Source organism: Scomber japonicus, chromosome 2 (genome assembly GCF_027409825.1).
Source record: "Scomber japonicus isolate fScoJap1 chromosome 2, fScoJap1.pri, whole genome shotgun sequence".
NCBI lineage: Eukaryota > Metazoa > Chordata > Actinopteri > Scombriformes > Scombridae > Scomber > Scomber japonicus.
Genome location: NC_070579.1, coordinates 24,656,688 through 24,800,866, shown reverse-complemented (window position 1 = coordinate 24,800,866; position 144,179 = coordinate 24,656,688). Strand labels below are relative to the sequence as shown.

General features: G+C 39.1%; 7 protein-coding genes and 1 long non-coding RNA gene across 9 annotated transcripts in view; 6 read left to right on the top strand and 2 right to left on the bottom strand.

Annotated features, from left to right (window-relative positions):
* The window catches only part of usp43a (ubiquitin specific peptidase 43a), a 96,156-nt gene extending 66,370 nt beyond the window's left edge, over positions 1–29,786 (top strand). Inside the window, exons 7-16 of the mRNA XM_053331886.1 lie at positions 3,981–4,149; positions 5,689–5,800; positions 13,692–13,795; positions 16,609–16,686; positions 16,970–17,099; positions 20,024–20,143; positions 22,496–22,745; positions 22,935–23,093; positions 28,350–28,511; positions 28,621–29,786. Coding sequence (XP_053187861.1) covers positions 3,981–4,149; positions 5,689–5,800; positions 13,692–13,795; positions 16,609–16,686; positions 16,970–17,099; positions 20,024–20,143; positions 22,496–22,745; positions 22,935–23,093; positions 28,350–28,511; positions 28,621–29,786 — 2,450 coding nt within the window. The remainder of the gene's footprint in view (positions 1–3,980; positions 4,150–5,688; positions 5,801–13,691; positions 13,796–16,608; positions 16,687–16,969; positions 17,100–20,023; positions 20,144–22,495; positions 22,746–22,934; positions 23,094–28,349; positions 28,512–28,620) is intronic.
* A 10,990-nt stretch (positions 29,787–40,776) lies between these two features.
* mchr1a (melanin-concentrating hormone receptor 1a) lies at positions 40,777–42,442 on the bottom strand. Its single transcript, XM_053334666.1, has 2 exons — positions 42,385–42,442; positions 40,777–41,798 (listed from the first exon to the last, which is right to left on the bottom strand). The coding sequence occupies exons 1-2, from the start codon at positions 42,440–42,442 to the stop codon at positions 40,777–40,779; spliced, it is 1,080 nt and encodes a 359-aa protein (XP_053190641.1).
* A 4,612-nt stretch (positions 42,443–47,054) lies between these two features.
* Positions 47,055–70,296, top strand: grb2a (growth factor receptor-bound protein 2a). Its single transcript, XM_053326738.1, has 6 exons — positions 47,055–47,151; positions 48,850–48,938; positions 63,385–63,482; positions 66,916–67,038; positions 68,632–68,806; positions 70,088–70,296. Exons 1-6 carry the CDS (start codon positions 47,055–47,057, stop codon positions 70,094–70,096), a joined length of 591 nt encoding a protein of 196 aa, XP_053182713.1. The 3' UTR covers positions 70,097–70,296.
* A 4,555-nt stretch (positions 70,297–74,851) lies between these two features.
* Positions 74,852–85,308, top strand: gga3a (golgi associated, gamma adaptin ear containing, ARF binding protein 3a). Its single transcript, XM_053330235.1, has 17 exons — positions 74,852–74,888; positions 75,503–75,587; positions 75,751–75,826; positions 75,925–76,023; positions 76,458–76,581; positions 76,756–76,859; positions 77,979–78,059; positions 78,571–78,708; positions 79,069–79,150; positions 79,439–79,564; positions 80,622–80,834; positions 80,951–81,033; positions 81,126–81,541; positions 82,112–82,398; positions 83,148–83,317; positions 83,421–83,531; positions 83,742–85,308. Exons 1-17 carry the CDS (start codon positions 74,852–74,854, stop codon positions 83,850–83,852), a joined length of 2,343 nt encoding a protein of 780 aa, XP_053186210.1. The 3' UTR covers positions 83,853–85,308.
* An 848-nt stretch (positions 85,309–86,156) lies between these two features.
* On the top strand, positions 86,157–89,241 carry sumo2a (small ubiquitin like modifier 2a). The gene is made up of 4 exons (XM_053333327.1): positions 86,157–86,215; positions 87,170–87,301; positions 87,604–87,675; positions 88,732–89,241. Exons 1-4 carry the CDS (start codon positions 86,195–86,197, stop codon positions 88,795–88,797), a joined length of 291 nt encoding a protein of 96 aa, XP_053189302.1. The 5' UTR covers positions 86,157–86,194; the 3' UTR covers positions 88,798–89,241.
* A 1,956-nt stretch (positions 89,242–91,197) lies between these two features.
* On the top strand, positions 91,198–100,027 carry LOC128373097 (jupiter microtubule associated homolog 1-like). Its single transcript, XM_053333341.1, has 5 exons — positions 91,198–91,347; positions 92,823–92,965; positions 96,790–96,887; positions 98,024–98,054; positions 98,613–100,027. Exons 1-5 carry the CDS (start codon positions 91,292–91,294, stop codon positions 98,747–98,749), a joined length of 465 nt encoding a protein of 154 aa, XP_053189316.1. The 5' UTR covers positions 91,198–91,291; the 3' UTR covers positions 98,750–100,027.
* A 6,504-nt stretch (positions 100,028–106,531) lies between these two features.
* On the top strand, positions 106,532–112,809 carry zgc:174863 (uncharacterized protein LOC100136852 homolog). 2 transcript variants are annotated; one of them, XM_053334530.1, is made up of 8 exons: positions 106,532–106,613; positions 106,719–107,063; positions 107,797–108,105; positions 109,260–109,379; positions 109,915–109,947; positions 110,692–110,730; positions 110,839–110,881; positions 111,058–112,809. In XM_053334530.1, the coding sequence occupies exons 1-7, from the start codon at positions 106,544–106,546 to the stop codon at positions 110,865–110,867; spliced, it is 945 nt and encodes a 314-aa protein (XP_053190505.1). In that variant the 5' UTR covers positions 106,532–106,543; the 3' UTR covers positions 110,868–110,881; positions 111,058–112,809. The 2 variants fall into 2 exon arrangements, with proteins under 2 accessions (XP_053190505.1, XP_053190513.1); XM_053334538.1 differs by lacking the exon at positions 109,915–109,947.
* A 10,841-nt stretch (positions 112,810–123,650) lies between these two features.
* Positions 123,651–124,029, bottom strand: LOC128381368 (uncharacterized). The gene is made up of 3 exons (XR_008323541.1): positions 123,973–124,029; positions 123,784–123,883; positions 123,651–123,695 (listed from the first exon to the last, which is right to left on the bottom strand). It is a non-coding gene; the product is annotated as an uncharacterized LOC128381368 (long non-coding RNA).
* Positions 124,030–144,179: the final 20,150 nt, after the last annotated feature.

The window sequence follows — 144,179 nt, the reverse complement described above, 5'->3', positions numbered from 1 at the left end:
CCATTTCAATGATTGCAACTTTGTTACACTTATGTTTTGTTGTCTCTTAATATGAGAAAGCAGAAGGGGGTATTTTGGCTACTGTTTCATGACACTGTGCCTTCTTATAGAGTGAGAGAATAAAGAGATGACAGCAGTAGTGGAAGGATAAGGCTGATGCAGGGGGAAAGAGACACGAAGAAAAAAGGGAAGGGAAAAGGAAGAGAGCAGCATCAGGTGTACTTGGGTTCTCCCCTTCCACCTCTTTAATCTGTCATCCTGCTGTTGGCAGAGAGCTCAGGTGCTTTGTTGTCATAAGGGGCATTTGTGGTCAGATAGCTGTTTACTGCCAAGACCTCTGATTCGTCCAGGGCGAAGTCCATGACCCCCTGGGTATTTTTAGTCAGGTGTGTGGATTGCATTGACAGAGGCCACTCCTTGGGTCTTAAACCACTTGAGAGGAATGTCATTTCTAGTCAGGTCAGAATCCTCTATGAGGTTTTTGCTTTCTGTGTTGCACAACTCACAACTTTTCTGACACATCAGTAATGAACAAACCAGAGCTGTTTGGGAAAATAAGGCATCAATGTTAAAGGACTTTTGCCTTTGGTGAAACAGCAAAAAATGATAAGAGTACATGGATGCCTGCAGAGTTTATGGCACCACCAACAGTATAGTGCTAAGTCATAAAACACTTTCTTGTTCAATAGCTCCAAGTCATATTGAACCCCTGCTGTACCACCAGTTAGCAGATACTTCACACCTCTCAGAAGAATAAAGTTATCACTTAGTAAGGAGTTTAGGAGGTCTCCGTTTTGCACAAATCTCTAAAGATAGAAACTCCAGTCCTCACTGTGATAAAATGTAATAAGTGGCATTTGGGTACTCCCCTTCCACCTCCTTAATCACAGCATACTGTGTCATCCTAGGCACACAATTTGCCCATCACCCATAAAACCAAGCTGAAACACACTCAAACATTCTCTGTTGTAGCAATTATTATTCCAAGATACAGTTTTTACTCTCATTTCATGTGAAGCTGGGGGCTGATTTATCCCAAACAGTCAGATAGTGGAGAGTTATGGGAGGGGAAAGAGAGAGAAAGCAGATAGTGGCAATGATAAATAGAGTAGCAAAGATAGAGGGAGTAAAAGATAACACAGAGAGAAGAAATGGAGGACGTCTAGGGAATAGGAGAGCGAGTAGCAGGAGAAGGGTGCCTTCTTCAGGGCTGAGCTGTTTAATTAACATTGCCAAACTCACCACCTCCAATCGCAAAAGAGACTTCTGTTTCTCTTTCTCTCTCTCTCTCTCTCTCTCTCTCTCTCTCTCTCTACCCCCCACCCGTTTTCTTCTTCAGTTAACTTGCATTCAGTAAAGTTCCATTGTTTGTCTTTTCATTTAAAAAGCAGATTACAACCTGATTCCCACAGCAGCCATGCCATTGTCACAATAACAATAAAAATGGTTTAATATGTAAATTTGCCACTAAATCAATACAATTATGAGAGGACATACAATCCACTGTGTCAGTGTCCCTCCTGACTGCAGTCTTGTTGCCTCTGTATATTTTGTTGTTTCACTTTCAGAAGGACTTTTCAAAATAGAAAGCATTACTCTTTCCTCCTCCTCCTCCTCCTCCTCCTCCTCCTCCTCCACCTCCTCCTCTTCTTCTCACTTTCACAGTTTCTCCTCTTCTCTCCACTTTGGTCTCATTTGTCTTTCACCTCTCCTTCAATCTCTTTCTTGCTCCATCCTGTTGACACCCCCCTTTGTCAGTGGCTCTCCTCTGTCCATCTCATGTTGGGAGGGAGGAGGGAGGTGAGAATGAGAACCTGGCAGATTCTCTCAACAGACTCAGGAGATGTGGGTGAAATCACACTACTTGCCATGCACGGCATATTACTTTCTGTTTTTGAAATGACTCACTAAAATACTGTTACTGTTAAAATGCTTAGGACTCAGTTGTTTTAAAGGGGACATAACATTCTTTTTGTGATTTGCCATGTATATATATACTGTTGTCATGTTGGATGTGTATGTTAAACATGGTCAAAGTCCAAAAGCTTGAGGTGAATGCTCCCTGGAAGTCAAAAACAAGGGCCTCAGGGTCCTTTGAATGGTCAGTTTGCAAATGTATCCCTACTTTCCCATCAAACTGACATCAGATTGTTGTGCATGCCTGCAAATGGCAGGGCTCCAGAATAAAAAACAGAGAAATGGAAATGTGCATAATATTCCCTTTATATTTATAGATGCAGAATGATTATATAAACTTCTCTATAATAAATGGGTTTAAACAGGTTTACTCTTCACTTAAGCTGTAATATGACAGCTATGTACTCATTTGTGGGAATTCTTACTTAATCCTCCCACTGCTGTTGAGTTAACTAAATTCCTAAAATGTATTATTTACTGAGTAGTATTAGGCTCAATAATTCTATACCACGCTGTTCACTTTGGGTTAAAACAAAACTGATGGGTATTTTGCTAAACCTCCCCATAGAATAAAGGTGACTAAGAGGATAAAGGGAGGGGTGACAGAGGCAAAGAGACAGGAGATGAATTGGCAAGGGCAGGCAGTATGCACAAAATGTTACATCGAGTTGCTTGTGTGCTGAGAAAAACACCATTTCCAAGTGATTTTGCAGCAGGTTGGTCAAACATTATTCATGCCCAAAGTTTTATCTTTCAATCTTCAAATCTTTCTTTTTTCTTTTTTTTAGGAAAAGGTGTATTTACTGACAAAAAATCCAGTCATTCAGTCAGTCAACCACCTTTTTCTGTCATTTTCAATATGGTACAATATTTGTCAGTGATACAAAAAAGAAATGCTTTCACATAACACTTCACTGTGTCTCGAACAGAGTTCTTTATGTGTGCATTTGTGTATCTAAATAATCTGTCAGCTTGCTTGTTACATCTAAATTCAACTATTCACGCTTGTTTTCCTGCATGTGCTTTGTTTTGTGTGTGTGTGTGTGTGTGTGTGTGTGTGTGTATGTATGTGTCTGTCTGTGTGTGTGTGTTTTGTGATGCTGGAAGGTGGCAGTGATTAATTGCACAGCAGGGATCGAACAAGCATTGTTTAATTAAATCCACTGATAATGTCAAAGTTTATGTTTCCTTGGAGACAAGACGTTGGGGCCTTCTGTATCCCCTTCAGCTATTACCCACTATTAATCACAGTATGTGCATGTGTGTGTGTAACTGTATTTGTGATAACAGATGTAGTTCTTTTTACAGCTCCTTGGGGTAAATAAGAATCAAAGGGCAATTCTAGTATAATAGAAGTTTTCTGAAAATCTCTCCAGAATCACAGTGTAAAGTGGCACATTGGATGTTTCCCCTTGCATAACACTTTCTCATTCTGACACCCAGAGCTGTTTCATAACTCCACTCCATTTCAGTCCTGCCTCCTAGCTTCATAGAAAACACTTTTGATACTTTCACAGTAGAAGTGCTGGAAAAGGTGCAACATCACAGACTAAAAGAGTTGGGGTTTTTAGGCATTCTGACTGAATTTCTGTTTTTGTTTTTAGTTTTTAAATGCAGATTACAAACCTAACATTTACCCGAACCTAAGCTCTAAAAATGAAAAAAAAAAGAAATACTGACTTTGTCCTTCTTTTGTCAACTACTATATTTAAACTCAAATTACTCTCCTCATTCTTTGCACCTGCTCATTAGTGAAAACAAAGCTTATAGACTTGTTCTAAGTAACAGCAGAGTTTTCTTAATCAGAAACAGTTTTTTAATTACATCCACTTACTCCTATAGCATGTCTTGGAAACTGTTGTTCCAAGTGATTATACTGTATATCTATTGGATTGTCTTTGGTATTTAGGTATTTCCTGAAGAAAACTGTTAAGGCCATGCATTATCATAATGGCTGCCAGCAGCTACCATATTGCATGCTAACAGTGAGAGCTTAGTTTGTGCTACAGCCTTAGCTTTTATCAGCCTTTATTAAGAGTTTTCCTTTCATCTGCTCTGCTCAGGGTATCACCACAGCCTGCCCTCCTCTCCTTACACATCTCCGGCTGGGCCTGATGGTCAAAGGTTACCATCATCTGGCACACTCTCCTCTGAATACCTGAACCAAGGTGGCTCCACAAAGGTTCTTCTCCTTATCTGCAACACAGCAGGATCTGGCCCTCAGGCCACCAGGTGAGCTACAGGCTGATGGATGTTCATATTGTTATTATTTAGTATTTTTTGATGGGTTGAATTTTATTGAATATTATGTATTAAGTGTTTTCTTTATCTTAAGTAGTTTTATTTAGCACACAGCAGCAAAGAGTCAGCTAACTTAACCTGGCCCAATGTGTATTTAGCCTTGCACTGTAAGTAGCAGCATTCATACAGTAATTTTATAATTAAAAAGTAAGGTGGCTTATAGTGTCCAAAGTGTCCACCATTACTGGTGCCCCTAAATAGTCTAGATGTAATTAATTAATTCCAAATATCTCCTTATTCATCCAATTTCTATCATGCATGATCTTGTTCTTCATCTCAGCAGATAATAGTGAAACTCAGCATGTCCTTTACTGCTGTGTACACAATGCTCATGCTTCTAAATCTCTGCGTGGATGGGGTTTAGATGGGACCAGATGAAAGGCCCAATAATGTCAGGATGTGTTACTTGATGTGCCACTGTAGAAATGATCTGGATTTCTCTTGGTAGCCATCTATCCTCAAAACACTTCTTAATGTATTGCAAAGCTTGTGGTGCATCAAAGTAACTATAACAGCTGATCAGTTATTTAGTTGTGGATTTTGGAATGTCCATTCAAGAAACTAAATCATCATCATTCATCAAGAATGTGGACACCTAAACAAAGGATGTAGGCACTTGGTTCACACGCCCCTACCTACATGAACACAATTGCCTTTCCCCTTATATAAAATGCCCTCTAAGTCATCCACTGTTGTGTAATCACATGGAGCATAAGCCTTGAGTTAACCTAGAGGTAGAGAACTCATTAGGAAGCACTGATGTATCTGTGATGTACAGACTCATCTCTCATCTTTATTTAGCTCCTGACTAGACATAATGTCACTTCAAGCTGTCAGTACAGGACAATGACAGTGAAACCTTGACAACAAACAGCTTGACAGATGTGGTGATGATACAATAAGTTGCAAGGACCTTCACTGGCATAGTTTTAATAGCCTTAATCATCCTATGGATAACCAAGACTAACCTTCAGTGTGCCAAAGAGTGAAGAACATAAATACATATAAATACATGTTATTAATACTTTGACACCTTGAGTTTCAATATGAATGAAAAGTGCAGCACATATTAAATGTATTATCATTATTATTATTATTAGGATTATTATTTTTAAATTATGTATTTGTTCTTTAACATGGATCACTTGCCGAGATAATTAGTCTCAAAAGAAAATACTAAGAAAAATGATCTCAGCCAAAACTAATTTAAGGAATCTAATACTACAAGACTCTCCTATTGTGATTCTTTGATTTCAAAAAAATTGAAAAACACATTTAATTCATCATGTGTAAACAAGTTTTTTTGGATAAGAGCAGCAAAGATGTGTGCAAAATGGAGTATCTTTCAATACCTCAACCCTACTGAAATACCTCTCCTCTCCTCTCCTCTCCTCTCCTCTCCTCTCCTCTCCTCTCCTCTCCTCTCCTCTCCTCTCCTCTTCTCTTCTCTCCTCTCCTCTCCTCTTTCAGGTTTGGACCTCCATTTCTCATGCGTGAGGACAGGAGCGTCTCCTGGGACCAGCTGCAGCAGAGCATTCTCAGCAAGCTCTATTATCTGATGCTGAATGGATCTCAGGCTCAGGTAATGCACCACCAATAACCAGTAACATGTGATGCACACAATTTCATGCTCTGGATGAATCAGCTCAGGGGTCCCTCGATCTTCTTGACACCAGTGTACCAGATTAAGATAGCAGTGCAGAGCAGAGTTTGATCAGTTTTCATTAATGGTGGGTTTTTTGTTTTAATAGTTTCAATTGTCTGTTTTGACTGACTGAGACAAATTTCAAGCATCTGAAGTAGTGCTTCAGGTGCTTGAATTTTGTGATGAATTTCAGTAAGGGCTCATTGCTCTGCTGACACCAAAAAATTGATTTCCTGTAAGCTGAGTGAATAATTGTTGGATTCTGTGATGAAGCTTGAGTACCTGTAGGTGGCACTTAAGTATTTGTGTATTTGGTCAGAGTGACTAATGGCTCCTTATTATTGAATACCCTCTGTAGTTCATTTTCTTGCATTTATTCCAAATTAATTACAGTTGTTGCTCTGTAAACTGAAACAATTAACTTCAGTGCATTTGTCCTAAACAGCTTCCAAATACACAAAGGACTATTTTTTCAAATGCTTAGTCTCTGCCCTTGATTGATAATATTCAAATTATGTGTCCTGTTGTTCCTTTCTTTGGATGGTTGTGCTCTTTAGATAGCTTTTGTGTCCCTGTATATTATGCTGAAGTGTCCTTCATTCAATCAGAGGAAAGTATTTAAATGAGAAACACTGTAAACTGCCTTTTATCAACAAGAAATCACTTTAATTCACCATGCAGTTTTTGCAAAGAATGCCACAGAAGACATTATGTGAACAAACACACACACACACACACACACACACACACACACACACACACACACACACACACACACACACACACACACACACACACACACACAATCCGCTCAAGCTTTTACACAGACAAGTAATTATGGTTTTATGTGCTGAGTGTAAATTTAATTATGTCACCACCCACTAACACCGCAATAACATAAATCCTCGTCTTTAACACTGTAGAAGACAAGAAGAGGAAAGAATGAAAAGAAGCATGTTGCTTTATCATTTGTGCTGCTACTGCTACATTTGAACACTTTTCTGAATTAAGAATTACACAATATAAGCTTTGATGCTGTGAAGTCTTGCATGTCAGAATTAACCTCCACTTTCTCCTCCACTCAGTATGCACCGTGAGTTTTTACAATGATCCCTAACAAGCATGCATCCACTTCAGCTTCATCTGTTTCTCTATAGACCATTCAGTTGATATGTACACCCAGGGCTCTAAACTATAGCTCCACTCCTATACACACACACACACACACACAAACACACATGCATGCACACTGTCCCCACTGCTGGTCTTTGAGTTGCTATGGGCAACGCCATGATGGCAGACAATATTTGAGGAGCCGCTTTCAGCTTTATAACAAAAGAACCAAAGAGGAGGAGAAAGGCAGATATCAGTCTGTTTTACTGATCGCTATTTCAGTTTCTTAATTACCTCCTCAACGCCTGTCAGGCCAGATACAAACTCCTCAAACCCTATTGCCCTTGTCTCCTTTTCTTCTTAATAAGAACAATCACAAGGGTCCTTTGGTTGCAGATTGTACAGATTTTGTCTTTGCCTGAAAAGGGTACCAATATCCCAAGGGTACAGCACTTTAGTTCTGGCTGACGCTTTGTTGTCTCACTTCTAAAGAGAATATCTTTGTAGTGCAGCTCCTAAAATGGTTAATTTAACATTCCATACAGTACATGCACACATAAACACATACATAAAAATAAATAAATACATACATACATAGATGCACCTGTCCATACAAAGAATTAAAAACAATAATAAAAAGACAAAGTTAAAAAAAAATACAATAAAAAAGAAAATAATAAAAGTAAAGTAAAATAAATAAAAATAACATTATACATTTGTTCATTGTACCAAGTGATGGTGGTATAGCACCTACCCTTTGCCCTCTGGACCAAGCAAGTGCCCTTTTGAAAGTTCGGGGGGGGGTTTTGTTTGTTAGTTTTTTTTAACAGTGACATGATCATCTACAAATGCTCGACGGTTAAAAGCGTGTGATAATAATGCCCCAATATGCGCCCCACCCCCCCCCCCTCCTCCTCCTCCTCCGCACATACCTCTATTCCTTCGTCAACGTGAACGCGCAGAGCGGACCCAAACGGAGGCGCGTTGCAGCAGCAGTGCACAGCTTCAGTCATGTTAACTGTTTAGGGCCTTTAAAGCTAAAGTGTTCCTCTAATTCTATTGAAATATCTTAACAGCTGTCCACATTTTATTTTAACTACACAAAGTGGTTTGGCTGTACTAAATCAGGCATGAAGCTATATTAGCTAATTATATTATTTTGTACCAACCATAAGTTATTTCTATGATACAAAACTTGCAGTAATCTTGTATTTACTTTATTATTAAAACTTAAAAAATAGGCTATTATTGGATGCATGGAAGATGAGGGAGATAAATCTCACACTGCTATAATAAGGCAGCCGGCAGTTCCACATGCCCCACAAAGTGCCCTTATTTTCCAATGTCTGTGTACACCACTGTCCACAATTGTATGGAAATACTTTTCCAGTTGTTACTGCTGTAGTGTGTTATGATTATGTTGGGGGTGGTTGTGGTGGTAGGGGGACAGCATTTTGTGGAGTTGAGTTCAGTCTTGGCTTTGGGGTAAAAGCTGTTTTTGAGCATGGAAGTTCAGGTCTTTAAGGCCCTGTAGCACCTCCTAGATGGCAGCAGAGAGACGAGACCATGATAGTAGTGTTGCATCTTTCAGAATGCTGCTGGCTCTGCGGAGGCAGCGTGATCTGAAGGTATCTTCCAGTGAGGGCATGGGGAGTCCAATTATTTTCTGGGCTGTGTTTATGTCTGGAGAACTCTCCTGTCTGCTGGTCAACAGTTAGCATACCATACTGTTATACAATATGTCACTACATACTCTTCTAAGTGTCCTTAGAAAGTAGAGCCACTGTTGAGCTTTTTTCACCAGAGCAGTGGAGTTGATTGGCCATGCTATGATGAGTTGTACTTTTTCATGTTAAGTGATAGATTGGTTTTTGAAAACCATCCTGCCAGGTTGCCTCTGTAGGCTGTCTTGTCCCCATTTGAGATCAATCCCACCACTGTTGTGTCATTTATAAGTGTAATGATTTTGTTTTATGGTTGTGTGGATGTGCAGTTGTATGTATTACGACCTGGCCTCGGGAAAATTCTGATGTAACATGAAAAAATGAGACTCCCCTCTTCCCTGAACTGGCAACAAAGGATTTGGAGCTCTTTAAAGGTTTTGTTTAAAATCGTTAAAGCTTCAGGGTGGGCTAACACCAAAATAATAAACAAAAAGGAATTAAAGTTAAGCAACCTAAGATTACCTACTCAAACAAAAGGAATAAAAAGACAAATCAGTAACCTAACTCCAAGCCTAACCGGAGAAAATAGAGTCAAACAAAAATGCTACCCACCCCTTCCAAACTGGGCTAGTATACTATTTTAGCAAATCTAGATACATTTTACTCTGAAACATGCTGCCTGGCAGGTTGGTTGGAAGTGGAGAGAGGACAGCCCGCAGGAAGCTGGCATAAAGCTTAGATGGCTGGAACCAATCAGTCCCTGGAACAACCTACACACTCACATAGTCAGAATCATTCAATTAGTCATCACCTGCAGCCCATCACACACAGGCACCACAGTAGGATGACCAGTGAGAGGGAGAGTATCCATAATACATGCAAATACACAATAGGTGGGCAAAAAAACATTCAGACGACCTCTGGCTCATAATAGTAGTCTATGTATAAAGGAAACAGAGGAGAGGACTCAGCATGCAGCCTTGTGGTGCACTGGTGCTGAGGGTCAGACTCGGGGAGCGGTGGAGACTGAGTTTGACTGTCTGTGGGCGGTTGGATAGGAAGTGCACAGGGAGTTCCTAATGCGTAGGTCAAGCAGTTTTCGTGACCATATGTAATTCTCACAAATGTCCCCTTCTGTCCAAGGTGAGTCTGATGCTGGTCCAATCTCTGTAAAGCCAATCTTTCAAAGGACTGGCTAAGATGGGTATGAATGCCACTAGTGTTCTGTTTGGGCATTGGTATGATTATGGCTGGTTTCAGACAGGCAAGTACAATAGCCTGGGATAGGGACAGGTTGAAGATGTCAGTAAACACATCTGCAAGGGTGCAGTCTCTGAGCACTCTTCCTGGAATCTCATCAGGCCCCACAGCAATCTTAACATACACAGTGCTGAGAATTACCTCCTGTGTCAGTATGGTACTGTAAGTATGTGAATGGTGGTAGCTGCTGGGGGTGTAGCTATATTGTCTAACCCTTTTGTCTCAAAGCAGGCAGAGAAGCAGTTAAGTGGCAGCAAGGCATTGTTGCCTGTAGGTGGATGCTAGATGCCTGTTGGTTAAGTGGTCCACAATCTTGTTCTTGTATGTGGCCACATTTGATGCCTTTCTTTAGGTTGTGTCTGGCAGCGCTGTACTCAGTCACCAGATCTGAAGGCTGCGCTATGGTCCTTCAGAAAGATCCAGACCTCCTTTGTCATCCATGTTTTACATTTTGGGAAAGCACAGTTTGTTGATGTTGACATTTTCAACACAGTTCTTGATGTAGAAGAGAACTGCTGAGTTGTATTCCTCTGCATCTTGATCAGAGAGCAGGTCCCAGTTGGTACTGTATAGAGCACTAAGTTTACCCTTCACCATTTTATTTGATTGTCCAAATGTTGAGTGTGTAAATGTAAACACGACATAGTGCCCTCAAAGTAGCGTCCATGGAAGGCACACTTTCCTCTAAAAATCCCACAATGCAATGCTCCACATTTTAAAGATGTGAAAACTACCATCACAAAACACTATAGCTAATACTGATGACACAAAATGACAACAATTAGTGTCTGAAATTTTCATTTGCTGCTCACTATTGAGTAAACTATTCAGTGTGTATTTATATAGGGAGTAGTGAATGAGCAAAAAAGGAGTGATATCAGACACAGACTATGACTTGTGAGCTTGATGTCATAATTATGTAATATAGATATAAACATTATGTGTTGGAAAGGCTGTTTACTCCTTCACTCCTTTGACAGGGTGCAGGTGTGTAAGTACTGCGATGCCATTTATTCGCTGCTTTTTCATTATGAAGTCATTTGGCGCCACCTAGAGGTTTGATCAGCAAGATACAATGTGAGGTTCAAGGTATTACAAAAAAGGAAAACATGACTGTGGTACAAACTTGCATGTCAAAATCCAGGTCTATTTTCCCAGCTCTGGTGTAAATTAATTAATTAATTTAAAAAAAAAACAGGAAGGAAATGTTGGTAGAATATGTTATGTTTTTAATATGGTGGAGAGCCTCCACCTTCATGTTTTTTGTTCCCAAGACACATTTACTCATTGGCTAACCCCAAAATATGTTACTGTTGTCTGAACAGAAGTACCTCTTGTCTTTCCAATAATCATGAATCATCATTAATGAATGAATCAAAATAAATGCATTAGCTTATCAATGGATCTAAACAAATTAATTTATCAGAGTATTTTACTGTTAAGGGTCATGAAGAATATAATATGGATGTTGTGGCAAATAGCTTTTATAAATTCTGCATGCAAAAATCCCTGATAGTGAGACATCTGAAATAAATCTAGATAAGTTAATAAATAAAAATCCTTACTCCTTGTTCCTCCAAGCAGTAGATGAAAGGGAAATTACATACATTGTCATGAACTGCAAGAACAAAGTCCTTGGATTCTTGACCAGGAACTACATTTATATATTGATAACAGTAAATAGATGTATATATTGACATTACATACTGTATAATATGTATTGGTAAGAAATTGTATGATGGTATGAATTAGTAATTAAATTAGGAGCATTAATATAGGAAATAATTATTAGATAGATTATGTTTAATATATATGAGGTAGCTATTATCTAGCAAGCACTGATTTAAGAAGTAGGGTGGGATTCAAGTGTTGACTTCTTCCCACTCCCTTTCGAATGTGGTTGACATTACATTGCATCATGTTTCTGTTAGGTGTAAGTTCACTGTTCTCCGTGAGACCACTGTGCTTTCTTTTTTATATGTATGGGGGGAAAAAATCTAATCTAATCTAATAACTAGTTTAATTCTCCCAGATCTACTGCTAACACCACATCATCCAAGTAATTGTGTTAAATAACTGTTTTAGTGATTTTAAAAGTCTCCTTGTTTTGACATTTTCCCAAAAGACAGGCTGAATTGAGCATTGGTTAGTTTTTTAGTCTGCCAGACTGTGGCTAGACAAGCCAATTATATCAATAATAATCAAAAAGTTTTGGAATTCTCCCGAGTCTGTCACTAAGTACAAAATTAACCTGAGTTCAATATCATCAGTTGTCAGCCTGAAGCTCTTTTCTAAATTATTTGTTGTCCTAACTGATGAAAATCTTACCATTATAACCTCTTTTTGCTTCTTAAAATGAAATAAATATTTTAGTTTCTCTAACTTTTCTGTGTGTGGGTTGTAGTGAAGAAAAACAGAACATTCTATTTACTTGTAGTCTGATCCCTAAATTTCATCACATTTGATTTACTTTCACATATTACAAAACATGTCCATGTCTCCCTTTGAGTCCCCTTTGTCTCCTCTTTACTGTAGCTGTCATAAGCAGACATGTTTAATTGTGCTTTCTTCTCACAAAGCCAAGTCTCTGAAAACAATGGTAGTCTTTTAAGATGATTTCATCACTATTTGATTTGAATGCTATTGAGGTATTAACCTTTTTAATAATATCTAAATAGTGATGTAAATATTGCATCATGTTTGGTGCAGTGCAGTGTCATCTCGATTGTGTGGATCCTTAACTTTGTGCAATTATTCATTAGTGTGAAGAGTCTTGGCTGCTCTTCTTCATTATAGTCCAACTGTGAGATAAAGCCATCTGAATGTATGCCTGCACAGGCCATTAAAACCAAAAGGAGAGACTGTGTCCTTTCACTACCTACTTTAGACTCCTATTAACCAACTAATTTAGTTCTCTTTATGCTAGGTTGAAGCTCCTATTCTCCAACAGCATTCGCTCAGATTTAGGACATTAACAACCTGATTCTGCTCTCTGCTCTCTAATAGCTCAGCCCTCCTGTCTCTGCTGTTGAGGCAGCAGAGAAGTTATTATCCATCTGTCAATACATTTTCACTATTCAGATGTGACACAGCCAAGATGAGTTACCAGATACCAGCTCATGCATCATTTAGTAGAAGTTGTTTCTTTTGTTGCTGTTGTTATCATTGTTGTTGTTATTGTTATTTTTCCCCAAAACACATATTTAGATCAATTCTTTGCATTATCTTGTATAATCTGTTATACATGTAATGATGGAACCACATATTTTGTAATCTTGTCAATTAGCCAAGCACATGCTTAAAGCACCAGCTCTGCTACTGAGTGAATGTGTCTTAGAGAATGTCAGGGTGTTATTTATACTACTATTGTCCACAGAAAATATGCTTATGATATTAACCATCACAGTACCTTTCTTTGAACTTATACATGGGACGCTACATACTGCATGTTGTGTGTCTGTGTCATAAAAGATACGTTTGTTTTCAGTGACAATGGAAACTTTACACTGCTGCAGCATGATAATGTGAAATACAACCTGTCAACGCATAACTATGCAGAAAGAGAGAGAAAATTAAGTGGTTGCAGGTCAATTAGCAAACAACTGAAAAAGACTGAGGGAGTCTATATTATATTATATACAATTCTAATTGTAACAATAGAAAAATGTTTTAGTTTTTTTACTACAAACCAAGATGATGGTATAGATTAAGTGGGTAGCAGCTGTTTAAGCGTTTAACAGAAGACAAATCTCAGGTCGCAGCTGTATTAATGAGTATTTCTCTCCCTGTAGAATGCTGGGGTGCTGTTTAAGATCCGAGTGGTGGGAGGATCGGCATCCTACAGTTACTTGTCCCCACAGGACAGCAGGCCTTTGTACCACCCTGCGGTTGACAGGTAGGACACACAAAGGCTCACACATACTGAAGACAATAATTACATACTCAACATAAACACTCACATACCTCACAGGTATGCACATAAACCATCTCTATGCAGTCTATAAAGCATTTGTGACAGCATAGATATACTCTCAGTCCACACATACTGTACATACATAAGCATTCACATCAAATAATGCAACACATAAATGCTAAAACACCCGTATATACCATACATGTCACCTTTTATATGGTCTCTAAGTGGGAATGATGGGGGGGGGGTCACGAAAAATGCAATAATTACATAAAAGCTATTTAAAACAAAGTTTTCAAGGGCTTTACACATTGTTAAGTAAAAGAACACATATCACATATAATTGGAAACACACATTTATATAACTTATTTTCAGAACTAAGTCATTAGACAAAAAGCCACAATTCCTTTCAGACCTTAAGAGGATTACAAGGATTGTACTGATTATGTCACTATAAACACAATATACTATATATATATATAACAATATCAGTTTGACGGTGCAAAGATAAGGTCTTTATTTCCTGTGTGATGAAGAGCATTAGGGTGCCACCATAGTACTGAACATCTTCTAAATCTCTGCTGCTGTTCTTCTGAGCTGCAGTGAAGGTCAGGCCTTCTACAAAGGAGCTAGGAAATGAGATTGAATGCTAGACGTTCAATAGGCGTGTGTATGCTTTTTTTCTTTTCAGTCGTGTGTTTGTGTGTAAGCGTGTTTCTGTCAGTCTGCCACAGCCCATTGTTTGTATAATGAGGCATATATATTATTTTTAAAATGTGTCTTTTTGTTTGCCACACGTTTCTGCATGTGCTTTTTTTATATCAGAAGATGCATGTTATGTGTCTTATGTGTCTACGACTAATCACATGTGGGATGGGCCAAATGTTTAGCATGACATAAAAATGTTTGTTTTTTCTGTACTTAAAATATTAAAGATTTACACCAATTTTGGGAAGATTTGCTCATTTTATCCAGTATTTGAAGATGGGCATCAAAATCAGTTGAGCATCAACTTATCAACAAAATAGCTACCTCAAGTTTGCTGGAATTTATATTTACTGTATATCTCCTTTGCATAGAATTTATGATTGTTAGTTCAGGCTCAGTATGTCAACCATATGTTTATAGAGATGCTATGCATTTGGCTGAATGCACAGTAGAGCTATTAAAGATTTGGTCTGAATATTTTGCAAATTTCTGTTGTACTATGAAATAATTATATTAATTAATATAATCACCTTGTTACTAAGTGATAACTACAGTACTTGTCTGTATGGAGCCTGGAGTGGGCCCCCAGAATAATAAGAGAGAGTTTAATTGACCAACAGTTTTGTGTTGGCTGGAGTCAGAATAATCAAAGCCCCTACTGCTTTGAGGATTGGATTTCATTTAGTTTCCAGCTGTCACACTTTTCACATATATTTTAAATTCAAAGATTTGATCATTTCAATTAAAATGGAAATGTTAAAGCTGTAAAAATTAATTGTGGGGTGTAGTATGACTGACGAACACATTAGCAAATGTAATTCTGAGTGGTGGGACCTTAAAAATTAAATGAATCTTTTAAAAACAAAATAGGGAAATTAATTGGGAGTTTAATTATCTTTTTATTATGATTTTTTATGTTATTTTGCATTATTATGAGATTCATAAAGCCAAGTAGCCCCATGGTGACAGTAGGCAAAAGAGCATTTTAAAAATGAATTTAATTGATTTTTGTATAAATGACAACTGCGTCCTGTATTATGTATTGAGTGTGATAGGTTTCTCATTCATCCAGAGGCAATTATTACTACAGTGCTCATGTGAAACTCAAGTGGAAGGTTAGAGGGGCATTTATGGATTTAGTTAATAACAAAGTAGGTTTGAGAATCTGTTCCTTTCCACAATCAGTGTTGTTAAAAACAATGTTGCCATTTTGAGCTTAGGTTTGACAGGTTATGTACACTTGCACATAAATGCATACGCTTAGGAATATACATACATACATGCATATATGTACATTCATGCTTGTATGCATATGTGTGAGAGTATGTATGATGTACAGTTTGTGCACGTGCTTATTAGCAGTATATATGTATGTGCAAGTGAAGTATTTAATTTTGGCCTTGGCAGCTTCGCATAGTAACACTCAGCATGTACATGGTAATACATTAAACATGTTCACAATGAACAAGTAAACAACATGAGTTCCACTTTGAAGTAGGAATTAGATTACTCATAGTGAGAATCGGAATCGGTCTGAAGTCTCCAGACTGTCCTATCAAAGGGAACTGATTTTTGACATGAATCCAAAATATCTGCTACTTGTGATCCATCATGTTCACGAAACAAAACAATAGCTCCTGCCCATTGTGTCCAACCATTGCTAAATCTACCCTTACCCTCTATCAATGCTGTTTAGCTGTTGAATACGGATGCCGTTTTATCTTTCCTCCTGAGATCAAACCAGTGATCACAAGGTCTGCAATAAAAACATATCACCCCCACCACATTATGACTGATGTTTGAATATTAATACATGATGTGAAACAAGGTCTCACCTGTGCCCACTGACCCTCTGTGTGATCTTTCTGGTGCCAGAGTGTGAGTGTGTTGTCTCTCTGTGTTAACTGTCAGGTCCATTATTCACAGTGTGACACCAACACAGATTTCAGCCCGCTTTGGTTTCTGTTTGCAGCCTTCCAGAGATGAGGCAATACTTTCCACAAACACTGAGTAAATTAACATCATACACAGAGTGAGATGTGTATTTCAATTTATGATGTGATTTTACTGTTTTTCTGCATTGTAGAGCCCTGAAGTTTTGCGGCCCCGGGGGACCTCCACATGTGAAGGTTGTCATTGAGTGGGAGCACAAGATTAAAGAATGGTAAGACATTAACATACACTTTAACATTAACATTAACAATTTTATTTCTAGTGGAGTACATGTATGTGAACCCACACACAGTTTAGATTTACTCTGTGTCTGTCAAATGGCACAAACAGACTCTCTGATCCAAACACTTTAGACACAATTCTGCAACTTAAAGGGAACAATGCATCCTGTGTTAATGTGTGTGTGTGTGTGTGTGTGTGTGTGTGTGTGTGTGTGTGTGTGTGTGTGTGTGTGTGTGTGTGTGTGTGTGTGTGTGTGTGTGTGTGTGCTCCAGTCTGTTTGGCAGCATCCAGGAGGAGGTGGTGAAGGATGCGGAAAGTGTAAGGAACCAGCAGCAGCAGCACCTACAGCAGCATAGCTGTACCTTGGATGAGTGCTTCCAGCTGTATACCAAAGAGGAACAGGTGAGACAGAAAGCAACGCCACTATCAAGTAATCAAGATCTATCTCTGTATTTAAGTGAATTCTAATTACTGAAACTGGCAATGAAGTAAACTACACTTCGATTCCTACTGATTCCTCACTAATTAGTAATTGGTCATTTAATTGTTCAATAGTTTTTTTTTGCATTAATGTTGTTTTCTGTCTTCTTCTGTTTTTATTCCTAATTGTTTGCATACCTTTTTTGTTCTTTCGAAACACAGTTTAAGCTGAGTCGAACCTGATACACCTGGTGATGTGAGAAAAATGTATCTATTTAGGTTGTAAAGAGTAAAAACAAACCAAATTGCCTTTAATGCAGCAGTAAAGTTGTAAATAAATGCTGGAGGAATTTTTCCATTATTCCACCAGGTTAAGAGAATACACTATATATTATATTTTACACCCTTCCTGTACACCTGTTTTTAATATTATGTGTAATAGCCTTAGGGTGACATCCAAACTTATACCTCTTAGTCACACCCCCACTTCCTGTTGTTGTGAGGGACAGTGACCTCTCCTGTATCTAGAGCATTACAGTGGTGTACAACCCTGTACACTATGAGTTTATGGACTGTAAAACCATCACCAATTAGTGACTGAAATGAGCCAGTGGAGAGGAAGTGTAACTGTAGTTCTTTAACTATTGTACAGCAGGGAAAGCTCAACTGCCGTACATGAGCTGCTCTAAATGCTGCTGAGTTTATCAGAGTATGGACAGACTGACAATGAGCACATCACTTATGATTCAAAGACCTTCATTGTCATTTCACCAATTACATTACTTGTCTATAAAGAAATGAAATTCCGCTTCCAGGTGTGGTGAAAAGGTAGCATAAATGCATCAGATATTAAAACTTTAGAAGAATTGAAAATTAAGGTTTAAAAATATATTGTATTAATACATTAGGAATTGAGCACATAGATAATGTGTGTAAGGTAAGTGTTCATAGAACATTGTAAAGAACATGTAAAGAAGAGCATATTTGGAAGAGATCATTTGTGCTCCCTGAATGTACTTTGGTTAAAAAGCAGTTTGATTCCATGAAGTTAAACTATTAGTTTGATTTTTCAGACTGGTAAGTGAATTGATTAACCTCTTTCAGTGTAACAGGTAGATAGTAGATGAGGCCCATTTGGATGTCTGAAGGAGTAAAAAAAATCCATGCTATGAAGGTGATGGGGAGGACTGAAAAGCTCTCCCTTCAGTCCATCTATGAGCAGTCTGTACTCAGGCAGGCGCGGAGGGTATTGTCGGATCCGTCCCACATCCTTCAAACGCAATACGAGCTCTTGCCTTCTGGCAGAAGGTACAGAATCCCAAAATTGGGCAAACCAAACCGTTTTAAATACTCTTTTGTACCCACCTCAATCAAAATTTTAAATAGATCTGTACGCTGAGGCCTGGGAAGCTTGATTCTGTTTGTTTTATTTTTTATTTTGCTTTAATCTTTCATTGGATGTGTCATGAGTGTGTATGTAGCCTACGTGTACGTCTTTAGCTGTTATATGTATTTTATGTGTATTTATTGTCTGTAAGGGCAGCTACTACTATGCACTACGCACTTTGAGTCCATGACAAATTTCCCCTAGGGGACAATAAAGTATATTCTATTCTAGTCTATTCTATGTGAGGTCAAGACTTCCTACCAGTATTAATAGCTTATGTGCACTCAGTTTCTTCTCATGTACTTTTCTTTGGTCTGACATTTCATATTCATATTTTTAATTTTCAGACAGATGTCATCAGTAACTGTTGAGTATGAAGGATGCCTCTTTTCACAAGATATGTGTTCCCCTGATTTTTCCCCCTCCTTGCATTTAGTCTTTATGTCTTAAGTTGGAAGAATTACAGAACAGACATCTCTCTTTTTCTTTCTCTCTCTCATACACTAATACATGTAGTGACACAGCTCTGCTCATGACGCAGCAATCATCTGTAATTGGCAATCAATTGTCTCATCAGAAACATGACAAAACAGGTATTCATTTTGTGATACTGTAGTAGAGGTTGCAAGCTGTGATTTCAGTAGTCACTGAACTCAGCGTGCAGCATGCCAATGAGACTGATAGGATTGTGAAGCCTGTAACGTAGTTTTTTCTCCTGCGCTAATTATGTTTTATTAAATGATGCAGACAAATCTATTTAATTTCCTGATTTGTTTTTATAAAATACAATCTGAAAAATCTGTATAACACCTGAAGAAGAGAGGCACAGAGTTTTGAAAGAGGGACAATGATTCCCTGGAGCCTGGTCTGTAACCATAGTAATGGAAAATGTAGGTTTTACCATGACTGGCAACATGACAGGTGTAGACTCAGGATAACTGATATTTTACAGATATAATTGATCATTTACCAAAATGCCAGTTAGGACTGGGCTGATTTGATCTTAATAGCATAATTCTTGTGAAGACAGCCATTGCTTGTCTGAGCTGTGTGAAGAGTGAACACAAAGCCAAAAGTATTTCTCATGTGTCAAAACCATACTTAACAAGTGTAAGCTGTGCGAAGATGTCTTTTAAATGTCAGTCAAACACAGGTGACCATCACACTTTTGTCCCTAGATTCTCCCGGTCTGCAATAAAGAGCCTCTTAACCCTTAAAGCAAGTAGAAAATACTGTAAGGCAGCAAAACTCTACTTCTAATGTGTTATCTTGCAGTGAAGGAAACCTAACTCCACTCTTGAGAAGCTTATAAAAAACAAGTGTTCAATCATTTGCTGTAACGGGTGTTGTATGAACGTCAAGATGCTTTTTCGAAGCGGAAAACCAGAAAAGAAAAAATCAGACACGATTATGTTTTTTTAAATGAGTCAGGGTTTTGATTAGGGTGGATAAAAGATGGATGAAAAACTACTTCCATATTAATAATCATTGAATTAATAGATTGATTGACTGATTCCAGCTTGCCCCAGACGATGCTTGGAAGTGCCCCCACTGTAAGCAGCTTCAGCAGGGCATGGTAAAGATGAGCCTGTGGACACTCCCTGACATACTGATCCTTCATCTCAAGCGCTTCCGACAGGTAAGTGAGCTGAAAACAGTTTATGCTTATTACAAGTAGTATATTTAATCTTTCATCAAATTAAATATATAAATTATAAATAAGTTACACTAATCTATTTTGAAGCACCATTGCTCAAATTACTATATACATTTGGAAACACGTAGCTGGTAGTGGTGACATCAGTGAATTATCACCCCAGTCTGCAGTTGCTCTAAGGTCTACAGAGATTTTTTGTATGTTTGAGCTTATGGTTTCATCTTGGCTCACTCTCACCACTCTCATTAACCTTATTGTCAACAGCAGGCAGCTATTTCCAGCAAAGATCTTCTGATTCACCCACCTGTCCAATACCAAGCTGTAAACAAAGTTAGGGACTGGCTGGGAAACATAGTGGACCATTTAGCCTTCTAAAGAGCCCCCAGAAGTTGCATTAGATTATTGTAATCTTGGCCAAAAACACAACCTCAATACATTTACCATAATATCTTAAAGGTAATATTATCAATATTGTTTTTACAGCTTATACTGTTGCCTCTGGGTGTCCAAACATCAATTAATGCAGCTTAAAGAAAAGTAAAACAATATTTGAGTTACGTCTACACCTTATGTGTGGTTTGCTGATCTTTATTTCTGTGAGGAGTGGAAGAAGCAAAAATAATAAACCAATTTCCAATAGCTAACTGTGATTCAGATTAAATGCACTCATATTCATTGTTGCATCAAATATGTCATAGAAAATATGGATTCAAGCCATTACAGTTTCAGGGGATGTAAGTACTTTAACATGAAAGTCATATGAAGTATAATGTCTGCTGTCTGCCCATACTTCAATCAGCTCCTTAGTTCATGAGCACCAACCACATTCTTCCCCTCTACCCAATGCACATTCACATTAGGAACCTTCCAGACAAATTCCAACAACGTAGCATTCCCAGGGAACTCATTAGTTTCCTCACACATGCCTGGATACTAGGAATGTCAACATGTCATGGCTAAAGTGTTCAAGCTGCTGCCCTCTGTCTTGACTGCCTCTCCAGACGCCTCTCTAGAGAGCACTGTCTAACATGTCCGTCCATAATCCTCCATAGGTGTTCAATCGGGTCTGGACTGCGAAGGTCATAGCATATAATTCACATCATTTTCATGCTCATCAAACCATTCAGTGACCTCTCGTGCCCACCAGGATAGAAATGTTTCATCATAGAATAAAGTAATCACTCACAACAACTTGGTATTGGTCTAAGGGGACAATCCGACCTAAACCATGCCAGCATGCAAATGCCCCCCCCCCACCCCACCCCCCCCACACACACAACATAACAGAGCCACTGGATTCCCTCATTGTAGGAGTCAAGGATTTAGACCACTACCAGCGTTTCCTTTAATTTGTCACTGGTATGTATTTATGCTCACACCATGGAAACTGCTTTACCTTTTCTATCATAAAGTAAATTGATGTGAGGGCCCTCCCCCTGGAATGCAAAATGGACAACACAAATCAATTCAGTTCCTCAAAGCCCTTCTCTAACCTTGAATTAGAATTTTTATCAGACCAAACTGACTTATCAAGATAAAAATTCCAAGCATGCAACATAAGAACTGCTTCCCATGTCAGATGATACTAGTAATACCTATTGAAAGCTATGTGTGTTGTCGTGTGTAATAGTCAGTGAGCATCTCCACTGAGGTTACACAGGAAGTTCTTCTCAGCCTGTTGTATAAGAGTGTATAACCTGTAGGCCTAGAGGAGCTTTCCAGTTTGAACAAACAATCTTCATGGCATTTTCAGGGTTCTATTTGCTTGAGATCGAAAACTTTTAACAGAAATTACAAACTGAAGGTGTGGAGGTGGATTTCGCTCCACCTTTGCATCGGGATTTAGTCAATCACATTCTGTGCCAGGGACCAGTTTTGCATAGAAGATTTTACCAGAGCACAGTGCTTCACACAATGTAGCTCATAAGGTCAAGAGGTTATGCAGGCCTTTCCACCTTGTAAGGTTACTATCCCAGGTGGGGCACTGAGTTTTTAATAGTAAAGAATAGTTTATTATGGCATGCTATATTTATCTTGGAGAGTTTAAACTTTATTGTAAGTCTGGTCACTTTATGAAAGTCACAAGCCTGTTTTTCATCTTTTTTCCTTATTGTAGTAAGAGCAAAACATAAATGAATAAATAAAAGCTTGCTTTAGCATCACTGATGGTCCATGCTTGAAAGTTTCAACCTCGACACCATGCAGCTAGTTTTCTACTAAACTAAATCCTTTTCTATCCATCTCTGTTTTTATATTGTTTAGTGTTGCTTTTTGTGTGAAATTTGTTTTTTTTCCCATAATTGCACATAAATGTACTGTATAATGTTGAAACAGGTGGGCGAGCGGAGGAACAAGCTGTCAACCCTGGTGCATTTCCCTCTGACTGGTTTGGATATGGCCCCCCATGTGGTGAAGAGGAGTCAGAGTATGAGGAACCTGAACATGGGGGCCTGGCCACCATCGTGGAAACAGACCTCAGGCCAACACCACCAACCTGCTGACATGAACCTACCCCACGACTATCTGTATGACCTTTACGCTGTGTGTAACCATCATGGAGGAATGCACGGTGGACACTATACTGGTAAGGAAGAGGGTGGCATAATACATTATTTACTGCATGATTATACAGTCTATTATGGATTTTCTAGGTCACATTGTCAAGTGACTGCACATAATAAAAAGTGCCAATTAGTTAGATCAGTAACAATTTTGATGATTAACTACGTCATATACATATACTGTTTTACATTGTTTCATTTTTCTAATCCAGCCTACTGCAGGAACTCAGTGGACAGTCAGTGGTATAGCTACGATGACAGCAGTGTAGACCTGGTGCCAGAGGAGGAAGTATGTACCAGAGGGGCCTACATCCTTTTCTACCAGAGACGCAATGTCATTCCTCCATGGTCGGCCAGTAGCTCCCTCAGAGGTATGTTACCTATGACTAGCAATTGGCTTACATTCATTATTTGATGGATAAAAGAGCATGTGTATTTGTGTAAATTGATGTTAGTAGGACAAAAACCTATGTAATGTGTGTGCTTAAAAAATAGGTTATAAAATTACTAAAGAAGAATTCTGAAAGTTAGAGCCGACCCAGATTATTTTAACATTGACCGGTTATATGAGTCAAAACATGGAAATCATGGAAAGTTATTCATTGCATTTTTGTGTTAATAAACTTTTAATAAAAATTGTTGTGTAAATAAATATTTAAAGAAAAATTGCAGTTATTATCAAAATGACAGAACATGCACAGTGAAAGCATATTTGTATACAGTAAGATAAACATATTATATAGTAGAATAGTGTAAGAATATCAGTGCTTTTTTCTCCACAGGGCTGACTTGTGAATAATAGTAACATATATGCTGCTGCAAGAGTCATATGGAATAATTTACAGTATGGTTATTTCTGTTAGTGATTACACTATGTTGTTCAAAGCATGTATAGGCCTATGTCAGGTTATCATGTCATCATGAAATTTAACCTTAGCTAACTTTACAATACAGGGTGTGGAAGTCAGTGAGATCAGTAGTGTATGTGATTAGTGTGTGTGTGTATGTGTGTGTGTGTGTATGTGTGTGTGTATGTGTATGTGGGGGCGGGGGGGTCGCCAAAACCCGTGCTAAGGTGCCCTCCTGGTTTGCAAAACACACTAAACTGCCCTCTTGGGTGGCAAAAACATGCACTGAAGTGCCCTCTTCAGTGGCGAGAACGTGCTGTGCCCTTTTTTTTCTTTTCGCCCCTGCCCTTCAAAAAGTCTGTGCAAGCCACTGCTCTGGAGTAAATACAAAAAATACACTTTTTAACAGAAATGCTTAAATAGCTGCATGTAACAATCCAATGGCACCCAAATGGCTTATGTTAATCATGACCCAGAAATACCAAATACTTGTTTGAAGGCAGCGTGTAAGTAAGTAAGTAAAACTTATTTATATAGTGCTTTACATAGACAGATAAAGCATACAAAAAAGATGGTACTACAATCCGTACACTACACACACACACACACAAAATATGTGTATACTGTATATATACTGTATATGTATATACATAGATATGCACACACATTCATGTACAGACAATATACATATAGGTACATATACATCTACACATAAACACATGTATACATAGAATGATAATAATGTAATAAGTAAAAGTAATAAAATATATAGTACTAAAGCTTGGTGCCTACAGGTTACCTAAACGCCTGTTGAAACAGATGTGTTTCAGCTGTTTTTTAAATGCATAAAGAGAGTCAGAAGACCATAAGGGTGCAGGCAGAGCTTTCCATAGTTTAGGCACAATGGCCTAAAAAGCTTAATCACCCTTAGGTAGGTGTGTGGAATGGAAGGCAAAAGCATGTTTTTCTAGATTTTGTTGGCATAGACACCTTTATTTATCAGTAGACTGAGAGGAAACATGGGAAAAAGAGGGGAGTGTAACATGCAGCAAAGGACCTCCGATTGGGATTCGAACCGGGGTCGGCTGCATATATAGCATGCGCTCTAACCACTTTTGACATTGATAACTATTCAAAGGTGTACCAGTGAAAGTGCAGAGTGCTTGTTTACATGATGAACACCCAGATGTAATGGATTGTACAGGACACACTCTTTCACATGAAATGGGGTCTTGGGTTTGTTAGCTTCAAAGACAAGTTCAGAACAAATTTGAAAGAAAAAATATATATTTCAAAATGATCAATAATTCATTGTGCGGAAACCTCCAGTCTAGCCTCCATCCAGTAACTGTATACTAAGTGCTGGGCCATCATACACATAAATGAATTCCAAAAATATTCAACAGATGAAAAGGCAGAAAGGAAGGATGGAACTATTTGGAGAACACATTTTTTTTTCACAGTAAATCAGTACATGATAGAAAAGGTCAGCAAATATGTAACATTATTACCAGTCTAACATCTTGAACTACCAGCCTAATTGCTGCTCTTTCAACACCAATAAAACTTTCCTTTACTTGCTTATGAATTCTCCATATATGTATGTATGTATATGTACAGTATACACACTATCATTCAGCGACCCCCCAGATACATCTAAAGAAAAATAGCAGGAAAACAACACTGCTCAGCTTGCTGTAGTGCAATTCCATGTTATACAGGAGAATGTATTAACACCATGCGAACAGAACAGTATACATATATACATATACTTTGATTAGAACGGTGTATCACATGCCATCCAATCTTCCATATCCTCTGTGATTACTGTGCTCATCTATCCTATGATGTAAAGCTTACTTGCATGTATTTCTTTTGATATTACTTATTCCACACTCATCTTTGGCAGTTTGGATGTAACACACCACCCACTCGAAAGAGCTGGAGATAAAAGCGCAATCTGCTCACATCTGAGTTGGAAAGACAGGACACTTCAGTAGGTTGCATGTTCAAAGTCTAAAACTCAGACACATGTAATGTTTTTCCACCTGCATTTCATCTGTCTGTGTGTAATTTCGTCATGACTGAATGCTCACACAAGATTTAGCTTGTAGTGTAGATGCAATACACATTTATGCAGACATACACACGAATAGATTATGTTACCCATTTGGTGGACGCAGATGCAGGGGGTTGTCCATGCTCCTGCTCTAGAGCTTGAACCCACAGGTGTATTACCTCCCGCTGTAATTCAGTTTCTCACCTTCACCCCATTAATGTTCAGCACCAGCTGAAGCTCCTTAAGTGGTGTATCTTTGCACTCCACATCTTCACTGGGCTTCACTTAGGCTGGAAGTGAAGCCCCCTGGAATAACACTAAATCACACAATCATTGACTTAGCCAATCAGAGGAGCTCATCTGCAGCCCATTACACATAGGGCCTGATTTACTAAGATCCCAAATAGTGGGTACTAAATTGCGTGCACAGTGCAATAGATTGCGCATGTCGTTTGCGTGTGTTTTGCAGGTGATCTACTAAGAATAACTGTGTAAATGAAAACAGGTGCAACAGGGTGGAGACAGCAGTATTTACGGTTTTGCATGTCTGAATGTTTGGACGAGCAGAAAGCCAGAAAGCGCAAAATGAAATGTGATCAGGTTCTAGTGGAAGAGGTTAACAAATATATTGAGTTATAACAAAAACAAATATTACCAGAAAAACCCACATATGGGAGATTATTTATGACGAAGTCAATGCTGTTAGTAAAACCAAAAATATTCCACTCCAAAATTATTAACAACTCCGTCCTGTGCGCATTCTGTCATTGTGCCTCCTTCTCCTCCTCTCCACAGTAACAGAAGTCATCTGTACGCAGTGCGCAGCCGGTTAATACCTGCCCTTCAAAGGTATTATTTATAGATGCAGTTTCCGTCAGTAAAATTACCTTCAGGTTTGGTAAATCTCAATGCGTGTTCTAAATAACATATTTGCATTTTCTCCTCCCTGTATTTTGCACACTGGGGTTGAAACGCCCCACCTTGCATAGTAATTATGGCAAACGTGCTAAATGGACAGCACGTACTATCTTGCACAGTTGAAAGACGCAAACCTCAGTGCGCTGCGTTAGTAGATCAGCTTGCACATTGTGTGCGGTGATGTCAAGTTTGCACACGTTTTTACACGCAGGCCCATAGTGATGCCACAGCAGGTTCACCAGACAAAGAGAGAAAGATCAACAAGCACAAACACACAGAAGGTTGATGCGCACAATATACAAATAGAAAAAGTTCACTATATGGCCTCTGGGTTACAACACTGATTTTTTCAAGTGCTTTCTGTCAATCATGTATACTCAAGCCAAGACAATGTCTTATACTTCGGCATGTTCTGTACTGGTATTAAACCTTTTACATTTTTATTTCAAACTATAAGAGGAATGAAAAATGTACCAACTGCCAAGGAAAGTCAGATACATCATAGCAGTCATGCATGCATGGAAATTAACTTGAAACCTAGTGCTGAGGCTGCTGAGTGGAGGGCATGCCGATATGGATACTGAACATGTCAGAATGCCTCTAATCATTAAGGCATCAACCTTATTATGAACTCAACAACTATTATTATGAATCTCCTCTTGCTGTATAGTTACCTCATGAACAATAACAACCCCCTTTTGTGTGTACTATGTATGACTACACATGTCAGAATGCAATTTGTTGTGCATCTGTTGACAGTAAAGTATACCAACCGAATGAAAACTAAATTTTTCACCAAAAAATGTTGTTTGTTTATATTTTGCATACTCAAAACATCAAGCACTGTAGTGTAGCTGTTTCTATCTACATTCTAATAATACCCTACCTACTTGTAGCAACCATCCTGTTTGTTGTGCCCACCTCAGTATACTGCAGCTGTGAAAAATCAATGTATAACAAGCATCTACAGTAGGTGCATATTTAAGATGAAATGTGAAGTGCTCTGAGTCGCTGTGTGTTCACTCTGCAAAAGCCAATTAGGCCTCAAAACAAGTACCCACTTCATACTGAGTTACCACCAAAGAAAGCCAGACACCTCTAAAATAACCCCTTTCTACTTGAGACGCTGAAATAGATGAGTGAGGGTTGATTACTGGGCAACGGATGGTGTTGTCTCTGCATAGCAAAGTTTTAAATTGAATTTATGAGTTCTTTATAACTTCTTGTTTGTGTCCTCTGTAACCTTATTCACGGCACAAAATAGAGATGCATCCATGGATGGAGAAAGAATTGAGATAGAGGAGACAGATTGGCCAAATGAGACATTGGTTCCAAGTCTAATAGAATTTTAGGAAATTCTTTCTTTTTTTGTCCCTGCTTTTTTCATTGGTTTGAGATGGATAAGATGCAGGGGGTGTGGGGCAGTGTGGCGGAGTGTCAAATTCTTCTGAATGTCACTCAGAATCAGTTCGAATCAGAATATAATTACAGTCGTGAGGTTGTTTGCTTACTTTAAAACCTGCTCCCACAATGTTCTAATGAAGCAGATTAGCTGCAGTTCTGTTGTTTGAAATATGGGTTAAAAGCTCAATGACAACAGAACTGCTATATGTTAAAGTGAATACAAACTGAATTAATCATTATTGAATTAGTAGCTTGGCTGTGACCTGCATTCAGAAATGATTAATTACGCTGCCATTAATCGGTTAATGGCAGGTTTATGTACTTTCACATAAATAACCCTTGTTTAAAGTGTGTTATTATTACATTTACTTCCCTTCTTACCTCTGTGTGTCTCACAGGCTCCACAAGTTCATCAATGTCAGATCACTGGCTAATCCGGCTGACAAGCAACAGTAAGAGAGGCAGTCTTGTGTCTAGATCCTCCACCACCTGCCCGTCTTCCATACCTGATTCACCAGAGTCTCCAGTCTTCCTTGAGAATGGTTCTAAAGAGGAAAGAGGTAGGGGGGCTTATCTAATTAGTGGCTTATTTATCGATTTCTTCAAGATTAATGCATTGTTTACATTTTGCAAAAAACTAAAACACTTTCTTCTCTACATAATTGTAAGGGGGTTTTGAGAGCAGGCCATTTATCAGGGGTCTTCAAGGACGCAGTGTGAGCATGAGAGCCCCCACCAAGACCAAGGACACCCTGAGCAAAGTGCTTCCCCTGCGCTGGTCCTTTGGTTCAAAAGACCGACGAAAACCTCACCCAGCACCTCCAGGGACCCGAGATCCTGCTCCTGTGGAGCTGGTCCAGTATTTGGAATCTGGCCGGCGACCCCGGTGCACAAAGGATCCAATAGTGATGCTGATGAGTGAACCACGCAGTGCAAAGGAATCTGCTGAGAGCAAGACTGCAAACAATATTCGATCTTCCAGTGTTGGGAGCTTAAGTTTTGTGGGTAAAGCGGGAGATGAGCCTGAATCTCCAAAGGTCCCAGAGGGCCAGAAGAGGCCATCAGACAAAACAACCAGCTTGAGACGAAGTAAGGGGAGCCAGCCAAGGGATGAGGCTACCACCAATATCAGCAGTAGCTCTAGCAGCAACACCCTAACCAGGAGAAAAGATGCCAAGAAGCAGAGCTCCTCCAAAGCTCTCCAGGACACTGAGCCAAAAATGGGCTCCAGTGCTGGAGTTCAGCCCAGCTACAGTACTCCCAGCCTTCATGATGGGACTCTGAGAAGACAAATGGGAGACAGGGCTGATAGGGAGCGTCAAGGTGCATATGAAGGAAACTCCAAGCCTAAGAAGGGAGAAGTGCACAAGAGCCATGAGGGACTGCTCTCTTTCTTGAAAGGTAACTTCCTAAAGAAGGATAAAGACCCAAAGAAAACCAAAGAGAGTGAGTCAGGGAAAGGAGGAGGTGAGGAGGGAGGCAGAAGGACTCTCTCTAGGCTTTCGCTGTCCAACGGAGCAGCAGGAGGCGGTACTGGGGTGGAGGGTGGCAAGTCTTATGGCTCAGGCCAGCTGGGCAGTGAACTGTCAAACGGGAAGTTGGGACGAACTACCCCATCTGACATCAAACGCTCCCAGAGCTCCTCCAACATCCCCACAAAGTCAGAGCAGAGCATGCGCAGGACAGCATCTTTACATCGTAACGGGATGTCTACAGCGCCTGCACCAACACGCAGCCTAACAACAGACAAACCATCTTACAGTACCCTGCAGAGGACTCGTTACAGCACAACCTCACTGGGACGTAAAAGAACAGTCCCCGAGTCCAGCTTCTGACACAGAGATATATGACACATGCACAAAGCCTTTTACCAGACATCTAGTGAATGACGTCCAATCTCCAAGATCAAAGCAATAGAGCTCAATTCACAGTGGTAGGCCTTTGTTGTTCCCAGAAAATGCACTGGCTTAAGAGGTTTGTACCATGGAGTTGAGAGCCATGGAGTAAATGAGGGGTGCTATAGTGTTTGGATATATAAATAGCAGAATGGAATGATTTAACCTGTCAGAGGGAGTCTATTTCTATTCTGTTTTCTAAAGACTTTGAAAACAAGTGCCTGAGCAACCTATATGCAGTTTAGACCAATGAGTTTTGTCTCTTTAGCACTGGAAGCACGAAATCCCTTACACATGCAAACATAATCTCCACATTTGTGTCTTACTATCGTAGCGTGAGTGTTGGAATTCATCACTCCATTTTTCTTAACTGTTTGCTTACAATCAAGACACACTGATTGTGTTCATTTATAAGAATGTAATGTGTCCACTTGATTAATGGTGGTACTCTGAAGCTGCAGATTCTGATAAACATCAATGAATCATCTTTAATCCCTTGTTTATTTTTTATTTGAAGTACAGGACAGAGGGCTTTGTCCACTTATGACCCTGAGTGGAGTTGTTGTTTATTTCATGTTAAGCCTGCAATGGAAAGACCATGACCTTAACACTAATGAGTACCTTTATTAGGAGGGATATTCTGTTGAGGCACTGACCTGGGTTTCTTAATTGTTGTTTGAATGATAATAATGAATCCCCACTAGATTCAGGGGTGCTTTTCTTTAGTTGAGCTCACTAATCTCCATGTAGTGGAAGGGAATTAAAAAAGTGCATATGTCTACTGTGAAGTGTATTATAAATGCAATATCTACCCCATAGAGGTTGTTTTTCACTTTTTATACTATATAACATCAGTGAGTCATGTTAAATGTGTTCCATGAAGTCTTGCCCTTTTCTTTCTTACTACTATTTTTGTGTAACCATTGTTTATTTCAATTTCTGATTTCTTGTCTTTACCATACCTTTATCAACTGTCATGAAACAGTTGCATTTAGCTGTGAGTTATGTGGAGGTGGTGGCAGCAATTAGCATAATGTAAGAGAGAGCATGAGTATGTTACAAGCCTAACATTTACCACATTTGGCCAGTTATCAGAAAAAGGTAGGTGTATACATGCATATCCAAACTAAAAAGGGCCTGTACTTGGCTGAAAGTGAGTGAATGTAGGAATAATAGATAAATGCACACTACAGGGCTCCAGTGTCCACTTCTAATTTATTGAAGGTGACGTTCAGACTCCTGTCTTCAGTTTGATGAAGAGCAGTGGTGCTCAAAACGTCACCTTAGTGCAATATATTATAAGTGGACATTGGAGTGCCAACAGTTTTATCTATTTATTTTGACAGTGATCAAAAAAGAAATATGGCACCAAACACCAAAATGAACACAAACATGCAAGGTGGGTGAGGTTTTTTTCCTTAATTTTGCTAGTTTTAACAATCCAATCACTCAAAACTCTTTAGCCACTCTTCTGTGGATCTGGTATAATGAAGGTTTTATTGTGCACTTTGTTATTTCACAGCTTTACTGCTTGGAGTATTTAATGAATTATGACAGTGTTTATGTCCTGAGAGCTTGATTTATGTGGGGACATGCAGGCATTTTTTTATTGTCTAAATTGAATCTTATTTTATTATTATAGTTATTCATATAGTTATTTTTGCAGATTCTTACCTTTTTTTCATCATCTTGAAGTAATTATTCACATTTAGGAACAGTACATTCACAATCTTCTTTTTTTTCTCCTTTATTTTCTTTTTCTTTTTTTGCCACCGTGCAGCTTCAACCAGAGCCACTTGGAGTAAAGCACTTCCCTCAAGGTCAGTTATGTAGCACTGAAGGGAGAATGGAGCAATAATTTCATTTATTGGCCCAGATGTCCCCAACATCTCCATTAATTGGGTAACCTTCCAGTTACAAGCTTACTTTAAATTCTGGTGGTATAGTAGCAAAAACAGGATCAACTAATTTGCTGCTGCAGTGATGTTTTCAGTGTTACATGCACTCAGAAATGCCCCATGACAAAATACGTTGATATTTGCACAGTGCAGACAAGCTCTGTCTTTTGTATAGTTTTCTCTCCATCATCTTAAATGTCAAGCCCAATTCTAATTATCATCACATTTCTCTTTGCATTTACAGTTAATACACTATTCTGCATTCTGATGAACTTACACAGTATAGTATTTTGTTGCAAATTCCTTTTGTTCCCTCCATATTTCTTTGGAGCTCAGTGAAATCTCATTTTTATATCATTGAATCTAGATGGCCAATCTAGAGATTAGTTAATGGAGTTAGTGGATCGACAACTACTTCAATTGTTTTGAGCCATTTTTTAGAAACAATACCAAAACTCTCTGATTCCAGCTTCTTAAATCTGATTATTTTTTTCTAGCGTCTTTAGTTGTTTATGTCAGTAAACTGAATGTTTTTAAGTTGTGGACAGTTGGCCAGAACAAAATAGTACATTGTAGGTTTTATCTTTAGCTTTGGGAAACAGCAGCTGACATTTTTCACAATTTTTTGACATTTGATAGACCAAACAACTTATCTATTAATCAGGAAAATAAACAGATGAATTGATAATGAAAATCATTAGTTGAAGCTCTAATTGGGACATCAGATATTAGAAAAATGTCTCTTTAAAGAAAGGAGCAGAAGTTTAATCACATTAGCTAAACTCTGTCATCTGAATGCGTATAGTCAGTATTCACACAGTATTCTCGAAAATAAGTATGGCATGCTTTAGCACTCTGTTGTCAAAAGCTTTATAATATAGGCTTAATAATCTCCATCTCAGTGTAAATATGAAGTCACCACTGCATGACCGCCAACTGCACTGTAGAGAAACTCCCCAAGATAACAGTGCAATTTACGTATTTGGTGCAAATTGGTTTTGTTCAAAGGTTGTTAAAATGCCTCAGCTTCATTTCACACTACACAGAATTAGACATGCAGTTGTGGTACCAGGCAATATCATAGTTATGCTTGAAAATAAAGGGCTCCCTTATGCTGTAAACCTTTTATTGAGGAACCTGAGAGGATTGAGGCTGCAGGAAGTATGTACAGTTTCATTGTTTTATTTACACTGGAATTAATATTGTAGTATGTTTAAGCCTAGGATACAAGCTGCTGTTTCTTATCAACAGTGACTCATCTGAGAATTATACCCTCAAGTCCATGACATGAAATTCTTTATATCACAGGTCAGGGTTTGTTAAGTACGGTGTAGCCATATTTTTTCATCTTTGGAGATGTTTTGAATAAAGTTGTACTCAAATTAGACTTTACTAGCCAGTTCAGTGAAACTTAATGGCAAAATTCCCACAATGTGATGAGTGTCCAGAAAACAAAAAATCAAATTCTTTGTTTTCAGTGCTTTGCAGTGCCCAAAAATTTAAAAGCCCAAACATTTTCTTGAAAACATGAGATTTCCCCTACTATGTCCTACAGTTGTGTCCTTCAAGTCACATTGCAGAGCAGGGTGTCTGTTTTTTATTTGTTTTTTAAATTAGGTATCTATTGCTTCTACTCTTATCATACCCCAAGCTGAAAAGGTTATGTTGACAAGTATATAATTAATTTTGCTGCTGCTATAGTTCAGTTGTGATTTTAATCATTGACACACTGATACATTCTCAATCTGTGTTGTGTTATTTGGGTGTTTTATCTTTTTTTTTTTTTTTTTTTTTAATCTTTCTATTTTCATACTGGAATGGGCACAACATATTTGTGCAAGTGGCAGTTTAATTCTGTATTAAGTGATGTATTTGGATCTGTTGACTCACATGCACTCACAAGAACACACAGGCTGTTTGTTTTTACTAACACCTGCTGTCTGTGAGCTTTTTTAGCTACAGTTTTAAGTGACTCAGCAACAAAACTCATGTGGGTTCTTTGTACCGACACTAATGGATAACTAATGGACTTTAAAGTGCCGATAGATCTTTGAGCAGGTGTGTGCAGAAATAAATACACACACACAGTATACAGCAATACTAAATGCACCATTTACCCAAAAAGTTAGATTCTTAGTTTTCTCCTTGACATGTCAAGAGGCCTACCAAATCTTATACATGGATTCCCATAGACTGAAATCACTATAATCGCACAGATTAACACACTGTAGCTGGAGATTTGTGCTCTTAACAGCCAAGTTTGCTTCAAAGAAGGGTGGCAAAATGATAGCCTGTGGCTTTGTTCTAAACAAGCAAATGCAAGCATTCATGCAGCCTCTCTATGATGTTGTCCACAATTAAAATTGTGACAATGATGAATAATGAGAAACTCACTTTGAAGACTGTATGCTATCTGTATGTTATAATGCTGATGATGATTCTGAACACATAGTTGTAAGCTTATTAACAAATCAAAATAAATGGCCAATTCCATCTTGCATCTAGTCTAAAACACCACATAGAAGGTCAGTTTGTTTCCTGCCGTTTAGATAAAAGCAGGTAATCATGATGCGGAAAGAAAGAAATTCACTTGTGTTAGGTTTTTCTCTGAGAAGGAAGCAGTCGGTTTCAATTTATTTAAGAAGCCGATGCTGTGTTGTAGAAGGATGTAGAGTTTAAATAGGGACACAAAGTCTGTAACACATAATAAATCTTCCTTTGTTTCTGTTTAGTTTTTTTCTTAACATGGCTAAATCCACATATGGATGCATACACACAATGTTTACTCTGCCAAACTGAGCACTTCGATGTTAACACAATTTATTGATGAAATGTGGGATGAAGATGTTTTTATATGCAATTTTTCTACATTTTATTAAAGTAAAATCAGTGTATTTGTTTAGATACACACAGACAGACCTTTGTGTGTGTGTGTGTGTGTGTGTGTGTGTGTGTGTGTGTGTGTGTGTGTATGTGCGTGTGTGCGTGCGTGCGTGCGTGCGTGCGTGCGTGCGTGCGTGCGTGCGTGCGTGCGTGCGTGCGTGCGTGCATGCGTGTGTGCGTTAGAGAGAGAAAGAGAGAGAGAGAACAAGTAAGTTTATCATCTTTGACATTCAACCTATTGGGTGTAGTGATTTGGGAATAAGATGTGATGGTATCCAACTGACTCTCTTGCAATGTTTTCTGCCTGAGTAATCTTCTGTACGTGATGGTATATTGTTCCATTTTTCATTACGACAAATAAAGAATATTATTTATGACAATAGTGTTTCACTCATCAACTTACCTACTTGATTATAAATTGCATAATACAAAGAAGAAAAAACATACCAGTGAGTTTTAGTGTGACCATGCATAATGCATATCATTGCATAGAGAGCCAAACCAATTGATTAATTGTGGCATTCAACAGAAAATGAGCTACACCAATGTGATGATTTTACAATTTAATCTCTTCTGTTTGTTGGACACAACAAGCAATTTAAATAAGTCCCCTTGGGTTAAAAGAAATTGTAATGAGAATTTTTCACAGGAGCTAGGATGTAAAGGATGGAACCCGTCACATCTGGAAGACACAGGATGACCATCATCTGATACGCTCATATGTATAACAATTAGTCTGGCTCTGTTCAGGTGAGGATTGTTCATCAAAAGGTAAGAGCTTGGTTTCTGGGTATGGTCGGACCAAATTGATGGGACCCATTGTGACAACAATAATAACAACAACAAAAGCTGTAACCTTCTCAGTGGAGTTACAGAGTAAACTGATTTTTTTTTAAAGTTAATTTTGGATCATTCTATTTGATGTCAAGAACTGCTGCTTATTGTCTCCTGTTGCTGCAGTCCCTCTTCCAGTCAATGAGGAGAAACTGCAGAGAAGGATAGCAAGAGGATTTTCTCTATTGATACCTGCTGGCCCACCTCAATGACTTTGTTAACAACCTGCAAAAACTGTATTTTGCTAATATGTAATGAATGTATTCTCTGTATTCTATCAGCCATCCCTGAAGGTTTACAAGAGTACCTATGCTTATAATTACTTCATTCATATGTTGCTTTGAGTTGCTTCAGTTAGCCATCTCCCTCAAAAGGAATGTGCAAGCATGAAGTGGCTTTTTTAATACTATACATAATTGCAAAACGATGCATATTTTTGTTACGTTTGCAGTGTTCTCATCCTTAAATGATTGAGTGCTTGAGAATGGCCTCACAAGTCGCATCACATCCTCTGTTTCTCCTGTACCAGGGATTAAGCAAATGACAAAGGCTGTAAGAGGATTTGGCTGGCAGGGATAATAACTGTATGGATGATGGTCTTTGCGATACCAGCAGTGTGTCTTGAGCCTTGCCTCTCAGAATATCCTGCTATTTCTCCATATCCTCCTCTTATATACATTGTTGAAGGATTTAGAAAAAAGAAAAAAAGAACCCATGAGTCATTCTTTTATATCTCCAGTTGATTCCAATTAACTGATTAAGCTGAATGAAGCTAGATCTCTGTGCTTACAATATGCAGCCACCACAGAACTTTGGTTGGTGTATATTTTTAACTCCCAAATAAAAGGCGTAAAACTCTTAGTGATTAACCTACAGAGAATTATCAGTAACAGCAGCAGCTCCCTTTGGATTTATTTCATAGCAAGTTTCAGTTCATTAGCTGTCTGGCTGCAACTTTTCTGCTTTGGTACACTCTCTCCACTCTCGTTATGTCGTTTTCAGCCACAGCAGGCAGCTGTTGTCAGAGCAAAAGCTATAGCGACCCACTGTACACTACCTGCTCAGCACCAATTGGCAAACAGCCACAGTTAGCGATTAGTTAGTGAACATAGAAGATGTAGAAGCCTGTAATTTTTATCATAGGTACTATTCAACTGTGAGAGATGGAATCTAAAACAAAAATCCAGAAAATCACATTGTATGATTTTTAAGTAATTAATTTGCATTTTATTGCATGATATAAGTATTTGATACATCAGATGAAAAAAAAGCTCTATTTTTGTCTCATCAGACCACATGACCTTCTCCCATTCCTCCTCTGGATCATCCAGATGGTCATTGGCAAACTTCAGACGGGCCTGGACATGCGCTGGCTTGAGCAGGGGGACCTTGCGTGCGCTGCAGGATTTTAATCCATGACGGCGTAGTGTGTTACTAATGGTTTTCTTTGAGACTGTGTTCCCAGCTCTCTTCAGGTCATTGACCAGTCCTGCCTTGTAGTTCTGGGCTGATCCCTCACCTTTCTCATTGAAGCCCCACGAGGTGAGATCTTGCATTGAGCCCCAGACCTTACACAGCTCTCTGGTCTTGGCCATTGTGGAGAGGTTGGAGTCTGTTTGATTGAGTGTGTGGACAGGTGTCTTTTATACAGGTAACGACTTCAAACAGGTTCAGTTGTTTTTGATTCCGTCTCTCACAGTTGAAGTGTACCTATAATAAAGATTACAGACCTCTACATGCTTTGTAAGTGGGAAAACCTGCAAATTGGTAGTGTACATCATTCTGGATTGTGAAAGGTCAAACATCAAGGTTCAAGTAACAATAAGCAAAACACATTTTTGAGTGGAGGGTGACTTTGAGGAAAATGCTGTTTTTTTCACAACCATTATAAAATCCCCTAGACTGAATGGAGCCATAGCATTTCACTTCTGTGCTTAAGTTAAAATACTCCATGAATAATCCTACATGGCATGACTGCAAGTGAAGGCTGGTGATGATGTCAGGGAAATCAAGGAATGAGATAATCCGAGTTGCAGAAATGACTTGAACATAACAACCCAGAGAGCACCATTTTTGGTTCACATGAACCTGTAAGCTTTGACTTTCATAAGGTAGGCTACAAATTATATGTCTTGTATGAGGATATTTACTGACAGTGGGTGCCAAAATATTTATTTACCCTAAAACTGCACATTCTGCTGCCAGACTGGAAATACTAATTAAATGGGACTTAGTGTCAACACCTCTGTCAGACCAATTACTTTAAACCTTTATACTGTAGCTCCAGATTGTAAAATGTACAGATGTGATTCTTTTCGTATAGGGTGTTTAGTCTTGCAAAGGTGTTTTAGTAAAACATGCACACATACAGTGTCTACACACAAGTAATCTTGTCTGCGTCTGGATGTCAGAGATTGAGTGTGAAACACTCTTCAAGTAGACCCAACACTCATGGGTCACTAAATATGCCCATAACTATTACTTCAACAGCACTCCACACTATTACGCAATGTTCTGAGAGATGTATGGATGGTGAGAACTAATACCTCTATTTTCCCTTATTTCTGGCTGTGTATGTCTCTGTGTATGATTTCTTTGTTGCTGCAAACACAGATGCACCTTACTCCAGACAAGTATCATGGAAAAGTGGTAATTCACATTATCATATGTATATATATATATATATATATATATATATATATATATATATATATATATAATATCAGGAGAGTCTAAAGAAAATGCTTTGACTCTGAGAGACATCAGATTTCAAACAAATTAATTTCTTAACTAAGTTACAAACTCTATTTGACACATTTGCTTTTTTCTAAATCATTAAATATTTTGATTTTGAAAATAGAGGTGAGTGAATGAGCCTCACAGGTTAGACTTAATAGGTCTTCACTAAGAAATAAATGATTATGGTTAGACAGCTTCTTTCTAAACAATGCCTCGATTCGAAGCAGCATGCACCTCTCATCTGCAAAGCCTCTCAAGTACTGCACAACGATACTACAAACCGTATGCACACATGAATTTAATTCTAAATTGTGTGGCCAGTAGGGAATAAAGCTTCTTTGCTTTTCTGTCCATCAGACTTGTACGTGACTCCACATAGAGTCAATACAAAACTGATTGTGTATGATTTTTAATTATCTCACCATATACGTACATGCAATATCCAATGATGTCTTTACTGAGGTTACCATAACTTTGAAACATTCCATGGAACCACGTTGTTCAAAACACTGCCTACTCACAGTCCAAGAAATGGCAAATTCCCTCTTTGTTTGTATGAATAAAGAATGACAAATACATAAAGAAACATTTATTGATGAAATCAAATAACAAACCTGGAAGATTTGAATTATGCTTTTCAGAATGTATGAGGCATCTATGGAAATGAGTCCTGGGCTCCAGCAAAGATTTCAGTACATTTTTTGCTTAAAACACCATTTCTTTTTTTGTTTTGGTTAATGATATTCAAAATACTTTATGTGTAAACTTTGAATGTCTGAGGACCAAATGTGCTTTACATAAGATAAAATTCAAACAAAACAATAACAAAAAGAACAACAATCACAGTACAAGTATGTCCAGTTTGATAGTTTCATACAAATTTGAAATATTTGTTTTACATATTGTGATATTATGATACTACATAACTGCATTATCCACGCTTCGTCTCCCAGCTGGGGAACCTGCATAGCATGTCACACCCCTCTCCCTCTCCCCATCCTTCCTGCCTTTATACTATTTGTCAATTGAAGGCAAAATGCCCCAAAAATGTTAAATTATTTTACCTTTATTTTTCCCTTGCTTGAAAAAAAAACAACAGTTACAGAGTCTCTCATCCTTGGTGGGGACCCCACATGGTAGTGTTGGACAAACCAGTAGGGTAATGGGTTTTCTAAGACTGACAATAGGTTAGTCTTAAAAATCAATGTACCAATTAGAGTTTCCTCAGTTCTCTAAAAAATACAATTCAAAAGTAACCCTTTCTGAATTTGACAGTTGACGGCATCAAAGATATTTTGGGACCCTGAAAACGAGGACAAGGACCAGAAAAGGTTACATAATCAGTGACTTTAACCATTTATATTGACATTAATAACCCTTACCAAATATCATTCTAATATCATAACTGTATATAATATCAATAGGACAAGATTAACAACATCTCATAATTACAAGTCTTTGATAGATTTGATATAGGCTCATCCACAACCTAGCCCTACATTTATATTCTTGTGTTTATATTCAGACTGAATCAATATTGTCACAGTTAATGCTGCAACTTTCACTGCCTGAAAAATAACCATTTTATTTATTCAAAAGGTTATTCAGGAGGAAATACAACAACGTTGAGATGTTTGTAGAAGTAAAATCCTTACAGAAAATCAGTTTACACCAATCTTTTCAAAAAGATGTATCATGTAAGGAGTGGACGTGATTGTTTTTTTGTTCTTGTTTTTATTTAATGATGGATGTTAACAGCTGCTCTTAACTGTTTCCTCAAATGAGAGCAGCTATTGTTTCATTTACTTTAGTGTGTCACTCTGCACAATTACAACCATTTTTGTCGCTATACTGCAAGAGATGAATGACAATCTAAGCTTTCACAAATAATGAGCAGGTTGGATTCATTTTGTCTTGGCATAGGAAGCACAAATAGTCTTTTCACATGGGTTACAATTAACACTAACAGCAGCTCAGTTCTATTCAAGTGCTAGTAAGTCATGACACTGCCACTGTGAGCCAGTGTGCACTCTACCAGGATCCTGAAAACAAAGCAGCTAAATGGAATTCAGCCATCATTCATTTATAACAGTTGTGCATTTTCCTATTGTAACATGCCAAAATCCTTTTTATTAAAAAAGGCTCATTATTGTGATTGATATAGATACCTGGACTGACTGCTGTATCTATGACTGTGTGGCGTTGGTATCTCCAGAATAATCACTCAGTCAAATTTGAAATGAACAAGCATACAGACAGACAGGCAAAACAAAACCAAATAATCTACTTGATATGAGGAGGTAATTACTCCCCAAATAATTACACAATCTTAAATTAAAGCACAGTTAGTTCCAGGGAGCCAGATAAAGGGAAGAGCCAAATACAATACAAATGTTTTGTCAACAAATAAGTAAATAAGTGACATCAGTTCTTGGCTGAACATATTGTTAAATATAATGCACTGGAGTTAACATTACTGTCAGTATGTGTCCTTGTGCCTATGTTCCATTCATAGTGCTTATCAGTTACACAGATACACAGTGATGAAGTTATTTTGATTCTTATTTGTTGATTATTCACTGTGAAGCCACATTGGAGGGTATCATGTCCCCAGAGGCTGGCTCCTGCTGAGCCCCTTCAGGTACCATTCTCACACACATACTTCCGCCATCTGTGGTACTCGGGTTCACACGAAACTTTCTATTAACTGGGCGTACCGCTCTGAGGAAGAGCCTCTTGAAAGTCTCACTGAGGATAATGTAAAGGAATGGGTTGATGCAGCTGTTAGCATAACCCATGCTAATGGCTATATTGTAGGCATAGGAGAAAGCCAGGCTTGGTTTGTGCACTCCCAGGTGGACCAGCTGGAGGATGTAGTAAGGGGCCCAACAGATGAAAAAAGCCAAGCAGATGGCTACTGCCATTCGGGTCACCTTTCTGGTACGCACCCTCAAACTCCGTGGAGGCAATGGTGCCACACTGGTGGACATGTGCTGGAGGATCTTGAAGAACACCAAGCAGATGATGGATAAAGGGATAGCAAATGCTAAGAAGAACTGATAAAGTGTAAACCAGTATGTGTCAGTGACCGGGTCAGGCAGAAGTAGAGCACAGGCCACCAGGCCATCTGGGAGTGGCATCAGGCCTGCGTACATCCACACAGGGATGATAGTGAGCAGGGACAGACCCCACACCAGGCCAATTACCAACGTAGCCACACAGGGTGTGCGGATGTAGTTGAAACGGATGGGATGGACCGTAGCCAAGTAACGATCAAGGGTCATTGCAGTGAGGATGTATGTACTGACGATCTGGCTATTGGAGTCAAGCGCAGTGATGACAGTACACATTACAGCTCCAAAGTGCCAGGTACCGTTGCCCAGCAACTGGTGGATTAGGAATGGCATCCCAAGTAGAAACAGGAGATCAACAATTGACAAATTTAAGATAAAGATGTCTGGAACAGTTTGTTTGGCACGGCACTTGGTCTTCTTCATGATGGTGTAGATGACAATGCAGTTCCCCATGATACCCAGAAAGCAGATAATGCCAAAGATGACAGGGAGGATGGCACTGCAATGAAGTGTCCCATCTACAGCTGGAGACAAGATGAAGAGGGAGCAGCAGTTAAATATGTCATTATGTGTTGATTGTTGTATGTGAAACTACTGTATATGTTGGTATGTTAGTTCTTTCAACATTACACAAATCAAAGACATATGATGAGGATGGGGGCAAAAGATTTGTCAATGCTTTCTGCAATGATTCATTACCTTAAATGGTTGATGTAATTACATAATGTGTAAATTTAAACACAAAAAGATGGACAACAAAGTCACATAAATGTCTTTTTTTATTAAAAAAAATTAAAAAACTTCCCAAGATCAGTCAATAACTGTATAATTTTTAACACTAAAACAGCATGCATTAATCACGAAGGAGGAATTGTAATAGGCAATAGCCTTTAGCGGTGGCAAAGTTTAAATTAAGAAATTAAGTCGCATTTCACATTGGTCATCGAGTATATTTATGGAAAGGAATTCACTGCAGCCTGACTTTAAGCAGCAGGCTATGATCGGGAGGGCACAAGGCAACTTTGGGAGACAGAAGAAAACTACATGAATGCAGTTATTATGCTTATAAATTAGATATTAGATTCAAGGTGCGCTCGCTGCTCAACCTACCTGTTGTTGTTGAATTAGTGTCTCCGAGAGAAAAATTTGAATCGTTAAAGAAATCCATCGGTAAAATTACAAGTAGGCTATATCCAAGTGCCTGCTTCCTAGGTAAAATGCATCTGAAGCAGCCCTGTGACCGAAATTCCTTCTTACTCTTTAAGATTCCAGATCTTACTTGAAATTATCCAATCCTTTAGAGCATAAGTAGCCTATGTTGTGACACATCTAAGCAGACCAGTGGGCTTTCTGCTTTTTAGCGATAATAGCGAGAGCATCTTCAGTCGGAGTCTGTCGACCTCTCTGTGAAGTTGCGACTGCGTTGCAGGTGTCAGAAAATAATCTGATGAGATAGGCCTACTTGGTAGCCCCTGGCTGATGCTCTTCTCTCTCTCTCTCTCTCTCTCTCTCTCTCTCTCTCTCTCTCTCCTCTAAGTGTGTGTGCGTAAAAGTGCTACTGTTTGCTTGTTTGGTCTAAATTGGTTCTTTAATGGATTATTGTGTCTCTCAATGCGTGTTGGGCAAAATAGAAATGAAACAAAAGAGAAAAGAGAGAATGAAAATCACAGCACTCGAATTAAAGAATTTTGTGTAACATGAAATCACACACACATAAACTATTCACACGATGTCCCTGGGACTCTGACTAACTATGGAACATGTGTAAAGAGCACATATTAAGACGCTTATTTGTTTCCACTGTTCAGACAAATTTTTGGTTAATAATTCAACGCTTTCATATCGAAGTGTTTGTGTTTTATTGATGCGTTAACGCGCTCTTTATTGACAGGCAGTACCCAATGCTGGTTTATGGGTTTGTGAGAGGCAGACAGATGTTCCTACTTGGCTACAAATGAATCCATCAACGTCCTCGTTAATAAATGATAGGTATACCGTTTTCGAGCGCCTCCAAATATGTCCTTTCCCATAGTGGACCACTAGATGGCCTAGCTGCCCCTCATTTGAAGTCCCTACACGTCTCGTTCATGAAAATTGGATGTGACCATATCATGTTTGACAAGTCATAAATAAGCTCCTGAATAGGCATTTTCACGTTCACTATCAGTGCTGTGACACATGCTTTACCGAGGTCATGGTGAATCAAAAAATGTGACTTATCGGCTGAAGGTGGAAGGGACAAGATTATAGAGTGTGTGTGTGTGTGTGCTTGTGTATTCTACCCATCCACAGGATCATTACACCCTGAGGTGTTTGGCATCTGCTGTTAACAAGATTGGAAAACTAGAAATGATGCCTGTGTGTTCATGGTGTATTTATGTTTTCTGGAAGAAGATTTTTCGGTGAAATATTGCATCATGTGTGCAGCTTAAACATTACACAGTCTGCTAATGTAAGCATGAGATACCATAGTGCACGCCATAGGTGACAAAGAATGAATATGTGTAAATTATCCAGTTTGATTTCATCAGAAAGTTAGACTGAAAGAGATTTCTCAATAATTAAAGCAGTGTGTGTGTGTGTGCATGCATTCCTAAAGACTACTTCTGTAAGCATCTGTAATATTATTGCCAAAAAAGTCACTATGAAACTCTGTATTATATTGGATTCAGTTAATTGTCTGTTCTCTTTGTCACTGTGTTACAAGTCTCCATTTTAAAACATGCTGCATATTGAAAGAGTCTGCTGTGATCGTGTCATGTGTCACAGCTACTTCTCCACTTATTCATTGCATTCTTTTACTCAACAGCAACTCAATATAGCAATGGCATAATTGCTGTCTTTAGTCTGAAGATTCTCATTTCTGTCGCAATCATTTCCATTATGTATTACAAATGAAAAACTCCTCGAGTTCTGAAATGTCCTCATTTAACTGCTTTCTGTGTTTGCTGGATCTCTTTTAAATAAAGAAAGCATGTGTCAAATCCTCAAGCTCACCATGATAACCTGATAACATAATAACCTATGCTTATACTTGCAATCTTTGCTAAATTAACATCATCTAAAGGCTACTTGAAATACCCTTTTGAGCTCTTTCATCTGCTTCCTTGCTCTTTTACCCCCACTACACATGAGGGCCACTTAACACCAAGTTTATGAATTTTCAATGCTGTCATTAACATTTGGTCTCATTTATCGTTCTCTTTCATTTGATGTCCTCAATGTTACTGCAGACCACATATTAAATCCTTCATTTGGCTTGTTGCCCTATGCTCTCTAGGGGTGCCCACATGATTGCAGTAAGCTGAGCTGTACTGTCATTTTCCATTTAAATACCACCTTCCCTCTGATTAAGTGGATGCTTTGACCTGTTTGTATAAATGATAAAATATCTACACTCCTTTACAGTGGGCCTTGACTTCCTTAACTGACATCTACCACATTTTTAACACACTTTAAAATGAAGGTTAATGAACTCATGTCTGGGATCCTTGGCCTCAGCTGTAAATGCATTGATAAACTTCTTTTGCACCTATTTGATCATCAAAGACATCTCTATGTCCGAAATACATTTTGGTGGAATGTCTAATCTATGTTCTTGTTGTGGCATTGACTAATGTAACAACTTATATTGGTTTCCTTGAAGTTTCAATCAGGAGGGCATGTGCTTTCAGAATTTAAACTCAGATCTTATCATGTGTATAATTTCATTCACACAGTATCTCTTGTAGCCAATCGATCAGAACATTTTTACCTCATTGTGTCATCACACACATTTTCCCATCAAACCATACTTCTACAAATGCTTTGATTTGATCAAGGGGAAATTCTAGACATGAATTGATGCTGATTTAAAATATTGCAGTTGCAGTAGTCAGAAGATATTTAAAGCCTCATTTTCTGGACCACAAAACCACCTGACCAATCGCTTAGAAGAGTACATGCCTGTTCTGTTCCCATATCCATTATCAACAAATAGGAGACATAAGCCTGCTACTTTGCTGAACATATTATTAACTCAGGTTTTAAATGACATAGAGCTAATCATATCTTCCTGCCGTGTGCTGCTGTGCCCCTATCAGATAAGACATCACTTACTCTAATGACCTGCTCACATGAGAAAGATGGTATGACTTAATATCCATTTTCTCCAGCATCTATCAAAATCTGCATGACTTGACATAATAAAAATAAGAGAAATTAAATATGTAATTTCTCTCTAATGCTAAAATGCTGTTTTTCTTTTTCATTGGCAATAGCCTAAGGTAACAGGGTGCGATAATGGAAGGTGTCTAATTGCATTGTAATACATAACTGGTGTGTTATAAAGAAATTTTAGGGGAACCTGTGATACACATTCTGCTTGACAATTTTATTGGGTTGTCAAGGCAGCAAATTCTTTTTGATACATTTTGGAAGCAGGGGAAGCTTGTGACTTTTGAGAGGTAGGGAGAATTAAAATGAGTTGGTGTAACAGAAAAATAATGATAACCTCTGATTCATAAGCTATCTCTACCCTGTATAGATTTTAAAAATGAGCTGTACAAAGACAAAAAACAATACCCCTGTATCCATATGTCCTGTTAACTATATAATGACAATATTTACATTGTATTGGCCTCTGGTAATTCTTAACCATTACATAATGTAAAGGTCAAATTTGACAGATCTTTACATTTTAGAGCAATAGTAGTACCTTAAACAACCCCTTTTTTTGACTTTTCCTTAAGTAAAAATGGAAATAATTCAATTTTTTTGGTGTTGCTTCTGTTTCGTGCAGCATGCGACTTTATTTGTATGATTGTAAATGTTTTTTTCTCAGTAAGCAATTCATGTAAAACCTAAAGAATACATGCTCTCTGAAAGTTTCATTAAGGATTTATCATGTTTATTAATGACTGATGAAGTATTCATGAATAAAAAATAGATTTGTGTTTCATATAATTGGTACAGAGAGAAGGTAATCATGAGGGCATACTCTGAAGGGTTAGAATATTAACAGTATGTAAGGTTAAATGACCAATTCAAAATCACACAAAAAATATTTTTTCACCCTCCCTAAATGGCCACTTTTCTGTGCCTAGCTTTTTTTTTAGATATCTTCCAGTATCTAATCAGTCAAAGTATATGGCTGTTCACCTACAGCCCAGTTCTGATTAATGTTTCTTTCCGTTATGGGGGAATTTTCCTTGCCACTGTTGCAAAGTGCTTGCTCATGGAAGAATGTTGGGTCTCTGAAATGAGTATGAAATGAGTAAGGTCCAGACTCAATGTGAAAAGTGCCCTGAGATCATTTCTGTTGTGATTTGGTGCTATATAAATAAAATTCAATTGAATTGGATCTTAAAGAATTTATTTTTGTGCTGCTCAGAGAACAAAAAGATTACATCAGAAGAGAAATCTCAGCAGCCAAGTGCCATTCTAGAAAAGAGAAATGTCTGCATTTTTAGTGTAATTATCAAATGTTCCTATGACTACTAGTTTTCATGTAAGTATGTTTTCATGAGCAAATATCTGCAATGACTGGCTGCAGACATGTTATCAGGATGCATCTCTGAAGCCTCTCTGAGGAGGTATTCAGAGCATGTACTCAAGAGAGTAGCAGTAGATGAGCCCAAATGCAAGGGCAAGTGTCCATGGGGCAAAACAAGGGGATGAAGCATAAGGCCTCAGGCAGTCAGCATGGGGGCTTAACAGAAGGGTGAAGTTGTTCAGGAGGATGACTGGAAGACAAGACAGATGGGAAAGTCCTCTTGGGGGGCAACCGGAAGGCAGGACAGATGGCTGATGTCACTTGGGCTACTGACCAAGAGGAAGACCAGATGTACAGGGCTGCCCTAGAGTTCGGTGATGAAGGCCAGGCCACTCTGGAGGCCAGTAATGAAGGCTGAGCCACACTGAAGTTCGCTGGAGGCCAAGAAAGGCACAAACAGCAGCAGAAGATATGGCTTCAGGAGTGCAGGAGAGGCAGACCACATAAGTGCAGAGGTGGGTAGCTGGAGATCTCACTTGATGGCTGACTGACAATCTAGAAAGCCTGGCTGTGGGTCCTCAAGGATAACAAACTTGAGGTCTGGATGAGCATCAGCAGGGACAGTCAACTGGAGGTCTGGTAAGATGCCATCAGAAGTGGCTGACTGCTGAAGCTGTGTGAGGGGTCAACAGAGACAACCAACTGCTAGAGATCTGGGAGACAGTGAGTTGAGCAGGGACATGAAATTGCTGGCATAGGGGGTTCTGCAGGTCAGCAGGACAGGAGGACCGCATGGAATGGTGTAGACTATGGAGGAGAGGCCGCAGAGGGCATGGCAGATCAGGTGTAGCACATACTGGAAGGCTAACAGCCAGAGCCGAAACAGGATCGGCAGCGTATGTGTTCACAATCTCTTTCAGATTAGGTAGAAGTTAGCAGCTGCTTGGCTTGGGAAGATACAGTACATGGCTAAGGATGATAATGCAGGTGTGGAGGGAAAAGCAGATCAGAGATGCAGGAGGAAAACCCAGAGCAGCAGAAAACCATGAAACCAAAAACACATCATCACTTTTGATTACTGTATAAACCAGTCCAAGAACCCACACAAATGCAACATGTAATGATGCAGCTCCTCAAACATGGTACAGAGACTGCAAACACATATCAATCAAATCAACACAAACACATCCCAAACAAACTTTTTTTCCCATAATGTGTTGAGGATGAGTAAAAGAGTTCAGCCATTGAACAAAACCCTGTCAGTCTGGGAGTGGATAAGAATGTCTCCTCAGTCATATTGCCCAAATAGTGTGAAAGTAAACGTCAATTTCCACTTCAAGGGCCTACACTATGAAGGACAAACAAATGACATAACAATAGCCTAAATAAATAAATAAATTATACACACATAAATATATAAATGCATAAATAAATAAATAAATAAATAAATGAATACATATTTTTTAGTTGTGAAAAGGCTAATTTTACATTTCTACATCTATTTATGTATTTATTTGTGTATAGGCTATATTTATGTATTTATTTAGCACAATTTATCTAGCACAAGACTCCCATTTCACTTTGTGTAGGCTATTAGTGTGGTTACCACAGAGACCAATCACTGAGCTATAACCTGTATGTGAAAGGCTAGTCAGAAACACACACCATGCTTGCATCCCGTTTGTTACCGGGTAGGTCCCTCCCCTCTTAATACTATTGGCTAATTAATGAGAGCGCGTTCTATGATTGGCCAAAGGAAACGCCAATCACATGGTTTCCTTCCTCCACCGGTCACACTCAATCACCATTTATGTCTGGGCGCGGCAGCACCGTAAATACAGTAGCTGGCTCATTGGGGTAATTTAACTTCAGTTTGAAACACACCGAACTGTACTATAAATAATTTATTATTTGGTAAGCTCAGGAGAAAGTCGCTGTAAAGTGAAGTCTGTCGTCTGCAGGAGTAAGGACAGGTCAGTGTGGGAGAAACGTGTAGCCCAGTACAATAGTGTATTCATAGTGCTGTAAGGATAACTGATAGAAACTTGAAAGACACCGTCCACGCTTAGTTTGTTTTCTCTATCTCTAAACGGTGTTTGTAGGTTCTCACTCCATGGAGGCCTCAGCCTTATGCGACTTTAATGGGACAAGGGAAGATGAACTGAGTTTTAAGGTTGGACAGCAACTGAAGGTAAGTCTCTTGTCATTTCTGAAAAGCAAACAAACATTTAATCTATATTTTCTAGCGATAGCCTGGTGTTACTTAGCTGTATTTTAATTAATTTGTAGCATTCGTAGTCTATTTAGCATGAAACTTTGGCATATAAAATAGATGTACTTGTGTTTAATTCCTGCTCTGTTTTGCTTAAACCTGTTATGGTGGGATGCATCTTCTATTTTAAATGTATTTATTTATTTATTCAGCTGTTGCAGTAACTGTTGCATGATGTACATGGTGTAAGCAATTTATTAGATGTGCTGTGATACTGATACAATAGACCACAGGTGTACAGTAATATTCCTCTAGTGGTGCATAGCTTTACAGCAGTCAGTTTGAAAAATGAGAGCAGGTAGGTTTTCATGTAATCTCCTGTCTAAACTTTGTAATGCAGCTGAGCTATCAGTTTCCCAACAGAACATTTTCATGATGGGCGGACAGGAAGTCTTTAGTGTCCTCCTCCTGTTTTTATCTGATTTTCCTACTGTGGGTGAAATACCAAGTTGTGTGCGTGTGTGTGCTTGCATCTGGCAGTAACCTCTCCCATTCCTACTCAAATTTGTCAAAACTTTTCTTTCAACTCACAGTAGTGATTAATCTGTTGGTAAAACTTTTCCATCTCCCAAAAAAACCTTTATTTATCCTGATGTGGATTTGTAATATATTTGTATGTGCTGATTGAAGCTTAATTGCCATGCTATGAAAAGTTTTTGTTTGCTGTTAACATTTGGGTCATTCAACAATCGAAAACACTTTCCAGTTTGGGCTACTGGACAACTCTCCTCTGACTTTTGAAGGGTCAGTTACAAATTGAGCAAGATAACTGGAGCAGAGATTCAATAGAAGCATGCAATGATGGGGAAATGGAGCATGAGAAATATTTTGGAAGCCACAAATGTGGTCATATACAGTAGCCATTTGCATTGCCCGTTAACCTTACGAAAAGGTATACTGTTGTTACTATGCATTTTGGTGGAAATGCAGGGAATGCAAGTAATGGCTCTGTTTTTTCAATTTCAAAAGGCTTGCAAGTGGTTGAGACATTTCCCCAGACATATTATATCACAGTGCACAATCTTTGGTCTAAAAATGAAGTAGCTATTTTGTATGGTGTTGTTTGGTACAGAAATGTCAGAAAATGACAAAAAATGATGATCACCATTTCAGAAAGCCCAAGATGCAACCTGAGATGTCTTCTGTTTACTATCAGAAAGTGATGTAAAATCATACAATTGATTTGACAATTTTCCCAGCCATTACTACACCTATAACAAAAATGCATACAACACTGCATCTGGACTCTTGTCACATTTCATTTCCCAATCAGAATATATAGCAGAAAATTGTATTTTGCATCTTGGCTGGAGCCACCAGATCCAACTAGAAACCTTATTGCTGTAGTATGAGCCAAAACTGTCAGTCCTCTACTTTTCTCTCAAATGAGTTGTCTGTAGGAGGAGATTGGCTGCAGGGTGGTTAATGATGATAAGGATGTTGATCTTAGAGCTCTAGTCAGCTCCAGTCCAGTCCTGAGTTCTGTCTGTCAACTTCTTGAGACAACTTTGTTACAAGCAGGAGGAGGTTAGATAGGGAGGTGAAGCACAAGTTCAGTGGTGGATGGACAAGTGGATAAAAAGAGCATAGAGAAATTATCAGAGCAGGTTTAGGAATGTTGCCTCTCTTGTTCCAAAATTAATAATAGACCACATAGGATGGGGCTGTTATGATTGTCCTTCCTGGATTCACTGGAAGCTTCTGTGTCTTTCCTCTTAAACACACAATTCATAGCTGCCTGGTTTTGGCAATACGCCTTTCACTGTGAATGTCTTCATTTTAAATGAAATATAATATATCCTGTAATTCAGTTACTCTTCACAAATTGCAGAAAAGGTGGTTTGCATGTGATGCACTAAAATGTGTTTAATTTCATTAATTAAGAAGCATTGATGTACAGTTAAAGATAATGTATTCCTCCTGAGTGTATTATGTATTATTCATCACTGTGTGTTCTTTCATAAATCAATCAAAGTAAAAGAAGAGATGTTCAATTGAGTATCCTTGAGCAAATAGGTGATAAATAGTTATCTAGCTTCTTGAGATTGCATGGACAAGGAGCAACATTTTTCCACAAGATACAAATGCTTTTTCAATGCACAAAGAAGAAATATATGCTTTTTTGCAAGAAAAGAAAACAACATTTTTCCATCCATAAAAGACAAAGAGGCAGAGCAATTGCTTATTGGGTTTTTTAGTTTAAATATGTTCAGTGCTTCATAAGTAAAGCTTTAGTAATTGTTCAGGAGAAAAACATAGCATCCCTTTGTAGTGGACTATGATACTGCACTGGAAACACTTTCTCTGAAAATAGAGTTCTTGCAGTCATGTAATCCCTGCTGGGCTGTGAAATCGATCTGAAATTGCATTTAAGAGATGTACCCATTCAGCTTCATAAGTTTGGGAATGTGTGAGTCTCACATGTCCTTCCTTGTGCTGACACCAAAAGCTCAATCACAGCAGGGTAGTACTACAGAGGAGCAATCTTGAGTATTGCACTTCCTCTCTTGTTCTAGCCAGCCTTTGAGATGAGCTGAAATCTGGTTATTGACTAAGTGTTGTATGTAGCTTCAGAGGGGTGGCACAGTATTGTAGTGTTTCTTTGTCATCCTTTGATTGCCATCAATTATCTACATTGGGAGAACATGTTTCACAACTGGGACAGTATGTCAGAGAAATTGAGGACAACTTGAATGATCCCGTCACTTGAGTCAAACAACTGGAAAAAGACAACTCTTACCTAATGGATAAAGTAATGGACCTGCTCCAGCCACTCTGCTGGCTATCAAGAGGGCTCATCGCACTCCTGCTGTCTGACAGAATGACAGATTCAGTCTGAGTGCTGTCCTGATAAAGCTGTTACTCTTTCAGGATAAAGTAAAGATCCTTGGACTTGTTCATGAAAAGAAAGCTGATCTACAATGAGAACCACATTTTCATATACCTGGATTACAGTGCTGACCTGACGAAGAGACATCGGTCCTTTGCTCAGTTAAACGGAGACTTGGGGAGCTTCAAGTAAAGTACTCACCTTCACACTGAGTGTCTGGGTTAATGGCAATGAGAGACCATTCAGGAACCACAAAGCTGCTGAAGCTGTCTTCATGTCTTCTATAAACTCCTCTGTCAACTTTCCAGCACAAGTAACTACTGGCTAACTTCAGCCAGCTATCTGTCACAAAGTGTATGAAGACTTTCCAGTATGAACCATGACAACACTCTTTTGAGATATAGTTGCTGACTTAGAAAATTAATCTACTCTTTTCTATTTTTATTTTTGCTGCTAATTTTTGGATGTTGACACTACATACCAAGTTTCTGGTGTGGTTCGCTCTAAAAATATTAGTTTTTTGTTTGCATACAGTTGTCATAAAGCGGAAGTCTGGTGTTGTAAGAAGTCATACTGACTCTACTATATGAATTCTATTACCTGCAGAAATTAAACTTTAGTAAGAATTGTGAGCCCTCTTGTGATTTTTTAAAAGCAGGGTTTGATCATTCGATTGTGTACTGTATTCATAAAATTAAACTTACCCAAATTAAATACAATCTGGCAATATAAAAAAGTAAATATAGATCAATTTATTGATGACGTATCAAATGATTTCAAATGTTGATATATTAATATAATTAATATTACAAATATTTGTATGTCTATCTACCACCCTGACCCTTAGAAAAAAAGATGCATTGAATTGTTTTAATGAAGAGGTGCAGCAGATTGGTAAACCCCAAACTTCCAACATTTAATGAATAGTAAGGCATTTTCTATTATGAATGTGCCAAAGTGCTGTTTGTTTTTGTTTCTGAAAAGATCTCTCACTTTAACACACAGAAATTAGATACGGATAACAGTCCTTTTATACTCTCCATTTCAGAGCTGATTGGGTTTTTTTAAAATGAATGCTTTAGAAGAGCCATCACACTGGTTGAAAGCTGGTTTCACAGGTCCCTCTCCAAAACCATTAATTCATTTGACCTTGTTAACTAGTGCACCAACCTGTAATTCACATATTGCTACCAAAGCCTACCAAAGCCAAAGACAGACCAAGTTCCCTGTGTAGAGCTGTGAAATAAAGAACACTCATCAGCCTTCCACATCAGGAAGTGCTCTATTGTTTTAGAAACAGTGTTTGGGTTGAAAGACAATTGGAACAAATGTTTCCTGTCTGCTCAACTCTCTGTGGCCCTCTGTCTTTAAGGTAATTGCTATTTCAATCTCAATAACATTTGCTTTCTCTTGTTGTTGTCACAAACAATTGCTCAAATTAGTTTATTTTACTTTTCGGTTTTTAAATTATGAAAAAAAAAAGAAACAATCTTTCACAGTGCGTCTGTCCTATCTGAAACACTGTACCATACAGGATGAAATTATAGCCCTTAGCTCGTTGGCAGTTTCAGTTACCTGGGTAGTTCATATGGATAAGTCTGAGGAGAACAGCACTGACTTGGTTGTTATTACACCACAGAAGGACATTGTTGACGCTCAGTGTTAAATGTATTTTTGCAGTTGAGTTACTGTTTATCCCCCAGGCTGGTTTGTCTGAATGTTAAGCAGCACAGAAATACTTTCAGAGAGAAGATGCTCTGCTTTATATTCACTAACTGTATTTTCCTCTGTGATTTTCAAAGGGAACAACATCACTAACCTCCTAGATTAAATAATTATTTAGAGATTTTGTTATTTGTAATTTATTTTCTTATTGTTTTCTTTATTTATATTATTCTATTAACAAAGTTAATGTTTAGCCTAAGCCTACACATAACTCAATTAAAATGACTACCCAATTGCACTACCCAAACCTGTCAAAGAAACAAAATAGGGCTGGAACGAACATTTGTTTTCATTGTCAATTTAATTTTCTGTCAATCAACTAATGTCTAAAACAAAACAATAATACCTTGTTTAGAGCAGCTTGTTTAGAGGTTATTGACTTTGAGTGTTCGATAATTCCAATGATGTGCATTCAGTCAGTTTAGATTCCAACAAGATCAGATTATATAAATAGTTAACCTTTTTTCTACGTTCAGCTCCAGACAGCGTTAAACAGAGCTGGTCATGCAACACCTTTATAACCCAGTCACAAAAAATGTAGACAGAGAACACAGAGCACACACATTAATAGACTTAACACATTCCTTTTACACATCTTATAATAGTACTGATTAGGGCTGCTACTAACGACTATTTTGATAGTCAACTAGTCATCGATTATTGAAACAATTAATCGACTAATCGGATCAGTGGTTCTAGCTTGTAAGGCGCCCTCCATATATATCAATAGATAGAAATAACAACCATAAATACCAAAATGATATACAATCATGAATACAAAAAATGCAGTACAAGGAATAGAAAGAATTCTATAAGTAAGTTATTTTAATTATTACAAATTATAACATATTGCTAATAAAAGTAAACAGCACAAATCCTATATCACACAAATAGAACAACACATTTATACACACATCAATATTACCATCCTCTAGCAGTGTCAACTAAGAGTCAAGACTGATTTGACATTATTATACAGCAGTATGAACTGTGGTTTATTTGTTCTGACTGATTTTAACTTTTGCATCATTAGGCTAGAAAATTAGGTGTGCTAAACTCCTCAGTGGAGACCTGAGGTCAACCTACTGCTGCTCCTCTCCTACTTCTGACTGACACCTCAGCAGGTAGAAGCTGTTAGTTCATAAACTAGAAGTAGGGCATGCACTGTAACAAGGTAAACCGATCCATACAGTGACATTATATCATTGACGAAAATGAGCAATGGAAAAACGATTTTTTTTGTGTGTGTGTGTGTGTGTGTGATGGTGGCTGCCCATATTGACACTGAATCAGATGAATTACTACAGCACCACTGTTATATTTGAGACAGAGGTGACAAAATGTAGAGAACATGTGGTGTGTGGTGTGCACAGTCTCCCGCAGGGAGAGCAGCCTCCAGTTAGCTCAGGGAAAGTCATCACTGTACAACACACTGAGAGGACGCAGCGTTGTTGAGGTGAGAGAGACTGAGCACCAAGTTATTTTCTTCACCTCACAGTTGGGTTAAGTTGTGTAATGCTGCGGTGTGTATTGTTCAGCTGCTTTTGTTTGTTACTGCTGGAGTTCACCGCTACGCAAAGCACGAAAAACACGCCTGATGACGTAACCGACAATTATCCACAATTAAATTTGTCGGTGGTTAATTTTGTCATCGCTTTTTGTCGACAACGTCGACTAATCGTTGCTCCCCTAGTACTGATCCCACATTTTATTACTGACCTACTCTTATTACTGATTCTTACATTTAGGATGACAAAGCACAAATCCAATATCTCTATTTTTAATGTAAAATGAGTGTCTTTCAGAGTGATGAACTAGAAGGGATCATTCTTGAAAGGTCACATGAGGCTGCTGTTACACTTACCTCTGAACTATAAGTGTACACCATGCACCATTATAGCTCGTGCAAATTTGTTCGAGTGGGTTTCTAGTTTAATTATTACCATTTTAATCAATAAAAACATAAAAAACATTAATAAGGGCAGGATCCCTTTTGAAGTTATTATTTACATTGTTGTTGACTTGTGTTGCCACCCAGTGGCTGGTTTTCCTTCAAGCAGAGGCAAGCACAAACATAATATCTGTGGTCTTTACACATCAAACACACATAAACCATCATAAAACCAGAAATCATCAATAACAATATTAGCTAGAGAGAAAGGCATCACTTCTGGATAATACCCGGTGTATGTGGAATGCTTCTGTAGTTGTGCTGTCTAGTTTCTGCACCTCTACCAAAATACATTTGTATTGTGGATAATAAGTTCAACTTAATTAACTATTTTCACTACTGTACTACTAATAATTAGCTCTGGATTGCAGTTGTAATTGGGATTTCAAAAAGCCACTAGCACTCATAAGGACACAGCAATAGAATGAACTTTTATTAAAGCAATCAAACAAAAAGTGCCACACTTTGGGAACCCTGCTGCTGGGGAAGCCAAAATGACCTCAGTGCCCCTCCGTCATCCATTTAATGCGGGATCATCTGTCAGCTGATGTTGAGCAGGTGACAAGGTCAATCTTGATAATCCCTGCAAGGGCTCTCAACAGTTTCTGTGGTTAGTCTGATACCAGGGGTAAAGTGTTTATGGCCAGAAAGGCTGATTAAAATATGAAGTTAATACAACATACAAGATTAATTTAAAAAAAAAAAAGTTTCTGTCCAGATTTAGAAACTCAATGAAGTCCTCATGTCTGTTATTCACTCACCTTCAAAATAGGATGTATTATTCTAAAATATACTTAATAGTACTACTTTGTGCAGTAGCTATCTGACTGTTAGTAGTAATTATGTCAGACTTCTTATTGCATTCATTTATATTCATTATGTGCCTCATCTTCTTTCACATAGCTTTTATATCTTTTGATCTTCAATGAATACTGGTTAATTCCAAGTGAAGCCCTGAGCTGATACACAGTGCTGATAAACTCCAACAATGACAAGCTATTTTCTCTGAATCTGTTGTAACATGCAGGCCATGCAATGTGTGTGTGACCATGAACAAAAGATTCCCAACATTACCAACAAAGCTGTAAGGCAACAATGATGGGGATGCTACTTTGTAGGGGCCGAACAAATTATTGGCCTGGCAGATTTTTCTAAACCGATAATTGGCCCCAGGGGTGGTCAACACCAGGAAATTTTACATCCTAAATTAAAAGCCAGTCTGGATCTGACACCTGCATCTCCGAGATAATAAGGTTAAACGGAACATGATGCTGTGACATTGTCAACACTGGCTCTTTCATGTTTTCATGTTTGAGTTTCGCTGCCACTGCTGTATGATATGGTATTATATACAATAGTGCAAGAATGTGCACAGATTAGTATGTATTAATTTATCCTGGATCAAGAAGTTTGAATCTAATTGGTTGTGCACATTTGTCCTCTCATTAAACTCTTAATGGCTCTGAAACTCTCCTAAATCCTGGATGAGATGGGAGCACTAGTGCCACAGCTAATGAGAGGCAGAGTGGGATGGATCAAAACTTTACCATCCCACGAAAAAAAATGTTGTGAAGTGGGAGAAGCAAAGTGGTTCATGCAAATGCACCTCTCCCTTCAGCCAAATCTGTCTAAAAGAAACTTTTTTTTTTTCGACAGGATGTGTCAAACATCTGTACTGGATGTGTCTAGTATCTTTTCACAAACATTTGACATGCCAGGTTTTTAGAAAACTGGTTATAGCATTATGAGACATAGACATTTAATTTTACTACCAAAATAACATGTTCATTTGTGTTGAATTAAAAAAAAAAGAGGCTGCTACCGTCTTGATCTGGAAGTACCCTGATGAGAGCAGGGAATATATTCATATATTTCTTACCATATTTTTGTTGTATAAAAACGTCAGGCTAGGCTGAGATTGAAAGGAAAAAGTTTTGAATGTTTGGATGATGTAATGAGCTGGTGAACTTTTCCCCCAGCCCATTACATCATCCTAAAGCTGGATGTCACCCCACTTCAAAACTCACTCTGGTTCCACTGGATGGGAGGCAAGGTGCTGCAAACATTGCATTTGTCTGTTGCACTTTATGGACTTATTTTGGTTGAAATGCAGAGCGTTGGCATTAGTCTCAAGGTTTTGTGACTCCATTGGATGAGGAATGTCTTCTGTCAATCTTTCTAGCCTCCTTTTTCCTCTTGTGATGCAGATCAGATGAATTGTAGCGTGTTGCAGAGCTGTTATTAAAGTTATTGTATTTACTTGCAAAAGTCAAATAATGATTTTCTGTTGTACAAAAAAGTATCATTAAACAGAGTAGACAGTAAGTAGCTGATGCTCTCTGACTTAAATTAGAAACCATTTCACATTTGTTTCACACAGACTGCAGCTGTGTCTGCTGTGAATGTCATAATGGATTCTGCTTGTCCCTGCTCCCTACACCTCAGTGAAAATGATATAAAATAAGACTTCATAAACATGCTGTTTGTCTCATCTTCCCTCCCTGTGCCCCCTCTCTCACCCCCTTTCCCTTTCCTTACTCAAGTCTGAGCTGAGCTGATTAAATTCAGTGTTTCCCACACATAGACTAATTCGTGGCGGTGCGCCACAGATTCAACACCGGCCGCCACATATTGCGTTTCGTTATTATTATTTTTTTTAACGCTAATTAAAAAATACGCATCGCATTCGTTAAGCTGCATTTCCTTTTTCCTTTCTCTGCTCTCCCTGCGTCTCTCTGTCACTCACGCGTCTCTCTCACATCGCTCACACACACAGCCCCTCCCCTCCGTGCACACCGCGTGTGTCTCCATCAGCGAGATCACCCCCCCCCCCCGTCGGCCGGTTTACCGAAACCGACCAACCAACCAAACCCCCCCCCCCCCCCCCCCCCGTCGGTCGCCGGACTACCGCCACACATTGCCTTCAGATCTGTGGGAAACACTGAAATTCAAAATGGGTTTCCCAATTCTTTTTTCTTTTTTGCCAGTTAGAAAACATAAAAGTGCAGGGACATCTGTGGAAATCTGTGTAAGATTTGAATTTTCTATAAGCTGTAGCTTTCAGTCTGTCTGGTAATTCATGTCCAAAATTCCATACACTGTATTTCTATTCAATGATTTTAAACCTATCCCCAGTGGCACTCTAGCAAACCCCCCTTTTTTTCCTGCCCTAATTCGCCTCTCCCTTTTCTCAGCTTCCACTGCCCTCATCTTCTATTCTTCTTTGTTCAGGTGAAGGGAGCTCATTGAAAGTGGGGGAGGGCATGAATAATCATTTGCGACCTATATTTTTGGTGGAACTTTTGTGTGTGCATGTGATGTGTAAAATCACATGACCACAGTGCTCTGAAAAGCATTGTGTTTTCAGACACAATAGAAAAGGATAGAGGTGATTCACACTAGAATTAGATCACCTCCCCTTTAAAAAAGAAAACCGACAAAAATATGTGTAGACTGATTTAAAGGCCAACATCATGGTCAGGCGCGTCAGTGTCAATCCTTTTTTATTCTTTTTTTATATTCATTTTTGCTTTGTTTTGTTTTCTAATTTTTGAATGCCAAATTCCTTATGCACTGTAGTCCTTTTTACTGACTCCAGTGTCCAGTGCTAGGATTTAGGCAGGCAGCTGTTTTTAGTTACATTTCCAATTTATCTCATTGGTTTGGGTCATTTTTGGCATGTAATTAGAGTAAGAAAAAACATCTGAAATATTTCTAAATAAAAGCTTAAACGTTTGTTGTTGCTGTTTGTTTGTTTGTTTGTTTGTTTGTTTGTTTGTTTGTTTGTTTTGTAATTTTAGCAGTTTTTAGATGCACATCTCTTTGTCAAAAACTGATTAGGTACTTGTTGTAAATACTTTTAGCCATGCTATAACAGTGTGGCTCCAGGATTCCATAGTCGGGTCAGCTGGTCCAAAACTATGGTCCAGACTGAAGTCTCCCAAGAACTAAAGTCTACGGTATTATTGGTGTTACTATTAATGAATGAAACCTGACACAGTTTTGAGCACTGACAGTAGTTCTCTACTTTGTAAACACTATACATGTTTGTTAATGCAGTCATAAGCAGCTATGTAGATGGAAGTGCTGCAGGTCCAAGCAGTGAGGAATTGAGAAGCATGTTTCTAAACAAATGTCTAGTTGTTATAAATAAAGAACTGCATCCACTTCTGTACCTGTTCTGAATATCTAACCCATCCCCCAGACTCCCCCAGACCCCCCCCCCCCACACCTGACTTTATCTCTCTATCTGTCTGTCTTCCTGTTGTCAAAGCACTTTCTTCAAAATAACTTTGATGAGTTTGAGACTTATCAGACTTATTGTCCTTTCTCATTTACTCCACATCACAGATGGGTAAATCTCTGAGCCATTATGACCCCCAAAGCCCTGCAGCATGCAAATTATATCTAGCTCTTGCTGTGATTTAGATGTGTGTTTTGGGCTCACAGGACCTTCCTGCTTTATCACTGTGGTGTCTCTGATATGAGGTGTCATGTCGTCAAAGACCACATTCAGCTTATTAAAGCTCCCACACAAACAGACTGGATGAATCACCATTTATAGCAATTTGTGTGTGTGTGTGTGTGTGTGCGTGTGTGTGTGCATGTGTGTGCCTGTGTGTGCATGCATTCACAGGTGTGTGCTCCTTCTTGATTTGTTGTATTGCTCATAGATAATCTTGCTGCGTGGGTGAATTAGTTATTGTGTGTGTTTGTGTGTGTTTGTTGATAAAGAAAATGGTTATTGTCTTTGTACTCTCGTGTGTGTGTGTGTGTGTGTGTGTGTGTGTGTGTGTGTGTGTGTGTGCGCCTCATCAGTCTTTTTTTCTGTATATTCGGGTTTCAATTGGTTGGTGGGTGTTCATCAGTCTAGTCTCAAAGTACATGATAGGAAGCTGGAGGGACTCATTGCGGTCTACATCATTATAAAAATGAAAAAGACATGACCCATTTTAAGACATGTATTAATAATCTCCTGGGGCCAGTCTTTTGGAAACAAGACCTTTCATTCTTGTAGGATCAGTGTCATAAATAATAATTTTTTCTGTGAGTAATTTTTAGAGAGACACAAGCTCTGATATTCATTGGCCAAAAGAAAGAAAAAGCAAAGCAGAGCTGATTAATAAAACACGCACACACACACACACACACACACACACACACACACACACACACACACACACACACACACATATGCAGCAGCAGATATAAACCCACATGCTTATCACACTGTTCTCACACACTGTTACTCAGTGTTGTAGAATTGATAGTAAGCTATAAAAGCAGTAATTGAGGCACAGATCGGGAAACAAATCTCAAGTGTACTATGTTTTTTTTCCTCACTTGTACACACTTCTGATATTCAGATTTTATGAACTTCATACATTTATAAAAGGGTAAAAACTTACTTTTCCTCCAAACAATGTCATTCTTTGAACATATGAATTCACATATATTTAGATGTTCTTCCATAGTGGAGCATCTTTTTTTAAATGTTTGTCCTTGCCCTTGGCACAGAGCAAAAAACAGAAAATGGGACAGATGTTGCATACAGTGTGTATATTATTTCTCACGGGTACAAAAAAAACATGAGTGTGAGTACAAGCCTTATGCTTTTCAGTGTTTCTGAAAAGCCAAAGGGTTTGCAGTTATCACATGACTGGAACAGATTGAGGATAGGGTTCATTGCTTATACAGTACAAATGTATACACAATCCATGTTAAAACTAGCCTGAAAATAGATGTACTCATTCCAAGATTTCCCTGGGTTTGTGCTCTTAAATGAAAAAAATCATGATATGACAGACAAAAGTGTCTGTATAGGGATTATTGGCCTAAGACACCATACTTCTCTCCCAATTCCATACTATCCAGGTGCCAATTCAGTTCAGTTTGAATGAATAGCAGGCTGTCAGAGTGCTGCACTGCCCTCCCAACTGAGTTCCTCCTCTTTTGTTTCATTAATATCACATGCCATCATTTTCAACAAAGGCAGTGTCCAATAATGCAAAGACAGTCTGTATATAAGACAGCTGCAGTTCCATCTTAGGGGACAGGTCTCACCCCCTGTATAGTGACTTCCTGCTCCTCCCATCTGGCCGCAGGTACATTGTACATAGGACCAAAACTAAAAGGCACAGGTCTAGCTTTGTCCCTGCAGCCATCATACATCTTAATAAGAAATAGTGATCCCTTGATGATGGTTGGGGAGTTGTGGAGTTGATGATGATGATGATGTTGATGTTGATGTTGATAATGATTGTGTTTGATGATGGCGATGATGATATGATGATGAGTGCACTTATGCACTTTATGCCATACACTTTGAGGGTAGCCACCTTACATGTTAAATGCACTTTATGAGGCAGCATGGGATGATGACGAATTGTGTGACTATTTTACTGTTTTTTATTTATTGTATTGTTTTGTATGAATGTCTCTCACTGCGAGCCAAATGTACCTGCGGGTACAAATAAAGAAATCTAATCTAATCTAATTTTAGCAGTAGAGCATAAAACTACTCCAGTAGTGGAACGTCACGCACATTGTGTCCCTTCGGGGATGACATACCAAATAAATGACTTTAATTTGCGTCACCATTGGTGGCAGATCACTCACCCTGTGTGAGAAACTTCCTGCCAACTCTGAATGAATTCAAAATAGCTCTTTTAAATCAGTATGGGTTGTAAAGAGACTGTACTCTGATGTTTTGTCTCATGATGTTGTATAAAGTTGACAGTAATAATGGCATTTTGCACTTATAATCCAACAGTGAAGAAGATGGTTTAACCCTAACTCCTGAAATGTATTTTAGAAATCCTAAAAATATTTGAATTAGGAGATAGTCGTGGTCTCGTCATATTTATGAGGGGAAAGTGAAGGAGATAGCAGAATATCCCCTGATGGAGTCTAGACACTGGTGGTGGTTACGAACAAGGGATTACTGGGATCTGGATGGTGAGGGGAGGAGTGGGCTTCTGGTGACCTTATACCTGCATAGACATGATGAGATGGAGGTGAATGGGGAGGGGATCTGGATGATGAGAAGAGGAGTGTGCTTCTGGTGATCTCAGATTTGAGCTGATGTGATTAAATGAATTAGTACTTGAATGGGGTGGTGACGATTCACACTGAAATGACAGCAGACAGCAACAGAGAGCTGGTAGTTGAGTGGTTAAAGCACATGCCACATAATCCCAGCATCCCTGGTGCGAACCTGCCAAGGACCTATGCTGCAGGTTTTAAGGAATCCGCTAATTCCAGAGCAGGAGAAGAAGGGGGACAGAGAGAGATGAGAATGAATGAATGAATGAGTAATCTTCCTGCTTGAATTTACAGGAAACTGTAGCGGGTGGAGGTGGGAGGTGGTAGGACCCAATAGCAGCACAACACTGAGACAAGCAAGTGCACAGAAGCTCAATTTACTCACAATTGCTGAACAGCTTTGATGTTTCAAACAGTTGTTGGATTTATGGTGTTCACCTTTTCAGTTATTTTCTCTCATACTTGGTGTCATTTCAGATTTCTGTTAAATTGGATAAAACTAGTAAATAACACTTCTTTTCAACATTGTAATCCTCCAGCAGACATTTTTCAGTAGGTGTAAAATGTGTTGATGCTCTGCTGCTCTAAATCAGTCTTACATTAGTGATCCACGGTGAAAGTTTATGCAACAGGTAATTTAAGTGTCTATAATAAGTGTGATTTAAAGTTATATAAGTCAAAGAGGTTTTTATACACCTGCCCCTTGGAGTGAAATTGCAGTCTGCAGTCCTGCAGATAATTTCCTTTTGCCAAGACTTATCTACTCTGCAGTGGTCCTGCAATTTCACTGTTTCTTTTCTCTATCACTTCTGCAGATTATGACTGAGAGTTCTGACCTGAACTGGTACAAAGCAGAGCTGAACGGGAGGGAAGGCTTTATTCCCAGGAACTATGTCACAGTCAAACCACACAAGTAAGTCACGATTGACCTTTCACAGTAGATTTTACTCAACTGGTGCATTTCAGCATTTTTTGTTTGATTAGCTTCATCGTTCTGCATCAGAAGCTTCAGTATTTGTAGTAGTAGTATAGTATCAAGGTCAAGGTCACTGTTATGGTCCCCTTCAGCAGAAATTCTTGGACAAAGGGAAACAATAACATGACAGTAAGTAGTAAAAACACAGTAATGAAGCACACATGCATACTGGCATAAGATTTTAAAAAACAAACAAACATTATTAACAAATTTGTACAAAAGTCATTTGCTCCATTAAAAAATGCAGTCTAAGGGAAAAACAACTCAAGCATACACACCTTAGTAAATAAATGATGGAGAGCAGCAGTTATCTGAGTGACTCTCTGTCCTTCACGAGTTGTCTGATGATAAGTTTGTGTGTGTGAGTCTTAAACTTCACAATTTCGTTTCTACACCAGCTGTATACACCATATTGTAAAATTCACTCTATGGTAGCTCTGTAGAAGATGAGCATAACATTCCTGCACACACCAAAAACTGAGTATATGTAAGAATGGATTGGCAGTGATGGATTCTTGCACAGACACTGGGTGTGCATCACTTATTCACGTTACAGACCTGACAAGGTCATGTCCGTCCAGGCTACCTATCATCTGTTTTTTGCTTGTCATGTAAAGGTAAGGGAGGATTTGGTGCAACAGTGTAGTCTGAAAAAACTGAAGAAGCCTGATGAAGCAGTGTTTTGGCTTAGCCTGGACATCTATCAGTCCCGTGTGGTGTCTTTTGGCTTTAGCTCCACACCATCCCTCCATCTGCATGGAATGCTCCCCTATGGTGCCCGGATATAATATTCTGATTGAGCTTGTGTCTCACGTTTCCCTTTGGCAATATATAGCCTTCTGTAAATAACCCAGGAAACTCACTTGAAGTTTAAAATATTTTGAAAGATTCATTTTAAAAGTGACCTGAATTAGATTTTTGATCACCATGGCACTGAAACAGTAAAGCAGCTGAAGAAAATTACTTGAATCCCCTGAGACAATATAAAATACTGTGTAGAACAATAGTCTGTGTCTGATATTTTTTTCCACAAAAAAGTAGAATTACCACTCGAAAATACTTAAAATGGCATCTAGTCCTTCTCATTTTCAGTTCTGAAATTGAACTGCTGGATACAAGATGTCTCCTATTTCACTGTAAAGTCCACTCTCATAAAAAACTAATTATATTCACACCAACCTTAGCTGTCATGTTGAATGCTAATAAGCAAATATTAGTATGGTGACATGCTTGAGTGAAATCTGTCTCTGTAGCTGTAGAGTGTTGTCCTGCTAGGAATTTGTGGCAGTTTTTAGGTTGGCAGCCTATCAAGACCATATCAGCTGCAAGTCTCACACATCCTGCTTTCTACATCCAACCCTAAATTCCGTCCACAAATGTGGCTGTAAAATCCCATCATGTCACCAAAAGAACCTCACATAGTGAAAATAATGGAAGCCAGGTATGGATCCTAATATCTGTTTATGTCATCAGTGTAGTGTGTGTAGAGTCTGTACTAGACTTGAGTGATATGTATTCTTTCATATTTCATATATGATGGTATTTGTGTAAAAAAACTAAACAAAAAAAGTAAAAGCTGAGCTGCTGGTGATAGAACTCATTGTAACTTGTGTGCCATTGTCTAGTCTACAGTGCTTCCTGTGTAATATGCAGTTAGCCTACTTAGACATGTCTTGCTGGGTTCAAATACTTATGGCCTGTAGAATAATGAATAGATAGGACATAGGATAGGCACCCTTCTTCCATAGATTCTTACTGGATGGCACTTGTTGCCATGGCAGATACCAACACATCATTGGATATGTTGGTATCAGAGATGATGATGATGTGAGATAAACTGCTTTTGTATTTAAAGTTACATGTGGCGATATTTGCATGATTCCATACCACTCGCAGTGGCCACCTTTCTCTGCTCAGTTGCCTGTTCCATCAGCAGAGACTGATCTCTGGTGGTAGGTGCTATGCACTACAGTTCACACAGCTTCTCTGTATCTGTTTAATGGAAAGAGGAGCATCTGTGTTGTAGATGAATGGAACCATATCAATATATTTACCATTATTAACCTGAAAACGTTTTGGTCACTTGTCTATCATTTGGTGAGGTGGAATGCCACAGCTCATACTGTGAACTGCTGTTGCCTTTTTTCAAATTTGAGTTTAATGACATTGGCTACCCAAATATACCATGTGTTTACTCTCTAAAACGTGTGTCATGAGTACAGGAGTAGCAGGTTTTTCAGTTTCTTCTGAAGGACACATCTGCATGGTACCTTAAATTGGAATGCAGCTACATTTTGGCAAACCGTACTTGTCAGGGTTTCTGTGTAAACAAAGCTACTGCACGTTCTGAATCAATAAACAAGGAGATTAATCAAACTGCCAAAAGGAAATTGTTATATAAGTCAAGTATTGTTAGGAGCTGAAATGTAAAGTGCTTTATAAATGTCTATTTTAAGCACTTAATACTTCTTCTCTGGCCTATGTCTTTACTTTCTACCAGAACTCTATTGAGTTCTCTTAAATCATTTTATAGATATGCTGCTAACTGACAGATGGCCCAAGTATGACTTTTGATGTTATGACTGTTGAACCAGTATATTACTTAATGCCATGTTATTTGACTTAAAGTGTCATAAGCTACATTACTTTACAAATTCAGTTCAGTTCTATTCAATTGGAAATCACTTATTCGTGGTACTTTAGTGTGGTCTTGACCAACACAAGCAGTAAGCACTGCAAGAAGTAGAGAAGTAGGAGATGAGGAGAGGAGCAGCGGTAAACTGACCTCAGGTCTCTATACTGAGAGCCTGAGCGCAGCTGTGGAAGCCTAAAAGTAAAATGAGTCACACCAACAAATTATAACACAATTTATATGTTGTTGTACTTATGTATTAATGTGATACAGGATTTGTACAATTTACTTTTATTTCTGTGGGGGTTTTTTTATTAGCAATATATTATATTTTTTGATAATTGGATATTTAATTTAATTTATATTTACATATAAGAATTTGTTTTCTACTCTATAATTTACTTTTTGGTATTTGTGATTGTATCTAACTTTTGTATTTATGGTTGTTATTTCCATAAATACCAAAATGATCCATCTATAAAATATCTATATGGGGAAACCTTTTACAGTGCTGCATACTGCATGATAATTATATATTTAGAAAGTAGAACTGAAGTGATTCATTACAAGATGATTAGTTAAAACATTTCAATTCAATTTCCATTTTGTGAATTTCAAATGAAAGAACAGTCATATATTTCCTCATTGAAGTGAATATAGTTAAAGTTGTCTCATAGATAAAGTAGCTCAAGATGTGTTGTACCTACCTAATTTCTTTTTTCTGATTCTTACTGACAGGTGGTTTTATGGGAAGATTCGTCGAGCCGAAGCTGAAGAACTACTGAGTAAACAGAGAGTGAATGGCGCCTTTCTCATCCGAGAGAGTGAAAGCACTGCGGGCGATTTCACCCTTTCCGTCAAGTCAGTTGTCATTTCAAGTACACCACCTTGAAGAGCAATTCCAGTTAGCTGTTGAACCCACACTTTGTCTTTCCTCATGTTTCTTTTTTCCTATGTCCTTTCACTTGGAGTTATTGATGATCTCTATCTATCTTTGCCATTTCCTGAAAATAACATAAATAGCATCATTTTGTGTGTGACATTCTGAAATGTTTATGCTTTGAAAGGTTGCAGTTTCTCCCTCACATTGCCACAGTGACAGACAGACAGACAGACAGAAAGACAGAAAGACAGAGGCAACAAGGGAGTTTTCTATTTACCATAGTGATTTCATCTGTCTAGGTCTTGCAGCCTTGACTTCCCAACCACCGTTTTCCAAGATCAAAACTTACTTTCAGATCTAATCTCAGGAACATTCCTGTTTCAAATGCACACAAATGACTGATGGTTTAAATTAAACATCACATTATTTAAAATGTATTCACTGGACAAAACTAAGATTAATCAGGTGATATTACATTCAAATGTCTGGCATAAGATGTTGCTAATTTCTCATCAGTGCTCAGACATCTCATTTGATTAACTATTGCATATGAAAAACAATACAAGTGGATGTTTTTAAAGATTTAAAGATATCTTAAGCATTGCTGTTGCTCTGCCATGAAGCACCATTTTATTATTTTTGAGTTGTATTGACCAAATAAACTGAAACTCATGTCAAGGCTCTGCACACCCACACTGGAGTTTTCAATGACTCCATGTTTTAAGTTAACAGCTTTTCCACTCTGTTGCTGTTTGATTATCATCTGATAGAAATTTTCCGCCTGCACTCTGGTATTGTAGTGCTGGTATAGTGCATGCTGGCTCACTGTCACACTCTCATGAAATACTGGGACACCTGTATGGAGCCATCTTTAATGCTAATATATGAATGTAATGTGAACAGAACATTGTGTTGTTTTCTCTTAAGGCTGACTTCTTTTTTGTGAAAGCTGAATCCTCTATCTTTTAACTACTTTGTCAAAACATTTTTATTACTTAAATTAATTACATTTGCTTGTTTTTCCATTTGAATTTTCTTCAATTGCTTTATATTTTGTTAATTGGAATTTAGTTTTTTAGCTATGCTGATTTTGATTAAAATTGTTTATGCACTCAGGTATCCCTTGAAAATTAGGTAATAGTCTCAATTGGCCAAGATGAATATTAAAATTGAAATTTGTGGAAAAATTGATTAATTTATTATGATTTGTTCGGTTGTTACTGAAATAACCATTTTTTTATTTTCAAACATCTATGGTGATTATAAAATCATTCAGGTTAAGGCTGTTCTAATCTCCAAGAAATAATATGGTTAAAACATGTTTCAATGGTTGAAATGATTTAGTATTCTATTTGACACATCATTTCCTTGCTGTTTGTAACAGTTGCTGATTGGTAATGGTTAATTGTTCTTGTTCATTGTTCTCATGCTTTTCCTCCTGTGAACCATCTGTCATATCATATTTTAAATTAAAAGGAAAGTGAAATCCTTAATGATGCTATTAGTTTATTCAGGAATCTTTTTATCCTTGAATTAATAATGATATGTTTTATTCTTTCCATCCTCCACAGGACTGGCAATGATGTCCAGCACTTCAAGGTCCTTCGCGACGGCTCGGGGAAGTATTTCTTGTGGGTGGTTAAGTTCAACTCACTAAACCAGCTTGTGGAGTATCACTACACCAGCTCAGTGTCCCGCAGCCAAACAATCATGCTTCGCGACATGGAGGAGATCCAGCCACAGCAGGTCAAACACAACAAATACACACATCGAGAGCATTAAAGTGATCAGCGTCATATGCACCATGAGCTCTATCTAATAAGCGCCTCAGCCCTTTTTTTTTAATTTGGTCGCAAAATAATGGAGTTAGAGCTCTCAGCCGAATGACTTACTACAGGCGCTAATGGGACCACCAGTGTATCTGGTAAATTACCCCACTGATAAAGCCTGGATTGTTATCAAACTTCTACTGTAGTACAAATAGGATTTTTACTCATAAATTGATGCATTGGAAAGTTTGTAAGTACACCAGGAGTTTATTAAAATAACACTTACCTGATGGCTTTTACTCTGCTGCTACTGCTAAAGCTGTAAACATCTCGCAAGATCCCGCACAGATCTCTAGATGTGCTGTGCGGGATCTTGCGAGATGTTTACAGCTTTAGCAGTAGCAGCAGAGTAAAAGCCATCAGGTAAGTGTTATTTTAATAAACTCCTGGTGTAGTGGGGTAATTTACAAGATACACTGTTGGTCCCGTTAGCACCTGTAGTAAGCCATTCGGCTGATAGCTCTAACTCCATTATTTTGCGACCAAATGAAAAAAAGGGCTGAGGCGCTGATTAGATAGACCTCATGGTGCATATGACGCTAGGTCGAAATTACGCCAAACCATCGCTTTAATATGCACGCTTGAAAGCTTTCACAAACCTAGGTGCCAGAGTATGCTCAGAAAGGTTCACAGTAAAAAAAACAAAAACCCAAATGTTAACAAAAATGTAATTACATTTACATGTACACAAGTTCTAGGGGAATATCGGGTCAAGGCAAAAGTGTCCTACAACATAGAACTGTATCCAATGAAAATGTCTTTTTTATTAGACTTGATTAGATTGTTTGGGTTTTTTTCTAAAGCATTCACCCACATCTCATGGCTGTTATTGGGGGATGGATTTACTGTCATCCAATGTTTTTTATGCACAGTAGTTATTTTCATCTGCCCACACATAGATATTTACCCCATCTTAAAAGATTTGTTTGTATTTACTAGTTTTATAGTGTAAAATGATACTATTTTATATTCAAATGTGAATTATTCGAGGATGAAAGAATAGTGTAGTTGTATTTTCTGAGTTTTAATTCCAAAAGATAATATATTATTCAGTGTCAAACAAGCATTACAAATCATGAATATCTAGATAACACTGTTTTGATTTGAAAAAAGACTGATTTCTGTGCAGAAGAACAAACTGCTAAGTAGTCGCTAAAGCAAACTGTTCTTATTCTCCTGTATCTTTTTTTATATGTAGAACACATAACTCTCATGCCAGCTGGTGGAAAGGAACACGCAATGGGCAGACCAGCACTTTCCCCTGCAATTATGTGAACCTAATCAAATATCAAAAGTAACCTTACCTGACAAAGACAGTTGTCTTTAATATTGACAATGTTCAACTTCACTGAAGAAGCAGAGTGCCATTGCTTATTCTGTTTCAAAGAGAAGAAGAATAAAAGAAGACAGAAGAAGAATTACTGCGGGGACAGATGAAGGAGTTGAGCTGAGCGGGCAAGCTGTTATTTATCAACTCTACAGGGATTGAGCATAAATTAAAGAGGGTTGGGTCTCTGGGTTTGTGTGGATGAATCATACTGCTGATTGAATTTGGTGGCAATAACAATCATTTATTCTATGGATGCACTATTCTTTTGTTTATTTGTTTGTTTGTTTTGTCACACTTAAACAACCTGCCACTGGGGCATCTCTGCTAAAAACACATCAGTGGCAAGTTGACCAAAGACATTAACCCTGTTTGGGGATGCTGGATTTTTTATTATTATTACCATTATTGTTATTATGTAATGTGTGGGGGGTTTAATTTTAATAATGGGATGATCCTTGATGATTGTTTTGTCAGTTGAAAATCTGTCTGATGGTGTTCATCAAAAAAAGAGTCAATGATGCAATTTATATTCATATCTTCAGTGAAAAGAACATTTTTCTATTGATATTTTTTATTTCAAATATTATCTGATGAGCACACCTTTTGTACTATCAAAATCAGTTGACGTACAGTGACAATTTTACTGGATTTGTTTGCTCCTTGTTTACATATCTCGTTATTTGCTAAAATGGAAATGACCTCCCGAGAGAAAACCTTTGTTTATGAATGCTTTTTGAGACATGAAATGTTGCAGTCTTCAGGGAGAATTTGAATTGATTTAATAAATAATCATGGAGGGCTCATTTTCACAATGTTTTTATAATTCCACTGAAGGAGACACTTTTTATGGGGTTTTCTCTGCTAAGTCGTTACTTGTAAGTACTGATGTATTTTTTGTAAATGATTAACTGTAACTGAAGTGTTGCTCTACAGAATTACATGACAAACTGTTGCATGTGAATTTGATTTTAGTGTACATTGTCTAGTATGAGAGGAGCATTTTATTTTTATTAACATACACATTTTTACCCAGCTTTTTTAAAAGTGCATGAACATTTACTCCTTTGTGTTTAACTTTCTAAGAATTTCTAACAAAAGCAAAGTGTCTCACTTCCCATGAGGAATGGTACTCTAGACTGCAAAGAAATGGTTTCATAATGTCATGTTTGATCGAGGGAAAGACCTCCGTTCTTGTCAATTGCGTAACAAACTTCAAAAGTAACATATGACTGGCAGCCTCTGAGAATTCTTCAAAACAAATCATGAGATGAAATAATCATTTCTAGAGATTCTTTCACCCACACCGGCAACTCTCATTTTATTTCCTGTCAATCTTCTGCACTGATATCCTTCATTATTTCACAGCACTGCATAACTTTATGTGTAATTGCATGGTGGTGACCTGCAATCACATCTATAGAGCGGGTATGGATGTGTATGGATAGTAAAATACAATGTTTTGTAGTTTAAAATGTTGGTTGTGTTTGAACTGTCAAGTACAAAACAATAAAATGTGATTGAAAGGCATTTTGCACCGACTTGGTCATGTGCTTTATTGGCAAAAAAACGGAACATTAGGTTCATTGTTTTTGTGACGGGGATGAAAGCTAATGCACCATACTTCCACCCACATGTCCTATACTGTAATGTATTTCTTCCATGGTTACCCTGAGCCTCTGCTGGAACTGGAGTTCATGCTTTGGTAGTGAGCAGTAAACACACAGCTGACATGCAGCTCAAAGCTGATTTCACTGTGAAGTACAAAAGAAAAGAAAAATCACAATGAGGGGTTTTCCCATGAATACAGCAGGAAGAAGTCATTGTTCCAATGACATTGTCCAAAATTTTTTAATATGCATGTACAGCTATGGTCCAACCACACAGGGCCATAGCCAGGGAAACACTCCAAACAACTTGTAAATGTGACATAAAGACAACTGGGTCAGGCATGCAACATGTTTGATTTTTAATGTGTTCATAATTCTGAGAGAGTATACTGAAATAAAGGCTGATCAAATGCATATGGAACCTGTTTATTTTGTAGCATATGAATTGTTAAAGCAACGGTGAATTAACATTCATTAATTGATTATTGATTAAGTATTAACTAATTACATAAAGTCATAGTGACTTGATCATTTGTTAATGCTGCGCTACAGGAATGAATGATATATCATGCAATGATTCAGGCATAAAGGTCATGAAGCATAATGTTTTGAGTCTTTTTTAAGCATTTACTGTCTGACCTTTGTAAAAAAGTCCAGTCTAGGTCCACTGTTTCACAGGGCTCAGTCAGCAGACCCTGATGTTCTGGTTGCTATGGTCACTCACTGATGTTTGCTCTTCCAACCTCCCTGCAACCGTGTCTGCTGGAAAGTATGTTACAGCCCTTAACTAATTTCCTTATAGTGACTATAGCATATGGTTTTGCTGAGGCTCTTAGTCAAGATTAGGACAGCCCCCCAGTCAGATGTACCCCTTTTTGCTAACTTTTATTTTGCCATTCATTACAGTTTTACAAAGACTTGATTGGCTATCCATGAGGCTAATACAATACACTCAGGCTACACAGATCATAAAAACAAGCCTGTACATGTTAAACTGTGTGAGGTGATGAATACCTCAGTTCCAATTTCTAACTATCACTGAACAACTCTCACATTTCACCAAGCTAATGCTGAGTTTAAAGCCTGCCTGAAAACCCTATTTTCCACTTCTTAATTCCTGCTTGAAACGTGAGATAAGAGAAGGGGTCTAATGTTGTGCAGATAATAAATACTGTACCTTATCAGACTCTTCATTCTCCTCAATTGTCTGTCTCAAATAATAGATTTGAAATGAATGAACCAAACAAAGTGCTGTTTTATTTCAATGCAAAACGTGGCAACACATAATCAATGCACACTGTAGATCTCTGAGCTTTTAGCACCACCACATGGCCACACCAATAAAATGTGCTGTGAGATTTGAAATGAGAGCATCATTAATTAGAGTAAGGAGAGGCAGACTGATGGTTCCTGCCTTCTAGCTGTAGGCTGCTGTAGAGAGTATAATGAAGCTTCCACCTTTCTAAGAGAAAGGCAGTGAAACACCATTAGCTTCATTTTCAGGGCTATGTCCGTGGGTCAGATTGCCAGAAGGTTAAAGTGTTAACCATCATTTTTAAGCACCCCCAGGCCATTATGTGTTTTTCTATGAATTCATCACCACAGAGAGGGTTTGAGACTCCGATTCTGAATGGGATCTGGTTGAGGCACAGTGAACACAGGAGGAAGACCCCCAACCTCTAAACTATGTACAATATTAATCTATTGCTCTACATTGTAACTGCCAAGTGTCTCCAAACAGTGTTGTCCATTTGTTGTATTGTGTTCACCTAAGCTGGTATCTTTGGTCTTAAACAGACATCTGGGGGAAAAAAGAAAAGAAGTCTTGTTGAAATGTTGTCATTTTCACTCACCCAGCAGATTACTTGTGAAATCAAGGGGAACAAAAATATTTAGGTTCATAATTTTTCAGGTCCATGTTTAAACAGACTTGAAAAATGACCCTTCAAAGGGGGATGTTTAGAGAGGCAGGGGTTATCTCCAGAGGGCTTCATCTGGTAAGATGCCCAAATGAACACTGGAAGAAGCTGCCATCATTCCTCTTGCTCATAGTGGCCAAAAAAAAGATTCCCCGACGTGTGCTTTCAATGTAAGGAGGCAATATAAGGATGGGAGGCAAAATACACACACTTTTGCTTCAGTTGAGGCTTCAGCAGTCTGAGATAATCAAAGTGGATATCTGCCACATTTACAGTCTTTTCGGCAAATAACATCCTCCCTTTGACAGTGTTTCTAAGTTGAACTGCGGTGGAACTATAGTAACTAATAGAAGGACTTTGTCACTAAAAAGACTGTCATGTTGAAATATATTGCCTTTATATGAAGCTTCAAATTAGATTCAGAAAAACTAAAGTACATTATTGCACAGAAGGAGGCTAGGGGATTTTTGGCCCCATCACTAGCATAAGTGGATTATGAGAGAATGTCCTATAATTGCCAGTATGAACAGGAAGAATGATTAATAATAATAAAATCAGTAGTTTTTGGGGGGTTTTAAAAACGAAAACGAAATAAAAACTACAATGGACAATGCAAAACGAACTAAAACAAAAGAGAATTGCAGATAAAATCAGCTTTGTTTTCGTTGTCATTAATGATTAAAGAATATTATTATAAAATGGCTTTGCACAATATGGTATCTTTATTTATACAATGACTGTAACAAATTGGTAAACCATATTTGGTTTTGTGCACTTTCATCCTTTTCAGCTTCTACAAATCAAGGCTTTCCTCCTAATACCTGAAAAACTAAGACAAAAGTTAAATAAAAACTAAAACTAGTCAATTCCTCAAAATAAAAATAAAACTACTTAATCATTTGTTAAACTAACCCAAACTAAACGGAAATAAACTAAATAAAATGAAAAAAACTAATGAAAAATTAAAAACTATAATAACCCTGTTCTTTACCCACTCATACGAAACATGTCAATGGGTCATGGAACTGAGCATTAAGCAACTCCCATTTGTCCGACAGCACGTGAAGGCATCAGCAGTCACGCGTTGTTTGCTTCAGAGTGCAAATATGGCGGATGATGGAGAGTCGCTGGAGTCCTGGCTCAGTAAGTGCACACTAAAACTATATTTTCACAACATATGTTCAAATTAATTATACATCCACGTGTGCTACGTTCCTGTTGCTATCCGAAACGTGTGTTGAGCTCGCATGACTTTGCTGTATATCTGAGAAATATCCGTCTGTGTGTGTTATCAGGAGCTGGCTAACACAGACAGCTGCTGGCAGTGATGGATGTCACTAGCCAAAATAAGCCTTGTTTAGTTTACTTTGTTCACGAATTAGAGTCGGTACCTCGAAATGCCTGAAAAAATAGACTACCTATTCGAGTGATGTGTGACAGTAGTACAATGAATAGTTTGAATTAAAGACGCCTGTTGTGAACACCTCCAGGCGTCAGTTTAACCCAAGTTTAAACAGGACTTGGATCAGCAACAACAAACTGGATCGGCGTAGTGTCTTGAGGCTATTAAAGAGAGACGTCATGAAGTAAAATAAGTGTGGACAAGAACAACTGTCTGGGTTCGAGTGAGGTACTCTAGGCTTGAATTAAGTTCATGTATCGCACAGCTGCAGCCTGTTTCCTATAGCTTCCTGTTCCTGAAGATTTGAAATGTGCTGTCAGTGCTACATGCTCATGAGTATCCTTCTCTTTTACAGACAAGGCCACTAACCCTTCCAACAGACAGGAAGACTGGGAGTATATCATGGGATTCTGTGACCAAATCAATAAGGAGCTAGAGGGGTAGGGTCACATTCATTCAATAAACTCCTGCGACAATGAGTCACACGCATCTAATGTAGCTAATCTGTGTCCTCTTTGTGGTACTCACATAGGGTTTCTTGGTATGCCTGAGACTATATTGCTTTTGTGACTGGGTTTGCATTTTCATTTTCATATTTTTCAGCCCACAAATAGCGGTTCGACTTTTGGGTCATAAGATTCAGTCCCCTCAGGAATGGGAGGCGTTACAAACATTAACGGTGTGTAGTGTAATCGTTTCATTCAAAGTGTTCCTATGGTTTGAACTTTGCCTATTACAAGTGGAAGATTTTTATTCCATTTATTTCTCTTTTTGTAGGTTTTGGAGGCTTGTATGAAGAACTGTGGGCGAAGGTTTCACAATGAAGTTGGGAAATTTCGATTTTTAAACGAACTAATCAAAGTGGTTTCACCAAAAGTAAGAAACATGATTATTGAAAGCCTTCGTGGTACCACTTGAATTGATGTTTTGCACAGGGTTGCAACTAACGATTATTTTTCAATTATGATTTATCTGTCAATAATTTTCTCAGTTAATCCTTTCATGTTAAAAATAGTGAAATATTTTAAACCCTGTTTCCTAGATGAAGCCCAAGATGCAACTATAAATGACTTGATTTGTTTCGACTCATAGTCCATAACCCAAAGATAAGCTGTTTACAATCACAGAGGACTAAATAAAACAGCACATACTTACATTTAAGAAGTTAAAACCAGCAACATTTTTGTTATAAAACAAACGAGTTAGCGATTAAATATTTGTAGATTGACTAATTAATGATGTGTTTACTGACTGATCAAATTATCATTGCAGCTCTCATTTTATGTAATTCTAAGCTGTTTGCTTTACAGTATCTAGGAGACAAAGTATCAGAGAGGGTGAAGACGAAAGTGATTGAGATGCTGTACAGTTGGACTGTGTCTCTACCAGATGAAGCAAAGATCTGTGAAGCCTATCAGATGCTGAAGACACAGGGTGAGTCATCAGCCACTCAAAAACAGCAGTGAGAATATGCTGATAAGGTCTAATAACATCTAAAAATAAAACATTGTACACAGAGTGCTGAGTCAAGTATACTTTGGACTATTTGAAGATTATGTTCTGTCATTTTTCAAATACAGGACTTGCCTGTTGTCATCTTTATTTTAGGTATTGTTGTAGTTGACCCAGAAATCCCTCTGGATGCCACATTAATACCGTCACCTTCTCCGAGACCCAAAAATCCTGTGTTTGATGATGAGGAGAAGAGCCGGGTAAGTAGAATTATTTTGGGATGTGACTGTTTGAATGCTGCACATCATGCACATAACTCACTCTCCCTTTTCTCAGTTACTACTTTCCATTTGTTACTATTATTTTTTGCACAACTTTTCTATTGCATATAATATGATCAAGTATCAAGAGTTGGGGTTCTGTACTTCTGTAGTTGAAATATCTTCTACTGTTGATGATGATGATGATGATTTCTGTGTATTTTATAAGAATGTGCTTTCCTTATTAGTTACTTTACTTGGATGTTTGAGCTTCACTGTGCAGAATGATGTATACACACAATTTCACACAAAGGCTGTTTTTACATTCATCTGCTGAAGCGGAAAGTTTGTGTGCGTTGCCCTAAATCTGAGCTCAAAGCATGTACACATGAGCATGATTTGTGTCATTACAACTAGTTTGGGGCCAGTCGTGGTCAGGTATGCAGCTTACTCAAGTGTGATGTGGTAGTGTGAAGCCCACAGGTCACATAAACTGAAATTTTACTTTTCAGTGAAGAAGGAGACATGTTGTGTCCTGCAGTTAAACTTTGACATGAGCTATACTTGCATTTTCAGTGATTCTGAACTGTTAATAAGAAAGGAGTATATGTCATTACAAGGACTTGAATGCAATAATATGTATCTTTTTTTTGTGGAAAATCTTGATTAGACACAAAATTATTAGTACGGTATTTTATCTTAAAACATGTCTGGAGGAGATCTTTAAAAACAACTGCAACAAATACCATCAATTAACCAATACATCTAGGCTAAATGTAATAGTTAGACGGAGGCCCTTTGCCCTCCTACCTACCTCTCATATTCCTGACTAAAGGCTTTGCATCCTACAAAAAAGATCATATTTAACTTACATATACACTGAAATGTCTGTCTTCAGTGCAGCATGTTTATTTAGTTCTTTTACCTCACTGGTTACGACACACTAGACCAGGTCATGGCTGAATATTTACTTTGCATTGACTGCAGTTGATCTATGGGTGTAGTTTGTTTTTTCATGGTCTGGGTCTGACTGGTATGACTTTGCTGCTTGTGTTTGTGTAGTCTGTGGGTGATGGGCTTTAGCATTCACTCGCTGATGCTTCTCTCATCTCTCTGCAGAGATTGTCACTGCTACTGAAGAGCAAAAAGCCTGAAGATCTGCAAGAGGCCAATCGGCTCATAAAGAACATGGTTAAGGAGGTCTGTTTCTGAATGTTTTCATTTTTTTGTTTCAGCCTTGTAGCTGCAGTTGGTAAGTCTTATAAAAGTAACTTTTGTCATATTTGCTAAGACTGTCACCATGTAAAGACAGCATTACATGAAACTAGTAATCTGCAGTAATCACCTACTGCTGCTACTGCAAATTGCCATAATCCACCGGACAAAAAGAGCCAATCAGAGCCAGGATTGTGTCTGATGGAGTGTCTGACAGCTGTCAATCACTGTTCATGTACACAGCCCCCTCCCCCTTCCTCCTCAGCTCGGTCAAGCTCATATCTCCGAGAGCGGCTTCAGGAGCATAGAGAAAGTAATGGCGCAGCAACGACCACGTCCTCTCTCTCCTCAAAGTTACCAACTGCAGCTTTAATGCAGCCTTAATCTTGGGTGCTTTCATTTAGAGAAATTACTGCACACAGCTTTTGTTTATACTGACAATGAAGTTTAAAGAAAAGTATCAAGTGCAGCTCAATTTTCTTTTTTTTTGTCTCAGGATGAGGTGAGAACACAGAAAACAACAAAACAAAAAAGCACACTGGAGGCAGTTAACAACAGCGTCAAACTCCTTAATGAGATGCTCGCTTACTTCAACCCGGAAGACTCCTCTGACGATGACAAGGAACTCATTAGGGTTTGTTTGTGTAATGAATACACATATTTCTTTGGCATTAATTGACCTTGCAGGAAGTATTGAAAAACGTCTTGGTGTGTCTATTGTTAGACACACCAGAGCACTTTATTTAGTGTCACTTATTTGCCATAAAACACTTGAACAAGTGAAGAAACATGCTCAGTTAAGAGCTCAAAGTAATTTATTTTAAAATCACATTCCTCTGCATATATATTATAATAGCATATTCTTATATCATATTGCTAAGTTACATGTATTATGTATGATAAACACTGTTTTTTTATATATGCTCTGATACAGTTGTGTTTGATTGAAATTCAAGATGTGACTTTTCAGTTCTATTTTAAACTCTCTTTCCAGGAGTTATATGGTGATTGTGACAAGCTTAGACAAACAGTGTTCCAGCTGGCTACTGAGACTGAGGATAATGACAGCAACTTGGGTAAGAAATACTGGAATTAGGCCCTATTGACTCTGTTGTGTTCTCACGATTTCTCGGTTTAGAGTTAAGTTTTTGATGTTTTGACTTAAGTATAAAAAGGTTGAGTAATAACTCCTAGAGGACATTTGCCAATGTGACACCAACAATCCTACCAGATTAGAATTCCCACTTGACTCATAAAAAACATTCTTGTCTGACAAAACCTTTGACAAACACTAGAAGAAATGTCATGTTATTGCTATTGCTTTATTTTATTAACCTCATCTATCCTTATAAACCACTTATTAGGAGACATTTTGCAGGCCAGCGATGACCTCTCCCATGTCATTAATTCTTATAAGAATATTGTGGAAGGACAGACCATCAACGGAGAGTCTGAAGAAGCACAACAAACAAGATCAGCACTTAAAAGAGGTACGTTTTCTGCACAGTTACAATCAGTGAGTTGCATGTCTCAATATTTATTGTTTACATGATCACAGCAATAATTGTTTCATCCCACAGTGCAGTTACTTACATATTTTCAGTTCCCATAAAAGTCAGTTGATTGAATACGCACAGTGTAACCATAACAGAATCTTAGACCAACATGTAGGCAGAGAAGTCAGTCTGATGTAACAAACTACAATCCAGTCTAATCTCAACATGGAAAAGAGCAAGCTGGATGGAAAAACTAATAAGGTGAGACAGGAAAGGTGACACAGTGCCATATATTAAATGCCATCCCTTCCACTATATTTGGATGGTCTCACTAGACAACTCAAAACCACATGTACAGTGTGACTGTATTCACACCCCTTCACTTCCCCCACATTTTGTTATGTTACAGCCTTATTCCAAAATGGATTACAGTCCCTTTTTTTCTTACCAATCTACACACAAAGTGAAAAAGACAATTCCTTTGACTTCATGGCTTGGTTTCTGCTCTGACATACACTGTCAACAATGGGACCTTATATAGACAGGTGTGTTCCTTTCCAAATCATGTCCAATCCATTGGATTTACTACAGGTGGACTCCAATCAAGTTGTAGATACATCTCAAGAATGATCAGTGGAAACAGGATGCATCTGAGCTACATTTTGAGTGTCATAGCAAAAGGAGTGAATACTTATGTACATACAATATTTCCGTTTTTTATTTTTAATACATTTGCAAGAATTTCTAAAAGCCTTTTTTGCTTTGTCATTATGGGTTATTGTGTGTAGATTGGTGAGGAAAAAAAGGAATTTAATCAATTTTGGAATAAGGTTGTAACATAACAAAATGTGGGGGAAGTGAAGGGGTGTGAATACTTTCCGGATGCACTGTAACCAGTAAGAATCAGTTGATGAAGAACTGTATGTCTTTGTGTTTGTTTTTTGTGCTTGGTTGAACTGACCCTTTAAACTTTGCTTGACATGGGGATGGACATGTACAGTATTGAGTTTTTGAAACTGAATACATCTTTTTTTCTCCATTAATCTAAAAGGCACTGGCCGCACATCTCAGTCAGAGATTCTGATTGACCTGGTGGGTCTGGACGTCCAGAGCCCCTCTCCACCAGAGCAGCAACCCCCCACATCTTCTATGTCTATTCCAGCTGACCTGCTGTGTGGGACTGCTGCCACTGAACCTCAGTCTTCAAGCACAAATGCACCCTCTGCAGCACTTTCTCTGCTGGATGAAGAGCTGCTGTCTTTAGGTAACATACTGTATTATGTAGTTATAAAGTGCATTTGAATTATTGTTATTTATGACAATATTATATATTACCTGTCTGTATATGACATGTTTTGTCCCATTTGTTTCTATTCACAGGCCTCAATGAACCCGCTCCCGTTTCAAGTAAATCAACAGCACCAACACATGTAAACCTGAGCAATCATTTCCAAACGATACAGGTATACTGTGAAATAATTGCAATTTATTTTTAATTAAAGTCAAGTATTATCTTAAAATTTACAGCATTTTATTTTCTCACAATTTCCTCCAGGATTCCAGTAAGGATTTGGATCTTTTTGACACTACTTCACCTCCGGCTCCTGCATTCTCGACATCATCATTTTTTCCATGCACCCTCTCTGCAACAGTAACTTCAGTTAGCCCCACCAAGTCTTCAACAACAGCCTCTGCCTTAAGTTTCTCTGGCGCTATGTTCTCCACACCTTCTGTTTCAACACAGTCTGTCTCAGGAACATCACAGTCACAGCAGTTGGTCAGTTCAGGATTGACCATTACAGCCCCAGCGGCTCTCCCTCAGTCATACAGCTCAGTCTTGTCTGTTCCATCAGCCACCGCTGTCACTCAACAACAGGCCTCCGCTGCAGCAGTGCCCTCCCTGTCTTCTTCTCCTTCTTTCAATAACAATCTGCAAGACCTAGCCTTGCTTGATGTGAGCAGTCCTAAAAAGTGAGTAGTACTTGTACCCCTGTCTGTCCATCTGTCACATGTGATATTTTGGATACTCGATTATATTTTAAAAAGATCACAGGGAAATTATCCTTGTTTGATCCCATTCTTTTTTTAAAGTGCAGATTAGTGTATGTCAAATGTAAAGGCACTTGTATAGAATAGAATATAAAGCTTTATTGTCATTATATTGAACATATAATGAGTTTACAGGTGCCACTCCAGTTCTGCTTTAAAGACAATGAAAAACCAGACAACCAGATAAAAAACAAGACACACACACAGCTAAAAAAGATGACATAGTAGGAGGGTATTGCACTTAATAAGATAAATAGAATTAAATAGAGAATTAAATGAGAAGTAGTGTTTTGTGCTATCATGTGAGGCAAAGTGATTTTGCTTTTCATTATTAATTACTAAAAGTGATTTCTCAATGTTGGCTTATGAGCTAATGTCTGCATCTTTTGTCATGTTATCATACACCGTAGTTGTTTTTTCATTATGAGATGAAACCTAATGGGACCTGTAATGATTTTAACTGAGACACTACAAATCTGTGATTATCCACAGTACACCTGGTGTGATGGATTTTGGCAGCTTGCTAGCCAAGTGTGAAGATCTGCATGCTCCTTTCACCCTGTTGTCCAGTCTTGGAGGCACCTCCACCACATCCCAACCTTCACTCATAGGAGGGATACCAGGAGGGTCCACTATTCCACCTGTCAAGTGTCAGGCAGATGACAGCCCTCTATTGCGCTCTCTGTCCCCTATCCTCCCACTTAGCCAGCCAAATCCAGGCAGTGGAGAAGAGGTATCGCTGGCCAATGTTTTTGTACCTTTGGATGCCATCAAGCCAAGTGAGTTTGTGTGTTTTGTTTGTTTTTTTAAGAAATATATAAAAACTATATATATATATTTTATTAGTTTGGGTGCATTGAAAAATCGATACAATAAAGGACATCACATTGAAATTTGAAAACTTCCACATCAAGTTTCAAAGATCTGTAGGAAAATTCAAGCTCCAGCTTTCCAGTTAGAACAGAAGCAGAGAAGACATAATGTAGTGGGCATTCAATCACATTTCTTCAAACATCTAAACATAAAAGATTTTTATTTTGCTTACAGATCACATATGCTGTGTAATAGATAGACAGACTCTACATCATCAGATGTCGAACCTTTTGTCAAACACAGTGATTCCAGAAATGTGCTGCTCTCCCTACCATAATAGAATACCCTGTAGAGAATATAATCATGAAGAAAGGAAAGGGCACAGTTGTCTGTGAAGTACATTTAATTTAGTAAACCCCAACTGTTCTCTAGCCAGAAAATACCGGTTTCCTCATCCTTTGAGACAGATTGGCGATTTGAAAACTGAACTTTAGACATTACTGCTAAAAAACTGGCAAACTGGATGATATTTTTCCCAATTATACTTTGTCTTGATTGTGGCCTGAAAATGAATGTCACAGTGTGTGCAAGAGGGAGGAGGTGTATCAAAATATACCTTCTTTAACAGCTCTGTTTATGGAAGAACTTTGGAAGTAATAACCATGTTTATATGGCTTAATAACATGTTTAATAACCATCCTTTTTTTTTTTTAAGGTAAGGTGTGTCCTGTGACGGCGTATGACAAAAATGGTGTCCGTCTTCTGTTGCATTTTGCCACTGACTGTCCACCAGGCAGGCCTGATGTTCTGGTGATGGTGGCATCTATGCTTAACACAGCCCCGCTGCCCGTCAGGAACATTGTTCTGCAGGCTGCTGTGCCTAAGGTAAAACCTACTGTGTATCCCTGCAATCAGTTATGGCGAGCTTCACAGCCTGCATTTATATTTTAAAATATTCCAATGTGCCAATTCTCCATCTCTTCTCCAGACAATGAAAGTGAGACTGCAGTCACCCTCGGGCACAGAGCTGGCTCCTTTTAACCCAATCCTTCCCCCTGCTGCCATCACTCAGGTCATGCTGCTTGCCAATCCTCTCAAGGTAGCAGTCAGCCTAAGGCTGTTTTGATGTTCATAAATGTATTAATGCATTATGTAATGTATTCCTTTGCAAATTATTTACTCAATATAGCAGTTTTCACCCATGTTTGACACCATACAGTACAGCACAGTATTAACTGTCTTTATAGTCTAACGCTAACCTGATGAAAGCTGCCAAGCTGAGTGCATTGTATGTATATGTGTTTTGCAGGAAACCGTTCGGATGAGATACAAACTTACATTCACACTGGGAGAGCAGCCACACACAGAAGTGCGGGAAGTGAATGACTTTCCACCTGCTGACAGATGGGGGGCTCTATAGCCCTGCCTACCCTTCAGTCTGTCAGTGCAGCTCAGAGGTCAAGAGAAAGGGCAGTGTTGGAAGACTTATAGGGAAAATGTCATGAATATAATCTAAACTCTAATAGACATTTTACAGAGAATGTCTGCTTGGATGGCTCAGCTAAGTAGCCAAAGTCATGATGCATACATCCAATGTAAACTACTCTACAGTTCCATACAGGTGTGTGCAATGATTGAATGTTGATGGTGGTTACGTGGGAAAATCATTGTATGGTCATTTTGAGTAATGTTAAGTTATTATTATGTTGTTACTATTACTATACCCTTTTATTCTCATTTATGCTTTAATACATGTACTCCTACCCTTCCATCATATCAGAACTGATTGGAGTATACTTGCACTTTTGAAAGTCAGGCAGTCTTATTATACAGTAAAACACATGTAGAAGGAGACTGTGAAACCAGGTTCATGCCATCATGTGATCAAAACCTGCATTTCACATGATGTACTGCTGACTATTTATCAATCAGTTATTCTCACTTCACATTTCCCTATATGCCTCACATTTACTACTGAATACTTTTACTAGTCTTTTGAGTTCTGTACAAACTCATAGCTCAGACTCTTGGTGTGCATTTTAGTCTTTCAGTATTTATTATCATGAATGTGTTATTTATTTTTTGTTTGGGGTGCAAGGTATGAGATTGGTTAACTTTACTGTATGGTATTGGAACTGTTGTCCTGCATTTTCTTCTTATGATGGTAATTTTCAGTACTGAAGTAAAGGGGGGTACACATGGTGTGTCTGAGAAGCTTTAATGTTACTAAATATTCAAGCTGACATTTTATAATATGTCGCATTATGTAGCAACAGTGCAGTGGATTCTGATGGAATGAGAGGTGTCTTGTTACATATCCAGGCTGTGAAATACAGATAGCATGTTCATATAAAATGGTAATCCTAGCAGCTCATTTTCAGTGATACAACATGAACCATTTATGGTAAGGGGTCAACTGTTTGCATTGAGTGGGTGTGCTTAAAGAAGTACAGATCAGGTGACGATTCTCCCCTAGAAACATAAAGTCATACAGTTGTAAAGTAAATGTCATGTATAGCTCAGCCCTTGCTCCCCCATGTTTGATTATGTTGTGGAAATCAAGCTAGAGAGTGAGGATATTTTCCCTGGGTCAACTGTACATGTTAAGCTTGTGTGTGAGTTTCCTATATCAAACTAGGAAAAGTATTTCTTTTTTTAAGCCTTGAGAAAATAAATCAGTAAATATTTTGTGGTGAATCTCAAGCATTACACTTACCATGCAGTTATCAGAAAACAGTACTGTTGTATTTCTGGAGCAATTAGTGTTATATAGGAGATTCTCTACATATTTCTTATAAAAGTATTATTTATTTGTCTTAGATTGTTAAATGAACTTGTCATTGGATATTTTTGAAAAGCTGTTTCTGTGCATGGAGAATAAAGAATAAGATGGACTTATTTGTATTACAACTTTCACATCTTTGCCTCATTTTTCAGTGTTTTTTCAGCTTTATATAGCATTTTAAACACAACATTGTTGATCCAAAATGCTTTATACAAAAAAGGAACACACCAAAAATAATATATATATTTTTTTTTAAATCAGAATGATGATAAAAATTACAAAATCAATATTTAAAAGAACAACAGCATGTTATTGGGTTACTCTTTTAAATTCTTGATAGAGAATCAAATTGGGGGTGGAAGAGAATTCCAGTTTTGGGGCAGCAATAGAGAGAAGGCCCTGTCCCCATAAAACTTAGTCCTGCATCTGTGGACAAACAAGTCCTGGCCAGATGACCTCATTTCTCTGCTAGTGTGATATGGGGACAGGAGATCTCTAATATACAATGGAGCAAGACCATTTAACCTAACAGGTAGCCAGTGTAGGGAGGCAAGAATGTGAGTAATGTGGTCCCTCTTTTCTTGATCTTGTCAGAACTCTTGCTGCTGCATTTTGGAGACTGAATAAACTAGACTGAGTGATACCGAAGTGTAATGAGTTAGAATAATAAAGGTGGGATGATATCAAGGCATGAAATGTAGGCCTACTTAAAAGTTACTTCACTAGCTGTGATGTCCTTGTAGATTGCTAGATACCTTTGGCATGTACGTCCATATGCTGCAAAATCAAATCATATTTAAATGTAGACTGCCAATGTGCATGTAGTGGATCTAGCTTTCGTACAGTACATCATGTAAGCAGCGCTCAGTTGATATGGCGCAGCTGTGAGCGCTGCAGCCGGAGCAAAGTGGCGCGGCCAGACAGCGCAGCCGCAGCAGAACAGGCGCCAGGAGCAGACAGACACAGCAGCAGCAGCCATGGCAGACGAAAAACCCAAGGTGAGGAGCAGAATTTGTGTGTGGTTTCCTTTCTCAGTGTGCACCCCAATCCGTGTACATTAATTAGAGAGATGGCACTGTGGAAATTCCGCCTGTGCAACCAATTCAATTCGTCACCGGTCGCATAATTACAGAGAAGGCAGGCAGCACAAAACCAGAGCCACTGCGTTATAGCAACAAGCTAGCGGGTAAAGTTAGCATAATAAGCTAACGCGGCTAATGTGCCTGAGATCCGGGGGGAATGAAAGAAATAATAACACGGAGTTATTTAAAAAATACCAAACCAACGCATCTTAAATGCTGGCATTGGTATTATTATTATTAACCAGTGCATTTTGTAAAACGCTATATTATAGGAGTCTAGATAGCGTTAGCGAGAAGTGAAGAAAAGTGAGACCGCAGCGTTGAGCAGCTACAGGCCGAAATGGATTGTTTGAGCAAAAACCGCTAACTGAACGGATCCTGCATGAAATAGTTTAACTACACAAGGTTATCACTAGCTTATCATATAATGCTTCCGCATAAGAAGCAGATGCCGATGCGTACAAGCAGTATTTTTCATCCTGCCTAGACCGTTTGGGTATTATTGTAAGTAGTAGGCCATTGTCGATTTACTTGCTTAGCTAAATGCTAATGCTAACGTTGAAGTTGTAACGCTGCTCCCTCTCTGCTCTCAATAACGGCACCAAACCCTAGGGCCTTGTTCAACAGGAGCAAGTAGACTAGTGGAGCGGGTTAAAAACTAAATTCACTCACTTTTATACGTGTACATTTGTCATAAGTCAGTAAGATGCATACTGTACATTATCTCCAATTGTGTTGGACCCTACTTGATGCGGTTTTGAGGTTAGGGGCTTTTAGACATAATAGACACTCCACTTTATCAAGCTTCTTTTATTTTTTACGTGTTTTTAGCAATACGATTGACTGTAATCTTTTGTTTTTCTATTCCAGGAGGGAGTGAAGACAGAGAACAATGAGCACATCAACCTGAAGGTGGCAGGGCAGGATGGCTCAGTGGTGCAGTTCAAGATTAAAAGGCACACTCCTCTCAGCAAACTGATGAAGGCTTATTGTGAACGGCAGGTGAGGCTATAACACAGTGTATTGCAGTTGTAATGTTGCTACCTCTATGAGTCTATATCACCTCACAAATTAATTTAAATGCTGTTTGCCATAATGATGGTTTTCCCAACTGGAGACCAGTGACCAGTTAAAGTTGTTCCTGCCAAATACAGAGTAGTCCATAAATGCTTATCAAAGGTGAATATGTGAGAAGCTGAGGGATTTATCTCTAGGGTGCTCATTGGTATTATTGTTTGCCACATCTCAATTGATTATATGACCCTTAAATAATAATGTAAACACAATATTACTCTGTCTCACAGGGACTGTCAATGAGGCAAATACGATTTCGATTTGACGGTCAGCCCATCAATGAAACAGATACACCCTCGCAGGTAAGGAAGGCTGCATCCACATGTCGAGCCACCTACGCACATTAAGCCACTGAATTACTTTTTGATAGCCTAAGCTGTTTTCTTATTAAGAGATTTATGACCCAACAGTATTGATACCTTAGACATTGTGCATGACCGGTGACACATTTTTGCTCTTTTGAAAGTTCAAATCATTCAGACTTATCACCTGTTGAACCCTTTCAAGATGCATCCAGTCCAATTACAGTTCATAAAAAACCTATTGGTCTGTGTTAACAGAAGTCCTGATAAAGAACTCCTGTGGAGATCCCCTGTAACTTTATAGTCAAGACAGACTTGTGTAAGAATGAACTTCTCTAGAGCATGTAATGTGCACAGAGTTACAGTGCTTTTATTGTGTACACATTAAGCACAGATTGCACTGAGCTGCTTAGAACAGATCATAGTCCTTGGAGTAGGACAGGTAAATAAAAAAAGAGAGAGAGAGAGAGAGGCCTTGTTCTCATTTATGATATAACCAAATTCTAATAAGCTGCTTCTCTTTTGACTTCAATCACGTCTGCAGCGTTATGTCAGTGTCTGATGTCTGACCTTTGCTCCTTGATCATTCAAGAGATGTAATAAGACACATTTTTATAACTTTATTGGTTAACTGTTGAACCAACCTTTGGTTAGAGAACTTGCATTGTCAACACTGTCTTACTGGCTTTACGGTAAAGGTTTACCACTGCCTTGTCATGAAAATACAGTTACTGTGAAGCATATATTAGGAAGAAGGAATATGTGAAGCACATACAGGAAGAAGAAAGGTGTTAACAATGGAAAAAATTATACATTAAAAAAATTGAGCAATAACCGTGCTGTTGTAGGAATGCCTTAGAAAAGCATTGTTATAGTGAGTCATTTCATTTTAGTTGCATCTATTTAAATTGTCATAAATAAATCAATATTATCTACATGGGTTGAAAATTCCACATATACATGTGTAACAGAAGCATTGGAATAATCAAGTATTTTGTCTTTCACACAAGCTACTAACAAACAGACTCAATTGACATTTAATTTTTTTTCTTACAGCTAGAAATGGAGGACGAAGATACAATTGATGTGTTCCAACAGCAAACCGGAGGATCTTATCTTTAAAGACTGTTTCCTATGACCATCCCTACCTCCCCTTCATTTCCCTGAAACATCCCTGTTATGCCCAGTCTTCAAATGCTCATGACCAGTGTTGATACCAGCCAGTGGAATACAAAATGCTCAAAGGCGCCAGCACAGTTGGTGTAGTTGGATTTTATCACACTGTCATTCGTACGTAAACATGTCATAACTACACAGTGTAGACAATTTGTAAGCTGCAATGAGTCTAATGTGCCGAAGAAATTTAAATTCTTTTCATGATTTTTTTTTTTTTTCTTCTTTTGGAAGTTATGGGAAAAATACTTGGTCCTTGTTTTAGTTTTTATACTTATGTCATTGAGTTTTTGATTCAGATGGAATTTTGTCATTGTCAATTAAGCCTGCATTTAAAATTCACTGACATCTGTTGTTGTTATGAAAATGTATTATTGGAATAAATTGAGTCTTTTTTTACATATGTCCCTACTGTGTTTATTTGTTTTATTTTCTTAAATGGATACTTTAGGACAATATGCCTCAAAGTGGAGTGAATGGGGGGGTTAGAAAGGGTCCTCAGCAAAGAGGGGAATAGGTTTTTACTGTAATTCCATCTATAAGTAACACTGATCGAATTTATGGTCATTTCGGTCATGTGTTTTATGCAATATCTGCAATAAAACATCTAAAAGCAAAACTGAAACAAAAATGGGCATCTGTGGCCAAAGTTTCAGTTTAGGAGTCCTTGATGTCTTTTTTTTTTTTTTTTTTTTTAAAGAAGAAATTCAGAACCACTGCTGTGTATTCACTTGTATTCAGCTTGCAGCAGTAATAGTGCTGCTTTTAATGAAAGGGCACACAACACTGTCTATTAAAAGTTTCAGTCAGCTACCGGGAACTTTTATAATTTGATCAAAAACTGAAAAAAATGTCTACAGCCTTCTGCTAAATGTTTTGTCAAAGCTCCCAGCATCCAACATTTTTATTGCCTTAATGTCTTTCCAAGGTTAGACATTAATGATGCAGAAATGGGAATAAGTTTCTTTCTTTTTTAGCCAGACAGGATGGCATGCCGTTATGGTGTAAAGTACTGTAATGGTTCTTTTGAGCCAATATGTAATGAATTGGTGTAACTCAACATCTCCATTATGTTACATAACTCATATCCAGAAAGAATATATCCATTACGGTTGTGAGATTTCATGTGCTTTTTCATAATCTTCTATAAAACTGCCTCCTTAATGCAAGTGTAACATGCTTATTATCTAAAACAGGGACTTGAAATAGTTTGGATCTCTCTTTCAGAGGCAGAGTATTAATTACCATGGCCAAGTGTCTATGCCAACAAATCAATGACTAAAAGAGAATGACAAAATGCTTTTCAATTTCATATGAAAAAAGAGGAGACACAAAATAATACATTTAAGATAAATTGGCTGAAGCATTTTTTTAGAAGCCGACCTCCATTTAGAATATCATATCTCTACATATATTTTCTAATCTGGTTGCCTTTTTTTTCTTGTTTATGACTATGATATTGATTAAAAAACCCAGTAAAAATGTCTGTCTCTTTATGGGATATTGATTTTATAATAAATGTTGAGATAGTCAATCAATTATTTAATAGCGATGGTCTTCTCTTTACTTATGAAGATATTCTGTCAGAGTATAATATTACTAATAATAATTAGAATCAGGTGTGTTAGAGTGGGGAGATACCTAAAACATGCAGGGCAGTAGATCTCAAAGAGCAGGGTTGGAGACCAATGCTGTAGAGTCTGTTGCGTTTAAATCGGTTTAAAAAGGCTTAAGCTCTTCTGACAGACAAGTGGAAACTTTTTCACAAGAAATACCAGTTCAAGATTATGTACACCTCTAACTACTCTAACTCTGAACTGATTAAAACACAAAACATTGAGGATCTGCAATTAACGGTGGATTTCTGGGTCAACATGATATATAGTATGTGGATGCCATGTAAATAATTTATCCAATCACACGCTTGATTAATGTGCCAGGATCCAATCATACACGGAGCTGTCCACTTGTGGGCGGGGCTTGTGGTTGGGCACAATGGTTTCTGTCGCACCTCAGTCAATTTAGGGAGAAAGAATTAGGAAAATACCGGAAGTAAGATTTTTTGCCTTCAAATTACACTATAAATTTGTGACATTTGTTGAGACACAAAGTCGTAAAGAACAAATCGTTGACCGTAAATCATGTACTCCTTAAATATATAACTTATACATGATATTATTTATCTGTGATATTACATTTTAAAATCACCGCAGCCTTTATTTGCCAAGTGAGTAGATTTTATTTTGGACACTTGACCGGAAGCTCTAACTATATCTCCTCCTGGCTAATTTGAGGCTAGTCTCCTCAGATTGGAGGCAGGTTGATTATTGGGAAACACCAGCCAGGATAGACAATGATGAGGTGGTGAAGTGCTGTATATTGCAGTGTAATTCGAGTGTATCCTCTCATATTTATACAATTTGTTCGACTCACTTGTGCAAAAATGACGACGACCACGACGTATCAAGGGATGGAGCCCGGTTCTAAGAGCAGTTCAAGGTAAAAGGCGTTGTTCAGACCCGTTACCCGCTAGCCACCATGGAGCCAACAAGTCCAGCATCCTCTGACGTGAACATCAACGCTTAACATGTCTGCATGTAAAACTGAAGACATTTTCGTTCTGACCCCAGCCTGTTATATTGTTAAAACCGCTTGTACATGCATATTTAATTCAGGCACGGCAAGATGATGCTAGGGTAAAGCTCGGTACCACACCTTTGTTCGTTATGATGGACCATTCCCATTTTTTAAGCTAGCAAAGCAGCACACATGTATCCTCCCTTTGTAGAGGAGCTGCAGAGCTAGCAAGTGCAGAGTGGACGCCTTGGTACCGAGTGTTAACTATGAAGGCCTTTACACACGGGCATGCGTGCATCCTTCAGATTCCCTTATCAGTTTTTGTTTGTCTGAAAACGAAAGACAGACATCAAATCTGTCACTTAAGTTGGGTGGGGCACCCGTGGATTTTAGATCAGTTATCGAGATCAGACAGTGAGGTGCAAACAAGACATCTTCTGGTCTGCCCTGCTTGTGGCTTCAGTGATGCGAGGGCCACGTTACAGCTGGCCACACCTGACATGAAAACGAGCTGTTTCATCAGAGAAGCAGTGAAAGGTGCAGTCCACTGCTACTCCATTGATATTAAAAACTGTAATAATGCATATTTAACAGCCACTGTGTGTTGATGGAGGATGGAGTTTTAAGGAAGTTGTAGTTATGGTGAATATAATCATAGCTCATAGTGTATGCAAAATACACATGACATTTCTAGTATAACCATTCAGTTTTAGATATAGGCATAGTCATCAATAAGAATGAACAGTGGCACACCTCTTTGTAAGATAGCTCAGTCTAAAATACAAGTCTTCACTCATGAATGTTATTTTTGGAGACTGTTGCAATCGTTTCTTTTATACAGTCTATGGTTGCAATATACCAAGAGATGTTCCTATAATTAGGATGATGTTAAAACACAGTGTTGTAACATGCAATCATTGTTACAGGTAACTTCTGACTAAAACTTGACTTGCTGGCATAGTTGGAAATACAATAGAGATATAACGTCAGTAGCCCAGATTTCCACACAGTTTCATGAGAAATATGTCTGACATCATCTTTTTAGTATGACTGATCAGCTTTTTTTGTGACTTCCCTCACCACTTCACTTGAATCAGGCTGCAAAGATCATCAACCATCACATTGATTAGATTTGAAACAGATTTATTTGATGCTTTAAGTCATTTCATTTTCTATAAAGGGGCAGCACAATATTAAATGACCCAAATTGAAATTGAATAGTGACTTTTATTGAAACCAGTGTGAATGAAGAATACTTTCTCATTGATGAACTCTGTACATCTCTAGTTTGTATCACAACATTTAGGTTGGTAATTTAAAAAAAAAAGTACAATCCTGCTTTCAGCAGACACTCTCTCTCTCTCTCTCCCTCTCTCTTTCTCTTTCTCTCTCTCCAGGGTGTTGCGCCCTCCTGGTGGTGGCTCCAACATTTCACTTGGTGCAGATGAGGAGAAGCCCCCTGTCCGGAAAAACAAGATGGCCTCCAGTGTTTTCGCTGAGCCTGAGGATCCCTATGCTAATCGAAGGAACAACCCACCAGGTATAATCTGCTTAATCTCTAAAAATGTATTCCCCAAGTATGAGGTATGGACGTTATAACATAAAAACAAAACCAGAACACATAACACCTTTTAAAATGATAATGAGGGACAAACTGGTCATCCGCCTCCCTGGGCTACTCAAAACCACAGACAGCTGAATACAGAAGAATAACATTTGAGGTCTCCAGCAGTGCTAAGTCATATAACGGGATACGTTCAGGTGCCTCATTGATGAACAGAGTTCTCTCCCAGTCATTATTTCATATGTCATATATTTCTAAGTGGAATATCAAGTTTGTGACAGGTCCATCTTAACTCTGTCGCAAATTTGCTAGGGCTACTCATTCTTGTCCAGTGCTGACCTTTTCCAGCAAGTCTCTAATGATACATCAAAATGCTACTGAAAGAGGAAGTAAAACAGAAAAAGAAATACAAGGAATGCTGGGTGTGTGTTTTTGATCTGGTGCATCAGTTCCCAATTTTCCAGAATTATTCTTCATAGCACACACAAGCAAAAAGACTAACAAATACACACACAACCCATGCTGTATGTCATAGCTTTTCTGGCATATGTGAAACGTAACTTAGTTTGTTGAGAGAGTCACTTTTCTAGAAGCTTTCAGTATACTGTTTGATCTGTTTGTCTGAGATCTAGTCTCAGACTTTTCTAAATGCCTGGATGTTTCAGCAACTATCTTCTGTCTAATTATTTATTTCATTACATCACCCTATCTAGTCAAATGTGTAATACATCATGCTTGTCAAATATCACAATATATGATGTGGATATTAGATTTTTTTCTTTTGCTGGCACTGTAGGGGGCAGTCTTCTATCTTTGAGATTTTCAGTGATGTTAAATTGTGAGACCGGCTGTTACTGACATCACTACCTCCATGTCTGTTGTTTTGTTAGTATAAAGAGAAGAAATGAGGCTAAAACAATGCTTAAAGATGTACTTGAATTCAACAGTGCCAAAAACCAAAGTTGGTTAAGAGGACACACACTACTCACTACCTTGGAGTGGAAGGCAGTTGCACTAATGTAACTGATTGCTCAACAGTGTGCACCCAACATATGTTACCAGTTAACACTTATTACTGTTAAAACATTAAGCGTCACTGTGGTTTGGCAGCCTTAACTACATCTTGCTTTACCCAAAGTCACATCAAAGGAATGTTAAGACTATGATATTATAATCCCAGTAGTTTTCCATCACAAGCTTAACCAAAAAGGCATGGATATTGTAACACCTCCATCATCCAGAAAACGTTTAGTCAGTTGAAGGAATTTTGCAGCTGCAGGACAAAAGTTTCCCTGTTTCATTAGCTGTATAATGGCACAGCTATAAAATGATACCTTTTAATATGTGTTTATGAAAGCAATGGCAATTTACATAAGCACAATACACATTTGACATGCCCAAAACTGGATTCTAAGCAAAATGATTAGCATTATTTCAAAAAGAGGTTGTTAACAATGTTCTAAGATATAAAGATATCATCAATATTTCTTGAGACAGTGCACTACACAACAGCCTGAAAATAAATGTCAGTCATCTCAGTCACAAATACAATAACACCTACAACATATATTGAAAGAAATTCTACATGGTCAGCTTTCACACATTCTGTCCCTGACATTTCCTTCTTCCTCCTCTCACTTATCACTTTCAGAGGTAGAAACTTCTCTTTAGTCCTGAGAGTGTTTTGATTTAAGGTCAAGCCCCCTCTTCCTCCTTGTCCTCTTTCTCATTAGATGAAGTCAGAGTGACCACTGTTTGTCAACAGGATGAACTTTGTAAATTCTTTCAGCCAGCTGTTTTCTTTGGCATCACTCTATGCTTCCAACTGTACTCTGACTGAGGTCCGTTGTCTCAAGGGATACTTTTAATTGGCTTTCATTACAGCACTTGCTTGTTGAAGCTCATACACCCAAACAACAAGTCATTTTTAATGTATAAAAAAACTATAGCTTCTGTGAAAAATAAGTAGTTTGACAGGGCATACATAATATTCACAATAGAGCTTGACCAATATTGGATTTTTGGGGCTGATACCAATAGTAGGGAGTAAAAAAATGCAGATATCAATAGCAGGTAATCTTATATACACAGAATATATATTTATATATATATATTTTATATATATTTTTGTACAAGGTACCTCAAATGTTGTCATCACACACAAAACCGTAAACTTCACCGGTAATTCAGTGATTATAAATGACTATGAATGATATATGATTTAACTTTGACTGTGTATTTAGTGCTGCATAGGATCAAACATTCTTGATTGTAAGGAAACCATAGAATCTCACACACTGCCAATCACTTGCTCACTTTATGAAAAACAATTTGAGGTCAGAGTTATATAGACAAAAAGCCCTTGTGCCATTATACTGTATATAAATGCATACATATAGCCTGGGAAAACCTAAGAGCAACAGCACATCTAAGAATCCATATAGAGTAAGGTCAATGGTCTCCTCTAAGCTTACACTGCACCCTTTCAATTGATACCAAACATAGTATGGTTTCAAATTTTCAAAAAGAAGAACTAAGTGGGTACTTATCTCATATTACAGTTCCACATACAAGTATGAACTAAATATGTAAAACAATTGAATGTCATGTACATGTGTGGTATAGCTTTAATATCATCTGACAGTTATGAATAGTCTAACTTGTTCTTGAAGGATCAGTGGAGTGCGTCACTGAACAATGTAGTGGCATTTTCACTCTCAATATGTAAGTGAAACTTGTAAATGAAAGGACTAGGAAACATGCCTACAAAGGGAAAATCCTACACGGAAGGAACTGGCAGCATATTTTTTTCCATCAGTGTGAAAAGATTCATTGTAAGACAAACTTTTAGGATGAAAATAAAATGAAATGAAATTCCTCAAACCACAGAATAAGAAATTAGTTAGAAAGGTCCAGCATAATGGGGGTCATTAGGTCAGATCAAAACATCAGTGGACTGCAATTGTTTGGGTTATTCCCCCCCAGGGACAATTATTTCCTTTTGTCTCCTTTCAATTCCTTTTTGAGATTATGCCCCATGAAACACACTCAAATGTATTAGAGGAAATCATTTAAAGCAAAATTCCCCATATGAACACTCTGACCTGATGACACTTTTTTTTTTTTAATTTGGAGGAAATTTGAGTGCTGTTTGTCCTTACTCTGATTATGAAATATTGTAGTCAATAAATAACGACTGCAAGCACCTGCTGGCCAAAACCCCACCATATTCACAGATGTGGAATTCATAAGATAAGGCTGGTGTTATTCTGTATTCTGTGATCCCACTTACAAGTATTGTATGTATCCAATGCTTGATATATGTAGTATTCCTCTGTGCTGCAGACCTCTGTTGTTGTCCGCACCATCATACAGGTTTTAAACAAATTCCCATGTCATCCTCACTTAATTGGACGCAGGTGAACTGTAAAATTATTATCTACACTTTTTGATTCTAAACATCCATCATAATTCCAGAGTAACCTTGTGGTTCATCGTACATTCTTGCTGCTTTTGAGAATGAGGGATAATTACCGTAATCACTTTTTAGGTGTACTTTTGTTTTTTTACCTTTTTAAAATCAAACAGTTTCTACAGTCTGATTAAACAGTTTGCTTGTGTACAACCTTTCTGAGCATCTCACAACTTGTTTCCTTGCCCCATCAGACTTTGTAATGATCTGACATACTGTATGGCACATGACATTTGTTTCTGTGTTCAAATCTGCAACATTTCTTGGATGTTGCACTTCTGGGTGAAGGCCAACGTAACCTGACCAATTAAGTCTCCCTCTTTTCCAGGTGGAAAGCCTACAGGTGTCCTGTGTGGTGAGCCGTCAGCCCCACTGAGGAGAGGCGGGAACCATGGCATGAACAACTCTGCAGATGGCACCCCCTCAGTAAGATCACATGTCAGATCATGAGCTGTAGTCGGACATGAAGTGAAACCTGAGGACAGACATAGTTTGAAGTAAACAAGCCTCATAGCTGACAGACAACCAGACTTACTGCTCCAACAGTAAACTTCAATTCTTTTAAAAAGTGCTCCATTAAATTGTACGCTCATAAGTCTAAATTAAATCTTCATGTTTCAACCACATTCTGATCAAAATACAGATCACGATGGATAATTAGCAGCCACCCCGCCTATCTATTGCTGGCTTGATTGCACGTTTCCTTTCTACTTTCACTCTATCCTGTATTTCTGGGGTTTGGCGATGTCAGAAAAATGACATCTGTTAACAATGCCAGAAATGATGGAATTTGACAATTGAATCATATCCAGCAAATCATTCTTAATGGGTTTAATGAACTAGGGTTACTCACTCAGAACGTCCAGACTGTGGAGCTTGGACAGACACTGTATGTTAGTGTTATTTAGACTAGTTCAAGACTTCATTCAAATTGGTTTCATCTTTTAAATCACTTTTCAAGACTAATTTTTATATAAATGCCTTCTTATAGTTGTATTTAATGTATTTCTCATTCCCACACTTTCTATATTTCTCCTTGTTTATTCTATATTGGATCTGTTTTATAGTTTGCTTTCCTTGTCAGGATTTTATTCTAAGTGTTGCTTTTGCTATGTTTTATTTTATTTCATGGCAAGGACTTTATGTTGTTTTGATAAGTGCTATATACATGTATTATTATTAGAAAGTTATTACCTATTGGACGGGGCAACTACTGACCACAAATTGACCTAAATACCTGCACTTTAGTTAAACACTTCCTTGCTGGTACTGCTGTAACCGTTGTGGCATGACATTACCGGATTCATCTACAAGGAAGTAACTCCAGTCCATAAAATTTTAATTATCTATTCTTCTCTTTCTTAATGTCTTATAAATCTGGCTTGTGTCCATAACAAAGAAAAGAAACGTTACCAAATGACTTTAAAGTATTATCTATTGAGATTTTATCATGAGCATTTTAACACTTATTACAGAATTTCCTATGTTTTTGGGGGTTTTGCTTGTCTTTTTACTGTGAAGGCCGTTGCAGTACTGACCATCTTTTCTACCTTTCCTCTTAGGATGGAGACAATTCTGCACGTGATACTACTGGTAAGCACCAGTTTTTGCTTGCTTTACCTTTGGCACTGTTTTTTTTTAAAACCCCATTTTAAATTCTCACTCAATTATATAGATTTTTTTTTTTTTTTATGATGCGAGTCAATTCTTACAGTTTTCAGAAACCAGTCTACCAAAATCAAGCTGAAAGAACGTAGTACAATGCTGTTTAACATTATAGATTCTAACAAGGGAGCTCTGTAAACTTAACTATGTGTGTTACTGTGTCTAAAAAGGAGAAATGACATTGTGACATAATCTGTTGAGGCTGTTGCTTCCATTTTTACAGCAGCTAAAATAATGCAGAGAGGAAGATAAATCTAAATGGCCAGCAGGAGGAAAAGAAACATTTTTATTAGTAGATAATATGGCTGAGGCTGCTAAAAGCCACAAAAAGCTGCTTAGAGTCCTTTCAGGGAAATGTGAGCAGTTGGCAGGAGAATGACGACATGGAAAGCTGGCAAAAGTTGAGCTGTTATCTCTTAACAAAAAGATGTTTATTTCCTTATGTATATTTCCAAATATATCTCATGTGTTCCTGCCTGTGTTCAGAAAACTGTGCTGCTGAGCCTGAACCAGTTCCAGAGCATCAGGAGGAAGCCCCCCCTGCAGCTGAGGAACCCACTGGAGGACTGCTGTCCGGTCGCAGGAATCCCCCTGGTGGCAAATCCAGCCTCATCCTGGGCTGAATCTCAACCACACTCTCCCTCCTTACCCCACTTATATCTGAACTCATCTTTTTTGTTTTTTCCAAACAAGGAACCCCACCTCATTTGTCTGTACCATGGGAAACCTATCTGATGTCCACCAGACACCAGTCTTCTCCACATCCCAAGTGCATTGTTTTGATACCTCCTTTTTGAAAACTGTTTTGTACTGTTTTTATTGTTTGTTTATTTTGACAGAAGCACTTTATGTATTTCTATGTATATGATTCAGAGTCTGCCTTTGCACCCTGTAATGCATTAAACCTGCCGAAAGGGTACAAGGATCACATTTCTCATATCAACTATTGGCAAACCTTCCCTCACTGGATTGCAACTGCAAAAGCTGTAGGCGATAATACAACCAGTCTGTAGAACACTAAGCAAAGAAGCTGTCACTTTTGCACCGTGTTCAGTTTTGACCCATGCATGCACATCTGGTCTGTGATGTATGAATGTGAGAAGAAACATAACTGTGAAGATTTTTTTAAACATTTAATTTAACTTGTTTCTGTTTAGTTGTTTCTTGTGGAATAATTGTTGTATTGTTGTTGCATGAAGTTGGAATCTTTCTACTGATTATAGTATTATAATCCACATATAGAAGGCACATAAATTACTGTCATAGTGATCTGAATAATGCAGACATTAGTCTACAAATGAGTGCTATATGTCCCATGTCAGGTAACTGAATTGGAATAAGCCTTTTTATATTGTAGTCACTAACCTTAGATTATTGTAACCCCAGTGCCGGTTTTGCGTGCCCCATGTTTTTATAGGTAAAATTTTACTCTAAAGCAAAATCAAAGTGTGCCTGGTTTGTGTGTTAGGCTACAACATCAAATAAGGTTGGGTTTTCCAGTTTCAAGGTTACAAGTATTGCCAAGAGTTTTTTTCTCCCATTGCGAGCCAATGGAATGTGGCCAGGCCTGATTAGAAATGATAGTGTTTCTAGTAAACCCATCCTAGATTTGAAAAGTGCCCTTATGACAGCTCAGCCTTTTTTCTATGTTTTACTCCTTATACATTTGTTCACAGTCCTCCTCACTGGATATATAGAACAGTCTTTTTTGTACATTTAACGTGACATTATTCACACCAAATTCAACACCCCATCCTCTCTTCCCATCCTTTCCTGTTCCTGCTTCTGTCTTGTCTACTCGTGACTGCTGTATCAACCAGCCAGTCATTCAAGAAAGCCTGCATTTCAAGTACATGAAATGTCTCTGTGGTGTCTATTTCAAGGGTAGGGTGTTTTATGATGCAAGAATGACATGTCTGTTCGCATCCTATACTAATTGTTGTTGCTGGATGTAAGTTACTGCAGAAATTTGGATTCATAAAAAATGGCACAAGTGGATAAGAACATTAAAAAGCTGTTTTGACCATAGATTGTGGTCTGCCGTGTCTATTATCTGATTTACACTGTTGTTGATACCGCCCATGACTCATATTGAAAGTGAAAGTAAAGTCAACCGAAGTCCAGCTAGTCTTCAGTCAAATCTTTTGTCTAGTCAGAGCTTCCCTTTGCCGAGACAACACGGTGTCCTGATAGAGGAACATACGGTGAGTTTGACATGTCGTACTGTAGGCAACGTGATTTGTTTATGTCTTAGAGGTAAACATAAAGTTAGTCAGCGGGTGTTTGGACACACGGAAGACAAATGGCGGTGGTAGCCGGTGTGTAACAGACGTACAGCAGTTACGTTCACTTCGTATGAATTATGGTTTTAAACACTGTGTTTTTAGATTAATACGTTATGTGAATGGTTTTAGAAGACAGCATAGTGCTGCTTTAAAATGTGTTCGACTGTGGTTCTGCTGGCGAGTTTTAACATAGTCTCAAATTCACTTGTGGCAGTGTAGCCTATAAGGAAATATTGGAGGCGCGATTGACAGTCTGACGTGTCCGTGTTTCTCCTGTACGATGAAGTCCAGACTGAACTCAACTAAATAGATTACTTCAGCGTGTGAATCCAAACACAAAGCAAACATATGACAGGCAGTTCGGAAAGTAAAATATTAACCCAAACTTAAGTTACCCATGGATGAAGAGCAAACAATTCAAGGTGATTAATAAGCACGTGGGCACAAAGACGCGTCTGTATAAAAAAAGGGGTTCGACTATAGAGCGCTTTTGTGTGCGCGTGTAATCGCAGCCGTTACTCGTTAAATCAGCGCTAAGTATAATGGTTAAACTAAGCAAAAACATTACTAACTTTAAAATCCCAATGAGAAAGAAACTAGTGTGAATCATATCATGATTTCCATCGAGAACGAATAGGCTAATATTCAAATTCAGCATTCAAATGAATAGAGACGTATGGGGGCAGTGTGGGCTGCAGGAACTACCACAGTTGCGCTCATGATAATCTTTGAAGAAGGAGGTTTGTTGTGCTGTATATACTGCTGCATAAATAATTGTGTCTTATATGGTCATTTCAAAACCTCTGTTTGGCACTATTGCTTGTAGCAATCATGCAATCATCACACCATCATAACAAACTATTTTCAGACTCTCTAAATTCCCTTGAATTATGAGATAGCCTTTATGAGATTTTGTTCTTTCTTTCTTTCTTTATCCATATCTCATAACTAAATGTATCAAGCATGTTAAATGTGGAGATTGAAACACACACACACAAACACACACACAAAAGTTGCCACCAGTAGGTAAAAGTTAGGTTGTTAATCTGCATCTCCCTCTTTAAGGCAGCATAATAACATAGAGAATACATTTGTACAATATACAAAGTACAAAGCTGGTGTTTATGTGCGGTTTTACCTCCCACTGTGTCCTTTACTGTTTATTTATGTGAAGACCAGTTCTGACAGCTGGGGATTTAATTGGCCAGTGAGAGTTTATGTGCAGATGTTAAGCTTCAATAGCTGTCCTTAAAGAGTGACCATCAGGGCATTCTCATATTGATGGTATGCAGCCAGAAAGCTGTGTACAGACAGGACAGGCCAGCTGTGCTATCCATATACTTGGGGAAGACAGTAATGAGAAACCATCGGAGACCACTGAAACAGTCTTAATGGAAGTGAAACTAAGTATATCCTGTGCCTGATTTGCATTATGTTGGGTATCCATAAGTGTTGTCCAATGTTGTATTGACCTGTGCCTCAATCAGTAGGAAGAATGAAGTGCTGTATAAGGTCAATATGTTAAACTCAGAGGCGAAATTCTTGGATAAAATTGTGTGTGGGAGTCGACATCTGTGACCCACCCCACACAGCTGCATTGGCTTGATTATTGAATTGAGAAATAACAAAAGAAACTGGTAATGTACCTTTTCCTTTTCTTTGTCCAGACTGAATGTTTACTTTACAGTTCAGTAAGTTAGAAATTTCCAAGCATGCCTACAAAAGATAGTTTCTGTTGGAAGGGCAACTGTTGCTGGCCTTTTTTGTTGGCAAATCAGTAACCATTTCAAATATCAAAGCAAGTCTTGTTTTCCTTTTATTGTGTTAACTAACATACTCCAGCTGAACATTATGACACACATGTGACAAAAATGTGAATAAGGCCAAAATGAAAAGGATAAAATGGGCAATGTAACAACAAAAAGGCAATACATGTATGCAAATAAAATCAGAAAATGTTAAGTATGTTTTTTCCATACACAGCATAGCATGACCACCTCGGAGAGAGAGAGAGAGAGAGAGAGAGAGAGAGAGAGGCCTAAGGTCAAAGCTCGCTAAACTTGATAGGACATCACCAAGTCAGGACAATAACACCTAAGGAGTCCCAGGTCACATTTTGGGAAAGCCAGCCATAGGAAACAGCTGCCCCTTTTCAGTCTGTTGGTTGCCTTCCCCTCATGCCTGTATTAGGGATGACCCTTCCTCATTTTAAACATGCATTGAAGAAAGATCTTAATCTCATCTCTTCATTAGGTACTTCAGACTTAACACAGGAACAGGCATTATCAGAAAACAAGCCAAAATGTCATTGCAGGAGCAGAGAGACCAAATGAGCAGGCCATCTGAGTTCCGCTCAGGAAACAAAGTTGACCCCCTTTTGTCTTTGAGGTTAAGAGGATATTGCTTGATATTCAGCAACTCTTTTAACTCTTCACCTGGAAACATTTTTCAAGTACACTTTCTCTTTTAGTCTTGCTATGTTTACGTCAGGGTAAAGAGCCAAGTTTAAACTACAAACAAACACCCATAAATAAAGCCTGTTTAACAGGTTTCTGAAGGGTTGCTGGCTTGTATTTGACCACAATTTAATTTACTGTATGAGGAACTTGCAGAAACAAACATGCATACATTTGGACTCATTAGTACCATTTTATGTAGAAAATAGATTAATACATGCCATTTTTGAATTTTAGTTATTGTGCAATGCCTACAATCCCCAGATAATACATTACTTCATCCCATTCATGGTTTCTGACACAGTGTCATCAGTATGTGGAACATGGGAAGATGGAATATTAAAAACTAACTAGAAAGATGTTTTGAAAAGTGACTAAGGAAGTGATCGCATGGCTATAAAAAAGCTATTTTATTTGGAATCAGTAAGAATGCTGGGCTTTGTACTATAAAAATAAACATAACTGCCCACAGACAGAGAATGGTTTTCTTTGGGGAATCTTCTTCCTTTTGGCTGAAGATTGACTGAAGACATGGGAAAAAGACTATTTGTCAGTCCGTCTTTGGACATTTTATTTCTGTTACGGTCTATGGATCATAAACTGTCTCTTTATTTCATGAAAGACGTTTAGACCATAAACAAAATTCAATCGTTTTTTTAAGTTAAGAATTTTAATGTGTACACATTTGCACCACAGCCTACATTTTCTAACATACGTATGTTCTGTCAACTTCTTAGGAATAACCTCATTTTCATTTTGTACAAAAATGCGAATTAAAATGAGACTAAATTAGTTATATAACATAACCCAGGAACACATTCACCCAATTTCACAGCCTCAGTTTTTGTTTTCATTATGCTTTGCCACAGGAAGGTAGCCTTACCCTCTCTCAAACAAAGGAATACATGAATGCAAGATATATATCTACATAGCTTTTCACCTCCCAGGCACGATTCAGCCTGTTACAAACAGAACAGATAATGTTGTCACTGGAGGGACAGGCAGGACGGATAGCACAAGCTAAGCCAAAAATAAGCTTCGCATAGGTACTTTAGCAAATTCGGTGGAAAACATTGTCTGCTTTTATTGCATGCATACACAATATGTTCTTTCAAATACAATTTCATAATACATCAACAAGATTATACTTATGTAATAAAAAGTATTGGTGGCACAAATAGGAGCTTTTCAGAGTAATTGCCTCAAGGAAAGAAGTCCACTGAACTATATTAGGCTATATAGTACCACTTAGTAGTTATGTAGTTTTATATAGTTAAGTAGTTATATTCTCTGAACTATATTATATGGTAATTAGTTATATAGTATTACATACTACATAGCATAGTTAAGTAGTTACAGTCTCTGAACCATATTGTAGTTAAGTAATAAGCTGGAGGACAGTTACCAGCTTCAACAGCATTAGCCATCACGTTTTTTTTGCTGAATCTGCATTGTGCTTTTTCTTCATAGCTAGAGAATGATTTAAAAGTGATTTAGAATTTAAAATCGACGTTTTGTAACATCGGCTGATAAAATGCGCAGCATCGTTCATTTTACAGATCGAGCAGCTCATTTCACAATTAAATTCGAGCCAAGGATATATACTGATCCTGAAACTTGTCTTTCGACAGCTGCTTTGACTCAGTAATGTTACTGTTGTCTGTCTGAGGATTAACGTTGTTGATATTGTTTATGTTGACATCACTGGTGCTGTTGTTTGAGTCCTTTAGGGCTCCACTGATTTGTATATTTTCTGAGTTGGTTCCACTTTAGATGATGAAGATTTAGCGGTCCATGTCTGTTTGCCTTCAAGTTAATATCAGTGTAAGTTTGTCTGTATAGCAGGAGGTGCAGCAGCAGAGGGGGGTGCAGAGAGAGCTATAGCTGTGTTCAGACAGGGTTGAAGTCAGACACAGAGTCGGACACAGAGGTTCTGGCCAGTCATCCTGCATTCAGCATGGTGCAGACGTTGGCTAAACATTGATATATATTGCAGTAAATGTGTGTGGAAATATCCTGCATTGTAAGTGTAAGATTTGGGTTATTGGGTAAGTGTTTTGTTGTCATTATCAGTCGGTAGACAGGGCCCCCCCTTTCTTAGGTTTTCTTAGGGGGCCTCAGACATTTGTTTGGTTTGCCTGACCTGTATTGGCGCCCCTGTACATACAAAGTATGTTGCTCTATTTATGTTTGAAAGAAACAAGCTCTTGCTATTCTGGATGATGATAAGCAAATTGTTGTGTTGTTGAGTCACTATTTGGAGTCAGCACTGTTTTTGTTTTTTGTTGTTTTTTAGTAGATATTTTAGTAGATAGTTTAAAAATGAAAGAAGTTAAACCTTAGTAATGACACTAGAGCAGGAAACTCATAATGCAAATGTGTCAGTCAGTACAGTCTATTTTTATGCAGACGCATAATGCATGATTTCGCCTAGGAAACAGTTTAGCTTAGGTAATCTGCAATTCAGTTGTCCTGTGATCAGTTAAGTAATGATAATACAAGCACTGTGTGAAACTCCCTCACCAAAACATTGGCTCTTATCACTTGGCAGTTAAGTGGTACATTGCAACTAATGCTACCAAGATTGACCACATTTGGCTCTGTCTGCTGCTTGCCTGCTCAGAGAATGTCAGCAGTATGGCTCGGAGTGCAACTGTATTATATTTTCATCACTTTCATTGGTGGAGACAAAAGTCACAGAGCTCCTCATCTATATTTCACTCACAAGAACACGGGTAACTTGTCTGGTCTTGCGCAACCAATGTCAGGCGGTTGCACAACAGCCACACAAACCTCTTTGCTGTTGTGCATTGTTGATGTTTCTTAATTTACGTACGCACTGCAGATTAATTTGAGACTGAATGACTGTGACTACCTGTTCTTACTATTGGGTGACTCATCTTCTTTTAAATGAGTCAGGCATGAGCACCATCTGGAACCTCTTTTTTTACTGCTGTAGAGGAATACAAGTTTCTGTCTCGTGATGTGGCAGGGCTGAATTATGTGACTTTGGTGGTTTACAGTGGTGTGACCACAAGGAGAATTGTTTTATATAATGAATTATAAAGAATCATTGGGGCTATCAGGGTTTTTTGCAGGAAAATTGTCCTATCATTCAGATTTAAATAGAAAAAAAGAGGAATATAACCTGCAAAACATAAGATGACTTTTTTTGATGTTGTTGTTGATTGTACCAAAGAGGTATTTATATTGCAGGTGTGTTTTTTATGTGGATTATTGTTAGGCTAAATAAAATCATGCACCATAATACACAGAACATTAAAGGACAGGCAGATTTTCGACATCTTCATAAATGCAAATGCAACTTAAAAAGATATGTCATCTGCCTTTGTCAACATTTTTGGGCTGCTGTATATTCACACTCACAACTCTGTATGTCCCAAATGTTGCTAGGACAACTATTTAAGTGACCAAAATGTTGTGTTTTTTTTGTTTGTTTTGTTTTGTTTTAGCATTTTGCCTTCATTTATTAGTGACAATAGAGATAAAGATAGTGAATGCAGCAGGAGGGCTATAACATGCAACAAAGGTTCGCACCCTGGTACATGGATGCTTAGAGAACTGTTTTTTGAAAGTAATGAAAGGAGTGGATGTCTCGCCATTATTGTCTTTCTTCACATAAGGAATTGTTTATTTTAAATGTCATTTCAGGTGAATGAACATGGCCTCCATTGCTGCCCTCTTCTTGTTTTTCATCGTTATCAGGGCACAAAGTGAAGGACAAAGTAAGTTCTGCCATACTCTGAGAATGCATTGTGAGAATTTCAAGTGTAAATGCTGCTTGCTATATCAGAACTTATCCATTTTTATAAATGTATTTTCCTCTACAGCTTTTATAACAGTGGAATGCAAGACTGGAAACGTGGTACAGTATGGCCAGCAGTCAATGCTGGACTGTGTGGTCAAAACCACACAAGTCGTAAGAGATGCAACAATCCTGGTGGTCAGTTGGGAGAAAGAGGATACTAAGGGCGCTGTGAGGGTGCTGACTTTTGAGAAAGGAAGAATTGATCCGAAGCCTGGCTTTAGATTTGCTGAACCATCCTGGAATGACAAGAATATGAACGTATCCCTGCTCATTACCAACACTACGTTGAAGGACATTGGAAAATATAAATGCGTGGTGATGACAGACAGCGGTGACAACACCAACCATACTAACCTCTCAGTCACAGGTGAGAGCCTCCACCCATGATTGACCACTAAAATGTTTTGATAACTATTAAACGACTGTTGTGAATTTAGAATACGAGGTCAAGCCTAATACATACCAACTCATTTCAAAGCCACACCATGATTTTTTTTTTTTAATTATATTTTTTGGGGTCTTTTTGCCTTTAATGTTCAAGTAAGTAGAGAGAGACAGGAAACTGGAGGCAGAGAGGGGGGAATGACGAACGAGATAGGACCGCTCAATGCGTTATTCAAACCGGGGTCGCCTGCAGTGAGGACTGTAGTCTCAACACATGGGGCAGACGCTCTACCCGCTGAGCTAAACACTGTCATGCCACACCATGATTATGGTTGTTTCTGTTTGAAGGACATTTTCATTTTAGTTTCACATACAAAATCAACTTGCTGATTGATGTAATCTTGGCCCGGAAGGAAATGAGAGATCAGGGGACTTTCTGGCCAAACTGGTATTCCCCGTAAACTGTGTCTACTCCTCCTATGTATTATTAAAATCTTTTTACTTTTACTTTCTCTATGACAAATAATCAAACAACAGAAAAAGTGGTTGCAGTAGCTTTTTTCTTTATTTGTTTTGCTTACGACAGGTTGTACTTCATATTACTTGTCAAAAATCATGGTCAACAAATTATGATACTTTCTTGGTGCCATATGATTGATGTCATAATGCAATATTCAGGTTAACAAACATGTTTACTTCATTTCTCTGTCTTGCAGCCAAATACAACGAACCAATGATACATTCCATCCCAGAGAAGATTACTAGAGATGAAGATGTCACCTTGATCTGTACCTCTGAGGGTGGATATCCAGAAGGTCGACTTGGCTGGTTCGATGAGCACGGCATCAAGTGGCCAGATAGCAGTCCACTACAGGTGGAAAACGCTAGCAATGGTCTGTTTAAACTCACTAGCAGGCTGTCTTTGCTGAAAAATACCATTTTCTCCAAGTATACCTGCAAAGTGTTCAATGCCAGTGGCGCCAAAGAGGGTGAGACTGCATTGGAAATACCTGGAAAAGTTGCAGGTAAATGTTGTTGAGCACCACACTTGATATCCTTTAAACATAAAGCAATGGTTAAGTCTCGCTTCACACAGAAACACTGATGTCATTAAAACCATTTCAATGACAGCCGAGAGTGAGATGTGTGTTCACGCTTTACCTGGACTTGGAAGCAATGTGAATGACTGCAATTACATAAACACACTTTCATTTGGGTTTGTTCAGTGAGGAAGAACTGGAACCATCAACCAGTCAAGTTTTGGTTTATTTTTTGGGAGATTGTAGTGGGCAAAATTTTCCTAAGAAAGTAAGCGTCTTAGGGAACTTATTTGTCGTGAGAAAATAACTAAAGTATACAGGCATCTTGGCAGGTCAGACAGGGTTTATTAACAGTTAACCAGTTTCCTCATGTTTCTTTTATCTATTACTAAGGGCAACCATCAAGTTGTTGTTGTTTTGATACACAAGTCATTGACTAGCCAGGCTGCAACATGCCTCTCCCACATCTTACTCGAATCTGAAAAACAAAGTTCCTCACAAAGAATAAAAAGATATGCATAATTGTGCAGGACTGATAACGCTGGGTCATGCCATGTCATGGAACTACAGTTTTTAAGTTGTCACAGCTACTACAACATTAGGCAAGGCAAGGCAAGGCAGTTTTATTTATATAGCGCATTTCATACACAATGGCAACTCAATGTGCTTTACATAAAACAGAAAAACATGTAATTTGAGAAACTTAAAACATACAATTAACCCCCCCCCCCCCCCCCCCCCATAATAAAAACAAAGTACAGAAAAATAGAAAGACATAAATAAAATGTTTGCAGCATAAAATAATAAATGACAGTAAAAAGCCATTTTCTGATCAGTATCTGTGCTGTAGTTCTAACAACAGTTCAATCCAGATCATGTTTGCCTGACCTCTTGATTCATGTTTACAATCAACTTTTATCTGCAAGGACAGTGTGTTCACTCAGGGTTGACGTGCATACTCTTGCTGTGTGCCGAGTCTTCTGGGGGATAAAAGTGAAAGTGAATGTATCTTGTTGGGGGGAACTTCCAAACATTTCATGCATACCATTTCAATGAACACTGACATATTAACTCCTTTGGATCATGGCTTGAAGTATTGGAGTATTTATTTATATTATTATTCTATTGGATTTATTCAGAACAAGAAGGAAGGAAAGAGTTGGATGAACCCACCAAAATCGTCGCTCCTGTGGTGGTTATCGGCTCACTGATCGTAGGAATGCTGTTGGCGTTGCTGGTATACAGAAGGCGGTCTCGAAGTGAGTACCAGCACACAGACACACACATATTTATATCTGCAATTTTAACTGATTAAAAAAATGACTCATATTCTAGAACAGACTTAACTGTTATGAAAAGTAATTATGACTTACAGTGATCAAGTACATTATTAAATCAATTACTCAACACTTCAGTATTTGATCATGATGTATATGTTATTTGAATACTGAAGTTCTAAAATGTTGTGAAGGTTTTCACCAGCTGCCTTCTGTGAACAGGGAAGAGCTTAAATTAAATAACCAAACAATAGGTGAAGGTTGATACTGAAAGAAGATGTGGAAAGTGGAAAATCCTGTAGCTCTGTCGCCTGCATGTCTGGCAGGCAGCCATTTTATTTCAGATGGGGAAGTACACTGTTATTGTTCAGTTGGATTAAGTCTAAGGGAGTGTAAAGTTCCCAGTATCAGACAGTGTTCTACAAAATGCATCACAAATCTTTGTAAAGTAAGCAGAAATAAATATCCGTCATCCACAGTGGGTTTGCACTCATTCTCATTATAATTTCTTTGACAGAGGCCCGGAGGTTCTCTACAACACCCCTAATGAGTACGTCCGTCTTTGGACATATTGTTACCGCTGTTTTTGCTCATTTCTAACTAATTTCTATCTTCTACTTTAGCTTCCTAAAAGACTGAATGTCTGCTACAAACCTGCTGGCATATTCATGAGTTGTGTTTGGTGATTTATCTGCACTCAAATTGAACTGGCCAAAAGTAATTGGATTAACCAAGTCTGCTTTGTTACTTCATCAATATTCCTGTTTCTTTAAAAGGTAGTCCGTCTTGAGGCATCCTCACTGATGAATGTTGTTCAAAAGTATCAAATTAACGTTCTCTGGAAATAAAATTACCACATATTTTGTGCTGATGCATATTGAAACCAAATCCGCTCACCACAAACAGGTTTCTGAGCTCATAAGCATGTTCAAACTTGTACTCCTGCTATGATTTGAACTTTGGTCAGGAATCGGTTTGTAGCACATGATGTTGACCGAACAGCAACCCTTACTGTCCCTGCACTAACTGGGTGTTAAAATGTCAAAACTGCTTTGTACTTCTGTTCCTTCTGACTTTACAGGTGATATGTACTACACTGTGCATACAGTCAATCTAGTATTTTTCCAGGGCTTGTGGAAAGCTTGGTTACTAATCATCAGTATTTGAATCACAGTATAACCTGACTCATGTTTTCATTGAGGATCTGACTTGGCTTGGCTCTGGATCTCAACAGATGGTGCTGGTTTTACACCCACACACTTTAATCTACATTAAAATCTTTCATTTGTTTCAGGTGATCATCATCGTGTATCTGAATCAGCAGCTGAGGAAGGTATGCCTATGCTATTCTGATTCACTGTGTCTAACTGAAAATATATATATATATATCTTTTCATCTGCACTCCAAGAGATTTAATCCAGACTTTGATGTTTTTTCCAGGTGATCATCTGAACATTGAAACACAGTGACAGCATGGCCTGAGGTAATTACACTATAACATCGAGGCAAACAACTGAAAATATTAATTTCACCTTTATTTTGTTGTCCATGTGGCAGTCTACAAGACAATATCAGATATCTAAATTCTTTCTCTCTCTCTCTCTCTCTCTCTTTGTCTCTCTCTCTTTCTCTCTCTCTATCCCTGTCTCTCTCTCTCAGGAGATTCTTCATATCACATGAATATAACTTTTTACTGTCACCTCTGAAATCAACACTTCCTTGTTTGCTAAACTCCACTCGTTTATTGCACTTTTCTCATTGCAAACAACTGTGTGTATAATCATAAATAACTTGTACTACTGTGATTAATCACAGGCACTGTGTACAAAGTGTGTGTGAAGTATGTAAAAAGGGTACTGACTGATTTTTAATCAGTCAGACAAGCAAGAGGATAATGTTCAGCTCCAGTGGTCACATCCGAGGCAGTGTATAACATCCCAAAATCCAGTTGGCAGTCCAATTGATGGTAAATGGCAGTGAACCTCTGGTATGCATGTATAGATTTATGGAGGAAAAACTTTTGTTTAAATGTGTGTGTCCACACAGTGACTGTAGACAAGGTAACTTTGTAGGATTGGCTTTCCTTCTAACTGAGTGCTCTCATTATGAAAAGATTAGCAGGGAATTGTTTGAAACAGGTGCTAGAAGTTATGTGTGTGTGTATATGCACAGCTTTGTGTGCACATTTGGCTTTTGAGTGGAAGATGTTACTGCTTTGATTTTTACAGATTTTAATTTCTGCTTCTTTCAAACAGGCTTTGTAAAATATGTATATATCACAACTAATCAATCAACATTTAGACACCTAACTTACATTTTACACACAACACATATTATTTTCCAATAGCTAGCAAGTGACAAGTGAAGATCATGTGAAACACAAGTGAAGATCATGTGAAACACAAGTGAAGATCATGTGAAACATGGGAAGATGACAAGTGTCTGTGGCAAACTTTCTCAGTGAAAGTAAGAAAAAGGATATGAAATGTGTGGGGGTTGCAGTACATGTTCTCAGGCAGCGTTGGTTAACACTAGACTTAAAGTTAGACTGATCTTATTGTTTGTCTCAAGGTTAAAAATAACCAAAGTCTTTTAAAACCCTTCAAGGACTTCTCTCCTTGAGAACATGTACAATAACCCCCACAAATTTCATATCCTTTTTTCTTACTTTCACTGAGAACGTTTGCAGGATAGACACTGGCCACTAACCCTGGACACTAACCCTGTGTTCCTCTAATTGTGACTGGTGTTTATGTAACATTTGGCAGCAATGCAGCTCCACTGCCAAAAAACACAGTCTTTGTGAAATCAGATTTTTTTTTAGTTTCATTCTTACCCTCATCTGTTGCCAGCTCTTACAGAAAGGACCACCTGGTTGATGATCACACACACAACAAAATATCCTGTAATCCATGTCTGTATGTAATATACTTTATTTGTCCTTACAACACCAAAGCAAAGTTAGGCGTGTACAATAATATCACCTTATCAGCATCTGCAAATGTGCATGATTAATCTAGGTACAGTCCGGTGATACTAAATGATCACGGTTGATCATTAACTTTTGGGAGAGAGAAAAACAACGGCAGCATATCAATTGAAAGGTTTTTCATTTTTACATTTATATGGCAAGTAAAAAAAGAAAACAAAACTCAATAGAGGCTCCTGCAGATATTGTTCTGTTGATATTGTTTCTATGAATCTGTGAAAATTCTGTGTAGATGTGTGACTTTATGTTGTTGATCCACTTTATACTGCAGGTCAAAATGAAACTTATACTACTGGACTTTAGCCTGTGTTGTAATGACCTTATTTTTGTTGTGATTTTATGACAGTCTTTTATTACCATGTCCTGTATAAATTTATACATGTTCTGATATGTGATTAAAACTTTTTAATTAAGAAATGGAATTGTGTGAAATTTGTTTCATTTATTTACATTAATTTTATTTAAATTTTCATTTATTTTTTTATTTTTTGTAGATAATATTTCTGATGAAAATGATGAAAGCAAGATGAAACAATATGACTTTTCTGTTCATTCCTCTCCTTTCCAGTTGAACACAGATATCAGGACAAATACATATAAAGCAACATTTTCAAGTTGTGGACATTTGCCAGATTTACATATGACAATATCATGTTGATGCAACATCACTGCACTCTTTATTTTAAGATTTGGTGTATAATATTTACTGCTGCTCTCTCAGATGGCTGTATCAAAGGTTGGTTTCAATGTCTTCTTCCTATAAAACTTGTTCATCAACATGGAAGTTTATCACCACACAAGAGCTTTCAGTACCATTTATTCTGTATGTGTTTTGTTGGGCTGATGAGATAATCCTTGTTCCTCTTTCTCTTCACACTTCACTGTCTTGCTTTGAAAACACTTTGTATTCTGTGTATAAAAGCCTCAGAAAAGTATAACACATATTTGACTTTTTAAAATTCTACTCTTGGCTGTCTGCTCTCAGTACTAACAAAAGTTATCAGTAGGGTTAGGGATAAACGCTTTTTATTAACAGCATATGGTTAATGGTTTAACTGTGATACTTTCAAACATCTGTTTTCATTTTTTCAGAGCTCTTTTCGGAGTGTTTTATTCATAGACTGTATATAAGAAAGGTTATATCACTGTTTCTGCTGTCACGCTGATATTGTTTCACTTTTTTATCAGTAAATGATAGATTATTTTGATCCATATTTAAGATTAATATTGCTGAATTCAGATCAGCTATGCTTGCTATTTTACAGGGTTTTTTTCTAAATGCTTAAACACCAACAGTGATTCTTGAACCATTAACACTTGTGATCAATGCAGTTACTAACTGTGTCAAATTGAATGCTTGTTCTCTACTTAACTCCCAGTTTGCAATTTATTATCACACTTCTAGCAAAACTATTAACATTGGCCTCTACATTGTTGCACTATTTTGCCAATTGCCTTTCCACATTGACACATTTTTTCCACATTTTGATTTTGGACAAAACCTTGCACCCTCCACACAGAAAAAGCAGAAGTCACGTGTTTATATATTTATACTATCAGTGCATAGTTGGTGCTTCATGTGCTTACTTAAATGATGGTTTGTTTGTACTGTACTCATGCAAAACTATATTTTTACAGAGTATAATTTGCCTTTACAAGTGATGTATAATGTTTTGCTGGTTTAGCAAGAATATAGTTTATGACAGAAATAATTGAAGCTTGTAGGCTATATAAATAAACTTAACCCTCTTCCCCCTCTTTCGCTCTCGTATTCGATTCCCCCCGCACCCCCACCCCCCTCTCTTTCTGTTCTTCTCTCCTTTCTCATAGGTTCCAAGGGGGTCCTCGCTGCCCGGGTGTGACAGCGGATCCTTCCTACGGTCTCCCCACATCGCATCAAGCGATTCATTCAAATCACGTTAATAAAGTCGTCAAACGTATCTCATTGGTGGTGTGGTCCTTGCTCGTGAAATAGATAGCCTATACAGATGGTATCTAAACGTTCAGATAACATAAAGAAAATAAATACATTTCTATGCTGCCATCTATTGGACAAATAGTTTCATGTTAAAACATGTTAAAAGCCAAATTAGCAAAGTTGAAAACAGTCCGTACACGAAATCATCTGCATTGTTCACGGTGTATAATGAAACATCCTATTTTTGCGGGTATTTCCTATTTCATTGTCGTAATACGTGTAATGCAATTCAGCGCCACAGAGCGTCCGCTTGTTCCTTCATCCAACTTGTACAATGAAAATTGAAAAAGGAGGTCGAGTGCCGGAAACAGCCTTCAAAGTAAAAGTTGTGCGTTTTGGAGCGTGTTGGACGCAGCTGTCAGTTTAAGGAGAGGGAAATGAAATAAATACAACCTAACAACAAATAGTCTAAATCATTTAGATAATTCATAACTGTTACTTTCCGCCACTTCCCCACAACTGAGAGAGATAATCACCGGGATTTTCAAAGTAAACACACCATGTTTGAGACGGAGACTGAGCTGCTACTGCTGCAGTCGTCATGAAGTCAAACTTTTTTGTTGTTGACCTTATCCACCAAACATCTCCAACCAAACACTGTTTAAATTTGTTGACCTTCCAGCAACGTAACTTCAGAAACTTGCCAATGCTATTTCGTTTGCAAGTAAAGTTGCCAGCTGTTGTAGCTAAACAGCTGTTGTTGTAACGTTATATTAACATTAGTCGTTTGTTATTATCAGCTGTTTTGCATGTCATTTTAATATTTGTTCATCTAAGTCTGTGTGAAATGCCTACAATTATGCTAGAAGTGAGTTACCTGGACCCTGCTCAGTCTTTTTGTAAGGCTTAGGGGTGCTTTGATATTAATTTGGATGTATTAAACTGGAGTGTGGTCTGTGTTCACAAATGCACGTTACCAGCAGTGTTACAGACAGACTGCAAAGTAAGGACATATTCTAAATAATGTAATTAATGTCATGTATCCCTATAATTAGTGAATAAAAATTAAATAATTAATACACTGTTCATCTGTGGATGTACAGTTGATACCCTCAAAATAAAGAGGAAAGATGAACCTCAGTCATATATTTTCTTTAAGACATCTGTTTTTAAACCTAAAAAAATATGACCTTTTATTGCAGAGTTTCCAGCAGATGTCTGAAAACTGCCACCATAATCCCTGTACCCAAAACCTCAGCCATCACAAACCTAACTCACTTCTAGCATAATTGTAGGCATTTCACACAGACTTAGATGAACAAATATTAAAATGACATGCAAAACAGCTGATAATAACAAACGACTAACATTAACGGTTAACATAACGTTACAACAACAGCTGTTTAGCTACAACAGCTGGCAACTTTACCTGCAAACGTAAAAAAAAAAAAAAATAGTGTTGTTAGCATTGGTTTTGTTCTTGCTGGCAGGTCAACCAATTTAAACAGGTGAATTGCATTACACGTATTACGACAATGAAATAGGGAATACCACCCAAAATGGGACGTTTCATTATACAACGTGAACAATGCAGATGAATTACACTTTGTGCACGGACCGAAAACATACAAATTTGCATTAAAGTGATTTTAGTTTTAAGCTTTAAAGCAAATATGAACATGGACAAATTAACGAATACTGTAATGAAGAATTCTCACAGGAGCAGTTTGATTATCTGCATTTCCATGAAAACTGGGCAATGAAAGTCATATGATAAGGGCGAAAGCTCCAGAACAAGCAAGTGAATGGACTTGAGTTGAGATTGTTTTGTTTTTCTAAAATCAGGAATGATGTAAAACAATTCAAAGTGCCTATATGAACACTGAAACATTTTTTTTGCTCATTTTAATCTTTCCTCCTGTTCATACTGACTGTCTCCTTCAAATGTACCTTCAGTGCAAGTGACGGGGGACAAATCCAAAGTCCTTGTTTTGACCAAAACTGTATTTTAAAGTTTATCTGAATAATATAGATAAGATGAGATAAAGATAATATATGTGTATAGTGCCATGATTTTGGAAAATCATAGCACTATACACCCAACACCTTAGCAACAGGACAGGGGTAATTTGAATGCAGGCCCAAAAACACTGGCTGAATAACATAAACATACTTCAGCTGTGCCAAATATCTAATCTTTTTCTTGTGAAATATGCGATCATATGGTCATAAATGGTAGACATAAGCAACTGGTGAGGAGGGGTTATATAAGTTAATTCAACCTTGATTTGCACTTTAGATGACACTTTGAGAATCAAGAGTTCAAGTTTGCTGGGCTAGCAAAAACAATGCTACAAAAAGAAGATAGAAAAGCAAAAATGTTAACCAAATATAAAGTGCATCAAACACAAGGGGAGCAGCATAAGCATGGTATCAAGTCACCACTAAAACAATTTTAGTTAAGATTTATCACTTCCACAGGAGTTCTCTGAAACACCTGTCAATCAACTGAGTATCAAGTTTCTAAATCATTGCAAAGAATTGTGAGTTGGAGCAATAATTCAGAAGGAAGTTTCAGTTCAGGTTGTCTTTGTTTTGGGATCTGCATCTGAAGTTAGCCTCTAGAACAGGTTCGAAGAGAAAGGTCTGTTTGGACAATCTCTATGAATAAACAAAAGCCAGAGATATTTTCATCACACATACTTTGGAGGGAGGTGCTGCCTTTTTTTCGGTCATAAACTATATTCTTAAAATGTATGTTAACACTGTGGACAAAATATTAGGAACACATTTTAATATAATGCAGTACAGTACACAACACCACCTGGTGCGACTTTAATAAGAAACACAAAGTCACACAAAGAATTTATATCAGAGCTGTTGTATTGGATAGCATTAGATAGCACAAGTGTTCCCAACATACACTGAGTGTATATTCATCTTATTTTTACATTTGTTGATATCCTCCACCAGGGGGTGTTCTCAACTAGTAATTCTACACATGAAACAGGCAATGCTTAAGAGGACCAAGAGATTATCTGTAAGATTCTGCTGTATTGGACATACTGTGGGGATAATGGGAAACTGTTGTGTCATGTGAACTGTTTTATTTTCTTTTGCACCTCAGGGCCACTGTAGTAAAGCAAACAATTAATGGTGTAAACAATTAAATCAGTAATAGCTCAGTAGAACAGAGTCATTGTTTATGTTATTAGTAACACCTGTGACCTACTGACCTGATTGGTGCAACCTTCAAGAAATGCACTTGTAATTCATTTTAAATATACATCCAAAGGACACATGAACACAGTCTGACAGTTGCAGTAGATAATATGCTGTTTTTAATTAATCCAAAATAAATTTTTTGTCTTGTCACATGCATTTTCATATTTTCAGTTCTGTGAAGTGAAACATGCAACAGTCACAGCAATTCATCTTCTTTCTAGTTTATGTTTAACCTCCACCTCCACTAGGTGTTATTGCCTAATAGTTATGTATAGGAGGCTCAATCAATTACAGTAGACAAACCCCCCCCCCCCCCCAACAGCCCATATGTGACTGAATGCCTGAATATTGTCCATCATCTGATAATACGCATGTTCCACTAAACAAATAAATGTTCCAGGGTCTCAACCTGAGAACAGAATATACACTCCTCCCCCAGCTCCAGATCCAGGTGCGCTCTGTATCTGTTTGTGGCTATTGCCCCATGTACAACCCTCCACTGCTGCCCGCTTTTCAATGGGCAACTTGTACAGGGACCGCCAGCTGCCTTTCGGGGAAAAATCTGGAACAAAAAAACTCAGTCCACCTCGACTCATTCACCCCTGCCAAGGAACGCAAGTTCAAGACTTTCACACAGGTTTGATATACTGCCAGTTTCCCCCTGAAATTTGTACAGGTGAGGAGTTGTGAAAGACAGCAGCTGAGTGCCTCCCTCCTGCCACTCTCCCACAGCGGGAGTGATAAACAGAGAGGGGAAACTGTACTCTCCCTTCTCATCCCACTGGTCACACACAGTATGGCTCTCTGAACGTCTCTCTTGGTGGTGTCAGATCAGTGAGACTGTGCCAAAGAGTCGAGGCGACCAAGTTATTGGCTCTTCCCCTATACAACAGCTGGTGTAGCACCCATTTCCATCGAGACAACCAAGAGCACACTTTCTCCTTAACTCCCTCCAAGTTCTTAGCCCGAAACCCCTCAGTGCCCAAAAACACTTTCAACGCAACCTTCCCCCACTCAAGTCCTCCAGGCAGACTTGGTACTGCCCTATCCATCCACTGCCCCACTAACAAGGCTTTACTCTTCACCCAATTGACCCGAGCAGACGAAGCCCTTTCATAAAGTGACACAGTATCCTGCAGCCATTTAATATCCTGCTGGCTGGAAACAAGGATATTAACATCATCTGCATAAGGAGAAACAATGCTGGAGGATACAGGCAGTAAGATACCACTGAGCTGACTTCTCAGCTTAACCAATAAAGGCTCAATTGCTAAGCTATATAGCTGCCCAGAAATAGGGCAATCCTGCCTTATCCCTCGCTGCACAGAGACTGGCCGACTCAGAATCTGATGGAATGAGCTGACTGTCATTTTCTTGCAAATTTATTATATTTAGCTGAAATGTTTAGCATTAGAACAAGCTTTATTTATTGCTACTTGCTTGACAGCTAACATGATAACCTCATTTGTAATTCATAACGGCTGGCTTAACTAGCACCCAGTGTTTTCTTGCTACAGTAAAGTGGTGGTTTGATTTATTATTTTTATTTATTTTATTGTTTTAATTCACCTACCTACCTACCTATCCTCATGGGTCCAAAATGCCCCAAATGTTAAATTGTATTTCAGTAGATCATATTTGGACATATTTAGATAACTGGATCATTTGAATATTTTGATGAAATTATATCTGTTGTGTGGTTAATATATAGACCTGGAAGATACATGTAATGTACCTTTGTAATGTCTTCTAGCCTAATTAAAAACATTTTTTTTCATTATTTAAATATTTTGGAGCAACCTCTACTGCACCCGGACCATCTACCTCTTCAGCTGACATGACTGCTGCTGAGGGAACATGGTCAGAGACTTCAGGGTCATGTCCTCCCTCCTCTGATGTGACTGCAGCTCCAAAGATCATAACTGCTGAACCACAGCCTTCTATATAATCTGCTCATGTTTCTGCTACCCCCCAACATCATTCTGCTACCCCCCATACACATTTTAATAAACTGTTTTTTTTCAAATAAAGTCAGAGAGTTGTTGTTAATTTATGTTCCATCTCTAGTGTGTGTGTTCATGTTCATTCAGTTATGAGCAGTGTGTGTGATTTGGTGGATGTGTCTTAAAGCTACTCTTACCTTTCTTGCATTTCACACAGCAACAACCCCTCCTCCCTCCTATGTCCCACCCCGCACTCCTTTCCTCTCCACCACCCCTCGCCTCCGCGAACGCGCACTCCAATATTGATGACCAAGACAATGCACATGCACACACACATAGTAACGTGAGTGGACGGGTTGTTACAGCGGAAAGTTAAATACTGATAAACTGTACATTTTACCAAACATGGAAAAAGCGCCAATCACGAGAGATCTGGCATTATTTACGCACAGGTTACCCAACACAGGTAATTATCTAGAGCTAACTTAGGTCTGTTAGCAATATGCAAAACTTGATCCGGTAACTGAGGTTACAACAAAAACACTCGAGTCAAACATGCCAGAAATGTGATATTATGTACAGCAAAGGTTACCAAGCATAAACTGCCTAATTAACTGGAGCTAACGTTAGGTCGGCTTCTATTGTTTTTCCAACCCAGTTTAGACGAAATCACGCCCACTTCTGCCCACTTATGCAGTACGGAAGCCTCGTCGGCTGCGCTTCGCTGGAAACCGCGCTCAGCTTGTCCTACGAAATATGACAGCCACAGTATCATAGAAAATAGTGAAATGAGGAATTGATTAGACTCATGTATCGGATATGGTTTGCAAGTATATTCTATCAATTGAAAACTGTGGTTAATCCACATTAAATGATAATTTACCAGAGCTCTGCGTATGTATGATCTGTCATCTCGAAAGAGCGGAATTTTATTTCGCGGCTGTTTTACAAGGTTTTTCACAGGACGTGTGATCGCGGTTTCTATGGGAACGCAACCATAGAGGCTTCCGTAATACGGAAGTGGGCATAGTTTCATCTGAACTGGGTTGGAAAAACGATAGACGTTATGTCCGTTATCAACATGCTAAGCATGATCCGGTAACTGTAATGTTACAACAAGTACAGTCAAATGTAACGTTATCACATATGATGTTGTTAGAAAGACTGAAGGCTGAACCGAAGTTTGTTGTTGCCATGGTTTCCTCCCTGCCTGGTTATTGTGTTACACGCTATGAAGCCGGCTAACTTTATTTTCCCTAATGTGCGTCCTTAAATGATAAGTAAGTTATGTCAATTGATGTTTCACTGATTGTTTGTTTGACTATAACCTGTTTATTGATTTATGTAAATCTGACTGCATTTATAGAATTTAAACGGCAGTTATAGCACTCGTTAGCATTATGCTAGCGCATTTCTATAACGTTTACGGTTTTCTGTTATTAGTGCCATGAATGGCAACAACTTATTTTATCACCATTAACACATTAATATATTACTTTGAGAGAAAGTGTAATGTTTATTGATGTCAATTCTTGTGTTTATTTAATGTTTATGATTTACACAATAGCCTCCAGTTACATTGTATACCATTGTTGCCATGGTGATTAACGTTACCGTTTGTTATATTGTTTCCAGACCACATACACACCCAAATATCATCATATCCTCACATCATCCACCTCCAATCATCTATCACCTGTAACATCTGCTGATGAAGAATTATAATTAAAGGTAGAATATGTAGAATGAGCAGAACAACGCCATCTAATGTCTCGAGATCGTAGTCGCAACAACCAAAAAGTAATTCCAGCAGTCGGGTTGCCAGGTCCGGTGCCGGATTTTATTTTAGCTCTAACTCTGTAAATATACCACTTTATCCACATGTCTAACCTTTTTAGGCGAGAAAGTAGCCATTTAGATCCACAATGTGACGCTAATTTGTCCAAATAACATCTGTTTAAAGTTTTGTTCCTGCGAATTCGGAGCCACTCAAGTTAGCCGTAGCGAGTAACGCACTTCCGGTCATTTTCACAAAATAAAACACCCGTTGCCTTTTATTATTAAGAAAACCATAACAGAGTTGGTGCTTTTATTTTGAAAACAGGAAGCGAACATACCCTCGCTGTAACCAAAGTCCTTCTCTGCTGTAACTGACTTGAAACTGTCACTACCCGATGTGAGTCGCCTACCCGATGTGAGTCTGACATGCGCAGTAGCGTTCTCGATCGTCCACCATCTTGGACGGTTATGTACGGCAACTCTGCTTGGAAAAAACGCCCCCAGACTCAAAACGCGATACGCGAAATAAATCAGTTGTATAAACATATAAATATAAATAAAATAAATCAATCGTATGAATGTATAAATATGAATAAATATAAATAGTTTGGTTGTAAATAGTTGTCAGAGGTTAAGAGTAAGTATACATATCATGGAAATATCTGGAAATCAGACATGTATAAATATAAATAAAATAAATCAATAGTATAAATACATAAATATGAATGAATATAAATAGTTTGGTTATAAATAGTTGTCAGAGGTTAAGAGTAAGTATACATATCATTGAACTATCTGGAAATCAGACATGGAAATAAAATAATACGAGGTAATAGTAATAATAATTATATCTATCTATCCACTATCTTATCTATCTATATTTTTATTGATATACCGTATTTATATTATATTATTTTATTATATACATATATAAAATAGATAGATAAGATAGTATATATATACACAATATATATCTATATATAACTATAAAATAGATAGTTAAGATAGTATATATATCTTATATATATAATATATAAATATATATAGATAGATACACACTATCTTATGTATCTATCTGTTTTATTTATATATTTATATCATATTATTTTATTATATATATGTATATGTCTATATAGATATATTGTACTATAAACATATTATATATTTTATATTTTTTCAATTGAGAATGGTATAAACTAACAGAAGTTTTTAACATTACATTACATCCATTTCACATTCATAGAGCTTTGATTTTGGAACAGTTTTGTTAACGAAAAAAAGGCCAAGATTTATCTGATGTGTGATGTGCACTCTTTTATACTTTGTTATAGACACAGGTACCACCCTTTCTAGTTCTGTCACAGCTCTTCCACTCACCTGATGGACTTCCTCAGCTGTTGTTTTGATGCAGACAGATATTTAAACTGTGGTATGCATGCCTCTGTTTGACACACTATCACAAGACCATTTCAAATGAATGAATGCTCAAGCCAGTACTGAAAGTTTGTTAACTTTTAGTTTATAACTTTGAAGGACCAAAGAATTCCATTGAACATGAACCAAACATTTTAATCTAAAAATACAAAAATGTGTTTCCATCAAATTAATGTCAGAGATGGAAAAAACAAAAGACAGAGCTTAAACAGTACTGTCAAAGAATTTAAATCTTGAATTTTAACCACATGCTTTAAAAAATGAATATAAACAATGGAGGAAACTAAAGACACATGTATGTACATAGCTATATGAAAAATTGTGCACATATTCAAGTAAAGACAATTTTATGTAATCACATAAGAAGATATGACTATACTCTTTAATTTAAAGAGACCCAACATTCCCCCATGAGCAACACTTGGCGACTCCGTAATGGGAAGAAACCTCAGGCAGAACCAGGCTCTAGGTGGGCAGCCATCTGCCTTAACCGGTTGGGGTTGATACAGAAAGAGAGAGAAAGACTGAAGCAATCTGAATCTGGAGCATACAGGTATGTAGTTGATTAAGGCAGAAGGATGATTGTCAACAGTGCAGTCTCCCGATCATCTTCATCTTTTCCTGAAATTGCACAAAAATAACGATATTAGTACAACAGATATTATAGTAAACTTGAAGCTATATGGCACTGTCTTTTAAACATGTGTCCACACACTCAGTAGATATTACAGTTAATAAAACAAATTAAGCACCAGTTCTACCTCATACTAGTTAACTTTACCTCAGTGTCTTGTGTTGGGATGCTGTACTCTCCTCTCAAGAGCTTCCTTCCCTGGAACTGCACCTCTTGTCATTGATGCCGTCAGTGTTGAAGAAATTGAAGTTAGGCAGACAAAGTACAAACTACCAAATCAGCTTCTTACTGAGAGTGGAGACTGGAAGCATGTCATTTAAACACAATTGACGTAGATGTCCAGCTCTGATTTGATCACCCTCTCCTACTGTTAATCTGAAGTAAGACAACAAGAAATTGAAAATAAGATAAGTTAGGCATTGCTCCCACAGAGAAAGTACAAACTACCTAATCAGCTTCTTACCGAGAACAGGTGTCATTTAAACACAATTGGCTTCATTGTGTTTGCCATAGATGTCCAGCTCAGACTTGATCACTCTCTCCTAGTCTTTTAGACTGTCAATCTGAATTAAGACAACAAGAAGATGGAAATAAGTTAAGTATTGTGTTGATCCTACAGACAAAGTACAAACTACTGACATCAGGCTCTTACCGAGAGTGGAGACCGAAAGGGTGTCATTTAAATTGACGTAGATGGGGAGGCAGGTACTTCAGGAGGATGATGAGGATGACTTTACTGTATTTGGCGTAGATGTCCAGCTCAGATTTGATCACTCTCTCCTAGACAGTCCTCTAGACTGTCGATCTGAAGTAAGACAAGTTGGGCATTGATCCCATAGACAAAGTACAAACTACCAAATCTGGTTGTTACCAAGAGTGGAGAATGGAACAATGGCCACACAAACAGTTTAGCAGTACACTAAAAACACTTACGTTTCTGTCTGTAGTACGGCCTCAGGCGATCGACATTCACCTTCTGCAAGGACCCAGTGTTCTTTTGGATGGTGGCCACGCCATTTTCTGACATATCAAGGACTTTGTAGGGGCCTTGATGCATATGTTTCAGGCCATGCCCCAGCCGCTGCCTCTTTGGCTCAGAAGACAGGAGAATGTCATCACCTGTGTTAATTTCTACTGTTTTGCAGCGCTTCCTTTTGCGTGCTGCATAACAGCTCTTTTGCTTCTCCTGGGCCTTTTCTATGTTGGCAAGAAGCTATTGGCCAAAGCCACAAATAAAGTAAATAACATGAAACACATAAATACAACAACTTCAATATATGAGCTTTGTGCCTCACTACCTTTTCATTGAGGTCTGTGATTGTCCTCATCCTAGCTTCCAGATCGTCCTCTGGGTCTCCAACTTCAAAGTGGTCTCCCATGGGACAGGCGTTGAGAACCTCAGGAAGGAGGTAGTGGCGGTTGAAGAACAGGAAAAACGGGGTGTTCTTCGCGGAGCTCTAAGTTCACAGTAAAAAACAATGTGACATGTGACATTCCTCAAGATGCAAATTTAACAGCATTAGTGATTGTAAAGTAAAAAACACACCTGTTTGGCGGTATTTATGCCATACACCACAGCTTGCAGGTGAATGTCCCAGTCGTTGTGGTGCTCATTCACATAGCGCCGGAGAGCACGTTTGATATTTTGATTTGTCCTCTATCCTGTACAATAACAATGTGAATTGCAGATTTATGTACATATTACACACATATATCATGTAATGTCTACGTAACATCCATCCATGAAAAAAAATTTATCCATGTTTACCTGGCCATTGGTTTGTGGATGGTAGGCACTTGATACTGCATGTTTTATGTTTAGCAGTGTACCGTACCGTACCGTCCTCTTTCGCTTATCCGGGGTTGGGTCGCGGGGGCAGCAGCCTAAGCAGGGAAGCCCAGACTTCCCTCTCCCCAGCCACTTCATCCAGCTCTTCCCGGTGGATCCCGAGGCGTTCCCAGGCCAGCCGAGAGACATAGTCTCTCCAGCGTGTCCTGGGTCTTCCTAGGGGTCTCCTACCGGTGGGACGTGCCCTGAACACCTCACCAGGGAGGCGTCCGGGAGGCATCCTAATCAGATGCCCGAGCCACCTCATCTGGCTCCTCTCAACGCGGAGGAGCAGCAGGTCTACTCCGAGCTCCCTCCGGATAACTGAGCTTCTCACCCTATCTCTAAGGGAGAACCCAGCCACCCTACGGAGGAAGCTCATTTCGGCCGCTTGTACCCACGATCTAGTTCTTTGGGTCACTCCCCAAAGCTCATGACCATAGGTGAGGGTAGGAACTCTCTGGTAAATCCAGAGCTTTGCCTTTCGGCTCAGCTCTCTCTTCACCACGACGGATCTGTGCAGAGTCTGCATTACTGCAGACGCCGCACCAATCCGCCTGTCGATCTCATGTTCCATCCTTCCCTCACTCGTGAACAAGACCCTGAGGTACTTGAACTCCTCCACTTGGGGCAGGATCTCATCCCCGACTCGAAGAGTGCACTCCACCCTTTTCCAGTTGAGGACCATGGACTCGGATTTGGATGTGCTGATTCTCATCCCGGCCGTTTCACACTCGGCTGCGAACCGATCCAGTGAGAGTTGGAGGTCACGATCTGATGAAGCCAACAGGACCACATCATCATGTTTAGCAGTGTGAAGATCTCTTTGTTGAGCTGTAAATATGTATACAAGAGCAATACAACAAAGTCTGTAAGAATGATCTGCAGCTATGAAGATTATCATGGTTTATCTAATATTGTATTTATCATACCTCATTCACAAACACAAACTTTAACTTGGTGACAGCGCCTGACCTGAAACAGAGGTCAATGCACTTGAATAGATATCTCATGTTAGTTAGTTTTTCTTGAATCGAAGCTTGATAAGCGCAGTTTCAGGAGCGGGAACACACACCAATTACACCCCTTCCGGCTCCTATATAAACAGACCTAACAGCTTCCCCCTCGTTCACTCTCGCTTTCGAGTTTCACGTGCAGGCAGTCTCAGTCAAGCTTTCATGGTCATCACAGAAACAGATCGTACTTCCCGCATTGCATCAACAAAACTTGAACAAATGCTACGATTACTACTCCAAGAGTGAACTCACCACGGATTACGAACTGCAGATCAACCCGTCCGACTTGACTAAAGATTCGTGGGAAACCGGCTCTCCTCTCGTCACACAGCAGCAGACCGCAGCCGAGCGCCCCGTGGGGCACATGCCGGCCTCGCAGGCACATGCCGGCCCCGCAGGCGCACGCCGGCCTCGCAGGCTCTTCAACCCACACTCCCCTGATGCAGTGTTTCCCACACATAGACTAATTCGTGGCGGTGCGCCACAGATTCAACACCGGCCGCCACATATTGCGTTTCGTTATTCTTTTTTTTTTAACGCTATTTAAAAAATACGCATCGTATTCGTTAAGCTGCATTTCCTCTCCCTGCTCTCCCTGCGTCTCTCTGTCACTCACGCGTCTCTCTCACATAGCCCACACACCCCCACACACCCCCACACACCCACACACACACACACACACACACACACACACACACACACACACACACACAGCCCCTCCCCTCCGTGCACACCGCGTGTCTCCATCAGCGAGATCATCCCTAGAAGCGTGGAAGCTGTGCCTTAGTGCAGAGAAGACGGCTGGTGAAATTCAAGAAAGATTGGTATCACGTGCACCTTTATAAAATCACACATTAAAAAGTCTTATAAAATATTTTATATTTTGAATACAATATTGTCCCGTCCCGACCCGACCCTTACACCTTCTTTATAAAGTTAATTAGTCGCAAGTTTGCGGTAAAATGTAGTTGGGTTGTCGAGGTCAAAACACTAGCAGCTGTGAGTCAAATAAAGTTGTTATAAGTACTGTTATGTAGTTTTTTTACCCTTACACTGAATGTTTGCTGCTTAAATCCAGATGAGTATTGAAAAATATTTCCCGCGATTGAAAAAGAGACGTGTTGAGGATGAGGACCAGCCTGAACCGGAGGTATCAGTCTGAAACAGAGCTGAACAGTCCGACCAGTGTAATTAGCTATGTTATTAATTTGTTTACAATATTTTCAGGCTTCAACCAGTGCTGCTCAAGCAGAAAGACAGGGTCAGGGAGAGAAAGAGATAGATTCGTTAGGCATAGGAGAGGAGGACAGCATCCAACATGCTGCTGTGACAGAGCCAGCTGAAACAACAGGTGAGGTGGACAAACAGATGTAGAAACAGGCAGGTAAGAAAGCAGGTCTCAGTTCAAGGGAACTAATTTCTATTGTTCGGTTTCTGTTTAGATGGGACTTTGGCAACATCCAAAAGTTTTTGATTAATATGATAAAGTTGTGTATGACCAAAGAGCCAGAGGGGCGGCCAATTGAAAAAAATTGCAGGGCCGGTAGTGTCGAAAAAGTCAAAAATAGGGAAGGGTAGGGGATTGTCCCAAAACTTGCTACAAGGGGCCAGAGGGGCGGCCTGAATGAAAAATGTGTAAAATCAAGCACCGTGAGGGCATTGTGTGAAAAATGTCAAGGATTTTCCAAAGCGGCCAAAAATTGAAAAAAATGACAGGGCCGGTAGTGTCGAAAAAGTCAAAAATGGGAAGGGTGGGGGATTGTCCCAAAACTTGCTACAAGGGGCCAGAGGGGCGGCCTGAATGAAAAGTGTGTAAAATCAAGCACTGTGAAGGCATTGTGTGAAAACTGTGAAGGATTTTCCAAAGCGGGCAAAAATTGAAAAAGATGACTGGGCCGGTAGTGTCGAAAAAGTCAAAAATGGGAAGGGTGGGGGATTGTCCCAAAACTTGCTACAAGGGGCCAGAGGGGCGGCCTGAATGAAAAATGTGTAAAATCAAGCACCGTGAAGGCATTGTGTGAAAATTGTCAAGGATTTTCCAAAGCGGGCAAAAATTTTAAAGAATGACAGGGCCGGTAGTGTCGAAAAAGTCAAAAATAGGGAAGGGTAGGGGATTGTCCCAAAACTTGCTACAAGGGGCCAGAGGGGCGGCCTGAATGAAAAATGTGTAAAATCAAGCACCGTGAGGGCATTGTGTGAAAATTGTCAAGGATTTTCCAAAGCGGGCAAAAATTGAAAAAAATGACAGGGTCGGTAGTGTCGAAAAAGTCAAAAATGGGAAGGGTGGGGGATTGTCCCAAAACTTGCTACAAGGGGCCAGAGGGGCGGCCTGAATGAAAAATGTGTAAAATCAAGCACCGTGAAGGCATTGTGTGAAAATTGTCAAGGATTTTCCAAAGCGGGCAAAAATTGAAAAAAATGACAGGGTCGGTAGTGTCGAAAAAGTCAAAAATGGGAAGGGTGGGGGATTGTCCCAAAACTTGCTACAAGGGGCCAGAGGGGCGGCCTGAATGAAAAATGTGTAAAATCAAGCACCGTGAAGGCATTGTGTGAAAATTGTCAAGGATTTTCCAAAGCGGGCAAAAATTGAAAAAAATGACAGGGTCGGTAGTGTCGAAAAAGTCAAAAATGGGAAGGGTGGGGGATTGTCCCAAAACTTGCTACAAGGGGCCAGAGGGGCGGCCTGAATGAAAAATGTGTAAAATCAAGCACCGTGAAGGCATTGTGTGAAAATTGTCAAGGATTTTCCAAAGCGGGCAAAAATTTTAAAAAATGACAGGGCCGGTAGTGTCGAAAAAGTCAAAAATGGGAAGGGTGGGGGATTGTCCCAAAACTTGCTACAAGGGGCCAGAGGGGCGGCCTGAATGAAAAATGTGTAAAATCAAGCACTGTGAAGGCATTGTGTGAAAATTGTCAAGGATTTTCCAAAGCGGGCAAAAATTGAAAAAAATGACAGGGTCGGTAGTGTCGAAAAAGTCAAAAATGGGAAGGGTGGGGGATTGTCCCAAAACTTGCTACAAGGGGCCAGAGGGGCGGCCTGAATGAAAAATGTGTAAAATCAAGCACCGTGAAGGCATTGTGTGAAAATTGTCAAGGATTTTCCAAAGCGGGCAAAAATTTTAAAAAATGACAGGGCCGGTAGTGTCGAAAAAGTCAAAAATGGGAAGGGTGGGGGATTGTCCCAAAACTTGCTACAAGGGGCCAGAGGGGCGGCCTGAATGAAAAATGTGTAAAATCAAGCACCGTGAGGGCATTGTGTGAAAATTGTGAAGGATTTTCCATAGGGGGCAAAAATTGAAAAAAATGACAGGGTCGGTAGTGTCGAAAAAGTCATAAATGGGAAGGGTGGGGGATTGTCCCAAAACTTGCTACATGGGGCCAGAGGGGCGGCCTGAATGAAAAATGTGTAAAATCAAGCACCGTGAAGGCATTGTGTGAAAATTGTCAAGGATTTTCCAAAGCGGGCAAAAATTTTAAAAACTGACAGGGCCGGTAGTGTCGAAAAAGTCAAAAATAGGAAGGGTGGGGGATTGTCCCAAAACTTGCTACAAGGGGCCAGAGGGGCGGCCTGAATGAAAAATGTGTAAAATCAAGCACCGTGAAGGCATTGTGTGAAAATTGTCAAGGATTTTCCAAAGCGGGCAAAAATTTTAAAGAATGACAGGGCCGGTAGTGTCGAAAAAGTCAAAAATAGGGAAGGGTAGGGGATTGTCCCAAAACTTGCTACAAGGGGCCAGAGGGGCGGCCTGAATGAAACATGTGTAAAATCAAGCACCGTGAGGGCATTGTGTGAAAATTGTCAAGGATTTTCCATAGGGGGCAAAAATTGAAAAAAATAACAGGGCCGGTAGTGTCGAAAAAGTCAAAAATAGGAAGGGTGGGGGATTGTCCCAAAACTTGCTACAAGGGGCCAGAGGGGCGGCCTGAATGAAAAATGTGTAAAATCAAGCACCGTGAAGGCATTGTGTGAAAATTGTCAAGGATTTTCCAAAGCGGGCAAAAATTTTAAAGAATGACAGGGCCGGTAGTGTCGAAAAAGTCAAAAATAGGGAAGGGTAGGGGATTGTCCCAAAACTTGCTACAAGGGGCCAGAGGGGCGGCCTGAATGAAAAATGTGTAAAATCAAGCACCGTGAGGGCATTGTGTGAAAATTGTCAAGGATTTTCCTTAGGGGGCAAAAATTGAAAAAAATGACAGGGCCGGTAGTGTCGAAAAAGTCAAAAATAGGAAGGGTGGGGGATTGTCCCAAAACTTGCTACAAGGGGCCAGAGGGGCGGCCTGAATGAAAAATGTGTAAAATCAAGCACCGTGAAGGCATTGTGTGAAAATTGTCAAGGATTTTCAAAGGCGGGCAAAAATTGAAAAAAATGACAGGGCTGGTAGTGTCGAAAAAGTCAAAAATGGGAAGGGTGGGGGATTGTCCCAAAACTTGCTACAAGGGGCCAGAGGGGCGGCCTGAATGAAAAATGTGTAAAATCAAGCACCGTGAAGGCATTGTGTGAAAATTGTCAAGGATTTTCCAAAGCGGGCAAAAATTGAAAAAAATGACAGGGTCGGTAGTGTCGAAAAAGTCAAAAATGGGAAGGGTGGGGGATTGTCCCAAAACTTGCTACAAGGGGCCAGAGGGGCGGCCTGAATGAAAAATGTGTAAAATCAAGCACCGTGAGGGCATTGTGTGAAAATTGTGAAGGATTTTCCAAAGCGGCCAAAAATTTAAAAAAATGACAGGGCCGGTAGTGTCGAAAAAGTCAAAAATGGGAAGGGTGGGGGATTGTCCCAAAACTTGCTACAAGGGGCCAGAGGGGCGGCCTGAATGAAAAATGTGTAAAATCAAGCACCGTGAGGGCATTGTGTGAAAATTGTGAAGGATTTTCCAAAGCGGCCAAAAATTGAAAAAAACGACAGGGCCGGTAGTGTCGAAAAAGTCAAAAATGGGAAGTGTGGGGGATTGTCCCAAAACTTGCTACAAGGGGCCAGAGGGGCGGCCTGAATGAAAAATGTGTAAAATCAAGCACCGTGAAGACATTGTGTGAAAATTGTCAAGGATTTTCCATAGGGGGCAAAAATTGAAAAAAATGACAGGGCCGGTAGTGTCGAAAAAGTCAAAAATAGGAAGGGTGGGGGATTGTCCCAAAACTTGCTACAAGGGGCCAGAGGGGCGGCCTGAATGAAAAATGTGTAAAATCAAGCACTGTGAAGGCATTGTGTGAAAATTGTCAAGGATTTTCCAAAGCGGCCAAAAATTTAAAAAAATGACAGGGTCGGTAGTGTCGAAAAAGTCATGAATGGGAAGGGTGGGGGATTGTCCCAAAACTTGCTACATGGGGCCAGAGGGGCGGCCTGAATGAAAAATGTGTAAAATCAAGCACCGTGAAGGCATTGTGTGAAAATTGTCAAGGATTTTCCAAAGCAGGCAAAAATTTTAAAGAATGACAGGGCCGGTAGTGTCGAAAAAGTCAAAAATAGGGAAGGGTAGGGGATTGTCCCAAAACTTGCTACAAGGGGCCAGAGGGGCGGCCTGAATGAAAAATGTGTAAAATCAAGCACCGTGAGGGCATTGTGTGAAAATTGTCAAGGATTTTCCAAAGCGGCCAAAAATTGAAAAAAATGACAGGGCCGGTAGTGTCGAAAAAGTCAAAAATAGGAAGGGTGGGGGATTGTCCCAAAACTTGCTACAAGGGGCCAGAGGGGCGGCCTGAATGAAAAATGTGTAAAATCAAGCACCGTGAAGGCATTGTGTGAAAATTGTCAAGGATTTTCCAAAGCGGGCAAAAATTTTAAAGAATGACAGGGCCGGTAGTGTCGAAAAAGTCAAAAATAGGGAAGGGTAGGGGATTGTCCCAAAACTTGCTACAAGGGGCCAGAGGGGCGGCCTGAATGAAAAATGTGTAAAATCAAGCACCGTGAGGGCATTGTGTGAAAATTGTCAAGGATTTTCCATAGGGGGCAAAAATTGAAAAAAATAACAGGGCCGGTAGTGTCGAAAAAGTCAAAAATAGGAAGGGTGGGGGATTGTCCCAAAACTTGCTACAAGGGGCCAGAGGGGCGGCCTGAATGAAAAATGTGTAAAATCAAGCACCGTGAAGGCATTGTGTGAAAATTGTCAAGGATTTTCCAAAGCGGGCAAAAATTTTAAAGAATGACAGGGCCGGTAGTGTCGAAAAAGTCAAAAATAGGGAAGGGTAGGGGATTGTCCCAAAACTTGCTACAAGGGGCCAGAGGGGCGGCCTGAATGAAAAATGTGTAAAATCAAGCACCGTGAGGGCATTGTGTGAAAATTGTCAAGGATTTTCCTTAGGGGGCAAAAATTGAAAAAAATGACAGGGCCGGTAGTGTCGAAAAAGTCAAAAATAGGAAGGGTGGGGGATTGTCCCAAAACTTGCTACAAGGGGCCAGAGGGGCGGCCTGAATGAAAAATGTGTAAAATCAAGCACCGTGAAGGCATTGTGTGAAAATTGTCAAGGATTTTCAAAGGCGGGCAAAAATTGAAAAAAATGACAGGGCTGGTAGTGTCGAAAAAGTCAAAAATGGGAAGGGTGGGGGATTGTCCCAAAACTTGCTACAAGGGGCCAGAGGGGCGGCCTGAATGAAAAATGTGTAAAATCAAGCACCGTGAAGGCATTGTGTGAAAATTGTCAAGGATTTTCCAAAGCGGGCAAAAATTGAAAAAAATGACAGGGTCGGTAGTGTCGAAAAAGTCAAAAATGGGAAGGGTGGGGGATTGTCCCAAAACTTGCTACAAGGGGCCAGAGGGGCGGCCTGAATGAAAAATGTGTAAAATCAAGCACCGTGAGGGCATTGTGTGAAAATTGTGAAGGATTTTCCAAAGCGGCCAAAAATTTAAAAAAATGACAGGGCCGGTAGTGTCGAAAAAGTCAAAAATGGGAAGGGTGGGGGATTGTCCCAAAACTTGCTACAAGGGGCCAGAGGGGCGGCCTGAATGAAAAATGTGTAAAATCAAGCACCGTGAGGGCATTGTGTGAAAATTGTGAAGGATTTTCCAAAGCGGCCAAAAATTGAAAAAAACGACAGGGCCGGTAGTGTCGAAAAAGTCAAAAATGGGAAGTGTGGGGGATTGTCCCAAAACTTGCTACAAGGGGCCAGAGGGGCGGCCTGAATGAAAAATGTGTAAAATCAAGCACCGTGAAGACATTGTGTGAAAATTGTCAAGGATTTTCCATAGGGGGCAAAAATTGAAAAAAATGACAGGGCCGGTAGTGTCGAAAAAGTCAAAAATAGGAAGGGTGGGGGATTGTCCCAAAACTTGCTACAAGGGGCCAGAGGGGCGGCCTGAATGAAAAATGTGTAAAATCAAGCACTGTGAAGGCATTGTGTGAAAATTGTCAAGGATTTTCCAAAGCGGGCAAAAATTGAAAAAAATGACAGGGTCGGTAGTGTCGAAAAAGTCATAAATGGGAAGGGTGGGGGATTGTCCCAAAACTTGCTACATGGGGCCAGAGGGGCGGCCTGAATGAAAAATGTGTAAAATCAAGCACCGTGAAGGCATTGTGTGAAAATTGTCAAGGATTTTCCAAAGCAGGCAAAAATTTTAAAGAATGACAGGGCCGGTAGTGTCGAAAAAGTCAAAAATAGGGAAGGGTAGGGGATTGTCCCAAAACTTGCTACAAGGGGCCAGAGGGGCGGCCTGAATGAAAAATGTGTAAAATCAAGCACCGTGAGGGCATTGTGTGAAAATTGTCAAGGATTTTCCAAAGCGGCCAAAAATTGAAAAAAATGACAGGGCCGGTAGTGTCGAAAAAGTCAAAAATAGGAAGGGTGGGGGATTGTCCCAAAACTTGCTACAAGGGGCCAGAGGGGCGGCCTGAATGAAAAATGTGTAAAATCAAGCACCGTGAAGGCATTGTGTGAAAATTGTCAAGGATTTTCCAAAGCGGGCAAAAATTTTAAAGAATGACAGGGCCGGTAGTGTCGAAAAAGTCAAAAATAGGGAAGGGTAGGGGATTGTCCCAAAACTTGCTACAAGGGGCCAGAGGGGCGGCCTGAATGAAAAATGTGTAAAATCAAGCACCGTGAGGGCATTGTGTGAAAATTGTCAAGGATTTTCCTTAGGGGGCAAAAATTGAAAAAAATGACAGGGCCGGTAGTGTCGAAAAAGTCAAAAATAGGAAGGGTGGGGGATTGTCCCAAAACTTGCTACAAGGGGCCAGAGGGGCGGCCTGAATGAAAAATTATTAAAATCAAGCACCGTGAGGGCATTGTGTGAAAATTATGAAGGATTTTCCAAAGCGGCAAAAAATTGAAAAAAACGACAGGGCCGGTAGTGTCGAAAAAGTCAAAAATGGGAAGGGTGGGGGATTGTCCCAAAACTTGCTACAAGGGGCCAGAGGGGCGGCCTGAATGAAAAATGTGTAAAATCAAGCACCGTGAAGGCATTGTGTGAAAATTGTGAAGGATTTTCCAAAGCGGGCAAAAATTTTAAAAAATGACAGGGCCGGTAGTGTCGAAAAAGTCAAAAATAGGAAGGGTGGGGGATTGTCCCAAAACTTGCTACAAGGGGCCAGAGGGGCGGCCTGAATTAAAGATGTGTAAAATCAAGCACTGTGAAGGCATTGTGTGAAAATTTGTCAAGGATTTTCCAAAGCGGGCAAAAATTGAAAAAAATGACAGGGCCGGTAGTGTTTAAAAAGTCAAAAATGGGAAGGGTGGGGGATTGTCCCAAAACTTGCTACAAGGGGCCAGAGGGGCGGCCTGAATGAAAAATGTGTAAAATCAAGCACCGTGAGGGCATTGTGTGAAAATTGTGAAGGATTTTCCAAAGCGGCCAAAAATGGAAAAAAATGACAGGGCGGGTAGTGTCGAAAAAGTCAAAAATGGGAAGGGTGGGGGATTGTCCCAAAACTTGCTACAAGGGGCCAGAGGGGCGGCCTGAATGAAAAATGTGTAATATCAAGCACCGTGAAGACATTGTGTGAAAATTGTGAAGGATTTTCCACAGGGGGCAAAAATTGAAAAAAATGACAGGGCCGGTAGTGTCGAAAAAGTCAAAAATAGGAAGGGTGGGGGATTGTCCCAAAACTTGCTACAAGGGGCCAGAGGGGCGGACTGAATGAAAAATGTGTAAAATCAAGCACCGTGAAGGCATTGTGTGAAAATTGTCAAGGATTTTCCAAAGCGGGCAAAAATTGAAAAAAATGACAGGGCCGGTAGTGTTGAAAAAGTCAAAAATAGGAAGGGTGGGGGATTGTCCCAAAACTTGCTACAAGGGGCCAGAGGGGCGGCCTGAATGAAAAATGTGTAAAATCAAGCACCGTGAAGGCATTGTGTGAAAATTGTCAAGGATTTTCCAAAGCGGGCAAAAATTGAAAAAAATGACAGGGTCGGTAGTGTCGAAAAAGTCAAAAATGGGAAGGGTGGGGGATTGTCCCAAAACTTGCTACAAGGGGCCAGAGGGGCGGCCTGAATTAAAAGTGTGTAAAATCAAGCACTGTGAAGGCATTGTGTGAAAATTGTGAAGGATTTTCCAAAGCGGGCAAAAATTGAAAAAGATGACAGGGCCGGTAGTGTCGAAAAAGTCAAAAATGGGAAGGGTGGGGGATTGTCCCAAAACTTGCTACAAGGGGCCAGAGGGGCGGGCTGATTGAAAAATGTGTAAAATCAAGCACCGTGAAGGCATTGTGTGAAAATTGTGAAGGATTTTCCATAGGGGTAAAAATTGAAAAAAATGACAGCGCTGGTAGTGTCGAAAAAGTCAAAAATGGGAAGGGTGGGGGATTGTCCCAAAACTTGCTACAAGGGGCCAGAGGGGCGGCCTGAATGAAAAATGTGTAAAATCAAGCACCGTGAGGGCATTGTGTGAAAATTGTGAAGGATTTTCCACAGGGGGCAAAAATTGAAAAAAATGACAGGGCCGGTAGTGTCGAAAAAGTCAAAAATGGGAAGGGTGGGGGATTGTCCCAAAACTTGCTACAAGGGGCCAGAGGGGCGGCCTGAATGAAAAATTATTAAAATCAAGCACCGTGAGGGCATTGTGTGAAAATTATGAAGGATTTTCCAAAGCGGCCAAAAATTGAAAAAAACGACAGGGCCGGTAGTGTCGAAAAAGTCAAAAATGGGAAGGGTGGGGGATTGTCCCAAAACTTGCTACAAGGGGCCAGAGGGGCGGCCTGAATGAAAAATTATTAAAATCAAGCACCGTGAGGGCATTGTGTGAAAATTATGAAGGATTTTCCAAAGCGGCCAAAAATTGAAAAAAACGACAGGGCCGGTAGTGTCGAAAAAGTCAAAAATGGGAAGGGTGGGGGATTGTCCCAAAACTTGCTACAAGGGGCCAGAGGGGCGGCCTGAATGAAAAATGTGTAAAATCAAGCACCGTGAAGGCATTGTGTGAAAATTGTGAAGGATTTTCCAAAGCGGGCAAAAATTTTAATAAAATGACAGGGCCGGTAGTGTTGAAAAAGTCAAAAATAGGGAAGGGTGGGGGATTGTCCCAAAACTTGCTACAAGGGGCCAGAGGGGCGGCCTAAATGAAAAATGTGTAAAATCAAGCACCGTGACGGCATTGTGTGAAAATTGTGAAGGATTTTCCATAGGGGGCAAAAATTGAAAAAAATGACAGGGCCGGTAGTGTTGAAAAAGTCAAAAATGGGAAGGGTGGGGGATTGTCCCAAAACTTGCTACAAGGGGCCAGAGGGGCGGCCTGAATTAAAGATGTGTAAAATCAAGCACTGTGAAGGCATTGTGTGAAAATTGTCAAGGATTTTCCAAAGCGGCCAAAAATTGAAAAAAATGACAGGGCCGGTAGTGTCGAAAAAGTCAAAAATGGGAAGGGTGGGGGATTGTCCCAAAACTTGCTACAAGGGGCCAGAGGGGCGGCCTGAATGAAAAATGTGTAAAATCAAGCACCGTGAAGGCATTGTGTGAAAATTTGTCAAGGATTTTCCAAAGCGGGCAAAAATTGAAAAAAATGACAGGGCCGGTAGTGTTTAAAAAGTCAAAAATGGGAAGGGTGGGGGATTGTCCCAAAACTTGCTACAAGGGGCCAGAGGGGCGGCCTGAATGAAAAATGTGTAAAATCAAGCACCGTGAGGGCATTGTGTGAAAATTGTGAAGGATTTTCCAAAGCGGCCAAAAATGGAAAAAAATGACAGGGCGGGTAGTGTCGAAAAAGTCAAAAATGGGAAGGGTGGGGGATTGTCCCAAAACTTGCTACAAGGGGCCAGAGGGGCGGCCTGAATGAAAAATGTGTAAAATCAAGCACCGTGAGGGCATTGTGTGAAAATTGTGAAGGATTTTCCAAAGCGGGCAAAAATTGAAAAAAACGACAGGGCCGGTAGTGTCGAAAAAGTCAAAAATGGGAAGGGTGGGGGATTGTCCCAAAACTTGCTACAAGGGGCCAGAGGGGCGGCCTGAATGAAAAATGTGTAATATCAAGCACCGTGAAGACATTGTGTGAAAATTGTGAAGGATTTTCCACAGGGGGCAAAAATTGAAAAAAATGACAGGGCCGGTAGTGTCGAAAAAGTCAAAAATAGGAAGGGTGGGGGATTGTCCCAAAACTTGCTACAAGGGGCCAGAGGGCGGCCTGAATGAAAAATGTGTAAAATCAAGCACCGTGAAGGCATTGTGTGAAAATTGTCAAGGATTTTCCAAAGCGGGCAAAAATTGAAAAAAATGACAGGGCCGGTAGTGTTGAAAAAGTCAAAAATAGGAAGGTTGGGGGATTGTCCCAAAACTTGCTACAAGGGGCCAGAGGGGCGGCCTGAATGAAAAATGTGTAAAATCAAGCACCGTGAAGGCATTGTGTGAAAATTGTCAAGGATTTTCCAAAGCGGGCAAAAATTGAAAAAAATGACAGGGTCGGTAGTGTCGAAAAAGTCAAAAATGGGAAGGGTGGGGGATTGTCCCAAAACTTGCTACAAGGGGCCAGAGGGGCGGCCTGAATTAAAAGTGTGTAAAATCAAGCACTGTGAAGGCATTGTGTGAAAATTGTGAAGGATTTTCCAAAGCGGGCAAAAATTGAAAAAAATTACAGGGCCGGTAGTGTCGAAAAAGTCAAAAATGGGAAGGGTGGGGGATTGTCCCAAAACTTGCTACAAGGGGCCAGAGGGGCGGGCTGATTGAAAAATGTGTAAAATCAAGCACCGTGAAGGCATTGTGTGAAAATTGTGAAGGATTTTCCATAGGGGTAAAAATTGAAAAAAATGACAGGGCTGGTAGTGTCGAAAAAGTCAAAAATGGGAAGGGTGGGGGATTGTCCCAAAACTTGCTACAAGGGGCCAGAGGGGCGGCCTGAATGAAAAATGTGTAAAATCAAGCACCGTGAGGGCATTGTGTGAAAATTGTGAAGGATTTTCCAAAGCGGCCAAAAATGGAAAAAAATGACAGGGCCGGTAGTGTCGAAAAAGTCAAAAATGGGAAGGGTGGGGGATTGTCCCAAAACTTGCTACAAGGGGCCAGAGGGGCGGCCTGAATGAAAAATTTGTAAAATCAAGCACCGTGAGGGCATTGTGTGAAAATTGTGAAGGATTTTCCAAAGCGGCCAAAAATTGAAAAAAACGACAGGGCCGGTAGTGTCGAAAAAGTCAAAAATGGGAAGGGTGGGGGATTGTCCCAAAACTTGCTACAAGGGGCCAGAGGGGCGGCCTGAATGAAAAATGTGTAATATCAAGCACCGTGAAGACATTGTGTGAAAATTGTGAAGGATTTTCCACAGGGGGCAAAAATTGAAAAAAATGACAGGGCCGGTAGTGTCGAAAAAGTCAAAAATAGGAAGGGTGGGGGATTGTCCCAAAACTTGCTACAAGGGGCCAGAGGGCGGCCTGAATGAAAAATGTGTAAAATCAAGCACCGTGAAGGCATTGTGTGAAAATTGTCAAGGATTTTCCAAAGCGGGCAAAAATTGAAAAAAATGACAGGGCCGGTAGTGTTGAAAAAGTCAAAAATAGGAAGGGTGGGGGATTGTCCCAAAACTTGCTACAAGGGGCCAGAGGGGCGGCCTGAATGAAAAATGTGTAAAATCAAGCACCGTGAAGGCATTGTGTGAAAATTGTCAAGGATTTTCCAAAGCGGGCAAAAATTGAAAAAAATGACAGGGTCGGTAGTGTCGAAAAAGTCAAAAATGGGAAGGGTGGGGGATTGTCCCAAAACTTGCTACAAGGGGCCAGAGGGGCGGCCTGAATTAAAAGTGTGTAAAATCAAGCACTGTGAAGGCATTGTGTGAAAATTGTGAAGGATTTTCCAAAGCGGGCAAAAATTGAAAAAGACGACAGGGCCGGTAGTGTCGAAAAAGTCAAAAATGGGAAGGGTGGGGGATTGTCCCAAAACTTGCTACAAGGGGCCAGAGGGGCGGGCTGATTGAAAAATGTGTAAAATCAAGCACCGTGAAGGCATTGTGTGAAAATTGTGAAGGATTTTCCATAGGGGTAAAAATTGAAAAAAATGACAGGGCTGGTAGTGTCGAAAAAGTCAAAAATGGGAAGGGTGGGGGATTGTCCCAAAACTTGCTACAAGGGGCCAGAGGGGCGGCCTGAATGAAAAATGTGTAAAATCAAGCACCGTGAGGGCATTGTGTGAAAATTGTCAAGGATTTTCCAAAGCGGCCAAAAATGGAAAAAAATGACAGGGCGGGTAGTGTCGAAAAAGTCAAAAATGGGAAGGGTGGGGGATTGTCCCAAAACTTGCTACAAGGGGCCAGAGGGGCGGCCTGAATGAAAAATGTGTAAAATCAAGCACCGTGAGGGCATTGTGTGAAAATTGTGAAGGATTTTCCAAAGCGGCCAAAAATGGAAAAAAATGACAGGGCGGGTAGTGTCGAAAAAGTCAAAAATGGGAAGGGTGGGGGATTGTCCCAAAACTTGCTACAAGGGGCCAGAGGGGCGGCCTGAATGAAAAATGTGTAAAATCAAGCACCGTGAGGGCATTGTGTGAAAATTGTGAAGGATTTTCCAAAGCGGGCAAAAATTGAAAAAAACGACAGGGCCGGTAGTGTCGAAAAAGTCAAAAATGGGAAGGGTGGGGGATTGTCCCAAAACTTGCTACAAGGGGCCAGAGGGGCGGCCTGAATGAAAAATGTGTAATATCAAGCACCGTGAAGACATTGTGTGAAAATTGTGAAGGATTTTCCACAGGGGGCAAAAATTGAAAAAAATGACAGGGCCGGTAGTGTCGAAAAAGTCAAAAATAGGAAGGGTGGGGGATTGTCCCAAAACTTGCTACAAGGGGCCAGAGGGGCGGACTGAATGAAAAATGTGTAAAATCAAGCACCGTGAAGGCATTGTGTGAAAATTGTCAAGGATTTTCCAAAGCGGGCAAAAATTGAAAAAAATGACAGGGCCGGTAGTGTTGAAAAAGTCAAAAATAGGAAGGGTGGGGGATTGTCCCAAAACTTGCTACAAGGGGCCAGAGGGGCGGCCTGAATGAAAAATGTGTAAAATCAAGCACCGTGAAGGCATTGTGTGAAAATTGTCAAGGATTTTCCAAAGCGGGCAAAAATTGAAAAAAATGACAGGGTCGGTAGTGTCGAAAAAGTCAAAAATGGGAAGGGTGGGGGATTGTCCCAAAACTTGCTACAAGGGGCCAGAGGGGCGGCCTGAATTAAAAGTGTGTAAAATCAAGCACTGTGAAGGCATTGTGTGAAAATTGTGAAGGATTTTCCAAAGCGGGCAAAAATTGAAAAAGATGACAGGGCCGGTAGTGTCGAAAAAGTCAAAAATGGGAAGGGTGGGGGATTGTCCCAAAACTTGCTACAAGGGGCCAGAGGGGCGGGCTGATTGAAAAATGTGTAAAATCAAGCACCGTGAAGGCATTGTGTGAAAATTGTGAAGGATTTTCCATAGGGGTAAAAATTGAAAAAAATGACAGGGCTGGTAGTGTCGAAAAAGTCAAAAATGGGAAGGGTGGGGGATTGTCCCAAAACTTGCTACAAGGGGCCAGAGGGGCGGCCTGAATGAAAAATGTGTAAAATCAAGCACCGTGAGGGCATTGTGTGAAAATTGTGAAGGATTTTCCACAGGGGGCAAAAATTGAAAAAAATGACAGGGCCGGTAGTGTCGAAAAAGTCAAAAATGGGAAGGGTGGGGGATTGTCCCAAAACTTGCTACAAGGGGCCAGAGGGGCGGCCTGAATGAAAAATTATTAAAATCAAGCACCGTGAGGGCATTGTGTGAAAATTATGAAGGATTTTCCAAAGCGGCCAAAAATTGAAAAAAACGACAGGGCCGGTAGTGTCGAAAAAGTCAAAAATGGGAAGGGTGGGGGATTGTCCCAAAACTTGCTACAAGGGGCCAGAGGGGCGGCCTGAATGAAAAATTATTAAAATCAAGCACCGTGAGGGCATTGTGTGAAAATTATGAAGGATTTTCCAAAGCGGCCAAAAATTGAAAAAAACGACAGGGCCGGTAGTGTCGAAAAAGTCAAAAATGGGAAGGGTGGGGGATTGTCCCAAAACTTGCTACAAGGGGCCAGAGGGGCGGCCTGAATGAAAAATGTGTAAAATCAAGCACCGTGAAGGCATTGTGTGAAAATTGTGAAGGATTTTCCAAAGCGGGCAAAAATTTTAATAAAATGACAGGGCCGGTAGTGTTGAAAAAGTCAAAAATAGGGAAGGGTGGGGGATTGTCCCAAAACTTGCTACAAGGGGCCAGAGGGGCGGCCTAAATGAAAAATGTGTAAAATCAAGCACCGTGACGGCATTGTGTGAAAATTGTGAAGGATTTTCCATAGGGGGCAAAAATTGAAAAAAATGACAGGGCCGGTAGTGTTGAAAAAGTCAAAAATGGGAAGGGTGGGGGATTGTCCCAAAACTTGCTACAAGGGGCCAGAGGGGCGGCCTGAATTAAAGATGTGTAAAATCAAGCACTGTGAAGGCATTGTGTGAAAATTGTCAAGGATTTTCCAAAGCGGCCAAAAATTGAAAAAAATGACAGGGCCGGTAGTGTCGAAAAAGTCAAAAATGGGAAGGGTGGGGGATTGTCCCAAAACTTGCTACAAGGGGCCAGAGGGGCGGCCTGAATGAAAAATGTGTAAAATCAAGCACCGTGAAGGCATTGTGTGAAAATTTGTCAAGGATTTTCCAAAGCGGGCAAAAATTGAAAAAAATGACAGGGCCGGTAGTGTTTAAAAAGTCAAAAATGGGAAGGGTGGGGGATTGTCCCAAAACTTGCTACAAGGGGCCAGAGGGGCGGCCTGAATGAAAAATGTGTAAAATCAAGCACCGTGAGGGCATTGTGTGAAAATTGTGAAGGATTTTCCAAAGCGGCCAAAAATGGAAAAAAATGACAGGGCGGGTAGTGTCGAAAAAGTCAAAAATGGGAAGGGTGGGGGATTGTCCCAAAACTTGCTACAAGGGGCCAGAGGGGCGGCCTGAATGAAAAATGTGTAAAATCAAGCACCGTGAGGGCATTGTGTGAAAATTGTGAAGGATTTTCCAAAGCGGGCAAAAATTGAAAAAAACGACAGGGCCGGTAGTGTCGAAAAAGTCAAAAATGGGAAGGGTGGGGGATTGTCCCAAAACTTGCTACAAGGGGCCAGAGGGGCGGCCTGAATGAAAAATGTGTAATATCAAGCACCGTGAAGACATTGTGTGAAAATTGTGAAGGATTTTCCACAGGGGGCAAAAATTGAAAAAAATGACAGGGCCGGTAGTGTCGAAAAAGTCAAAAATAGGAAGGGTGGGGGATTGTCCCAAAACTTGCTACAAGGGGCCAGAGGGCGGCCTGAATGAAAAATGTGTAAAATCAAGCACCGTGAAGGCATTGTGTGAAAATTGTCAAGGATTTTCCAAAGCGGGCAAAAATTGAAAAAAATGACAGGGCCGGTAGTGTTGAAAAAGTCAAAAATAGGAAGGGTGGGGGATTGTCCCAAAACTTGCTACAAGGGGCCAGAGGGGCGGCCTGAATGAAAAATGTGTAAAATCAAGCACCGTGAAGGCATTGTGTGAAAATTGTCAAGGATTTTCCAAAGCGGGCAAAAATTGAAAAAAATGACAGGGTCGGTAGTGTCGAAAAAGTCAAAAATGGGAAGGGTGGGGGATTGTCCCAAAACTTGCTACAAGGGGCCAGAGGGGCGGCCTGAATTAAAAGTGTGTAAAATCAAGCACTGTGAAGGCATTGTGTGAAAATTGTGAAGGATTTTCCAAAGCGGGCAAAAATTGAAAAAAATTACAGGGCCGGTAGTGTCGAAAAAGTCAAAAATGGGAAGGGTGGGGGATTGTCCCAAAACTTGCTACAAGGGGCCAGAGGGGCGGGCTGATTGAAAAATGTGTAAAATCAAGCACCGTGAAGGCATTGTGTGAAAATTGTGAAGGATTTTCCATAGGGGTAAAAATTGAAAAAAATGACAGGGCTGGTAGTGTCGAAAAAGTCAAAAATGGGAAGGGTGGGGGATTGTCCCAAAACTTGCTACAAGGGGCCAGAGGGGCGGCCTGAATGAAAAATGTGTAAAATCAAGCACCGTGAGGGCATTGTGTGAAAATTGTGAAGGATTTTCCAAAGCGGCCAAAAATGGAAAAAAATGACAGGGCCGGTAGTGTCGAAAAAGTCAAAAATGGGAAGGGTGGGGGATTGTCCCAAAACTTGCTACAAGGGGCCAGAGGGGCGGCCTGAATGAAAAATGTGTAAAATCAAGCACCGTGAGGGCATTGTGTGAAAATTGTGAAGGATTTTCCAAAGCGGCCAAAAATTGAAAAAAACGACAGGGCCGGTAGTGTCGAAAAAGTCAAAAATGGGAAGGGTGGGGGATTGTCCCAAAACTTGCTACAAGGGGCCAGAGGGGCGGCCTGAATGAAAAATGTGTAATATCAAGCACCGTGAAGACATTGTGTGAAAATTGTGAAGGATTTTCCACAGGGGGCAAAAATTGAAAAAAATGACAGGGCCGGTAGTGTCGAAAAAGTCAAAAATAGGAAGGGTGGGGGATTGTCCCAAAACTTGCTACAAGGGGCCAGAGGGCGGCCTGAATGAAAAATGTGTAAAATCAAGCACCGTGAAGGCATTGTGTGAAAATTGTCAAGGATTTTCCAAAGCGGGCAAAAATTGAAAAAAATGACAGGGCCGGTAG

What these genes read in the sequence shown, in the direction of transcription:
- LOC128373097 (XM_053333341.1), top strand. Translation starts at nt 91,292, where the DNA reads ATGACGACGACCACGACGTATCAAGGGATGGAGCCCGGTTCTAAGAGC. An exon ending in GGTTCTAAGAGCAGTTCAAG is followed by an intron (nt 91,348 to 92,822) that starts GTAAAAGGCGTT and finishes CTCTCTCTCCAG; the next exon opens with GGTGTTGCGCCCTCCTGGTG. An exon ending in TTCTGCACGTGATACTACTG is followed by an intron (nt 98,055 to 98,612) that starts GTAAGCACCAGT and finishes GCCTGTGTTCAG; the next exon opens with AAAACTGTGCTGCTGAGCCT.
- zgc:174863 (XM_053334530.1), top strand. Translation starts at nt 106,544, where the DNA reads ATGAACATGGCCTCCATTGCTGCCCTCTTCTTGTTTTTCATCGTTATC. An exon ending in AATACCTGGAAAAGTTGCAG is followed by an intron (nt 108,106 to 109,259) that starts GTAAATGTTGTT and finishes GGATTTATTCAG; the next exon opens with AACAAGAAGGAAGGAAAGAG. An exon ending in ATACAGAAGGCGGTCTCGAA is followed by an intron (nt 109,380 to 109,914) that starts GTGAGTACCAGC and finishes TTTCTTTGACAG; the next exon opens with AGGCCCGGAGGTTCTCTACA.
- mchr1a (XM_053334666.1), bottom strand. Translation starts at nt 42,442, where the DNA reads ATGGATTTCTTTAACGATTCAAATTTTTCTCTCGGAGACACTAATTCA. An exon ending in CACTAATTCAACAACAACAG is followed by an intron (nt 41,799 to 42,384) that starts GTAGGTTGAGCA and finishes TCTTGTCTCCAG; the next exon opens with CTGTAGATGGGACACTTCAT.
- grb2a (XM_053326738.1), top strand. Translation starts at nt 47,055, where the DNA reads ATGGCTGATGTCACTTGGGCTACTGACCAAGAGGAAGACCAGATGTAC. An exon ending in AGGTTGGACAGCAACTGAAG is followed by an intron (nt 48,939 to 63,384) that starts GTAAGTCTCTTG and finishes TCACTTCTGCAG; the next exon opens with ATTATGACTGAGAGTTCTGA. An exon ending in GATTTCACCCTTTCCGTCAA is followed by an intron (nt 67,039 to 68,631) that starts GTCAGTTGTCAT and finishes CATCCTCCACAG; the next exon opens with GACTGGCAATGATGTCCAGC.
- gga3a (XM_053330235.1), top strand. Translation starts at nt 74,852, where the DNA reads ATGGCGGATGATGGAGAGTCGCTGGAGTCCTGGCTCA. An exon ending in ATCAATAAGGAGCTAGAGGG is followed by an intron (nt 75,588 to 75,750) that starts GTAGGGTCACAT and finishes CATATTTTTCAG; the next exon opens with CCCACAAATAGCGGTTCGAC. An exon ending in AAGATCAGCACTTAAAAGAG is followed by an intron (nt 79,565 to 80,621) that starts GTACGTTTTCTG and finishes TTAATCTAAAAG; the next exon opens with GCACTGGCCGCACATCTCAG.
- sumo2a (XM_053333327.1), top strand. Translation starts at nt 86,195, where the DNA reads ATGGCAGACGAAAAACCCAAG. An exon ending in TGGCAGACGAAAAACCCAAG is followed by an intron (nt 86,216 to 87,169) that starts GTGAGGAGCAGA and finishes TTTCTATTCCAG; the next exon opens with GAGGGAGTGAAGACAGAGAA. An exon ending in AGGCTTATTGTGAACGGCAG is followed by an intron (nt 87,302 to 87,603) that starts GTGAGGCTATAA and finishes TCTGTCTCACAG; the next exon opens with GGACTGTCAATGAGGCAAAT.